This window comes from Oppia nitens, unplaced genomic scaffold (assembly GCF_028296485.1).
Source record: "Oppia nitens isolate AA-2021 unplaced genomic scaffold, nextdenovo-longstitch-racon4-pilon3 scaffold2_pilon_pilon_pilon, whole genome shotgun sequence".
Classification (NCBI taxonomy): Eukaryota; Metazoa; Arthropoda; class Arachnida; order Sarcoptiformes; family Oppiidae; genus Oppia; species Oppia nitens.
In genome coordinates, this window is record NW_026533210.1 from 6794321 (window position 1) to 6912409 (window position 118089).

Here is a 118089-nt window from a genome sequence, read left to right on the forward strand (position 1 = left end):
ATATTTAGATATTTTTTTTGTACTATAATTAAATGCAATTTGGAAAAAATTATTTCTTTTAAAAACGTGCAATCAATAATTAAAAATATGTGTTAAAATTGTCTAAAAATTAATGTTTAATTTTTTAAAAGTGTTAATATTGAATAATATATTAGTGAAAAAAATTTTATAAAAAAAATTTTGTTTTGAACATAAAAATATGTTGTTATATAAACTTAGTTTGTAATAAAAAAATACAAACTAAACTAAAATTTATTAGTTGTTTTATATTTGGGTTTCAAGATTTATTGTTTAACACATAAATTTTTATTGAACACACATTTTATTAATTTAGTTGTTTTTCAAAAATTAGGTTTAATTTAACATTTTGTATTTAAAGCACATGCATCTAATTTTAATACAATACACTATTTGTTTTAGTATATATATTATATATTTAATTGTAGGAAAAACTAATTTTACTTAAGATATTTGACTAGAAATTGATTGTCTAAAAAATAAAAATAGACAATAAATTATTTTTTAGTAAACTTTAGTATATATATATTTTTTTTAATTATACAGCCTTAAATTGAATGCAAATTACAATAACACAAAATTTTATTATAATATTGTTTAAATAAAATTAATAGACTTTATTAATAGAAAAACATAAAATTTAAAAAACTAAACAATTATTCAAAAACCTTAGCTTTTCTCATATCAATAAAAAAATCAGACATTTATAACTAAGTTATTAAAAACATCACAATTTTGACACTGATTTTATTGTTCAATAGACTCACTCTTTAATTTTCTTCTCAAAGAAACACATAATCTGTTTGAAGTCTTTGGATGTAATTTCGACTTTTTCTGTTGAGTCCGACGACTGACATAATGTGGTCAGCGATGGTGTCGTTTGCGTAAAACAACTCATTTTAATATTAGGCAACTCTTTCTCCTCCACATCTTTGACAATTGACTCGACTTCTGGATCGACCAACAGTTTCTCTAATTCCTTCATTAGTTTCATATTAGTTTCCGTTATTTCATGGATCACTTTAGTTGCCATCTCATCAATACATTTGTTGACCATTTGTTGATTAAAATTATTGATATCTTCGACACTATTTATAAGTGAAGACACATTCTTAGATTTTTTTTGTCTTTAAGTCACTGATTGAATCACTTCTGAACTTTCTTTTATGCGGATTATCATTGCTATCGATGTCTGAACTCTTGAGATCCATACTATAATCACTGCAAAGTGACTGAAATTCACTATCACTTGAATACTCACTTCTGTAGATTAGTTCCAACTCTTTCATTGTCAACGATCTCTTATAAGAGATTTGATCCAATTGTTTGTCCATTTCTTTGATTTTCATCAGCAAATTATTCTTAATATCTTTCACATGTTTTTCTTCGACGTCCAATAATTTTAATTTATTAATCAATTGATCAATTGTTTGACTCATTTTGATTGTCAAACAAAATTAGTTTACAAATAAAGTAACAAATTTACAATAAATCACTTTTAAGAGTATATCTAAGAAAAAATAGTCTCCAAATAACGAGTTATTGTTAAATACAATGCAATAAGTACTCTATGTATAGGTATATGACTAATATATTTAATGTATTTATGACAGCAAAAAATCACTTTAATCACTACTAAAGTTATTAACATTTATGAAAAAGTTAGGTGAAAGTCAAAAATATTTTAAATACAGTATTAATTTTATGAGTGACTGACTGATGRTTCTCTCTCTCTCTCTCTCTCTCTCTCTCTCTCTCTCTCTCTCTCTCTCTCTCTCTCTCTCTAGTTATATAATGACATCAATAATGATATCATTTTTTATTTATCAGTAGTATCACTATTAAAATATTTTCAAACATTAGTTATCATATTTTTAAATACTTTTATTATCCATAAAATTAATTATTTTATTAATGTATATATTGTGTTGTAATACTGTAGACTAACTTCTATAAATTTTATTTCAATTTAACAATTCTAGAATATTATATTAATATATATATAATAGGTTTTATAAAAACTTATTTATGTATACTGTATTTTACATATTAACAACCTTTATTTTTTTTCATCATATATATAATATAACGAATTTTAAAATATTATCCAACATAAACTCAAAAAATTAGGTTTATTTAAATATTTGCAACTTTTGACTCTTAAAATTACTTTAAAGCTATTTTATAATTTATAATAATTCAATTTTTATTACTAAATGCATAGTTCACTGTATTTTTTATAAATTTTATTAACTATTTGTAAATTGTGATAATTTGAATAAATATTGATCATTTAGCAATAAAATTACATGTAATTTTAGATTTTTTTAACAATTTACAGAACATAACTACAGTATTTACTTTGTTATTAATAATATTTTATAACATTATTTATACAATAGATTAACTAAATAATGTTTCCTAATGTTTTGTGAATTAAAAATAATATTTTCTATGATTATATAACGTTCAATTTTTTCACATTTATTTACACTAAAAACTATACAAATATAGTAATATTATAATACACGATTTTTATTATGACTTAGATTAGTTAGTTAATTAAAAATTATTTTATATAGCTTATATTTTTAGTTATAGATAAAATCAAACAATTAATAATATTATTATAATTAAATTAGTTTATTATTTTAAAGTTGTTTCAATAATTAACTAATATTTATCATAAAATTTACGTGAGATATATATACATACAGTTCCTTATAAATATTAATATCAATAGTTATAATTAGAAAGTTTCGATAATAGAAAGTATTATATCAGTAATTATTATAAATAATAACAAAAGATTTAATTATTTTTTTTGTAATTTTAAGTTATTTATCTGAGATAAATAATTTAAATTTGTATTGTGAATAAATTTAATTTTATTATCAATAATACAATTAAATAAATATATGCGAATTCATTTATATAGTCAATAGCCTTATTTGTACAGTATTTATAACTATTACAAATAAAAAAGAGTAACTCCTTTATATAAATAAATAAATTATATATATATATAATATTGATAATAGATAAATGTTTTGATAATATTAAATAAATAAATAGAATAAAGAAGAAGAATAAATTACAATTTAAATTAACAATTTTCATTGAAAAATTATAATTGGATTAAATATAAATAACATAAAAAATGGGATTTGCTTTTCAATTTGATTTGTATTGCAAATATCATAATAAAGTATCGTTAAATAAAACAGTTTACACACACACACACTAATAAACTATAGGATCGGCCACTAACCCACTTAAACAAAATATGACTGTATAAACATACATACAGTATATACAAGTATTGTTAACTATCGTATAATGAGAGGGAACTATGAGGTAATACCACTTTTTTCCTCAGTTTACCAATCCTTTTAGAAAACATAATAAGACATTCATAACTGCTTTTGAGAGAGTCTACCTGTGCTCTGACTGTTGTGTGTGTGTATGTATGGGATAAACCATAAAACATATATTATATTACAGTCAATAGATAGTTGTTTCGCTGTTATTGTTTGTGATCACTTGAAAACTCATCACAACTTATTTATATATATATATGATTGTTATATAAGTTTTGGTTTTTTGTTAGTTTTTTTTTGTTTAACCGATATAAACAACAAACAGCAAAATTATAAATTAAAAAAATAATTTTTTAATTAATGTGGTCAATAAAACTAATAAAAACAACAGTTATTTATAATTATTAAAATATCATCATTTTTATTTTTTTATGTTTGTTTGTAAATGTTTATTTGAATAATTTTTTTTAAATAAAAAAGATTGCATTATTTATTTTAAAATAAAAAAATTGAATTTAATAATAATAATAATATTGAATAATAAAAGTGCAAATTTAAGACATCATAAATATTGTTATTTTTTTTAATAAAATGATTAGTCGACGTAAAATCATCTCCCGTTCCCACGATGTACTCAATGATGGCAATAGTAATGTCAATCTCTATGAGTTTGACGATAATTATTGGATTAGTAAAGACAAACTGTTTCGGGTAAGTGTTTTTACAAATAAGATAATTGTATTTTAGCTATAAATACATATAATTATACTAATTATAAAAAATGAAAATATTATAACAAAACAAAAAACAATACTAAACTTAGTTTTTTTTTGTTTAATTGGCAAAAATTGCAAAGTTTAATAAAATTAACTGATAAATGAAAACTAGCAATTATCGATTTATTTTTTTGAATAATTTTATTTTAAATAATAATAATTATTATTTTATTTTATTAACAATATAATTAAAAGCTTTATATATTGGATATCAATTGTTATTTATATTATAATTAATAAAAACACACAATATATTAACTAAAAATATATATTTATTTAAAAATATATAATTATTTAAAAATATATAATTATAGATAAAATGATAATTTGTACGGTGTGTGTGTGTGTGTGTGTGCCAAACATGTTATTATTATAATAGTTTGTCATATATGGAGAAAAAAAGCAAATACCAGAAAAAATTTATTTAAACCAAAATTTACAGATGATTTCGTGATTTAATTGTACTGTGAATTAGCATTAAAATACATATTTGTTTTGTTGCCATTTAAATGCATATTCAGGCAATCTGTTCATTAAACCTTGAATTTTGGTCTTTATTTTTGCTATATTTATATTACCTGTAATTATTAAAAAAATAATAATAAATATTATAATTTTTTTAATAGTCTGTTGGCAGTTATAAGTTAAACTATAATTTATAATATTATATATATATATAGTATTTACAGCAACTATTTAATATTAAATATTAAAATTAATATTTAAAAAAACAAACAAATTTAAAAAGTTACTATAAAGTAGTAAAATTTAAGATTTAATTTAGTGATATAAATAAATTTACACATTATTCATTATCATATTTTATAACTTATATTTTTATTATTATTATTTTTTAAATAAAATTATTTAATCTATTGATCTGCATGTTACTTACACTGAAAAAAAGTTAACAACTATTTTTTGTTATTTGTTGGTTTTAATTTGTTTAAAAAGAGATATTTATCTATTCAGTAGCATTTTACTGATAAATATATATATAGTATATTATTAAAATACTGATAGTTTTACTTAAATAAAAAATATATCATATTTTCTGTTAACTCTTAATATAGATTAGGTTCCCATTTTTGGTAGTATTAGTATTCATGACTAACATATATATTTTTTTGGTGATTATTCAATAGATAGTCACAGCATATTGTTATATATATCATATGAATTAATGTTATATATATATATATACTGTATATTACTAATTATGTTTAAATACAATATATTGATAACTGATATTATTTCAGATTATATTATAGAATAGATTTTTTTTGCCTAAATATGCATTAATTTTATTGTAAGCCATGGGTAATAAAAGTAATTAGAAAATTTGATATAATTAACAATTAACCTTGTTTAATTTTTTTATTTACTTATTTTACTTATTTGCTTACTTTAAGTTAATAACATTTTAAATAATATACAATATTTTAGCTAAATATTTTAATAAAAATAATAGTTTTTTTGTAATTAAATCTTATTGTAAAACTTTATTAGTTGTTACAGTAATTTAAATAATGCACAATAATTGTATAATATTTTAAACATTTTTATTGAGTATTAATAACAAATAAAATTTAAAAAAAAATTAATTTATGAAAAAATCAATATAATAGAAGTCAATATAACAATATAATACAATTTTCAAAATCAGTGGGTTTTATTGGTATTCATTAACATTATTATTATTATTATTATTATGGTTATGATTATCATTATTTGCAATAATAATAGATATTAAATGTAAAAATGTTATATAATGGTAATTACAGGTAATAAGGGTAGAGAAAAGGTGTACTTTTTGAACGGCTATTATATATACTTTATACAGTATTGACACACAATTGAAATTATCATTTTAAAATTGATAAATTTCAAATAAACACTTTATAAATATCAATGCAATGTATTGTATAGATTATTGTTGCATTTTAAATGTCAATCAAATTGCAATTGTACACAACAACAACATTAAAAAAGTGTTAAAAAATTATGCAAATTTCAGATAAATATTTTATTTATTTGTATTTTGATAAATAAAACTATCTAAATTACAGTCATCATCATATCAATTATAATTTGTTGAAATAATACTAACAATAAATATTAATACTAATTTTTTATTGCATTTTTATTGTACATTTCGTTATTAATTAAATAGCTGTACAATTAATACAATAATTTATTTTCTTTTAGTTTAATAACTTAATACTACATAACATTAAACTGTCGACAATTAAAATATAAATAAAAATAAAATTATATATTTTCATTTCCTATCTTTAATTACAGTGCAGGCATTGATTTATCAAATTATTAAATAATAATTAAAATATATATATATTAATTTATTTATATATATGACATCAGACTACTAAATAAATAAAAAACAATTTTCAGGACCACATACAGGAAATATTGCAAAAATGGGATCAAATTGATGATGAAATTTGGGCTAAAATAATATGTATGGAAAGGAACCGACGGGTGGCTAAAGCATACGCCAGAGCACAGGTACTGTCCATCAATGGATCCAATACGGGCTTTGATGGCTATCGGATCGGTTTGAATGGCTTTCAAAATCCTAAACGCGATCCAATTACTGAAGATGTCATGAAATATATTGGATCGGTATGTCGTTTCAATAATTATTATTTAAATACATATATCTATATACAGTATAATATTTCTAATGGACAATATTGAAACTGATTGAACATAAAATAATTTATATAATTAATTGAATTGGACAGGGAGCAAAAATAAAAATTGATGATGATGGTAATATTATGATCAAAAGAGTGGGTAAATGCAATGTATATGTAAATGGAAATGGATTGAATGGGACAGTCAGTACAGGAAAAGGTGGTCAGTCATCAATGACTGGCATAGAGTTTGATAAATCGCATAAACTATTTGATATGAAGACCTTCCAGACGGATGTGTTCAATGAATTAAGGAACTCATATCCTGACAGACGAAAACTGGAGATCCAGTGTATTTCATGTATGGCTTTTGTACGCCAAGAGACTAACGTATTGGATCAGCCTATTTGGATGATGCTTATCAATATTGTGGCACTGGATATGCTGAAGACAAAGTTTCCCATACCAGTGCCACAAACACCCAAATTTATTACAATATTTGAACAGTCCGTCAATGATAGAGAACTACCGAAAGCTAATTACATGAATACTAGTAATTGTTTGACAAATAAAAGATATTCACAACAATTTTTAAGTACATTCAACAGACAGGATAAGACACCAACATCTAGATCTACCGGTGCCACCACCGACTATAGCCTAATGTCCAGTTCCTTATCGTCGACGTCGTCATCAACAGCGGCACAACAGCAGCCAACCTCACGACGTGATCACTTGAATCGTGTTTTGACAGAAAATGAAAACTTTTCGCCAAATATTTACCGAAACCGATGTCTCGGTATGTAATCTATTGATTATTATTATTATTATTATTATTCAATATTTTTGATTGACATTTATTTATTTTTTATAAATAATTATTATAATAATTTACATAATAAAACAATATCTATTATATTGATAAATATTTGTTCAAAATTTTGCAATTATATGCAAATTATTGTTTAAATATTTTGATACTTTAAAAATTGATTAGCTATAATTTACAATATGATAGATAATTTTATAAAATATTATTATTATTAATTTATCAAACAATTGTTAGTTTAAAATGCATATAAAAACAATAAACAAATTAGCTTATTTATAATGTGATTATTCTTAATTTAAATTACACATTACAATTAAATGACTATTATTTTAAATATTAATCTTATTTAGAGTACTTCTATTTATTTATGACAATTAACATGTATTTTGCACATCACTAATTATATTAAGCAAAATTTTAATGTACAAATCAGAAATTAATTATTAGTCATATACAGTACAGCATTAATAAATATAAATTCAAACAAACACACACACACAGAGAGAGAGAGAGAGAGAGAGAGGAAAGTTTATATGTGATGTCTATTATTAAGGTCATAGTCCCAGAAATGGCAACTCATCTCTCATTTATATTAATAGTATTAAAGTCTGAAAAATTCACTTTAAAAAGTACCTATAATTAATGTTTCAACTTTAAAATTAAATTTTCAAATGTTTACTCTACATATAATTTTCAATAATAGTAAATTATATACTAAAAGTACTGTTATACAGTATACTACAGTATATTTAACATTTTTAAATATTTTATTAATTAATTTTTAGTTTTTCTTACTTAAAATAAAATTATTTTCATAATCGACTTTTAAATCGTGAAGTTTATGGTTTTCATTATAACTTTTTAAAAATACAATAATCATAAATCATATTTTTGTTATTTTATTTTTCAATTTTCATTTACATATCTACTATACCATAGTTACTGCTAATGTTAGTTTAAATGTGTATAAAAATCTATTAAGCAACTAAAAAATTATTATATTTTGCTAATTTAGTAACAATGATAAAACTCTCATATTGTATATACTAATTGTTTCAAATTTCAAAATAATTATGTCTTATAGTATATACAGTATATATATATATATATATAATTTCAATTCAATTGAATTCAACTAATTTAGTAAAATTGCACTTTTTATTGAACTAATAATATTTTTAATACAAAGTTATAATATTAAAAGGAATTATATTTTTAATGTTAACCTAATTTTCATGGGAATGGGATGAAAATATTTTTTATAGACACACGTTATGAATAGAAAGAGAAATATATTAAATAATATTACTATTATTATTATAATAATAAATTTGATGACACAATAGCTAATTGTTAGCAAAATTGAAACAAAGATTTTTTTCTCTCTCATTAATATCACACACACAGAGAGAAAAAAAACTTGAAGATAATTTTGGTTAACATTGAACTTAATTATAAAACTTTAATAAAAAGAAAAAAACGAAAATAAATTTAATTAAATATTAAGTCATAATATATATATATATTAACTAAAAAACAAAACAACAAAAATAACAAACAAATAAATTAGTAGATTAATTAAGCAAACAAAATGTCTAACAAACAAACACAATAATTAATTAATACTTAATTAAGTTTGTTTTTTAAAACTTTTTATTTTTGAAAATATAATTGTTATGTAATTTCTATTATATGTTATCTGATTTTTTTTATGTTTACCGATACTCTAAATAACTATTAGATGACTTATACTATTGCGGTCTCGAGGCTCGGGTACCAAACTATGGCCGACAGCGGACATCGTTAGCTATTTGTGCAAACAATTCAAATGTGGATTTAAGAAAATACTTTAACAGTTCGCTACAGTTGTCATCGTTGGACAACAGCGGCGGCAATGATATGCCAAGTATTAGACCGATTCGGGCACCGATTCCCGAGTTCGACCCGATTGACGACTGTCCCGAATCTATGGACATGTTTGCCGGTAGGCATACAATCCGGAAGAAGTTAACGGCAGCTAATAGTAATAATAATAATAATAATAATAATCACAATTCAATTGATAATTACTTGATTGCACAACAAAAGTCAACCAATCGTTTGCATCATTCAAACCAATGGAGAGAGTTTTGAATCAGAAAATAAATTAATTAACATTTTTAAAAACATTACAAAACAATTACTATAATATATATCTAATAATTATTTATAAATATTAATTATGAACTTTTTTTTCTAACTGTCTATTTTTACGACCACTACTTAAATAAAATATTTGAAGAAACAAAATAATATTATATGATATCATTAATCATAATACTGTAGTATTTTTTTTGTTTGCACTTCAAATACAGTATACATGTACGCCTATATTGATTATAATTATTATATTATTATTGTAATTAAAACAAATACAATGTTTTAATTTCAAATTATTATCATTTATTAATATGGATAATCGTGTAAGGTAGCATTATTATTATTATTATATATTTTTTATTTTTAAATTTAATTTAATTGAAAAATCAATGTACTTTTAAAACCTGTACTTAATTTAAAAGAGAGAGAAAATGGTATATAAAATTTTCATAACATTTTTTGTTTTTGTATAATTATTTTATTGATTTTTATAATTTCTACAAAAACATAGGTGTGTGTTGGTTAAAAATGTACATTTTTTATTTAATAATAAATTCATATGTTTTTTTAAATTATCAATTTCTTGTTAACTGTATTTTCAATTGAAAATAAAACGTTAAGTGTTTATAAATATTTATATATAAAAAAACGTTACAAACAATTATACAATTATTACCCTTTTGTTTTATAAATATAGTTTGCAATCAGTATTATTATTATTAACTATTTTTTATTTGAATTGAGAGTTTATTTGAATTTAAAACTATAAATATATTATTTTAAACATTTAAACATAATTAAAAAGATTTATACAATTTTGTTTTTAATACTAATACATAAATACAGTAGTTTTATTACAGTTTACTCAATATATGCGATACATATAAATATTATTTTTAAAAAGATAGTCAAACAACTACTTGTTATAATAAACTATTTTTTTTTTAAATTGGGACAACAATTAAAACATTTCCTATTGCTCTCTATATTGACTATTAGTTACTGTCAAATACAGTATATTCAATAAATATAAACATTTTCTAAGCAAAAGCATTTATCTCATAAAATCTTTTTTTAAAAATATTTTTACATTTAATATAAATTAAATAACCCAATGGGATACTAATATTTCTAAGCACTGTATTAACATTGGTTTTTATATTTTTTCCATAAAAATAGACATTTTTCAACAAATTTTATTTTATTATTATAAAAATATCACATATAACTAATTTTATACTTGTGATTTATATATATTTACAAAAAAATAAATATATATATTTTTATGTATGTTATAATAATAATAATACTACTAATAATAATATAGTACATCTACAAAGTTAGCATTAATTCAAACTTTTAGACAACTTTTTTTTCGGGCAATACATTTGAAATTAAAACAATTTATCAAAAAGTTTTTTTGTGTGATTGTTGTCTAACTTATTGTTTTTTTTCAACCACTTTGTGATTGATAATGAACTTCACATAAGACAGACATTCATTAACTCTAAAACATTGGTTAAGTAGTGATGCACTCGACTGTCACACAAACCTATCGATAATCGGCTCATCACTTATATTGTGTACCAATGCTTGCGATTTCAAGTTAATTACTATTTTGTGTTGTAAACGCTTTTGTTTTTTTTAATATTATCATTACTATTATTATTATTACAAACCTATTAATAATATACCTGTACTATAGTAAGTATCACACATAGCATAATAACTTGTAATTGACATAACAATTGAAATGCTATTAACATTTTTTGCTACTGATTTTTTTTGTTAACCCACACACACACACACATACAAACAATTGTTTATATTTGGTTTTAAATAAAAATAATATAAAAAATGTTTTAAACATATTATATTTCAAGTAATTAGTTAAATTATTAGTAAATAGTGATAATAATATGCAATTCTAAAATAGCATTGTTTTTATTTTTAAAAAATAGTTTATTCAAAAATTCAAATATAATTTTAATAATTATATATTATATATTACATTAACATTTGTTTGCAATTTTATGACTAGATTTTAATATAAAAAAGTAATTAATTCAAACATTTACATCAAACATTTGACAAATTGCTAAATAATTAGACTTAATTTTATATATAATAAATCAATGAAAACTATTATTTAAAAATATTAGATTCATTTTTTGATAAAAAAATAAGTTTTACTAAATTTAAATAAGTTTATAGAGTCTATAGACATTATAAAGTTGAAATCTTTGACATTGGTTTAAAAGTTTTTTAAATACAGTAGTATTGCTATATATGACTACAAATTTAATGTACTAAATATAAGCTATGTTTTTAACATTCAGATAGCATTTATATTTTGAATAAACAACAATTTGGGTCATATTTATAAAGAAAATAAAATCAAATTCATTGTTATGATGTTATGTCTAAAACTATTAAAAGCAATAATTTTAATGATAAGATTTATATGTTCAGAGACTTTACGATTATAATTACCAAATCATTTAATAGTCAATAATTAGTTTTTAATTGATTTTCTTTTTTTTTGCTCAATAGTTTAAAGACGCGCTTATATAATAAATGTATTTTTATAATACATTAATATTGTAATGCTAGCATTCATTAAATAATAATCATTTATCAAAAACTTTTAAATATATATATATAAATTTATTTGTAATATATTTTTAGTGACATCTAATAATTAAATATATATAGGATAACTAATTTTAATTTTAATTTGAATTTTTCAATATTAATTAATTTATTAATATGAGTTTTAAAAAAGTTTAAATTAACTACAGTATTAATCAACAGTGCATTTTTGATGCAATATTATTCAAAATATTATATGATATTATACGTGACAATAAATTTTTTATAATATAAAAGATTGATTATATGCTAAATTAATTTGATTATAATTTTTTCTAAATATAATATATATCTTTTAAAATAAATTTTAATATTTATAAGAAAAAATGATGTATATTACTTATTTTCGTAATATTCAAATAGTAATATCTATACACACTTATACAAAAAAAAACATTTTATCATTAAATATAGAAATATACTAAATAAAGTTAAATATAATATACAGTAATAATCTATTTTTACATATTTATATGATATTTAAACTTTAATGCATCAAATAATATTTTTTTTAAATATTTTGTTTAAGTTTTGAGAGAATTGTGTGACATTTTTGTTATATTAAATATTTCAATATTACACTTATTGTCAGTAATTGATTACAATATTCATAAACTAAAATTGTTTCAAATATGAAATCATATATAAAATAATAGTAACACATATAACTAGATTGCCATTGGCTTTTATAAATGTAGGAAATGTCATCAATGTCAGAATTTTTGTTATTTTAATAATTATGTATTAAATTTATCTACTAAATACAACAAAAATTAATTGTTATTTTAGACATAATATAATATATTATTATTATTAATAATAATACTGGTGCCACTTTCAACATACAAAATCATATGACATCCAGGATTATTAGCTAATTATATATTTTTATTTTTGTTATTCATTGTGTGTATATATATATTTAAATCTAGCATTAAATTTATAAATTTAGTAACATTTACATCACATCACGGGTCTGCATATTCCCCCAGATATCATCCAATTTTCACATTTAATTATATCAACAATAATAATGATTATTATATGGTATACAATATACTGTACTGTAAATTGTCGTCATTTAGGAGTTGAAACTAAAAATATTTAGAGTTAATAAAAATAGCGCATAAAAATCCATATGTTTTTTTAACTGACGAGAAGTGACTCTAAAACTAATATATAATTATATATATATATATATATATATATATATACTGTATATATAATATCATCAAATATATAGATATATTTGAATATTAGTTTTTTTAGCAGAACTATTGGCAAACATTCAAAAATAAATTTCGCAATAATACTAGATATTTGATCAAATAAAATATAAAAGACATTTAAAAAGTTATGCAAAAAAGTTTTATTTGACATTTGTTTCATTTATTTAACACATTTACAAAAAATTGAATTGCATAAAGTGTTGAATTTAATAATAATAATTATTATTATTTAGTGAAATTAATTCCTGAAAAAAACTGATATCAATATAATGCTCGATAAAATGTATGTAACAAAAGGCGATCTAATTATTACGTCCAAACCGTTTGCATTTGTTTTGTTCTCATTGGAGGCCAACTACCGGTGCGATCAGTGTTTTAAAATACTGTAAGTATTTTATAACTATTATAATTGTTTATTGAATTTTCATAAATTAGTAATAGAAAAAAAATATCTGTAAAATATTTTTATTACAATAATTTACTAAATACATAATGCAAACATATGCTAATGTAAAATAATTTATTTTTAGTAAAACCAAAATATCATGTTTTAAGTGCTTAAAAGTGGCGTATTGTAGCCGTAAATGTCAGGTAAACTATACAATAGTCATAAAACATCAAATTTTTATTAATTTTTTTTTATTAAATCTATTAACAAAAGTTTGTGTAAATTAATATACTCTATGATTACTAGTCGGAGGCCACAGAACAGGACAACCACAGACTTGAGTGTCCCGTTATGATGAACCGTCCCCTTTGGACAATGACTAGACTTATTACACGTGTTATTAAACGGTTGGAAAAGTCGGACACCGATATGGAAGTAGTGATCGGCAATCATAAACGGGACTGGAGTTGTTTAATGGACCGTATGATGATTTTTATGACATACAGTCTCACTCACCCTCAAGTGATATATAGAAAATAATAAATGAATTTTTTTCTATTTCCTAACTTACTTTATGCATAATAATAATAATATATAGATTACGACAATATAGTTAAAGATTATTCAGTTATGCGTGACTTTGAGCTTATTTATGATGATTTGTGTCTAATTTTTGGTGACACACTGCCGAAGATGGAGACAATTATAAGCATTTATGGCAAATTGCTTATCAACTCATTTGCTATTCAGGACCCACTTATGAAACCCATAGGCAGAGCTATATATCTTGGGTTAGATAATACACATAAAAAACTACTAATCATTAATAACCAAATTATGAAATGATTAGACCTTAACGGTTATTATTACTAGTATTTATAATACATTTATTATTGATTTTTTTTGTTTTAACTCAAAAGACCATCAATTTTTGACCACTCCTGCCGACCGTCGGTTTCATTCATGTTTATTGGTACACAACTGTACATCAAAGCCATTAAGTCTATGCCTATCACCGATATAACTGATCTGAAGATCTCTTATATAGACGAGTTTGAGACCACCGATGAACGACAAAAAATACTGAGAAGTGCCTACTATTTTGACTGCGATTGTGAACGCTGTGTAAATAATAACAAAAATTAATATTTTTAAAACTTTCAAATATATGATAAATTTAACTAGATCAATTAATTTTAACGATAATAGTGATTAGATAGATAGATAGAAATAAATTTTATCTACAAAATAATTTAAAAATTTAAGACAATACTAGTTAATACCTAAAATATCAAAAGTAATTATCATTAAAATTTTAATAATTAATTTCTCTGATATAAACAAGATATCAAATTATTTTTAATTAATTAGCAAATTACTTAAAATTATTAATTACTCTAAAATTTCTTAAATTAATTAATCATTTTTTTATTTGTGTATATATATTTTTATATAGTGTTTAACTGAATGTGTGGTCCAAATGTATGAACAGAAAGAGTTGCGATCGTTTTGTGAAAAGATTGAACAGTTGTCTCAGGAGATGATGGCTAAGCAATTGATTGCACGCACCGGTGGTTCGGGTCATCAGAATTTTGGTGTCAGTATTGCCCAAAATGATAACAATATAATTAGCGAATTGGTGGCCAATTTGCGCAAAGATGTGATGCCATTGAATACTGTACTGCAGGTGAAGATCGCCGAGTTTGTGGCCAATCGGGACAACAATTTTGATTTGTGGATCCAAGTGATGGACATTTTCAGACGATATTACGGTGATTGTCACAATCGGTTGGCCGTAAAACTCTATTTGTTGGCCAAATCGGCTAATAAGTATTCGTCGCTAAAAAATCAAATGTTAACTGAGGCCAAAGCTATAGCTGTTTATATAACACCAAACTTAAGAGATTATACCAGAGATCAGTTGACAGAAAAGAGAGATATCGTTAAATATGATAGACATCAGTCACTATCGGATTCATTACTTAATTCAACGCTTTTATATTTGATTGAATCGGAACTTAATAACAATAATAAATCAATTAATAATTTATATATTAATAAATGTATATCATATTCAAAACAATTTGATAAAATAACCAGTAATCGCAAAATTTTGTCGCCAATAAAAACAAAAAATAATAATTATCAATATAGTGGATATAAAACATTCAATTAATTCAATTTTATTTTTATATAATTTTAATAAATTTTAAAAAATGTAAATTTTGTTGATTAGAAATACTTAGTCTATTATTTTTAGTTTTATTTTATTAATTATATATGAAAAACAAAATATAATTTATAATTTACTGATTATTAATTTATAATGATACTGAACATAATTTAAGTAACTTATATTTTTAAAAATATACAAAAACAATATTAAAACACAATATTCAACTCTAATATCATTAATTAATTTTTTTTTCTGAAACTAGAATTTATTACATAATAATTTAGCACAAAAAATACTATTAGTTATATCATATTAAATTTCTAATAAAAAAATCTTATTTAGTATTGTTATTTGTAAATTATAAATTAATGATTATATTATCATATATTATAATAAAAAGTGAATCTCTTAATTAGTATCTATTAAAACATAAAATTAATTTTACTTTCAATTATCAAATTCTAGTCTCTATTTCTTAATATAATATTCTTGATTAAGCCTAACGTATGGTCCGGTTATTAAACTTGATTGCGGATCTCCATCGAGATTAGGCTGACTTTGGACAACCACTGGACTCTCCAAAGGTTTCTCATACTCAGTACTACTATTACTACTACTTCTACGTCTTGTATACCTTCTGTCATACGGTGACGGATAGTATGATCGACGAGAAGTGCATTGTCTCACCAATTGGTCGTATCTATTGTTAAGATCAATACACTTGACTTCGTGATCGAGTTTCCATTGTTTCAAATCATTCAAATGTTTTTCCATTTTGCAAAACTTTGACGACTGTTCCTTAAGTCGGTCTTCAAACTCGCTATCAGTCAATAGTTTCAATTCTTTCATCTTCAACAAGTCATCGATGTCACAGTCGCCGACATCAACCAATCGTTTATAACGTTTTAGATCAAACTTGGAGTCGTGTTGTCTGACTTTATCCAATACTAGTATCTTCTGCTGTGATGTCAATACCATTGAATAGACAATACATTCCGTAGTATAGGTATCGCTGACCAGATAGAGGTTACCATTAAATATTAAATCTGTATTTTTACGGATAAATTCACGCCATTTACTGATACCAGTCCTCAACTGATTTATAGATAAAAATTCAAATACTTTATCGAAGTTTTGTAGATTAAGTATGAGATTAATATTCAATTCAATTATATGTATTAGTCTTTGAATTTTATACTCTTTGGCCAATGAATAGACATTTTTAATTAATTCAAATTCAGTGGTCTCTGTAATGACAAACCTTTCGGTATATAAAAATTGAATGAATGCTTCAATAGATCTATAATCTCCATCAATGGTTAACCCAACCGCGTAATTGTCGTCCATTTCCTTTATTTTAGATATAAATACTGGACTTTTTAAACTTAATACAAATTTATGAGCTTTAATGACTTGTTTTCCGATAATCAGATCGATATCACTCATGAATTCATTATTGAAAAATGTCTTCAATTCGGGAAATGAGTCGACAATCGGTAGATTCAAATTGTTTTGAATGGGTGTCACAGTTGTACTAATACTCTCATATTTATCTACTATATATAATATAATAATAATATTTTAAAGAATAATTAAATCAAGTAAATCAATAATCAATAAATACATGGTACATAATTAAAAATATAAGCAAGTTAATTTTTTAATATATATAAATTATTTAACCTTTCGGTTTAGTTGTCGGTGTTGTCTGCGTTGATGACAATGAGCCGTCAGTTACTGTATGTTTATAGTCGTCTACTATTATAGTTGGTGTTGTTGTAACAGACTGTCCAACAGATTTACCGATTGTAACAATTGTTTGGGCAGTTGTTGTTGTTGGCGATGATGAGGATGATGTGGTAGAAGTGGTTTCGACCTCATCTGATGAAAACCAACCTGGCTTACTTTGGTTTTTTAAATTAATTTTATATAAACAATAATTAGTATTTTAATAGATCGGGTTAAATAATATCAAAATCTTATAATTATTTACAATCATAAAATAATTAACAATTATAATTACCGTTATAATAATATAGTACTTACCATGAAATATTGCTTATAAATAAACATATAATTATTAGCAAATATAGACTATTCATTATATTTTTTAAATCTAAACTTATTTAAAAATACAAAACCAATTGTTAATGAATCTAAATTAAATAGGAATAAAACTAGTATTCAAATAATTACTAATATCTTCAAATATCAAACTTAAATACTCATATTCTTATAATATTATTTTATTTAATATTTTCTAAACATTTTAAAAATTTTGCATTTTTAATAGGAAATATCATTTAATAAAAATATGAAAACATTTTTTTTTTTTTAAAGTAACAATATATATATATATATATATATATTATATTAATATAAATTCATGAAATTAGACAAATTTGATTCAAAAGTTTTGCTATTTTACTAGTATTTTTCAATCATATTATTTAAACAAATTTATGTCTAATTCCTGTTTAATAACTGAGAATATATCCGTTATTAATATATATTTTTTAAATAAATAAATTTTGAATATTTTATATCATATTTTTAAGAAACATTAAACATATATTAAAACTAATTTAAAAACTATTACACAAACACTACTACTGTAATATTAAAATATTTAATAACAAAATTATTTAAATTATTAAATCTAATACAATGTTTTAAAAAATTATAATATAAACTATTTGTTTTTAAATTATATTTTACTTAAAACTTATAGATAAAAGAAATTTTTTGATCAAAAAAAACAATTATAAAAAAAATTTCACTTAAAAACATAAAATTTGTTAGTCATTGTCAAAATCATATGATATGATGTATGTGTCCATCAATTGAATGATCAGTCAGTCAGTCCAGTCATATCCTACCGGCAAATATACCACTCTCTCGCTGATCGTCCCATTTGTCTGTCTGTAAAGACAGTATCAAATATTATCAGATATTAATTGACAATTTGTATGGTTTGGTGGTTGTGATGGTTAAGCCTTACCCAAGCTCTAGGACAGAGTTCAGTGTAAACATATTTATACCAATGACAGTAGTCTTCATCGCCATTCTTGACTTTCAGACATCGATGATAATCCAAATAATTCTGATAACAATTGCTGAAAAACACATCATAAGATAAATACAATCATTTAATAACCACTACAACAACATCACCACAATTAGATCCATTGCATACCGTGTCTGGTTTTGGTTGGGAAATCGTGGATCAAATGGCACGGCCTTCAACTCCATCTTCGGGTTCAACCCTTTCGTACCATTGGTTGTCTTGCCCTTGTCTTTGTTTTTGTTGACATCACTTGTCTGATCCATGTCTTTATTATTTTCTTTGCCTGATTTGCTTCCCATAGTGTCTGTCATTAATCAAATAACAAAATCAATTTCAAATGTTGTTTACAATTATTGCAAACAAACAAAACTATCGATTCATTGGTTCAATCAATTCAATTGTTGTCAAAACGTTTGGTCCAAAACATTGGCGCCAATCGTATGGTTTTTTTTAGTTGTTTGGTTAATAAACGGTTCAAACATAACGTTACGTATTTATGGATTGTCCTATTGATTGAATGGATAATTGAATTATTTTTTCGACTTTATATTACAGTTAAAGACAGAGAGATTATAATTTATTTTCATTAATTTAATTATTATTGTAAATTGTTTTTTAAGTTTTGTATTTATTTATAATAAATTGATAAAATCATATTTCCAATAAAAAATTTTCCACATTTTTACAAATTTCAAGTTTCAATCTTAACATTTTAAGCAAAACTTAAGTATATTTTTGAAAATAATCTACTTTTTTGGTTAAACTTTGTATGTATAGTAAATGAATAATTTATAATATGATATATAAAAAGTGAATTAATTTATATACACTGTATATAATATAAGTTTTTTTAAAAAAAATAATAATTATATTTTAATATTTTAAACTTATTTATTTAGAAACATGATAATTTATTTTTTAAATCAAATATAAATAAATACAGTATTTATTACAGTGAGTAGAGTGTGTATAAAATATTAATGTATTTTAATAAACAAATATGTTATTGAGTACAGTCTACAATCGCTTTTAATAACCAAAAAAAAATCATTAACCCTTTATATAAATTTTTTAATATTAATAAATTTGATGTAATATTATAGTCAATACATGACTTGTATTACAATTACTGTAATTCAATACCACATGAATTGTATTACAAAACGTTTTTTCCATTAAAACTATTAGTGAAAGTCAGTCAATGTATGTCTTCATCACTAATATTATAGTCAGACATAAAGTAAAACAATACTATTGTTTGAATTTGATCCACATTTTTGAGACATTTGACTGACAAAGAATGGCCACAACTGATGAATGCAAATCACCGAAGAAGTCGTTGTCGTCACCTAAAAATGGTCACTCGTTGGCCTTGAATCGACCGGTAAGTGAACGGATCAGTCGGCTATACAACAATACATCGATGGCTGATCTGGTATTCATATTGGCCGCAAACAAGACATTGATGGCCCACAAGTTGATACTGGCCAGCGGTTCCACTGTTTTCTATCAACTATTCGAGTTGTCAATTGATAAACTTGGTCTGAATATGTCCAACGAAGACAATCTATCGTATATAACACTCAGAAATTGTCCGATCGATCACTTCAGTCCAGTCATAAAGTATTTATACACCGATACTGTCGATGTCAACGACGATACAGTTATCCATGTAATCAATTGGTCACTTAAGCTAATGATTACATCACTTATTAATCGATGTCTTGAGTATATCGGCGCCAAACTTAATGTTAACAATTGTCTTCATTGGTGGCACAAACTTAGAGACTTTGAACACCGAATATCTGAATCTCAAGTAATGGACTTATGTTTTCAGACAATTCTGGTCAATGCCGGCAATCTATTCAAAAGCAAAGACATTGTCAATCTGTCGCTGAATGAATTGACAGAATTGTTGGCTAACGATGATCTAAATATTACTGAATCGGATGCTTTTAATGGTGCCATACGTTGGGCACACCAGCAATGTCTGAAAAATGGCCAACAATTTGATAATCATAATCTACGGGAAGCACTGGATAAGGCTTTCTATAAAATCCGATTCCCGTGTATGACATCATCCGAGTTTGGATTCATTGTTATTCATTATCCGAATCTATTCAACAACGAAGAGTTGTGTTCACTGATTGCATACATTAACTCTGGTGTCATAAGCAAACAAATGACATTCAATACCAATCAAAGATCACAGATAATGTCGTCGACAACATTTGTAATGATGCAAAATCAGCCAAATTATACTCATTTTACTCGTAAGTATATACCGGTTGTTTTTTTGTGGATCAATTTGTCAATCAAATGATAATTTAATATTTAAATTAATTTTTTTCCAGCTTATCCTCCGATACCACACTTACCGATAAGCTTTCTGTCACCACCGCCTCCGCCATCATTCATGACATCAATTCCGTACTGTGTTTTCAGTCCACCAAAGGTTATATAAATATTTTTTTAATTTGTTTTTTTTAAATTTATTTTTATAAATTAATTGCAAATTTTTTTAATACCAATTATTTGTGTATTAGAAGAATAATAGGAGACCAACAAAGGCAGTAATAACTGATCCACAAACCGGACGAATCATTGATTTCAAAACTACAAAGACGTCGACAAATCAATCATCAAAAGAGATTACGAAGAATGGTATTAAAGTATGAAATGAGTTAATATGATTATCATTGGGATATTTATATGATTAATAAAAATTATTGGATCTAATAATAGCCAATCACTGACACAATTGATGACAAACATGATTTGGACATAACTACTGATGAATCATCTGATAATTGATAGTCATCTGCAGTATAATTTAAATGCAATTAAATTGAGAAACTTTAATTCATTTGAGAAATATAACTGATTTTTTTCTATAATGATTTGAAAATATCTTTAAAATTTTTTAATAGTATTGCATAATTAGATTTACCCAGTATAATGAATTATTTATAATTTGATAATCAATTATTTAATCAATTGTTTAGAACTAGATTGTTTATAATTACGATAATAATGATTTTTTATATAATAATAACCCTTTATTATACTTAATTTTTTATACAAATTAATTTACCCGTACTACTACGTTTAATTTATAACTAATTAGAATTTATTGTAATTAAATTATAATCAATTTTAATTATTAAATAAAATAATGAATAAAATCATTTGTATAAAATTAATTTTGTATTAATGGTTTTTATTTAAAAATCATTTTTAATAATAAATTAAACAACAATATTTCTAAACAACTTTATAAGACAATGAATATACAGTACAGTATAGTATATTAACTACACATTTAGATATAACAGTTTGAGTATAACAATTGAGAGAAAAAAGACATGCATTTGCACCACATTTAAGGGACATTAGTGACAACATTAGTGAAGACACCACAAGATTTATAGACGACAAACAACACAATTAGTTTTTATTTTGATTAGTTTTGTGCTATTAATGAACAACTCCTGTGCCCAGAGATTGAGATAACGTTTTCATAATGAGGTCCAACAGAGCCAGTATAGCTGTGACCAAACTCTTGTCGCACTGAAGCGAACCCAACATTATCTTCAGTTTTTCGTTTTGTGTATTTTCCAACAACTTCTTTACCACTTCGCAGATAAACTTCAACAATGTTTCCGATACATAAACAATACCCCAAATAATATTGATAAGTACGGCCGCCGGGCACTGACCACTAGTATATTTAGACTCTTGATCGGGACTGCCGTCGCCACTGTTTTTCTCTTCCAGTTCCTGTTTCCAGAGGTCTATCTTTTTTTCCAAATTATCCAAAATTGGATATTTTTTTGCCAAAACAGTGCTGAATATTATACCTAATATGAGTAGTTTTCGATACATTATTACTCAAAAAAAAAATTTTAATTAAATATCAATTTTTTTTGTTCAGATATTTGTATTTTTGTATGTCTTGATTCAGTACACTCTTTGTAAATAACGATTTGCAAACTATAATAATAATAATATATTTGTCAGTATATTTAGAAATATAGCATTTCTAGTGGTTTACCAATTTTATACCAGTCATTAAATTTTAATTACATTTGTAACATATTTTGCAACAAAAATTTGTTTAAAATATGGTTTAATATAGAAATTACAAGAAAATTTTTTCAAAATTGTTTTTTTATAATATATTTTTTCAAAAGTTCATTAAACTAATCGTAATTTTTTTTAATGGTTTTTAATTTAGTTTTTATTTCTAGCAATTATTTCACTATTCTTTATAAAAACAAAGATTCCCTATATTTTAATATAATTTTTTTTATAAATAAAAAATTTTAATAAAATATAAAACTAATCTTTAATTTAACAGAAAACTAGGCAAAGGTCTAAATAACTCTATTATCATGTTTTAGATTATATTATACCGAATCCATCAAAAATATCATAATTTAAAAAAAACAAATTTTTAAATAAAATTGTTATTAAATAATAACCGATAGTATAATATTTTCTGTTATTAGTGTAAACTTTTATAATTCTAACTAATATGCAATAAAAACTATTATATAAGATTTAAATGTGATATTTGATCATACTAATTTTTAGTTAATAAATAAAAATCAATCAAAACAATTTTATTTTTGTAAAAATTACTTTTTATTATAAATTACATTTATAACAAACAAAAAGAAATACATTAAAAAATATGGACATAAAATTAACAAATTGACAAATATTACAAATAAATAAATATATATTTAGACAAACAAAACAAGGAACTACCAAATTTGAATGAGTAAATTAAGCAGGATGACTACCACACCTAATATACCATTTGTTTTAATAACATCCAATACCTCCCGGAGCGGATCTGCTGGGCCGAGCATTGTAAGCAATTGGTCAACAAGTTGGCAGACAGCCTTCAATAAGCTGATGAGTACACGGATGACAATCTCAATAATATTGATAATAGGCTTACAGCTACAGGTGCCATAGTTTTTCACTTGTTGTATGTTTGCCGTTTGATTTTTCCATGCTTCAATTTTTTCATCCAGGTTCTCCAATAATTTTAAGTCCTGCGCCATTATCAAGTGTAATGTCAGTCCAAGTATTAGAAATTTTAAATACATTTTTTGGTTAAAATTTTTTTTTTAGTTAATTAATCTATTAAACAACTTAAACAAACTGTTAAATCTATTGATTAATATCTGTATATACAGTACTAAAGTTTGATATATACTATAGATTTAAGCAAAAACCTTAATAATTAAAAATTGCATAAATTTTTAACACATTTTTAGTTATATACCAGTAATTAAATGACATCATAGCTATAAACAAGCTAAGCTGTATTATGTACCGTATATACAGTAATATTGCATACAATTATTACATTTTTTAAAACCATGATTTTAAATACAGTTAAATATAGTTAAGTTTAACACATTTTAAGTTAATTACAAACATATATTTAATTCAATTTATTTATTCAGTTCATTCAACTTATATATAGTAAAATTGTAATAATAAACTGTTTATAAAATGTACAAAATTAAACTTATAAAAAATTATTAATGATCTTGTAAATGTTTATTTGTAATAAAGGTATGTAATATATATTAATAATTAAAATATTTGCATTTATAACAATTACATAATTTATAGCAAATTAGTTGACTAATATAAAATACAATAAATTTTCTCAAAACTGCAAATTTATTTTATTATATTTTTAAAATTATAACAGATTTTTTGTTGATTAAAAGTTAACTATTGAAAATGTGTTTAGTTATTTCATAAATCAAAACAATAAATTTTAAACAGTAATTTAAACGTAATAATAATTTTTTTTTTAATTTAATAGTTTCTATATTATTTAAACATCTATTTAATTTTATAATTACAACTTTTGTGATAAAAAATATTACAAAAAATAATATAAATTACATCTAAATATAATAAATTAAAGTTAATATTATGATAATATTTCCAGAGATCGGTAAATATATTTTAAAAACATTTCGTATAAGTTTCCGCATTTGGTTTCATTTGTTTTTAGAAGAATACGTTTCATAGGATTTAATAAATATTGTGATATATTTGTATTCAATTTATATCTTTTAAAGGACAGGTAGATTGCATGAAATGCCGCCGAACTTGATGTCTGTAAACTGGGTTTAATAAATGTATTTCGGCTCCCGTGCAATACGGCTACACCGTAACGATCGGCATCAGCGCACAACTGGCCGGCATCGCAGTGATCGGTCAAGTAGTTCCATATACAGCTTAGATTCATATAACGGTTCGGGTATTTTGCCAAATATATAGTCATAAAGTCGTTGACAACAAACATAATTCGCTTTTTGTATTGTTTGAAAATGGGATCAATTTCGTCAAAAAAGTTTTTGTTTCTCATTTGAGTCAAATTCATTAATATGATTCCCGTATTAAATGAATAGGCGGTTGGATTGGGTATCCGTTTGCTATCGTTTTTTGAAATCCTTAGATAGTATGATGTGTTTGGATTCATATTATCGACGGATATCCCAAACATCTGTTCTCCAGTCATATACTCAAAGTGTTTCCACAATTGTTCCACTGGTGACATAAATATGACATCACTGTCCACATGTATCAGAGAGTCAATGTCGGACAATAATAACTGATTAGTTAATATAATATGTATTATTAATATTATCTAATGAATTAATAATACTGATTATACTATTTTAAAATTAATATCATTATAAATAGCAAACCGGATAAAACAGTCGTTGTGTCGCACATTCCTTAAAGGCATTTCGATAATAATCTTCATCGGAAACATTGGGAAAGTTAGCAGTTTTTATTTCAAAACTTATTTGATTAAGTTTATTTTCCGGCAATGATAATAACTACACAATTATAATAATAAAATAACACATAATATTAAAGTTACTCTTATTACTAAAATTATTGTATTTATTATACAATAATATCTGTCTATACAATAATGTATATATCTGTAATTAGCATTGTTTAAAACATATAATTAATTTTTAATATAACTAATAATATTATAAATTGTTATGAAAAAACCTCTTTAAATAGTTGCCGATGATTGACATCAGTGTATATTATAAAATGTATGTTTTTTATTGAAAATATTAATATGGATTTAATCATAACACAAGTTTGCAATACAATATACTGTTCACCACAACACGTCACGGCTATTACTATTGAATTGTTTTTTCGTAAACTATATTTGTAATAATGATCCAGGTCATCAAATTGCCAAATTATTTTATTAAAATGTACAATATCATCAGGCGTTATTAAAAATAGTATTAACACAATGGTTGGAAATATTAATAATATAAATAATAATTTAGTCCATATTTTATTAAGCATTATTGTAAACATATTTAGAGAGAGAGAGAGGGAGAGTATCCTAAAACTAGACTGATTTTGACCGGTGATATTATCAATGATAGTCTATCATATATATATATATATATATATATATATATATATATATATATATTAAATATCAGGTCAAACATAGTTTAAATGTAAATATGACCAAGCAATTAATTATAGATAATATTAAACTGAATATTAATTGTAATTGGTTAGTTTTTATTAATTACAAAACTAAATAGATAATAGCATCGACTGCTGCAACAAAAATAGTATCTAGCAGTCGATGCTATTATCTATTTAGTTTTGCAATTAATCAAAAAATAACCAATTACAATAATGATTAGTTTAATACTATCTATAATTATGCAATTAGTAATTTTTTACATTTAAACTACATTATTATAACTTTTTATTTATTACTTTTTAATAATTACTGATTATTATATTTGTAAACATTGCATATAATCTTCATCTACTGAGTTGAGAAAACATGTAAAAGAAATGTATAAAATTGTATTATTTATAAAATAGAAATTTATCATGGTAATATTTAATTGAATACACCTATATTAACTTAATTTTAACTAAAAATTTAGATTATTTTATAAATATATTTAATATACTGATGAAATAATAAATAGTAATAAATATTAACACATTTCAAGATAATTACAACATTTATTCAACTAATCAGTTCATTCAACTCATATATTGTTTAATTTGTATTTATTGCATAGTCTATATGTATAAAATTCAACTTATAATAACAAACTTATTAATGACCCTGTTCATGCTTATTTGTAATTGAGATATACAGTATAATGTTGAATTATAAAATCTTGTATTTAAATAAAATAATTTAATTAATAGCAAGCCACTATAATAATATAAAATACAAATAATTTCGTTTAAAATGTAATATTATTTTACAACATTTTATAAATTTGACTAACATTTAAACATTTATTTTAATTTTATAATAACAATTATTGTAATAAAAAAATTACATATAAACAACATATAAATTTATTTACAGAAGGGTAGTAACTGGCTTATGGATAATATCTCTATAATAAATTGAGCTAGAACAATAAAAAAATTTTAGGAAACATAGAAATCATAGAACGGACAACATTATATAGTTATATTAATTCTCGTTGCGCTTATGTAGTTTAGCACCGGTATATGCAATATCTCAAAAACTACAAGAGATAGCACAATAAAAATTAAAATTAAAATATATTAAAATTGTTTGACAAGTGTTTCATGATTTTTCTTAAATTTTCGATTTTCGAAAATTGAAAACAAATTATAAATGATAGTCGAGTGCAATTATCTGGCCAATCATACATTTAATCATACATTTTGGCCTTACCCCCCCCCCTTACTACCCCTGACTTAACTCTGATCTTTATAGTATAATATTGTATATTTTTAACGTTTTTATAATACATGAATTGACTTATTTTTTAACTATGCTGTACTCAAATATAGTATTAATATTATTATTATGATATTAATAATTAATAGAAACTTCTTTTTGTCCATCTTTAGTAAAGAGGGTTAAACTAGAGTTTATTAGTAATAGTTTATTTGATCATGGTGCTATTATGATATATATATATTTACTAAATTATTATAATTTACATAAAATATTGATTTCACAATATATAATATATCATTAATACATGTTTTTGTTAAATATAGTACAGATTTGATAAAACATATAAATATTTAAAGCTTATTCTTATTGTTGAATTGTTCACAAATCGTTATAACTATCGATCAAAACTAATAAATAATAATAATAATAGTAAACAGTTTATACATAATACAAACAAATTTTTAAAAACATTTATGAAAAATTAAAATTAATAATTATTTAAATTAGTAAAAAATATTGTGATATTATTTGCAATGATCTGTAATTAAGTATTTGTAAATAATAAAAATAATTTTTTATGTTTATTAAAATTAATATAATTATTCATCTAAAAAATTAGGAAAATATGTAAATGAAATGTATAAAATTGTATAATTTATAAAATAGAAATTTAGCATTATTATATTTAATTGAATACATCTATATAAACTCTATAATCTATATAAATGGCGTTGGATTAGAAATTTTAGTTATTTTATAATCAAAAGTAGAGTTATAATTAAAAACTGTTAGAATTTTTTTTCAAAATATTTATATTTTATATGTATAATAAGTAGTTTATAAATTTACTGTATATTATATTATATATATATAAGTTATATATATTTATAATAAAAAAATATCACGTTATAATTTAATTAATCTTATATTAAATTTTTGCAATTAAAAAATAACTAACTTTTTATTGGTAGTAAATTCACAGTCTGGGGTACTCTAGTTTTGTTAGTACAGTACACTCACAATAGTTAACTATAACTTGAATTGTAGTCAATTGTTATCAATTCATTTGATTTTGTAATTTACAAACCAAATGATGATAAGTTCAATAAACTTTCTGTTAATAATTGATGTGTTAGTTGTGGTTATGGTTGTCATGAGTGGTCAATCACTGTGTGCTAAGCGGCCGTATGTTAACAACAATCATGAGTTAGAATTGACTAAAAAAGTCATTATTAATCCCAAACACTGCAAAACCAGTCACGATATGGTTGTCATCATTCATAGTGCCGGTCAATCAACGGGTAAATACTTTGACGTTAGACAAGAGTTAAGGTCGGGTTGGGTCGGAGCTGTCAAAAGACATAACATTAGTGTCTGGTTTGCACTCGCATTAAATAAGAACCAAACGGTTAATGAAGAGCTGATGATAGAGTCAAACAAGTATAACGATATCATTCAGTTTGGTTTTGTCGACCACTACTATAACCTGACACTCAAAGCCATTGCAACTCAACGATGGCTTCATAGGTACTGTTCGTCAGTGAAATATCTACTGAAGATAGACGACGACTCCTTTGTTAATATAGATCTACTGTTGAAAGTGTTGCCTGACTTTGATATGGGTTTTAATGGTTTAATAAGATTTGTTGATTTAGTTCTTCACAGAGAAATGGACTTCAAATGGCATGTCCCGAGACAGTACTATCCAAACAATTATTATCCCGATTATCCTCTATCGACATATGTCGCCAACAATGTCAACAAAGATCAATTGCTTCGGTCATTAGACTCTTACAAATCTATTGCAGGACATTATGTTCTGGACATTGACGACGCCTTTGTCACCGGTATTCTTGCCAATTGGTCGGGTATTTCGCGTCATAATAGTAGTCATTTTGTATTAGACAACTGTAAATGTAAATGTAGTTTACATACCGTTCCCATACATCTAGAGTGCAAAAATCGAACGAATACTTGGCATGACTTTTTGGATGCGTCCATCAATACAAATGCCTACTGTAATCAAACCTTATCACCGATCAATGTCCACCAAGATTTGTAAATCATATATACTGTATAATAATTACATAAAAAATGACATATTTATTGTGTATTTATTATTAATAGTATATACTATTAATATAAATTACTATTTATTTATACATAACTTGACGTATTTTTAATATAATTTTTAAAGCATGTTTAACATACTTTTAATACATTTAGGATTTTATATATGTTTTTTATATTTAACACAATTTTAATATAATATACTGTATTTGTAAAATACCAGTCATTCTGGTCTTAACTATTGTAGTAATAAATTTATAAAAATAACTTTCTATTAAATAATTATAACAATTATATTTATGTAGTTATAGTAGTAGTAGTACTACGCCATGAGTTACAAGTTATAAATTACAATTACCGTAAATGACCTGTATACTTTATATTGTGAAAGTTTACTATTGTTTTCAATGCAATACTACTCAACTGTGACCACTGGGGGCCAGAATCGGGTAACTAAACGGTAATAAAACCGGCGGACACTTAATAATATAAAAAGTTTATAATAAAAATTAATAGTAATATAATATATAACAATATATATATATATATGTATATAATAAAATACTATATAATAACAAAAAAAATTATTTAATTAATAAGATATAAATAATATGATCCAATACTGGGAACAGTACTCTATAGTCTATACTATAGAGTCTATAGTACTGTAGTTGTATTAATGACAACCTGTGTATTAATATCCAATTACTGCACTTTAGATTTATTGATAGCTTTTTGAAGGCATTTTAAAGTATTATTTAATTTTATAATTAATTTAATATTATATTTAATGTACAAAACACAACAATATCTTTTATGCGAAATATATGCTTATATTTAATTATATGTTTTTAGACTACCTTTTAAAATATATTGTTATATCTTATAACATTTGCTACGATAATCAACTTTTAATCAATTGTTTATATATCTAATTATTTTTATTAATATTTCTAATCTCTAATCACTAAAAATATAAGTTATATGTGTAATAAATACAATAAAATTTATATAAAAAACTTATTAAAAAAGGTTTACATATTATTATAAAGTAAATCACTGTAATTATATTGTAAATGACTGTTTAGGTACTGATAATAGATTGAATTTCAATGAGTAAATCCATACTATTTATAGCTAAAAATAATACTAAATGGTCAGTGATTGACATTAAAAACAGGAAAAATAATATTCAATTAGTATAACTAATAATACTATTATTTAAGAAAAATTATAAAATATGATTATTGAGTATTAAATAAATTTATTATAAAATGAATGGAAAATTCCACTTTCATTGCATATTTGATCCCTTCCTCTACATTAGATTGGTTTACACCATAAGTTATAGTCAATAACAAACTATACAGACTATACAATCTAAATAATATAATCTAATATTAAATTTACTTAATTTCTATAAAATAATTTTTTTAGTAATAAAAAATGTTAGAAAAATCACAAATATGTTTATTTTAATTTTATTTAAAGTGTAATACTAACGTCAATTGCATTAATTAATTAATATAGGTAATATGAAAATAAAATTGTAATACTAAAGTTAAAAATAGAACTTTGTTGAGTAAGCTTTAGAAAAATAAATTAACATTTATCAAAAAACTATTAATTTTTATTTTAAAAAATTATAATTTCATTATTTTTTAACAAATAAAATAAGTAGTAGTTATCAGTTATGACTGAAAATAGTATATCAGTATTGTTTGTAACAAACGATTCGGTCGGTCACGTAAACTCGTGCATCGGTATCGGTCAACAATTATCGGGAGCCGGACATAAGGTTACGTTTATGATTTCACGTCAGTGGTCGGGAAAACTAGAGAAATATGGTTTTCAAGTAATATACTATGATATTAATGGCGACAAAATCAATGCCGATGAAGATCCGGCCAAACTATGGGCTCTAATACTACAAGAAGAGGGCTGTTTTGTAGACCAGCCGTCCATCGATAAGATGGTTAACATTAAAACAATACATATAAATAAATTTTGTCAGAATTCCCGTCAAATGGATCCCATTATTGAAGATACTATTGATATTGTAAGACCTGATCTGATAGTATTAGACCAGGTCATAGGCTATCCATCGGTTGAACAGTCGGGTGTGCCCTGGGTTTTGTCGTGCAGTAGTAATCCATTGTTGATAATTGATGACAAAAGGACACCACCATATGGATCAGGTATGCTATATATATAACATTATATGGGGTATCGTTATAATAAGGTATAACTAGATAGCAATGCGCTACATCAGTATAGATGATAAAATTATTATGTATATTATACAGGGTTAAGCAAGTTTTTTTTGGCCTAGGAGGGGTTACTGGGTGGGTGTCGACTTTCAAACTTTAATTTGAAATTATTATGATTATTTTTATCTCATACTATAATTGAAATAAAATTAATCATTCTAACCAACTATAGCTCCATTTTTAACTTAAAATTATATTAAAATAATAAAATTTATATTGACGAATTTAAATATTGAAACTAATTTTTATCAAATTAATCAACTCAATTAAGTTTTATATATTAAAAGTAAAAAATTAACAATAAATTTTTATTTTTAGTTTTTTTATTATCTAAAAACATGAATATTTACAGTATTGTTTATTAATATTATATCTATAATGTAAAAATAAGCATCTATTAATAACATAATAAAAAATTTAACATTTCATTTTTAAAAATTTAATTTACAAATTACAAATGTTATATATATAGATTATTTTTTTAACTAAAGTAACTTAATTTTAACTAAATTAACTAATTAGTAACTAAATTTTAACTATTTTATATAATAATTTTATGTAAATAAGTTAGAAAAACGTAAAAATAGTAAATTAAAAAATATTAATTAAAATTTTTTTTAAAATCTGACCCTAAGCGCCAAAATTTTAGGGGGGTTAATTTCTTATCGTTATTAAGCGACAATTTTTTTAATTTCCGAAAAACTTGAGATAAAATCTCCAAAATCTTGGTCACTGGAGGTAAGCTGGCCATACCCCTACCCCCTACTCTTAACCTTGATATTTTACTAATCACACAATATACAAAAATAACAAATAATTAAATTCTAGTGTATTATTGTTTGCCTCATTACCTAACCTGGTGTTCCCATCGCAAGCATAGCCTAATTATAATTGGAAATACATATTAATTTTTTTATAAAATGGTTCTTAGATTTTGCTTAAATATTGATACTGTAGTTGTAGTGATATTATAACAGTACGTATAGAAAACAATTTATAATTATGCATTAAATAAAGTTATAAAAAATTATATTATATGTGTATATGTATGATATTTTTTATTGCTTTCTAAACATATTATATAGAAAATAGATTGAATACATGTACCCCTAGCAGCCTATCCGTGCAAATAAAGATTATAAAATGTGTTTAACTAATAATGATATGCTGTATATTATATATTTTTAAAAATTATTATCTGATATTAAAAAAAACTAGTAAACTATTACTGCAATAAATATTTTTATAATATTAGTTTAGTATATAATTGATTTAATTATAACAACAAGTTTATTATATTTGTTATTTGTTATTATAACAAATTTAAATAAAAATATTTATTTGCATTTTTTATTATTAAAAAACTATATTGAAGGATATTCAATAAATGGCGACAAAAATCAGTGGCAATTGTATAGGAAAACTGTTAGCGACGCCACCCGTGAAATATGGCACGAGTTTAACAATTATTTTATGCGTAAAGGATGTAAACCGTTACCCGATTGTCAATACTTTCATTTGTCTCCTTATCTTAATATATATCACTATCCGATTGAATTAGATTACACTGATTGGAGACCATTGCCCGAAAATGTCTATAGATTTGATAGCTTTATGCGAAATGAAAAGAAAGACAAACGGTTTGAATTACCGGAGCAATTGCGAGACAAACCGGGAAAACTTATTTACTTTTCGTTAGGATCTATGGGTGCTGTTGTTGTCGAAAATATGAAACGTCTGGTCGCTATAATGGCTAAATCAAACAATCGGTTTATCGTATCGAAAGGTCCGCTTCATAATGAGTATGACTTACCCGATAACATGTGGGGTCAGCAAAGTATACCACAACTACAAGTACTGCCAATAGTCGATTTGGTCATTACTCACGGCGGCAACAATACAGTTACCGAAACCATGTATTTCGGTAAACCTATGATTGTATTACCACTGTTTGTCGATCAGTTCGATAACGCACAGTGTGTTGAGGACAATGGTTTCGGTATACGATTGGATCTCCACTCGTGTACTGAAAATGAGTTGTTATCTGCAATCGACAAACTATTATCTGATAAACAACTTCACGAAAAGTTGGCTAAAATTTCTAAACGTATTCAATCGGATAATAGTCAGAGAAAATTGCCAAAAATATTTGAAAATCTTGTTTTCAATAACAAAACAATTAAAGATTTAAATAATAATTAATTAATTAAGGTATTAATAAGGTATTATAAAAATTTTGTTTTTAATTATTTATTAATAATGTATTAAAAACTTTAATAAAAAATCAGTTATTAATCTAAAATATTGTAATGCATTGTTTTTTTTCTCTAAATACTGAATTACAGATTTTTTTATAAATAATTTTCATATTATCACAATTAAGTACTTAATCCTAAATTATTTTTAAAAAAATTTAATTAGCTCTATACTATGTCTATGTATCGTATAATTTAATTTTAATATAGATAATAGATATTGGATATTAGATATATCAATAATACTGTATATTAAATATATACAATGACGTATTAATGTTATTACTATTATTATATAAAAATAATACATTTAATTCAATTTTTATTTTAATACTTTTTAACTTTTATAATCGACTAAATTTTTAAAACAGGGTAAACTAACTTCAAAGTTATTTAAAAAAATCTAACAAAATATTAAAATAATTAATTTTTAAGTTTTTTAAAAACAATTTTTAACTTATAAAATAGTCATCGCATATTAAAAATTATACACTAAATATAATATTGATTGTATCATAATTACTGTTTTTTAACAACAAAAAATTGATGTTTTGGTGCTATCAATGCCCAAAAAACGGCAATTGTATACGAAAGCACATTGTAGGGGACAGTTAGTACCGATCCAATCAAACACAATATATAAGTTTTTGGCGATAATCGTTGACTATTGAACGATCGAAAAGCGCCAAACAATTGATTATAATATAATAATGATTCACCGAATCGGCCTATTAGACCATAAAACCACAAATAGCTATTGGGCTGGACTGCCGGCACCCGATAAACAAAAGCGATAGCTTGAACTAACATCATAAAATGCAAAATAGATTGCATAATCATAGCCAGTCTATATTTCAGGGGAATAGTAGTCATCCGAGCCGTCAACAGTGTTCCCTGAATCCAACGGCGACGTTGTCTCAGTTGATCCCATACAGTGAACGGCGACTGTTCATACATATCGCCGTCAATCGAGTCGAATGTATAGCCCATGGCGTAGGCATGCAATGCAAAACTCGAGTCCTCGCTGACCGAACTGTCCACTCCGTGATCAAATGTGACCACTTGTTCGGCACCAAACTTGACCACCATATAGGATCCGTTCCAGCCGTACAAAGGTATGTGAAACGTTTTCATCAGCGATCGACGCAATCCCATATCGTATGCCACACGACCACAATCGGCCAAAGTTGTCCACCAATTGACTATACTGTTGTTGACATATGTAATGGTTCCCTGGCCAAATTGATGTCTACCGTCGACTATAAAATTACAAATACCGTATACTGACTCCTTAGTCATTACAGTTTCCTCATCCAAGTGTATGATCCAGTCTTGAGCATCCAATTTGTTGATACCGTTTTCCAAACAGTATTGAAGTGATCTACCCTTAAATAAAACACCGCTTTTGGTCTGATAATTGTCTGGTATAACCAATTGGCGTAATCTTGTATTACTTTTACCAAAATCTATATATCTATGGGTTACTACTTCGATGATAAAATTGCTCAGACCTGCCGTCAAACATGTCTTCAAATTTCGGTCGACATTACTGCGGACCAGTTCGGGATAGTCGCCACACGTGACAACACGTATGCATATAAATGGCAGATCCTGTGGCCGTCGCTTGGATTTTATTGTAGCTTTTGATGATTTGAATGCATTATAAATGATTAGTCCGAAAAAATTGAGTAAATTTTGTGTTAACATTAGTAGACTAATAAACAAACAAATAAAATATATAGCTATTGCCGGCCACTGGCCATAAATATTGGACAAATTGTCAGATAAATTATTATTATTATTAACTTTTGTATTATTCATATAATGGAAAAATAATTCGTGGCCTAATACTGTCGACACCATTAAAACACAATGAAAGATATGTTTAATATTTGATGATAATATTTTCATTTAAATTTTTTTATAACTTTAATTTTTAAAAAAATATATTATTTTTTCTTTTATATTATGATGTGGTCTTTAGGATAAACTCCGATTAGATGTCTCAGAGATGACCTTTATAATCGTTGATGTTTATCACTAGTGGCCAGTACTCAACAACAAAAAATATACTGTTATCCCAAATTAAAATTATATTATTATTAGTTTGTAGTTAAAACTTTATTTTATTATTAATCCAAATATAAAGTATATAATATAATAGTAAACATAAAAGTAATGTAAATATATTAGCAATCAATTAACAGTTGAATGAATACCTTAAGCCTGAATAGCTTTAAAAATGTGTATTAAAATTATTAAATAATTTTTTTTTGTATAAAGATAACTATAGTTAAGACATAAATATATATATATATTAGCTATTACCTTATATGGCCTATAAATAATAATAATTATCATTAGTAATTATTTATGTAAATTATAAGTTAAAGCAAGCTTCAAGGATAACTTATGAGTACTATTATAAAACTACTATTTTGAATAAAAATACAAACTATAAGATACTGTATATACCATTACATAGTTATATAGCAATATAATATTGATTTTATAAAAATGTGAAACTCAGTAATAATTAATCTTTAATTAAATTAAATCTTAAAAAGTAAGTCTAACTTCTATAACATAAAGTAATTGATTAATACAAATAATAATAGAATAATATTACATTAAATATAATTTGTATTATAGTTATAAATTAAAATTAGAAATTTATATATTTATAAAAAACTATTAATTTTATTTTAAGTGATTTATTATTTTATAATTTCAATATTTTACAATCATTGATATTGATATTATTATTTTTATTATACCTATAAATTAAAGTAGACATATGAATAGTATTCATCAGTTATGACTGTAAACAGTATATCAGTATTGTTTATAACAAACGATTCGGTCGGTCACGTAAACTCTTGCATCGGTATCGGTCAACAATTGTCGGGAGCCGGACATAAGGTTACATTTATGATTTCACGTCAGTGGTCGGGAAAACTAGAGAAATATGGTTTTCAAGTAATATACTATGATATTAATGGCGACAAAATCAATGCCGATGAAGATCCGGCCAAACTATGGGCTCTAATACTACAAGAAGAGGGCTGTTTTGTAGACCAGCCGTCCATCGATAAGATGGTTAACATTAAAACAATACATATAAATAAATTTTGTCAGAATTCCCGTCAAATGGATCCCATTATTGAAGATACTATTGATATTGTTAGACCTGATCTGATAGTGTTAGACCAGGTCATAGGCTATCCATCGGTTGAACAGTCGGGTGTGCCCTGGGTTTTGTCGTGTAGTAGTAATCCATTGTTGCTAATTGATGACAAAAGGACACCACCATATGGATCAGGTATGTCATTACATAATTTCTATTTATTATAAATAGTTATTAAAACTAAATAAATAATAATTTAAATAAAAAGTGTTTAATAAAAAAAATATTGAATGAATATAATAATAATATAAACTATAATACTATTATTGTTAAAAAATAATATCTGTTATTTATTAATAATTTAAAATGCAAGTCAAGTCTTTCAAAAATTAAATAAAACTTATTTCAAATGATACATTCAATATTTTTATAATATTAATTTAATATATAATTAATTTAAATATAACTATGAGATTATTATATATTCATTATATATTTATTATTTTTGTTTTTTAATTTTTAAAAACAAGATTTTTTATATTATTATTATTTTATACTGTATTGAAGGATATTCAATATACGGAAATAAAAATCAGTGGCAATTGTATCGGCAAACTGTTAACAACGCCACCCGTCAAATATGGCACGATTTTAACAATTATTTTATCTCTAAGGGATGTCAACCGTTACCCGATTGTCAATACTTTCATTTGTCTCCTTATCTTAATATATATCACTATCCGATTGAATTAGATTACACTGATATCAGACCATTGCCCGAAAATGTCTATAGATTTGATAGCTTTATGCGAAATGAAAAGAAAGACAAACGGTTTGAATTACCGGAGCAATTGCGAGACAAACCGGGAAAACTTATTTACTTTTCGTTAGGATCTATGGGTGCTGTTGTTGTCGAAAATATGAAACGTTTGGTCACTATAATGGCTAAATCAAACAATCGGTTTATTGTATCGAAAGGTCCGCTTCATAATGAGTATGACTTACCCGATAACATGTGGGGTCAGCAAAGTATACCTCAACTACAAGTACTACCAATAGTCGATTTGGTCATTACTCACGGCGGCAACAATACAGTTACCGAAACCATGTATTTCGGTAAACCTATGATTGTATTACCACTGTTTGTCGATCAGTTCGATAACGCACAGTGTGTTGAGGACAATGGTTTCGGTATACGATTGGATCTCTACTCGTGTACTGAAAATGAGTTGTTATCTGCAATCGACAAACTATTATCTGATAAACAACTTCACGAAAAGTTGGCTAAAATTTCTAAACGTATTCAATCGGATAATAGTCAGAGAAAATTGCCAAAAATATTTGAAAATCTTGTTTTCAATATCAAACCAATTAATAATTCCAATTAATAACTAATCAATTAATTATTTTATAATTTATTCTAAAGGTTTAGTTTTTTTTATTAGGTTAAAATTATTAAATGTTTTGAAATTTAATAAAAATAATTTTTATATAAATAAAATATTGTGATACTTTGTTTTTTCTAAACATTTACAAATTTTAACAAATTATTAGTAAATATGTTTCCTATACTAATGAATTTAGAAAAGGGTAGGGAATCATAATTTTCTTACTAATCTTAAAGAAAATATAATAATTGTTAATAATAAGTAATAAATTTATTATGTTTTTCATAATTTATTTAAATTAAATTATTAAATAAAAATAATTAAAACTGTTAAATATTTTATTACAATTAATCAAAATATAACAAAAAAATATTTTTGTAAAAAATATTCAAAAATAAAACATGAACTATTTATTAAAAAAAATTAATAATATTTATAATAATTATATCAAATGAAATAATAATATTATTATTGAAGTGATCGGTAAATATATTTAAAAAACATTTCGTATAAATTCCCGCATTTGGTTTCAATTGTTTTCATTAGATTACTTTCCATTGGTTTTATTAAATTCTGTAATATATTAGTATTTAACTTATATTCCAAAAATGTCTGATATATTGCCCGAAATGCCGCCGCATTTGGTGCCTCTGTATTGGTCTTTACAAATGTATGGCGGCTTCCATGCAATAGAGCCACACCATATCGGTCGGCATCGGTGCACAACTGGCCGGCATTGCAGTGATCGGTCAAGTAGTTCCATATACAGCTTATATTCATATAACGGTTCGGGTATTTTGCCAAATATATAGTCATAAAGTCGTTGACAATCCAATGAATTCGTTTCTTGTATTGTTTGAAAATGGGATCCATTTCGCTAAAGAAGTTAGTGGTTCTCATTCGAGTCAAATTCATTAAAATGATTCCCGTATTGTGTGAATCAATGGTAGCTTTAGGTAACCGTAGATTATCGTTGCGTTCAATCATCCGATACCACGATGTGTTTGGATTCATATTATTGACTGACATTCCAATCATCTGTTCTCCACTCATATACTCAAAGTGTTTCCACAATTGTTCCACTGGTGACATAAATATGACATCACTGTCCACATGTATCAGAGAGTCAATGTCTGGCAATAATAACTGAAACAGTATTTATTTTATGTAAATTAATATATTGCTAATGAATTTGTAAATTACTATTTAATTAATAATAGTTACAAAACATATCAAACCGGATAAAAAAGTCGTTGTGTCGCACATTTGCGGTAAAAATTTCGATAATATTTTTCATCAAAAACATTGGGAAATTCAGCAGTTTTTATCTCAAAACTAATTTGATTCAATTTATTTTCAGGCAATTTTAATAACTACAATATTAAACATAATTATTATAATAATAAAGTATAAGTATATTAGTATTATTAAAAACCTCATCAAAGATTAGCTGGTGATGGATATCAGTGTAAATAATTAAATGTATGTTTTGTTTTGTAAATATTAACATTGATTTAATCATAACAAAAGTTTGCGATACAATATTAAATTTAGTGCCACAACATGTTATGGCTATTATTATTGGATTAGATTTTTGGACACTATATTTGTAATAGTGATCCACGTCATCAATTTGCCAAATTATCTTGCTAATATTATGTATCCCGTTTGGATTTTTCAAAATTAATAATAGTATTAACCCAATAGCTGTTGTAAATATTAATAATATCAATAATTTTATAAATATTTTATTTAACATTTTATATTTATTTTTTTTAAATAAAGTTATTATTAATACTATATTAATATATAAAACACTAAATAGTATATTATTCACATTATATACACATTATATACACATTATATTTAGTATATTATTTTTTTTAAATTACAAAAGTACCATGAAATAATTAGATTTACATTTAACAAATTATTATTATTATTATTATTATCAATATATACAGTAAATGCATAATAACAGTAAGAAATCATGACATGAATTTTTTCTATAATAATATTATTTTATATGATATTTGTAATTAAAAAAAACATTAATACTAAATATACTCTATAACAGTACAAAACTATTTGATAATTTTTTGTTTGTTTTTATTTTAATGTTGAATTTGTTATATATATATAATGTAGTTTCAAATTAGAGGTCGGAATCGAAGCATATTTCAGGAACCAAACCATAGTTACGTCATATGGTTTTAAAAAATATCTCAATTTTATTTTCATATAAAATATCGATAAATTTGAATAAGTAATAATTGATGAAATGTATTAATAATATCGAGTTTAAACAATAATAATTTGTGTAATAATCATAATTATAATATAAAATAATTAAATAATAGATTTTTTAAAAATAATTTTTAAATAGAAACCGCTGAAACTGTCACTAAAACCGAACCGTAATGAAATCCGAAACCGAAATTTAGTAACCGAACTGAAACCGTTTAGGTTCTGATCTCTATTTCAAATATCGTTTAAAATTAGTAAAAATCATAATTTACTTAATATTTTATAATAATTAAATATATATGTAAAATATAAATGCTTTATACGTAAATAAATGTTAAATTTAGAAATATTTTAACCAAACAAAGCATTAATTGAATTATTGTATTATAAATAATCTAAAATTGGATACTTTTAACATATTTATCACAAATAGCACTTTCACTATATTTATTACCTTTCAAATACCTGCCAACATATTTATAGGTTAACCCATTGATTAAACCAATATATAAGTCATAGTACTGACCATTCATGTTATGCCTTGATATGCCTGTGCTTAAGACTGCAACTATTGTATCAAAAATATGTAATAAGTTTTTAATTACTTAGTGCGCCTAAAAAGTTAATACAATAAAACTTTTGGCAAATGGTTGACATATAATATTTCCCAAAAATTCCCATTTAAATGGGAGTTAATTTAAAAAATAGGAAAATATTTCCAATATATTCTTTAAAAATTCTTGGAAAATAAATTTTAATTTAACTATTTTTACTTAATTTATTAATTTAAATATGTTGTAAAAACATAATAAAAGTTAACAATTATTAATTAAATTTATAAATTGTATATTTTTTTGAAAAATTTTAGGGAAAGTGTCAATTTCCACTTTATTTTTAAGTAATAATTTTTGTTCTAAATGTTATTAATAATAGTATTAACCCAATAATTGTTGTAAATATTAATAATATCAATAATTTTATAAATATTTTATATAACATATTATATTTATTTTTTTGAATAAAGTTATTATTTACATTATATCAATATATAAAACACTAAATAGGATATATTTAAAATATTAAGTTTTTAAAATAATTAATATAGTACCAAAATTAATTAGATTGATAAATATTTACAATTAACAAAATATTATTATCAATATATACAATAAGTGCATAATAAAGGTAAGAAATCATAACATGAATTTTTTCTCTAATAATAATATTATTATTTTATATGATATTAGTAATTAAAAAAAATAATACAAAATATACTCTATAACAGTACAGTACTATTTGATAATTTTTTTTTAAATTTTATAGTTGAATTTGTTATATATAATGTAGTTTCAAATTAGATGTCGGAGTCAAAGCATATTTCAGGAATCAAACTTTAAATACGTTTTATAGATTTATTTATTTAGATATAGATTTTTTTTATAATAATAATTTTTATATTAAAAAAATAACAAAAGTAATAACTATTACAATTATAAACCTAAGAAATTAAAGTTAATTCTATATATAGAGCAAAATATTATGATATAATTTGAATCGATCGATGAATATATTTAAAAAACATTTCGTATAAATTCCCGCATTTGGTTTCATTTGTTTTCATTAGATTACTTTCCATTGGTTTTAATAAATTCTGTGATATATCTGTATTTATTTTGTATTTTAAAAATGACTGATATATTGCCCGAAATGCTGCCGCATGTGGTGCCCATAAACTAGGCTTAACAAATGTACTGCGGCTCCCGTGCAATACGGCCACACCGTATTGATCGGCATCGGTGCACAACTGGCCGGCATCGCAGTGATCGGTCAAGTAGTTCCATATACAGCTTAGATTCATATAACGGTTCGGGTATTTTGCCAAATATATAGTCATAAAGTCGTTGACAATCCAATGAATTCGGTTCTTGTATTGTTTGAAAATGGGATCCATTTCACCAAAAAAGTTAGTATTTCTCATTTGAGTCAAATTCATTAATATAATTCCCGTATTAAATGAATAGACGGTTGGATTGGGTATCCGTAGGCTATCGTTGTGTGCAATCTTCAGATACCACGATGTGTTTGGATTCATATTGTCGACGGCCATCGCAAACATCTGTTCTCCAGTCATATACTCAAAGTGTTTCCACAATTGTTCCACTGGTGACATAAATATGACATCACTGTCCACATGGATAACGGAGTCAATGTTTGGCAATAATACCTGTTTTTAATAATGTCAACAAATTAATTACTAATTGCTATTTAATTTTTGAATAATATCAGTATAATTATCAAACCGGATAAAATAGGCGTTGTGTCGCACATTTTAAGTAAAAATTTCGATAATAATGTTGATCGGAAACATTTGGAAATTTCGCAGTTTTTATTTCAAAGCTTATTTGATCAAGTTTATTTTGAGGTAATGCTAATAACTACATAATAATAAAGCTAATAATAATTAAATATAATATTAAGTTACTAAAATTTTTTATTTTACTTTATTTATAATACTGTACTTAACAAATGTTTAAAATATAATTAACTGTTATTTTTAAACTTAACTAATTATGTTAATAATTATTAAAATAAAACCTCATTTAATAGTTGCCGGTGATTAACATCAGTGTAAATAATTAAATGTATATTTTGTTTTGAAAATATTAACATCGATTTAATCATAACAATAGTTTGCGATACAATAGACTGTTTTCCACAACACGTTACGGCTATTACTATTGAATTATATTGTTGGTCACTATGTTTGTAATAGTAATCCAGGTCATCTAATTGCCAAAATAAGTTTCTAAAGTTTTTAATACCATTTGGTCTTTTCATAATTACTATTAACAAAATTGTTGCAAAAATTAGTGATATAAACAATTTTACACATATCCTATTTGGCATTATATATATTTTTAGAGCTGTATTTAATTAAATTAACAAAAACAATTATTAAAACAATTTAGTCATCAAAAGTCATATAAAGTTTTACTATTTGACTATTATTTTATTATTAGTACTGATTATATTGATTAACATTAGAAATAATTTTTATTAAACTTTATTTATTTTATGATTTTTCATCCATAGATTTATAAAAACAAATTTAAAAGATATTTAACAATATTTATAAAATTTTGCATTGTAATTGACAATTAGATATATGTATTTTTATTTTAATATATATTTTTATTAATAATGAAAATGATATAAAGTAATAAAATTGTAAATATGTGTTAAGGTGACACAAATAAATTTTTTCGTTATGTATCACAATATGTAGTTTATTTTTATTACAATAAAATAATCATTTTGATAAATATCAACACTTTCCCAATATTTTATTATTATTATTATTATCTTTTCTTAAATTCACAATTAAATTTAATATGTAATACTAATAATAATACTTAGTGTTTAGTGTACATAATTAAAAAAATTTGAAAAATATATACAAACAAATACTTTATAAATTATAGCAATACTGTTTGCTAAAATATTTTTTTTGTTTTATTGTTGAATTGCTCACAAATTGTAGTCTAAATTAGAGAAAATCATAATCTAATGAATGATTTATAATAATGAATAAAATATTAGATTTACATTATATGACTGACACACACATACATATCACATACAGTACTTATTTTTATATACATTATATAAATTAATTTCATAATATTTTTATGATCATTACTGTAGTTATTTTTATATGTGTGTTTCTATATATACAGTATATTTATGGTTACTCTGTATACAAAACAAATTAACGTAATGAAAGCATAACTATTTTAACAAAATTACTATTATTTAATAATAATATGTAGATTTTGTTTTAATGGCTTTGAATACAAATGTTACGATAATTGTTTGAATTTATTATTTTTCATTTTGAATATGTGCTTAAAAATTTATTTTTGTACTTTTATTGATATAATATGTGTATTAATTTCTATTTTTCAAATAATAAACTACAAATATAATAAAGTCATTAAATAATTTGCATATTTATAATTTTAGCAAAATTTTTATACAAAACAAATCATAATTTAATTTATTATTTAATTAAAAATTATTATTTTTAAAAATTATCATAAATTATAAATACATATGAGCAAAATCTAAATATAATTTAATTGTATAATATTTATTAGAGTATTATTTTATTTATAAATAAATTAATTATTTTTCAGTAATTTTATTTATAATTAAGTAGTGACTGAACTGAATACTACTGTATTATGAAATTCAAGAAAAGCTATTAATATATTGTCATTAAATTAAATAATTTGAGGAAAAACACAACAAACAGAGATTATCCCCAAAAATCTCTGATATTTTGTTGTTTAATTGAATTGATTTGTCTCATCTGATTGTCAGTCAATTCAAAGTCAAAGACATCAAAGTTTTCAATAATCCTATTCTTCTTTGTACTCTTCGGTATGACAACCAGTTGGCGCTGTATTTGCCACCGGATGGCCACCTGAGCCGTAGTCTTGTTGATTGCTTTACCTATTTTCACGAGTGTCGGATCACGAAGTATGGCTCCCGTTCCCAGCGGTGAATAGCCGGTGACAGTAATATTGTTTTTGTTGCACCAGTCGATTGTCTTGTTCTGGTTGAAGCCCGGATGGACTCGGATCTGATTCATACTGGGCATGACTTTTGCCGTTTTCTGGAGTTCGGCAATTTCAGCCGGTTTAAAGTTGGACACTCCTAACGATCGCACCCATCCCTTATCGTAGGCATCTTCCAAACCCTTATAGACTTCAGCTGTTGCTCTGGCAAAGCCTAGTGGCCAGTGAACCAACACTAAGTCGACGTACGAAGTGTTCAACTCTTTCAGCGAGTTTTTGATGATATCCAATGATTTTCTGCGATTCATATTCCTCGGCCATACTTTCGTAGTAATGAAGATGTCTTCGCGTTTGACAATACCCTTATCGATGGCCTGTTGTATACCTTTGCCCACATCTTTCTCGTTGTGATAGAACCAGGCGGTGTCGATATGCCGATAGCCGGCTTCCAATGCATTCATCACTGCATTGACCACTTCGGGTCCTTCCGTTTGCCACGTGCCCAACCCTATGGCCGGTACGTCCTTATCGGTATTCAGTCGGATTAGTGGCACATCTGATAATAAAATCAAGCAATATATCAAACAATATATCAAAAATATAATAAATATATAAATAATTATGTCATATAATAAAAATTATCTCATATGAATGTCCTTCAAAAAAATAATTCATTAGTTTAACAAATGTTTAAGTGTTTTATTGTTCAGTAAATTATTATCTATTAATTAATTATCTAAACTAATGTATTAGTCATTTGTTAAACAAAAAAAAAATAAGTTTTAGAAAAAAAATAATAAAAGTTGAATAAAATTTTACAATTTATAATTTAAATATTTATAATTTAATATTACCTTTGGCACAAGTAATAATGTAAAAACAATTTAATATTAATAATAAAATCAGCTTCATCATAAAAACAAATATATATTTTGTGATTATAATGCAGTATTAATTAAAAATATATATTGAAACAAATTGTTTAAAACAAATTACACGAATTAAAAATTTATAAAAAAAATTATTTACTTATAAAAGTCAATGAGAAAAATAGTTGTGTTTAAAAATTTTTAAAAAACTAGTTTTATAGTAAAGATTTTAATTTTTTCAAACACGTCTCTATCCGGTTATTATCAACAAATAATTATAAACTGCATAAACACTGCTCATAGAGGTTAAGGTAATATATTAGATATATTTATATATATTTTATGGACATTTTTTATTTGATGAAATATACTCACAAATATAATATTTATTTTATTTTATGATAGGATATAAAAATGGTTGTTCAATATTTTTTGAGTTGATTAAATACAGGTATTTAAAATAACTTAAAATGCAGTATAAATATACATTATTATATTATATACATTAATTAAATTACTAATACATTAAGTAAATTAAAAACATTAAAATGTAATGTAATGTTGGTATTAAAAAATATTCGCGTAATTAAAATATTGAAACAATGTAAAGTTGATATATTAAAATTTAACCTTGAAAATTTTAATTAGTTATGCTATTTTTAAATAGCAAGTAATTTATTTAAAGTAATTTAAGGAAAATTTTGTTTTTAAATGTGTTTTTCTACGATAAATCTGTCAAATTATTTTAGATAATTTTTATATTGATTATCTAAAACAAATAGTTTAATATTAAAAAATAAAATAATTACTTATTTTGCAATTTAAAGATATAGCATATAAATTATTTAATAATATATCACTTTAAATTTAAAACTTGACACTTGATTACATATAAATTATACTTTAAGTAAAAGTTATAATATTATTTTTATTATTTAAAAATTATATTAGCAACTATTTTAACATTGTATTTATAATTTTTCCTATTTTGAAGTTTGTTTATTATATTATTATTAACTCTAATTTATAAACAGTATTATGCTTAATTTATTTATTAAAATTTCAAATTTTGCAAACATATTTTTTTTAATTAAATTAATACAAAAACAATTAGAGTATTTTATAATATTTATTTAAAGATCAATAATCAAAATTGTTTTACATTTAGTTATTGAAATTAAATTGATTTTTTAAAGCATATTATTATATCAAACATATTATTAGGCTTTCATATTATTAATAGTTTTGATCTCATCTGCAGTTAGTTTAAAGTCAAACACTTCAAAGTCTTCCTTAATATACTTTTTGTTGACACTCTTTGGTATTGTTATCAGATTTCTTTCGATTTGCCATCTGATGGCCACCTGTGCCGATGACTTGTGATGTTTGGCACCGATTGATGTTAAGGTCGGGTCCTTAATCATAGATCCGGTACCCAGTGGTGAGTAACCGGTGACAGCGATACCTAATTTATTACAATAGGCAACAGTCTCGTCCTGATTGAGTGTCGGATGGATATTGATTTGATTAACTGCTGGCTTAACTTTGGCTGTCTTGAGCACGTGATCGATGTGGCTCTTCATAAAGTTGGAGATACCTATCGATCGGACCAGTTTCTGGTTGTAAGCATCTTCCAGACCTTGATAAGTGTTGGCGTAGTCATCGTGAGGAAAGTGTACTAAAACCAGATCCAGATAAGTAACGTTCAACTCTTTCAGCGAGTGTTTGATCATTTCCAACGCCTTCTGACGATTGCAACCGTCGGGCCATACCTTTGTGGTAATGAATAGGTCTTCCCGTTTGAGTACACCTTTTTGGATCTGTTGATGGATGCCTTCGCCAACTTCTTTTTCGTTGCCATAAATAAATGCCGTATCGATGTGTCGGTAACCGATTTCCAGTGCGTCCTTAACTGCTTGTCTAACGGAATCACCTTTTGCTTGCCAGGTGCCCAAACCTATTTGGGGCATCTCATAGCCGGTGTACAGCTTAATTGATGGCACTGTTAGCATATTTGATATAAAATTATAATTAAATAATAAGTAAATAAATAAATAAAATTATAATTTATATATCATATATATTTAGCAAACCTTTAGCTGAGATACAACAGACGGCCATAGCCAACGACAACAGTCCTAACACTCTCATTGTGTGTTTTTAAAAAAATTATTATTATATTTTTTGTTAATTGATTTGAAAGTCAATTCAATGTAACAAATTTTTAATAACTTTTACAATTGATATTTATAGTCGAGAAAAATATCAATTAATCTTTTATTTGTGAAACACTTTCATACGAAAAATAACAGGACTTTGCTTTTTTAGAGAAACATTTTATCAATCAATTAGATTATTAGTTCAATTGTTTTTATTAATTGTTTTTAATTAATTATATTTATGTTATCGTAATACAGTACTATACAGTTATATTTAGAAAATGATTTTTTGTTACTATCTGTAATTTATATTAAATAAAAATAATACATATATTTTTCAAAATATTTTTTTTAGCAAATTAATTGCTTCAATAATATTTATTTACTAATAATCAAGCGAAACAAAATAATTTGCAAGATAAAAAATATTTGTTTAATTTATTATTTTTATAGAAATTTATTATTGATTATTTTTTAGATTTTAGATCCAATAAATTTATTAGATTTATTTAATTATATTTTTAAAATTTCAAAAAACTACTATTATTACTATAGTTAATAAATATTAAGCTTTCATATTATGAATAGTTTTGATCTCATCTGCGGTTAGTTTAAAGTCAAACACTTCAAAGTCTTCTTTAATATATTTTTTGTTTACACTCTTTGGTATTGTTATTAAATTTCTGTCGATTTGCCATCTGATGGCCACCTGTGACGCTGTCTTGTTATGTTTGGCACCGATTGATGTTAGGATCGGGTTCTTAATCATAGATCCGGTACCCAGTGGTGAGTAACCGGTGACAGCGATACCTAATTTATTACAATAGGCAACAGTCTCGTCCTGATTGAGTGTCGGATGGATATTGATTTGATTGTTTGCCGGAACTACTTTTGCCGTCTTCAACAAGTTGTCGATATTGGTCTGATTAAAGTTGGATATACCTATCGATCGGACCAATTTCTGATTGAACGCATCTTCCAGTCCCTGATAGATACTATTGATGTCACCGACGGGCCAATGAATTAAAACTAAGTCCAGATACGTAACATTCAATAACTTGAGTGAGTTTTTAACCGAAGCCAATGCCTTCTCCCGATTGCTTCCTTCCGGCCAAACCTTTGTTGTGATGAACAAGTCTTCTCGTTTAAGAAGTCCTTTGTTAATCTGTTCCCAAATGCCGTCTCCGACCTCTTTTTCGTTGCCATAAATAAATGCCGTATCGATGTGTCGGTAACCAATCTCCAGTGCATCCTTTACTGCTTGTTTTACGGGATCACCTTTTGCTTGCCAGGTGCCCAAACCAAGCTGAGGCATCTGATAGCCAGTGTTCAACTTTATTGATGGCACTGTTAAATAATACAATATAATTAATGTAATAATTATATAAATAGTTAAGTAAATAAATAAATATATTTTTTTTTATACAAACCTGTAGCTGATGTACAATAGACTACTAAAACTAAAGACAAAAGTCCTAAAAAATTCATTATTATATTGTTTTGTTAAATAATAAAAATTTTATAATATAATATTACAAATTTTAATTTATCTATTAATATATATTAATATATCATTATATATACTGTATATATATATATTATTTTTTTATAAAGTATATATAGAATATTTTAAAACATATAAATCCTTGACAATTCAATATCTTAGACAACAAGTTTACCTAATTTTTAGTAATCTATTGATAATTAATTAATTATTCAACACATGTATACAATATTTGCACTTAAAACAAATAGATTGTTAAAATAATTTTTATTTTTAATAAAATTTATGTGATGTGACTCTTACTTGTTGACCAAACTTAATATAGATATATATATTTAGATTATAGAGTTTGTGGCAAATTTTATTTCTAAAAAATTCCTTATTTTTTGTTTCTTGTGAATTCCCAGTGAAACTATTTCCACGTTTTACTATCTATTAAACCCTAACTCTCACACATTTTATTATAATGTTTGAAAAACATGTTATAATAAATTATCTATTGATTCATATTATCATATAATATTGCTTAATTTATTAAATTCATATTTATTTTTTTGTAATATTTCAATTAAATTTTATGCAAAAATAATTAAAAATTTGTATATTTGTATTTTAATATTATAAAGTATAAATATTTTAATTTTATTGTAAAGATAGCCTAAACTCTAATTTATATTTAACTATTCAACACATGTATACAATATTTTTTACTATAAATATTTCTATAGTAATATGTACTTAAAACACATAGAGAGTAAAAGCAATTTTTATTTACTTTTTTATAATTATCTATAAATATATTTATAGATAATGATAATATATGAACTAATTAAAACAATTTATCAAATATAATATACTATATAAAAAATACCAGTATCATATAGTTTATTTGCTATCAATTATTTCATATAAAACCATATACACTATATAAAAGTAAAGTACTGTATAATATCATAATATAATAATAGTGCAAATATTTTAGGCACAAAACAGTTATCTTATAAACTGATTTGTATGACAATGTGTTTGTATAGAAAATTAAGTTATCATTTAATAACATACATTACAATTATGATATATTTGTAATTTTTACTATTTATTTAAAAATATTTATTTATTTTTTAATAAATATATATTACATTTATCTATAGATAATAATAATAATTAATGCAAATTATGAATAGTATTCATCTCATCGTTGGTCAACTGAAAGTCAAAGATTTCAAAATCTTCTTTAATATATTTAGGATTTGTAGCCTTCGGTATAGTAATCAAATGTCGTTGAATTTGCCAGCGAAGAGCTACCTGTGCGGCAGATTTTTGATGTTTTGTACCAATTGAGGCCAATGTATGGTCTTTGACTATTGAACCGGTACCCAGGGGTGAGAAACCTGTTACTACAATACCTAATTCATTGCAGTGGTTAACAGTGTCGTCTTGATTATTGCGCGGCTGTATACTGATCTGATTGACGGCCGGCTTGACTGTAGTCTCTCTTAACAGTTGGTCGATCTGACCTCTGCCACAGTTGCTGATACCTATGGATCGGGTGAGCTTCTGGTGGTAGGCATCTTCCATACCCCTGTAGACATTGATCCAATCGTTTTCGGGGAAATGTAGCAAAACTAAGTCGACGTACGATACGTTCAGTTGTTGTACTGAATGTCTGACCGATTCGAGTGCTTTCCTTCGGTCGGTTCCCTGCGGCCACACTTTTGTGGTGATGAATACGTCTTCGCGTTTGATAAGACCGGCATTGATCTGGTCGTGCAATCCCTGACCCACTTCATGCTCATTGCCGTAGTGTGAGGCCGTGTCTATGTGTCGATAGCCAATAGCGATGGCATCTTTGACCGCTTGTCGGGCTGTTTGACCAGTTGCCTGCCAAGTGCCCAACCCTATGACCGGCATATCATAACCGGTGTTCAATTTGATAGTCGGCGCTAAATTAAAAATTATATTAATAGTTAAATAATTCAAATATTATATTATTTTTAACACATACCTAAAGCCGATGTACTATAGGCTACTAATGCCAACACTAAAACAGACAGGTATTGCATATTTGGTTAATTTATTGTTATTAATATTAATTAATTATATATTTTTTTTATTTTCTTTCTATAAATACTAAAATATTTAATTTCTACAAAATTGCTATCATATAATAATAATAATCCAATTGATAATTATAAGTTTATCTTAATTCAATTGAAAAAAACAAGTTTTTATCCACAAAAATAATTAGTTATAATAATAAATTTGAAAATTAATATTATAAAATAGTTTATTTGTTGTCATAAATTAATTATAAAATAAATTAAGTAATTAAATTAGGTAAAATAAATATAAATATATTTATTAAAATATTTAAATAAAAACCAAATTAACATATTATAATTTACTATTTAAAAAATAATTCACACTCTTGGCTACTATAAGTGTACGAAATTGCAAAATTACTGTACTTAAGATAATACTGTATATCATTGATGATAATATGTAAAACATTTTTAATGAAAATAAATATATTTAATATCAAATGTCCTAAACATTAGTTCATAACAATTGTTTCATAGTATATATCACTAAATCAATTGATTAGTTTAAATATTATCAATAACTTTGTGCCTGTATTTTGTTAGATCCTATTATTTGACACAAACTAATAAAGTTCGGCATATATTGGATAAATAAATATCAGTTATTAAAAACTTTAATAGTTTTAATAGTGTTATTACTAATTAACTTTAAAAAAACAAAAAATTATCTTTAATATTAATATTATATCATAGATTAATAAAAGTTACAAATAACTAAATATTTACTTTACTTTTATGACTTCTAATATATTAAAATAGTCCTAATTTAATAATTCAGTAATTAATTAATTAATGACTTTTTAAATTTTTTAAATTTACATAAAATATTTTAATTACTAATATTTCAAAGCTCTAATAATTTATTAAACCGGTTGTTAATTTATAATTAACAGTCAGTGACAGATACTCAATTAATTTGAGTTAAAATTGTAACAAAAATTACTAAATTTCATAAAAATTTTATTTATAAAAAATTTAAATTATAAATAGTATTATAATATGTTGTATTGTATTGTTTAAAATGTTTTATTAAATACAAATTTATTTGTGGTTCAATTCATATTAAAACTTATCTTATTTTTCTATCATTATTAGGTAGTTATAATAATAGTTATAATTAATATATTTTATTTATTTATTTTATGGTAATATTTATGCATTGAGACTATCTTTTAGATTATATAAATCAATTACCAACACAATGATAGCCAAAATGGCAACAATTGTTTGGAAAAATATGATAACAATTTTTGAATAGTTTTCAATTATGGTGTATATATTATCTCCCAATTGTTGTCGATTCCAACAAATAGGTGTATCCAATATAGCGGTCAAAACTGCTATCGATTGAAACACACAAAACACGACAACACCGATAAAACCTTCGACCACATCAATGATACTGAAGATACCGATTACTACTACTAAAAGTTTTAAAAATCTGGTCATAAAAAATTTAAAAAAATAAATATATTTATTTTTCATTTATTTAAAATACATTACATACTCTATAATAATATCGGTTATGATATTAAATGTATCACTTTTTATGACTTTTATCTCATTTTCACTGTCAATATCTGTTTCTCTAAGATAACTGTTGTACCACTCGTTTATCACTTTAGTTGATCTCACGTATTGCGAGTACAGCGACGATATTAGTTGTAATATTAGATATAGTATAACATATGAGTGCATAATAAATAGCATCGACAACAATACAAGAAGAGTGTCACGAAATGATGAGTTGATCCATAGATTTCGGTAACTTTTTTCTGTTAACATTATTTATTATATTTAACTGTATATTCAAAACAATAACTCTATTGAAACGATAGCTTAAATTTGTTAAACAAAAAAAACTTTTTAAATGTTTTTAAAAATATGTTGATTGTATTTAAATTGTTAACCACCCGCTAACTTAAACGATAATACTACAATACAATGTTAAAAACATTGAGAATATTAAATTAAAAATTTTAAAATTTATTCTAGTTAATTTTTAATTATAATATTAACAAAAATAAATTATAGAATTAAATTATTATAATTAAATAATTTAAATATATATATATAGTTGAAAATATCAACAAAATTTTAATATTGAATAAATTAACTAAATTATTATTTAAAGTTTTTTTTAAGTTTAATAATTCGTCTATGTAGTTTTGTTTATAAAATCAATAAAATTTATCATTTAAATAATTTAATCAGTTAGTACTGTATGTATGTAAGTATGGAAATTATTTTTAAAAAATAATTGTTTATTAATTTTAATAAAAAAACAATTTAAAAGTAAAACAAATTATATAATATTAATGAAACAAACAATTAAAACGGTATTTGTTTCATCTCATTGTCAGTGAGTGTAAAATCAAAGACCTCGAAGTCTTCTTTAATATATTTGGGATCCGTTGCCTTAGGTATAACACAAACGCCTCTTTGGATTTCCCATCGGATCATCACTTGTGCAGCACTTTTGTTATGTTTCTGACCGATACCAACCAGTTTTGCATCTTTTACTAGACTACCGGTGCCAAGCGGTGAATATGCCGTAACAGTTATATCGGCTTTCTTGCAATAATCAATAATACCGGTTCCGACAGCTTTGGGATTCAACAGTACCTGATTGTTTGCCGGCCGGACAGTCGCCTCCTTAAGCAAAATGTCTAAATTTTGCTCATTAAAGTTGGACACACCTATCGATCGGACCAACTTCTGGTGGAAGGCATCCTCGCAGCCCCTATAAGATTCGACGTACTGATCCCATGGGAAGTGTACCAAAACCAGATCAATGTACGTCAGGTTCATCTTTTTCATTGACTCGTGAATGCTGTCCAATGCTTTTTTGCGAGCATCGGCTTTCTGTGGCCATACTTTTGTTGTGACAAACACGTCCTCACGTTTGACTATTCCGGAATTTATGGCGTCGGCCAATGCGCGGCCCACCTGTTCCTCATTGTTATAATCTGAGGCCGTGTCGATGTGTCGGAAACCAACTTTGAGTGCCTCAATCACAGATTTATAACAGCTGTCTCCAGTGGCCCGAAATGTGCCCAAACCGAGAATCGGCATTTCATAGCCGGTGTTCAATCGCAATGTTTGATCTGATAAATGAAATTTTTTTTAGAGATTTAAGAGATTATTAATATAATATGCTTTTAAATGATTTTTAAACAATAATTTTTAACTTACAAGCATTGAGACAATAAAATGTCAAAACAAATGTTAAAATAGCTAAAATTTGCATTTTGTTTATTATATGATATAAATTATAGAAACTTTTATTTTAAGATTTCAATAATTATATTAATTAGATTTAATTTATAACTTAAAATGTGTTTTTATAGTGTTTACAAAATTTAATTCAAAATCCTGAAATTATTGATTAAAAATTAATTGGACTAATCATAAATTCAATAAAAATAAAGTACTTAAAATTATATAATATTTTTGAATATATTTATCAGTTTAGTATTTATTGAACAATTATTTTTTTAAGTACAACCAGCGTATAAAGTAATTGGGAGAGTATTGTTGCCATTTGGGATAGTAGTCGGTTAGACAGGTACTCAACTCATTAGTTTATATTAAATATATGATAAACCATACATTCAATTTAAAAAATGACCATGGGCATATTTATGGATAATATTAAACTCAACATTATTGTAATTGATCATTTTTTTGATGATTAATTGTATAATTAACTAGATAATAGTTTCACTAGACAACTATTCTATGTTGATGCTATTATCTAGTTAATTTTACAATTAATTAAAAATGACCAATTACAATTATGTTGAGTTTAATATCATCTATAAATATGCCCATGGTCAATTTTTTAATTGAATATATGGTTTATCAGATATTTAATAAAAACTAATGAGTCGATTACCTGTCTAACCTAATACTATCCCCCAAATACAGCACTACTCTCCCAATTACTTTATACACTGTATTATACAACTGATAATTTTTTCGCAAACCTTATATTTAGATCATTAGGAATATTACATTTATTTTTAATATTTAAATTATTAAATATATTTTATATTATTTATTTAAATGTTTCATTTAATATTATCATTATTATTAATAATGATAAATTTTTAATATTTAATCAAGACTAATTTCTTAAACTTTATTTTTAGACTATTTTTATTAAAATTATATTATTTTCTGTAATTTAAAAAAAATTAATTAATATATTTTTCACTTTTATTCACTATCGTAAAATGTGCCAGTTCTAATTTGCATGATAAGTGCATATTAACTCGTAATCTACTTTACAATTAGTATTATCACTAAATAATATTTTCGCAATTTAATCAAGTTTACTTGAACTAAATTACATTGAAATTAATTATTTAGAGTATATAAAAAATAAGTTTTATGTATAATATTAATATTAAACGCTTAGAAAACATATTAATAATTTACTAGTTTATTTTAACTAAATATAATATTTTAAAAACAAATGAAATGTTTAAAAATAAATTAATATTTAACTTAAATGTATTATTGTTTTAATATTTTACTGTATTTTTATATATTTTTATTAAATGTTAGACTCATATAAAAAATGAATTAATGCCTTATTTGCGTGATTTGGATATTATATGATATTATTAATAATTATTAGTATTGTTTGACTTACTTGTAATAATAAAAACTTCATAATAATAAAAATAATATTTTATTATGTTTACTACCATAACTATAATATAATATTTATAATCTAAATTCATACTATTATTAGTAGTTGATAGTCAATGTGTATGAATATACTGATTATGCATACTATATGTATTGATTTTTTATAGTTATAACTACACACACACACACACACACACACACACACACACACACACACACACACACACACACACACACACACACACACACACACACACACACACACACACACACACACACACACACACACACACACACACAATGTTAGTAAATTAAAATGAAATGCAATAGTAATGATTAAAAATTATGAATAATCATAAACAAATTTTATTATTTCTATGAATTTTGAATTATAAAAAAATATTTTTTTTTATTGAATAGAAATTATTAATAATTCATTGCACTTGTATTGAGTAAAACATTGAGTTTGAGCAACTAAATTATAAATTATTTTATAAGATCTTGGTCTATTTTATAGTTATATTTTTTTAATGTCACGATAATTGCAATGATACTTTATATGCAAAATACAAATATTGTATTTAATATAGATTTATAGATATTATTGTTTTGCTAACATTGATGTTTAGTACTAAAAAATAGTATTTTTTATTACAGAATAAATAATTCATATAAACAATAACATTGAAATTTGATACTCTACGATATGTATAGCCGTTTTTATTAGTAGATAATATGCAAGTATTTTATATAATATTATAATAATATGACTACATTTTGATGTGATCTATAGTTTTTTCATGCGTCCACTCACTGCTTAAATAATTGTCATTTTGACTGATTATTGTCAACATATAATCGTGGGGTTACTAACATCTCTATGCCATCACACGTGAAATAATAATATAACAACATTACATAACATACATGTACTGTATGTATAGATAATGATATACCCGGGAGACGTGCCATTCGCTACCGATCCCGCTATGGAGGCAAACATGGATTACGCTTATCTATATCTAGCCATCAAAGCGCTGCGCGCCTCCCTATCCATAGTCAATATACTAGTTATACTGTTTTCTGTGTATTTTGCGGTCACCGGTCGAGATCTGTTTGGTCAGCGTTTGGATACTAATCAAGCGCTTATCATATTTATTGCAACCGTATTAATAGCAGTGTCGGTGTTTGGTATAGTAAATGCCTTTTGGTGGGGCAAACTCAAGGAGCACATCAACATAGCCATAGTCTATGCCATATGTGTATCGTTGGTGATATGCGGTGCCATTTGTGTCAGTGTCCTCGTGTCCAACTTGACCACTGCCGACATAGTGTTCATAGTGTTGGCCACAATTGGGTCTCTCCTATTGTTTTGCATTTCGTGGAGTTTTGCCTTTTGTGTCTATAAAGCTAAACGTTTTGCAAAATTAAGAAAAAAGATGTTCAAAATGAATAATAAATATAATAAAAATCATAAATAATAATAATTATTATTATAAAGTAAGTTATAATATAATTATTTACTTTAATGTTTAATATTAAAAAAGTTCAATTTACTTAATAATTTTTAAAATATTTTAAACTTTTTTTTTTAAATTTTGTTATAAAATACTATAGTAAATATAACTTATGGAATTGTTTATAATATAAAATTCAATTTGTATTATATCAAATAAATAATAAATATATATAATTATTTGCAAAATATAGTGTAAAGTTATTTTTACAATATCTCAAATGATACTCCTATTTAAACAATATAATTATCAAGCAATTGTTTAACAACAAAAAAATAAATTTATATACACATTACAATAATTTTAAATAAACTAGTGTACTGTATATGCAGTACACAAATTAAACAATAGTAAGCATTATTATCTTATTATAAAACAAATTTAAAAAATATTTTTCATCCAACAAATTGACACATAATATTGTAAGAACTGTATTATTATTTTTTAATATATAGTTAAGTTGTAAGTTGCAATAAGTTGTAATGTACTGTTATAAACAGTATATTTTACAATAATATTTCATATAATACTATTAATGTAATGGATATATCATAAGTACAATCAATAAATACAAAAATATATTTCTAAATATGTTAAGTAATAATTAAATTATTGAATATCCAATAAACCTACTATTAATAAAAACATAATTTTTATATATTCTCTTTTATTTGCAAATCAAAAGCATATCAAATGAACTTATAATGAATTCAAAAAATATATTTTTCTGTTATTAATATTATAATTATAATGTTGTTAATTTTATTGATAGTTGCAACTATTTTAATCAATATTAAAAATATTGTCTACAATGTTGCATTAATACTTATATTTTACATATTATTTATAAATACATTTATAAAATAAATTAAATTATATATAATTTAGTAGAGACTAACTTTATTAAATTTAAAATCTTTTTTTTAAAATTATTATCTTATTATAAGCATAATTACTGTAATATTGAATGATAACTAAATAATGATTTCAATATTATTATAATGTGAACAATGATCAATATAAGTGTAAATAATTTACTTTTTAAAAAATAGATACTATGTCTTTATTAACTGTGAAATATTGTTATTGAATAAATTGTTTTTATATTATTATTATTATTATGAGTTTTGAACAAAATCTTAAAAGTGAAAAATATTGTCTTCAATGGAAACAATTTCAAAACAGATCATATGTTCAAAATGTTGAGAGACATATAGTGGTCGCATATTTTTCAACAGAGGTTTGTTAAACTTAAATATAAAATTTTTAAATATTTATTTTAATAATTTACTATAACTATCATCTAATTAATAGGTATATAATTTTAATGACATTGAATACGTGTGTAGTCCAACAAATTTTTTGATTGAATTAATATCTATAATGTTGAAAGCTAAGTAAGTAGTATTTTTAAATATGATTTTTTTTAATAGTAATTATAAATATTAATTATTCAAATTATATAAACTATAAGCATATCATATAGGACTACTAATGAAACTTGGGGTGGTAGTGAAAATAAAAATGGTAAATGGGATGGCATATTAGGTTTACTAGCTAACCAAGTAATTATAATTTTATTATTATTATTTTTGTTATTAATTAATCTAATAATTATTTTTTTTAATTTCAATAAAAATTAAGTCAACTGATGTTATATTAAAAATGTTTAATTATCGCAACTCAATAAAAAGTCCCATAGAGTTTGGAGAGTTTTTTATGACTACAAAACAGATAAGCATTTTAAGTGTTCCCACCTATAATAAAGAGCATATTTTTAACATATTTTACATATTTTCCTATGATATCTGGACATTGCTAATCATTTTATTTATAATGATAATTGTTATTAATATTAGCATAACTAACACACATATTATCAATGGTTTTCAATTATTTATTGACTATTTTGGTCTACTATTGGGCCAAAGTGTTGATAATAAAATCTTTATGTCGAAATGTTATATATTTTTTGATAAACATATAAATGTGACCATTACTATTTGGTTGGTATCGACATATTTTTTGAGACTACTGTTCACCAGTGATATACAGGCATCGATAACAGCCAAACAGACCATTTATATCGACTCTTTCGATCAATTGGTCGATACATTAAATGTCATACCTATTATTAAAAAGTTTTCAAATGCTCATCGGATCATTGAAATAGTATTTAATTATATATTATATATATTTCAGTTAATTTTTACTAATATTAGATATTTTTTATTAGCAGTTCCCATCATTAGTGGATCGATTGGATTTTATAACACACGATGATATGTTTAGTCCACCAATTGTCCATAAACTGGTCAAACATACACACGTACTCATAGCCAGTGAAATGTCTGTAGAGATGGTTATGAGACAACACAGTGGCTATCAGTGGCATATGTCGGCCAACAATATGTATCAACAAATTCAAAACTTTCCGATGAGACGCAAACTCGATAAAGATATCAAAAAACAATTAAACAAATTGTAAGACTTATAATAATTAGAAACTAATATATTATTAATTATATAATTTAATTAATTGCATAGATTTTACAATTTGATGCATACGGGTGTCATTACTAGAAAGGTCAGCGAAGACACAAATTTTAATAGATTTATGAATTCAGTCCGAAAATCACAGAATAATTGGACGGATTATAAATACAAAACTAAAAGTCGAAATGTTATCATTAAAGTCAAAGATTCAGTCATTTGCTTTATATTGCTTATCAGTGGTTATATTGCCTGCATTGCAGTCATTATAATTGAAATATTTGCTAAACATTATGAACAGACATTTAAATCAGACATTAGACGTCCTCTCAAACAAACCATTAATTTGCCATTAGTTTGTCAGCGAACTGTCCTACGATTGTCATTGGATGGACACTATGATGTACTTTATTATTGAAAAAAAATAATATCTCATTAAAAATTAAACATAATATTTCAAATTATACGAAAATAATATTATAGTTTATCATATAATAATAGTTTATTTAATTAGCCTAAACTACAGTATATTATGTACATTCTAACATATTGTTCAAATTGTAATATTTTTATTTTTTTTATACAGATACAAATAATTTTACACTATATCAAAGTTAATAAATAAAAAATACTATTATAAATAATTTCAAATATATTACTAATACTGTAATTTTAAATTTAGCATAATTTTTAATAGTAGTTAATATTGAAAAAATAAGTATAATTAGGCTAAAAAAATTATTAGGTTGTTATAATAAGTTATTATTGTTACCTATTAATTGTTTAATTATTTTGTTATTAATATATTCTGAGCAAATAAAATAGTTTTATTTTTGACAAATAATTAATAATTATTCATATGATATCCTAATTAAACAATTATCTAGCATACAAAATTAACTTATAAATAAACTCAAATTAATAACTAATAACATATACAGTATAAAAATTTTAAACATAATAAAAATATAAATTATTTTTAACGATGACATTCAAAGTAATTTTAAGTATCACTCAATTCATATTAATTTTAATGTTAAATGAAACCCAACAACAACTACTACAACAACAAAACATTAATGCGACCGCAAGTTGTCAACAATTGGCAAATATGGTCAATATTATCAACAATGACCAGGGTAGTGTACAATTGAGTCCAGCGGTAAATATCCTATAATATTTAATATAATAAGTATTTAAATTTTTGTAGAAATTATTGCATATAAAAATATAAATTTTATACAACAAACCAAAACTATCTAAATATATTAGGGTCGACATATATATCAGCGCATTCAATTGGCCAGGTCATCGACATATGAACTTGGTATATATAACAACATTGACCTGGGCACTATTCATCGAAATATCACAAATATAGTCAATTGGTTCCGAAGTGTGACAAACAATTTTGTCGGTCAAAAATGTTTGACATTACCCGAAGAGGATATGTGGCGTACGACTGATAACAATTGTTATGCAGTAATTGCCGACTATATCCTAACCCGAATGGGTGGTCAAAACTATACTGTAGTGACCGGAGAAAAGGCTTTTTTAAACACCGATTTTTATCTTTACTATCAAACTATGTATGAGTTTTATTTGGGACCATTATATTTTGGGATCTATCGTAATGGTAATATTATATAAAATTATTTAAAAACTAATAAAATTTGAATAATTATTCTACTTTTGTTGTAAAAATCATATGATTTTTTTTAATAAGAAACATTTTTTTTATTAAACATTTTATTTATTATATATATATATATAATTTTATACACAGAAATTATTCATTGTTTTTTAAAAATAGTAAAAATAGTTAAAAATATTCATATTAAAATTATTAAATAAATATAATTACAAAAAAATAATAAATTGTTATGTATAGTAAACAAATTATAATTATATCATAAAATATTAAATTAAATTAAGTCTCTTAAGAGTTCGCACTTTTTTCAAAACTAATGGATATCCAAAAGCAATGGGTAGTAATATTAGTTCAAACAAAACAAGTAAAACAGTAAAGACAATGTCACCGGCGGTCATATTGCGGACATAGATCGCCGACACAATGATCGCACTGACCATCAAAAGGGTTGCCAGTATTGCAAACAAAAAAGCTAACCGATAGTGACGTCTCTTTTTGTGTTTGCCTCCATATACGGCCACACCTATGCCTAGCAATGCTACGATTATTGTGATCACACCGTAACCAATGAGTACTTCACGAGCCATAACCAGATTTTTATTGACCAGATTCTTGTGGGATATCATAAAATACAGGGCAAACACAATGGCCACTGAGTTAAGCATAAGTAGCGATAGTCGGCATATTTTGATGACAGACTTAACCCGATCTAACAAATTCATAATTTAATAAAAATTAAAAATAATTATTTTCAATTATTCAGTCAATTATTTTTTAATAGCATAAATAAATATAAATAATTTAACAAAAATAACAAATAAGTTTTGTTAAACTATAACATTTTATTTTTTTGCTATTGTTTCTGTTATCAGTTAAACAACACATTTATGATTGATATTATGATACTAAATAAATAATTTACTCATCGACACTAAAAAAAATAAATATAAAAATAAATTTTTTGGTAAATGGCATTGAAATATTTCTGATATAATAATTTATATTATATTATAGCGGAAATATTACCGGCATATTATATGTTATATTTCATAGGAAATCTATAAAAATTTAATTAATCGTAATATCTATACTGTATTTCCATATTTTTCTCAATTGTTAAGTCTGGCAAAAAAAGATAATAAATAATATATATAATTATCGGTAATAATTTTTTTTAATATAAATTGTATACTGTTTTAAATTATAATCAATTAAATATTAATAAATATTAATGAATACAAATATTTAAAGTCTACACAATTGTCTAAATTATTACTTAATAAAATTAAAAAAAAACAATTAAAATAATTACTAAATTATTTATTAGTTATAATAATTAATAACTATTAGATAAAGTTTATTAATAAACTATTATAAATTTTTTAAATACATTATTTACAACAAAAATCATATATCATATCATAATTATCTAATGGTTTTCAATAAAAATTTTAATACAATATATGATATCATATACTAATAATAATAATCAATTGATTGTCAAAAATATGAAAACTACGTTAAAATAGTCAGCCGATCGGTGGACACACACAGACACTAACTGACCAATTGTTGGTCAGTATTGTTCAACGATTTCTTTAATTGTTTTTTCTTTTGATCCAACTTTTCGATCTCAATCCTAGCGACAGCCTCTTTGTCGGCCATCTCTTTGCGATACTCTTCGGGATGAAACTCATAGACTTCTGATTGGCGGCCATTGAGTCCGACCCTAACAATAGTCATATTGTTGGACATATTCATGTGTCGGGCCTTACGATGTGCGGGTGTTATATCTTCGACCAGAAGACCGGCCTCTTGTAACTCTTGTCTGCGTTTTCTGAAGTAATTGACACTCAATAACATGACATTAAAACCTAAAAATACATAAAAATATCGTAAATTTCTTTCCCATCGGACGGCCATTTCGGGATCCAATGGATTCATTATGGATCGGAAAAATCGTCGGGTATGCCATCGCAACCACCACATGGTTTTTGGTCAGTACGGGTAACCAAACAAACAACCGATGAGTGACCGCAACAACTAATTTAGATATCAATAGTCTATACAAACAATAAAAAAATATGATTTATTTGAATCAATAGTAAAATTATTTATTTATTTTTTTGTAAATAATAATAAATATATTTATGTTTCAAAACTATACAAAAAAATATATGATTTATATTATTCATAGATGTCTTTACTAGAAGTTTAATAAACTAATAAATATTGTAATAATAATAAAATATAAAATAATATAACCTAGCACCATCTAGTTTTATCTAGTTTAAATAGTCATTGACAAAAATTATCAATGTAAAATATTTGCGCTCAATTTAAAAATTTGTAAAAGATTGATAATAATATAAATATTTTGTTAATATATATATAATTTATATAATTTTAAAATTTATTAATCTTATATTATGTTCGACTTTTAATTAAACAAATTTATTAATTATTTCATTATAGCTTTTACTTTAAATTAAACTAAAGTATTATATTCAATACCTGATAATAAAATAATTATTTTATTTTTTTATGTTTATTTCACTATTAATTTAATTTATGATAACATAAATATTTGTTGAATTAAAATTTAACTTACATTTTAAAAATTAAATACTTAAATACTAAAAAGTATATTAAATAAAAATACTAAATACTAAAATTAAATTCTAAACTTTTTAATTAATTTTAATATATACAATAAATTATGTTACGTTTAATTAACTACTTAATAACTAATATTTAAATAACTAAACATTAATTAATCAAAAAATTAAATGTTATAATAAACATATCAAACACAATAAATAATACTAGTTTTAATTTATATATAATACTGTATATCTATTTCATGTATTTTTAAAAATATTTTTCATAGCATAACACATAATTAAAATAAAAATTATTTCATTTATAACTAATTATTAGATTATTTAATATATCACTTAATCCTTAATTATTATAATAATTATAATTATATTCTTTATAATCAAATAAATCCAAAATCACTAAATTATTTAAGTTTTTCGTGTTTTCGGGTAAAAAGTGATATCAATTGTAAGTAAAACTTTTTTTTCAAAGTATTTATATATTATATAACTTATAAACTATTGAATATTTTCATTTACACTCTTTCTCTACACACAAATCACTGCTAACCTAATTGAGAGCACCGAGAGATAGGACAGTGACGTAACGGGACGGGTGTTTAGTTTGAGTCAAGTTTTTTTTTGTTGAGGGAATGTGAAGTAGACGGGAGTAAAGTAATAAAATGATGTAACAATTTTGAAAAATTTTGTTTTACTAAAATAAAATATACAGGGAGTCAATAAATTTATCATACATTTTAATTATTTAAAATAAGGTAATTATTATGATATATATTATATATCTAAACAACATATGTAATAAATATAATTTATTAAATAATAGGTATAAATACTTTATTTTATAACTAATTTATAATCATATAGTTTGAAAAAATTGCATTATATTAAAATAAGTAAAAAATGGAATATTTTGTTTATTATTTAAACGTATCTTTTATTGATTAAAATTTTGATTTCTTTAAAGATTTTAAATAAATAGATAAATAAGTGAATAATTATTAATTATAAAATTTTAGTATATAATAATTATTAATATTTTTTAGATCTGTCTGTTAATTTTTACATTTGTGATTAAATGTTGAGTATGTTAGTGCAATAAAAAACATTGAATTTATTTTTTAAAACAACTAATATGTTAAAAATTTAAATTAATTAAATTATTTTTAGAAGTAATTTTCAATTATATATTTTTTAAACTGTTTCTAAACAAAAATATAATAAATATTTTTATACTTAAAATTATTATTTATAATTACTTTATATAATTTTAAATAATATATGATTTACTGTATATTTTGCACTTTTTGTCAGCAAATATTTTATCATTACCTGTATATTTAAAATTTTATTTTATTATTATTAAAGCAATGTTTACAACTGTGACGTCATTTAACTCGTATAGCAAGTAGTCTGCAGTTTGTAGACTACAAGTTGTAAACTACCAGTGCTTTGACTCAACCACTGCTGCTATCGACTCATTTGTATCATTACTATCAACGATGAGAGAGAGCAGTGTATGAACTCTCTCTCTCTCTCGCTTTGAATTAAATGCACAGAAAAAACAGTTAACTATTTGGTGTCTATATGTCTGTATGTCTTAACTAAACACCGGTATCATCAGTGTTATGATGTTATGATTTGCTTAATAATAATAATAATAATATTAAATTGATTAACCAGTGATTAACATATAAGTGATACATATATGATATACAAACAAACAAACAAACATTAAATTATAAACAATAATTGTTTTATTGACTAATATATTATTTGGACAAATGTTTGAATAAAATATTTTTTTTTGTGAAGTTTTTGAAAAGTTTGTGACAATCTATTTGCGGACAAATACTTTTTGATTAATTTGCTTAAAAAACTGTTTGATTTTTTTTAATTAATTGGATAAACATTTTTATCCATTTAAATCTTAACAAATAATTTAGTCTTTGGTAAGTTTTTTTTACATTTTTATTTATTAATATTTTCACTTTTTAATTGCTTAAACTTATATAATTTAGTTTAATATAGTTTAAGGATTTTACTTATTCTAATAAAATATTGATAATTAAAAAAGATTAGAAATTTTATAATTAAGTTAATAAAAACTATTTCACACATTTTTATTATTAAATATATATAATATTACAATTATTATTAATTATCTATGATTTTTAAATGAAACAATTGAATAGTGATTTTAGCACTGTTTATGCATTTAAACAAAAAAATTGCTTAAAATAAAAAAAACAAAAACAACAAACAATACATTTATTACACGATTTCACAGATATTTTCTTACTTTTAGTTATTATTATTACTTTTACTAAATAATAGTTTTTTTTGCTTTATTTGTTTCTCTAATTAATATGACTGTTGTTGTTGTAGTTGTGTTTGAAATATTGATTGTCTTCTTCTTCTTCTTCGACATCAATCAATCAATCATATCATCAGAGATGATAAGTCGTCGAAGAATATTATCCCGTAATAGGGATGCACTCGATATCAATGATGACTACAATTACAATCCATATGAAGAAGAGGACGACATTTGGTTCAATAAAGATAAACTGTTTAAGGTTTGCGTCCGATAAACAAAATTTAATAATTTTTTAATTATTAATATTTTTAAAAATAATTTATACATAAAATGATAGCTCATTTTTATTTATTTTTTAATTTGATTCATAAATTTATTTATAAATAGATGTGGATTAATTATTATTTATTTTCATGAATATTATTATGTTTTAAAAATATAACTACTTTTACTTTTTTTTATTATTATTAGAAGCGCTTTTACTATTTTTATACTTTATATAAATCAATTGAGTAAAAATAATATATATATATATATACCGGTAATATAACTGTGCATTTAAATCAGATTTATCATATTAAACACTTTTTTATTAAATTGTTTTTTAAATAATATTATAATATATCATTATTATTATCACTTGAAAATCAGTATACTTTTGTTTCATTATTTTTTATTGTGAATAGTTTTTTTTTAATAAAACATATTATGTTATAAATAAATTTGTCAATGATATTGATGTGTATTATTTATATAATTTGATATTTAAGTTACAAAAGATATATTGGTAAATACAGTTGATTTATATTCATATTTAAATCATATTTAGTACCGATTATAATATCTTCAATAATAAATTACATTTATTTTTATATTTTTTATCGTAAAGGAGTTGTTATAATTATATGCTATTATTTATAAATACTGTATATATATTAATAGCAATATATATTTTATTTTATTGAATAATTTATTATCCAAATGTAAATTTATTAAAATATTATTAGAATTATTATATTAATAATAAAATACTTAATATTCACTGATTAAATAAAATAAAAATACATTTATATTTATACATTTGTTATTGATATATTTAGTATGAAGTTATACCTAAAATATCTTATGATTAAAGATAAACATTATTGATATAATAATATACAGTATTTATATTAAAAAATTATTTTTTTTCTTATAAAAAATCAAGTTATTAATAAATTTTATTTTAAACACACATATAATATACATATGATATAAAAAAACATATGAATTACTGTTTATTTAATCAAATTTAATTCAGTTTTTGTTCTAATTTTTTTTTGAAAATTACACAAAAAATTTTGTGTCTAAACTAATGATAAGAAAAAAAATTAAATAAAATTTTAGATTTAAAAGAGATTTTTGTTACTTTACAAAAAATTATTACAATTTAAAATGAAAATATTTATAATGTTTATGAGATTAAACTAAATTTTTTAATGTGAATTTCTATGGACGAGATTATTGTTAATGATAACTAAAGTCAAATTAAACATAGCTTTTGAAATTAAATCTGTTTTTATTGTAATTTTTATGTATCTTAAGATTCATGTATCCTCTCTCTCTCTCTCTCTCTCTCTCTCTCTCTCTCTCTCTCTCACACACACACACACACACACACACACACACACACATCACACAAACTCCCTGTCCATCATATCTAGATTTACCAAAAAAACTATTGACCGACTTTTCTATATTTTCTTTTCTCTCTCTCTCTCTCTCTCTCTCTCTCTCTYTCTTTCTTTCTTTCTTTCTTTCTTTCATTCATTCTCTCCACTCGCACTTAAAACATATTAAATATAGCGAAAAAATATAGTGAAAATTATATCCCTCAAATAGTATTAAAAGTTTTTTTTTAAAAAACTTAAAATACAGTATATATATACTTTATCTATCAAAATGATAATTTTCTATTATAATTATTATGTAAGAGTTTCGTGTGGTTGTAGTCATTCAATAATATTTTTTTATTATGTTATAGTTTTCATAATATATAATATATATATAATTGTATCATTATTTTTCCCCCGTTTTTTGTTAATAATGAACTACTGTTACACATATAAATGACCAAACGCTATACTACAGTATAATATACTGTATATAAACAATGTATTAAATAAAATAAAATTTTCAACATTAGAGGTTAAAATTATTTTATATTTATTTCATTCAATAATTCAGTACAAAAAAGATTTTATAATAATATAGTAATATATCATTATTATCACATGAAATTCATTATATTTTTGTTATTATATATTTTATTTTGTGGATAAATCTTTTTTAAAAATCACACCAAATTTTTTAATAGACATCAATGTCATATTTAACAAGTGATACATTAATTTAATGGCAATCAAAAGTGATTTATATATTATAGAGTAGATAATGAAAAAAATAATAATAATAATAAGTAAAGGCACACTTAATTGTGTTTTTTGTAAATTACAAACAAAACTAAACTCATTACGTAATGAATGACAGCTATTATATTATTATTATTATTATATTCCCGTTTCATACATACAAATGAAATCAAAATATTGAATGAATATAATGTTTAATATTGAATAAAACTATAAAACTGTTGCATATAATAACCCTTTAGTACTGTACAGTATCTACAATGTGTATACAGCCAAATGTTTTGATAATATTGTTTAATTAAATTCATAAAAAAATTAAAAATTCAAAAAAGCTTTGAACTCTCAATTTAATGACAAAAACTTTTATTATGAAATTTTTTTGCAATTAATTTCCATTGAATTTTCACTCATATATTTCAATTGGATATATATGAGAGAGAAAAAAGTTTTTAATGCAAAGTAAACATATGATTATAGTCCATATAAAAAGAGTAATCACATAATAATTGTTTTTACATAGAAATAAGGTATCATAAAAAATAATTGTTTATATTAAAATAAAAATATTGTGTACATATAATAAAATGCCGCTTTTTATGATATCTAAATGATATGATACGATAGCCCAACTAACTTAAAATTATAAGCAAATAATACGAAAAAAAAGAAATAAATTTCATTGAAAATCAAATCCATTATTAAATTCAAATTGAAATCAATTTGTCAATTGATTCACGAATTCAATGAATATATGAGAAAAAAATTTTTTATTAATATTTTTGATTTTCTATTGAAACGATTTTTTTCAGTGTCTTTGCCTTTTGAAAATTTTAGTTAAAATATTACAATAAATCATTGAAAGTAGTTTTCAATGAAATTATCAATTTTTACTTTTTGTTACATAAATACTTAGGTTATTGTATTGTTTTGTATTGTTATATAATAAAAGTATGAATTGAATATAAAAGAAGAAGCAAAACAACAAAATATATGACAAATCAATTTAATATCAATTAAGACATATTTGTGGTCAATATATATATATACAGTATATTGTATATAAAATTGTTAGTCATTTGTTACTTATTTTGTTATTATTATTACTATTTAGTTATTTAGTCAAAAATAAAAGGTAAATGCAATTCACTTAATAATAATAATAATAACAACAAAAATATATGAAAGTTGTCTATTAGTTTTAAGCCACAAATATTTATTGGGACGCACAGGTAGTTTTGAATATTATAGACGGTTTACTTTTAATTGACTATAAATTATACCACAAAAATATGTGTTTAGACTTTTTTCTGTATACTTTTTATTCACTCTAATAATTATAAGATTATTATGTGTGTGTTTAAAACAAATACATTAGTTTTAGATTTTTAAATATATATATATATATATAACAATTTTGTTGTTGTTTATATTAGGGTTTTCACATTTTATGTGAAGTGAAAATTTACGATTTAAAAAAATAGTTAAATAATAGTGACAACAAATGTAAAATAAAAAAAAAGACAAAATGTTTTTTATATATATATTTGAAAATATCGAAATTAAATTTATAATAAAGAAAAACTTTGATAAAATTGAGATCACATTTATATTAATTAGTTAATGTGTGAGACAGAGATCATTGAAATAATATAATGGTTGTGATATTATATTGCTTTTATTTATTTTTAAGTTTTTTATATTTTATATTTAAGTTTTATTTAATTCATTTATAATACTTATATATATATATATATATATCTATACAGTATATACAGTATAACATATATTATATTTAGAAAAAACATAATATCGGTTCAATTAACAAAATATTTTATCTGACGAATTGATATAACGATTGATTTTGTTGTTGTTTTTTATTTGTTAGTATTATTAACACTGTTTTTAAGTGCATTTTCGGCACAAATTTTTAAATAGCAGTTTAATGTTATCAAATTCCTATTATATTTAAAAATACAGTAAATTTTTTTGTTTTTTATATTATTTTTTTATTATTTTAAATTTTTTATATGGGATTATAATGTTCTGCAGGTTTTGTGATATGTTTTTTGTTTGTGTTTAAAAACAGCAAATTATTTAGCTATTTATAACACACACACACACACACACACACAAACACATACATTGAAAATATAAATATTTTTTTATAAAATTAATTATGAAATATGTGTTAAGAAATTATATTATAATTTTTGTAAAATAAAATTTTAAAACTAATTGATCAATATAATTAAAGACAATTTATTGTAAATCCTATAGATAACATAATATTTAAATTGATTATAAAAGATATACAGTATATATATATATATATATATATATATATATATATATATATATATATATACTAATAATGTATATTATGCTAATATGTTGTCAATCCTTTTAACACACGGCTAGTACGTGTACTTTATATAATTAATTTTAATCAGTTAGTGATTAATTTAAAAGGAAAAAAATTGTACAAAAAATACATATAAAAAACACATTATCTGCTAAAAAATTTTGTGGTTAACTATTTAGTTATCAGCCATTTCTCTCAGTAAGTAAGTAATAGGACTTTTAATTAGATTTGTTTTTTTGAGGCTAAAAGCGATAGTTTTAAGTTAAAGATTTAGTTAATTAATGTATGAAAAAACTACAAATTTCTTTAGCATTTGTCGTATACCGTATTATAATATATTTTTTTAAATAGAGAAATGTATGTTACAATATTGCCATACATTTGAAAATGTTATACTAATGTATATATAAAATATATAATTTCTACAATTTATTTTCATATTTAAATAATCAAAAGGAAATTAACTTTTTTTGGGGCTAATATTGATTGAGGCTTTTGATAAGCCGTTTATAATAAACGGAGAAATAATAATAATAATAAAAAAGGGATGACTGGGAATGGGATGGGATGTTAAATAAAGTTATTATTATATAAATATAAAATATAAATTTAAATCATATTTACATTTATACTGTGTGTATATATAAACTATAATGAATTAAATCTGTTTTGTTATATAATAACAACTTTTAAATTGCTATATAACACATTAAAATGAATGGTTTATTGCAATTATTACACTACACAATGAATCACCTTTTTTGTGGTTCAATAAAAATATATTGTTTGGATTTATATAATAAATTTAACTTTTTATTTATAGCGCCAAATATTTTATACCAAATCTAATTAATGAAACTGTTTTTCAAATCTGAGTTATATATAACACAATTTCAGAATTAATTTTTGTTGTTATTTTTAGTTAGTTTTTTGTCTTAAAATTTATTTGAAAAAATAAAATATTGAAAAAATAATAATTTTATGTAAATAATTTTTTTGTGGAAAAATATTCACACATTTTTAAAAAGTTTAAATCATTTATCAAATTTACCAATAATTTACTATATGATTGTATCTATAAGTGTATATATTATTATATAAATAGTACTATTGAATGGCCAGTAATGTTACAATAGTTTGGCATAAATAGCAAATATTGCCGTTTATTGTATGCTTTTTCTCATATAATAAACACACAATTAATTTTTAAGACCCTTACGGCAAAACCGTTATCTATTAAAGGCTATATAAACTATATCTTTTATAGACATCTATTGTATACATTATTTTTTTTTAATAAATCTCATCTCAACAATAACAACAAAATAACTTAAACAAATAATAATAATATTAGTATTTTTAAAAATAAACTAAAATAAAAGTTAAACAAAGAAATAAATGTTATTAATTAAATACCATATATTTATAATGTTTTTATTTTTTATATCAGAATTGTTGTTGTTTTTTATAAATTATAACCCAGATATTGAACTCAAACTTATTTAAATAATATTTTTTATTATAATTTGCATGAATGTTATATAATTATTTATTTTCTTGTTATTTTTATAAATAATTGTAGTATTGTTATGATTATTTGATAATTGTAATAGTTTGTTTCACAGATTATAGATTTATTTATTTTTATTTTATAAATTTATACATTTTTTAAAATTTGAAATATTTAATTTTCAATTTTTTTTATAGCTATTTAAATTATGCACATATACTAAGTTATTAAGGTTTTAGCTATTGATAAGTAATATTTAAGATATTTTGTATATATTTATGTGTGTGTGTGTGTGTGTGTGTGTGTGTAAATGTATTAGAAAGAGAGAGAGAGAGAGAGAGAGAGAGAGAGAGAGAGAGAGAGAGATCAATAAGTAGGTTAAGGAAGTCTATGTCCAAACCAATGGTGCCAAAGAACTCAGCACTGGTTTTTGTTGAGCCTTTCATTATATCAAAAATAAATATATATTATTGTTATTATTAGTATTACACGATTAATAACTTTTTATTATAAAAATAAATTATAGATTTATTGTTAAGCTCCAGAAGGGCTTCAATAGCAATTGATAGACTATTAACAGTTAATTAACATTAGAAAATAATTTTTATAATAATAATTTATTTAAATTTTTGGCGTTATATTTTTTATTAAACAAAAAATATATAAAAAAGTTATAAGCTATTTTATATCATATTGAAAAATTGTAAACAAAAGTGTTATCATTTAATGATAATCATACTATTTTATAATTTGCAATGATTACATTTAGAAAAAATGATTTTAAATATTTATAAAAAAAAGGTTAAAATAAATGATTTATTTATGAGAAAAAAATGATATATTTCACAATATCAAACAATTATATCAATCATTATGTGAACTCAAAAAAATAAAATAAAAATAATATACATTATGATCACAGTTAGATTTTTGATACATTTCAAAATATTATGATATGAAAATTTGGAAATAAATCATATTTTTTACTTAAATAAAAATTTGACTAAATTATTATTATTTGAGAGCACAGTTACGTTTGGGAAGGACATGGAAAGGGTGGAGTACTTTAACTCTTACTCTCTCTCTCTCTCTCTCTCTTTCTTTCTCTCTCTTAAACATCAATTTGAAACTAAATTTTAAAAAGTTTTATTTTTAAAAATATATACTTTAAACGTATACATAGTTATTGTGTATGTTTTCATGGTACAATATATAATATTTTATTATATTTTTAAAAATTGTAAACACTTATTATAATTGTATGCAAAGACATATACCGTGATAATAATAGTAAAAATAATAATAAATTATAACAACTTTTCCACAAAAAAAACATTACTGCCATAGATTTAAATAGCAGACAAGCGTTTATATGTTGAGATATAAAACACACACTTATTTAATAGACACAAATGTTTATAAATATGGACTAAAATTTTTTATTTTAATTTGATTATATAAAAGCTGTTTCCCTTAACACTGTCGATCCCTTTCCCATAAGACTAACTGGTTTTCTAACTAACTAACTGTTCCTAACATTTTGTGAGTACAAACCATTAGATTACTGTCCAAAAACTCTTAATGAACTCTTTTGCCTAATACTATGTAAGTGTAATACATATAAAGTATATATATTATGAAGGACTTTGAAACAGTTAGATATATAACTTGAAATAATATGTGAGACAAATAAAATGTGTAACAAACCTATCAATGTGTTTGCTGGCAATGGGTGCGGTTCAACACTGTTTTTGTTTGTTATGGATATACAGGTATTATATCTGTTACATATAAATCCCACTTAACGGAATCACCTTTTTAATACATATATGAAACCAGTTATTAAAGTTTATAAAATTTTTGTGAGAACAGAGAGAGAGAGAGAGAGAGAGAGAGAGAGAGAGAGAGAGAGAGAGAGAGAGAGAGAGATTTGAATATAAATTGATTAAATCCTTGGTTTTGGGGCAACTATTTTGGATAAATAACTCTCGCTTTGATTGAAAATAAAATAACTAATTTTTGATGTTTAATTAGATTACATATAAAATATTTGATTTAAGGAATTTATTAATCAAGGTTTAATTAAAACAATATCTTTAATTGTTGTTATTATTATTGTTGTTAAATGACTATCATATATCATTGATATCCAATTTTCTAATTTGCTTAATTGAAAAGTTTTATTATTATTTATATATATTTTAATAAATACATTTAAACATATACTTTATATATTTATATTTTATAAATGTGTTGAGAAATATCCGAAACATTTAAATAAATAAACGATTTATTTATTCAGAAAATAATAATATTATGTGTATTAATGAAATATTCTTAAAAAACTGTTTTTTGTTTATTTATTTGCAATTTTCACGGCTAAACACCTATTGTTTGCACATTGATTATAATCACTCGATTCATATCATACATAGGTTTAAACTTTTATTTATTTATTTAAAGAGAGTAATGAATATTCAAATTTTATTTAAATAAAAGCTATACTTTATATTCAATTCATAGCTTGTTTTTATTGTACAAGTTTTAACTTTTGTTTTTTATAATCAGACTCATAGACACACACACACACACACACACACCTCACTCACTCATACTATTAAGACTTAAACCTAAAAAACATTTAATTAATTATTTCTATAATGTTTGCATATATTTGTATAATTTCAAAATTTTTAGATTACGAAAAAAATATTATTTTTTTTTACTATTGTTTCTCATCTTATAGTAGTTTCCTATAGAGAGCTTAAAACTTAGTACTTTATGTTTATGTTTATAGATTGTTGTTTGAAAAAAATTATCAAAAAAATTATTTTAATATATTATTAAGTTTTAAGTTATTTCTCATATCATTTATCGCTTGAAAGACAATATAAACCATATTTCACAATCTCTCTCTCTCTCTCTCTCTCTTTCATGTTATTAACAAATAAATGAAAGCGAAATATTATTTAAAACATTTTTCTCGTAATTAGTTATTTAAAAAATATATAACTTTTAATAAAAAATTATGTAAACACTGTTATGTTATTAGGAAAATTTCAAACATTTTTATTATCAATTTTTAATATATTTTATTACAATTATATTTAATGCATTTGTTATAATAGTATTTTACGGAAATATTTTATAAATAATATATTTAAATTAACATTAAATACAAATTACTTTACATTACATACTCATTACAGCATTTATGTGTTTTTAAACAAAATTAATTTAGTATTTTTTCCGGTAATTTATATTACATTAATTAAATTTTTTAAGTAATCTATTGAAAAATTAATTTAATTTTTTTGAAAACATTAAAGTAAAGTGTTTATACTATTTAAATAATATATATCATTTAAAAATAACTATATTTTTTGTTTGTTTTACAACTTAATGTTCATGAAGTAAAATAATATTATTTAAAAAATTTATTTAAATATTATAATTGGTAATTTGTTTTTACTAAAGATAAGATATTTATCTTTAAAAAATCTTATTAAAATTATAGAATTATTTTTTAATTAAAATATTTATAATTTTTAAAAATTATATTTATTTTAGTATTTTTAGATTATAATTTATCTATGTTATTGAAATATTATTGTAAATTAATAAAAGTTAACTGATATACAAATGATAAAATAATGATATTTGGAAAAAATTGCATGATTTATTATTTTATAATTTATAATTTAGATTAAAATTTTTATTAGAGTTTTATTAACTTATAAATAATAATTTTTTTCTCTGCAAAAAATATGATTTTATTTCATACTATAAATGGGTAAAATTATATGACATGATTTTATTGTATATGATATGAATAAATTAATCTTTGACTCATTGACTAATATATAATATTTGTTATTATTTTTTTATTTTTTAAAACCTAATAAATTGTGAGTAAAATTTTAGTATATAAGAGACGAGTTATTTATTTAATAATAATAATAACATGAAGTTTATTGTTGTTTTAAAAGTGTATTATAAAAATTAATAAAATATTCAAATATTTTTTTTTTGTATACGTACTGTCATATTATGTGTAATTGCAATATACTATAACTTGATATAAACTTTTATTGCATGCCTTATGTCATATCATGTTTAATACATTTTCTTAAAAAGCTAGCGATAATACAATATTTTTTTAAATATAGTATCATTTCATGTACTGGAAATGTCTTACGTGTGTTGTGTCTCTCAGCAAATAAATTGTCAAATAAATAGACAATAAGACAATGACTGCCGCTTTTTGTTGTTGTTGTTGAACTAATATAATATAATATCATAATGTTTCAACACATACAGTATTTCATTATAACTAATATACAATTGCCTTTTAAAAAATATTATATACCATGCAATATAAATGACAAGTTTTTATTTATTTCAACAACAACAAAAAATCGTCAGTCGTTTTTCAACTTACAATTATTTTTATTATATTAATCTATTATATTATATAGAAGTTTGTTTGACATGAAATAACTATAAATATATATATATATAATCAACCGAAAAAAATTGTCACATTTATACACTATTATAGTAGTATATATTGTATATATATATATATATAAATTTATATTAACCGGTATGTGTGACGGCAGGCAGGTATTGGTAACTCATTATAAACAACTATATAATAATAATAATAACATAACAATAATAATAGTAATAATAACTACAACAACAACAACAACTAGAGATTGTTTCGCCTATCAGTTAACAAAGTTAACACATTTTTATATACAGTTAGTTATTTGAAACTTTTAAATAAACGCTTTTCATTATGTGATTACCTTTTTATTTATACTGTCGTTTTTGTTATTATTATTATTATTATTACAAAAATTGTTATCTCATTTGAAAAAATAGCGAAATAAAAATTACCGAAAATAGTTTATATGAAACGAAAAAATAAACTTTTTTAAGTGAGACTTTAGTTTTCAAACAAAATTATATATTATATAAAAGTCATCACATATTATATAGTATATAACAAACACATATTAAAAGTAATTTTTATTACAAAATATAATAGAAACATTAAAATACTAATATAATTTACACTTATTTTATTTTAAGATAATAATATTAATACTGTATTTTAGTTAATAAGACATAAAATGTATATAATTTTTTGTTTAATTCTTCCTTATTTAATATATAACAATAGCATACAAAATGTGTTTAATTTATTTTTTTTCAAAAAATACATTAATGTTAATATACAGTATTTTTTAATTTATTAACAAAATGATATTAACACTTCAATTATATATATATTTTCCATATTGTAGTTAAAAAATATAATGAAATTTTCATTTGATTGCAAATGAAACCAGAAATACAAATAAATTATATTTTAGATTTAATTAATAAAATGTAAATTTTTTTTATTTAATAACTAACTATCAAACAAATCATACAATTATTATTTATTTATTTTTTAATCTATTAATACTGTACTACTATTGCTATTATATTATTAATATTTTGTTTAGTTTATTTGAAAATGATTGATATTATTACTGTATTTCAAAATATATTGAAGACTATAAATTAAATAATTCAATAAATAATATTTTTATATTAGTAATTATAAAGATTAAGTTACTCATTGTTTTTTAGGAAATCAATATAAAAAAGTATAATATATTATATATTTAACTTAAATAAAATAAAATAACTATACTTTAAACAGTACTTTTAGTTTAAGAGAATTATAATAATTTATAAGTAATTATAACTACTATCTAAAGTTGTAAAATATTTTAACTACTTTTTGGTGTTTATTCCGGTTTATATTATAATCTGAGAAAAAATAATAAATTGTTTTAAAAATTTCAATTAAATGATATGTTTTATTCAAAAGACATGAATTTCTTTTTATATTTATTTGTTAATCAAATATTAATGTTAGTATAATACTAATTAATGATTAATATTTTACATAAATTTATATTTAGTACATTAAGCTGTTTATAAAAAATAATTATATTGTTATTATTATTACATATCAATCAAATTTTCATAAAATTATTAAATTATAAGATAAATATAAAATTATTATATTTATATAGTGATTATTATTTGATTTAAATTACTATTTATGATAATAAAAATACTCACTTGAAATATAGTATATTTCAATATAAAAAGTAATTTTATTTTAAAATATTTATTTTCTATCATATTATCTAAATATTTATAGATTATAAATTTTTCTTAATAATTATTATTAGTATAAATCTTGTTTGTATTAATTTATATTTTATTAATGGTATATAATTTATCTATTTTATTTATATTTGCAAATTAGTATATAGATATACAAATATATAATTTTTTAACCTCTAATAACAATTTATTCAATATTTTTCTTATTTATATTAATAGTATTATTATTATTAACACACAATTGAGTTCAAAAACAGGTATTAGATGTCAAAGACTTTTTTGTGTGAAAATAAAAAACTTTATTTTTATTATTATTATTATAATTGTTGCGCTATTTTTGTCTACAATATTATGTAAATATTATATATATATGATAATCAATAGTCAATTATAATAATTAAGCAAAATCATGTGTCTATTGTTTTGAAAATCATTGTTTAATACTTTTTTCTGTAAATAATTTTCACTTACTTATGTGTTAAAATAATTTTTACTTTTATTTATCGATTTTCTATATAGATATGAACTAAACATTATATATTTATATATATAGTTTATACACATATTGTTTATTTAATTATTTCTTCCGCATAGTTATTATTACAATACATTATGTGATATATTTTAGTCAATTTATAGTCACAATCAAAAAAAAAAAATACATTAAAACAATCTATTGTTTTGTCTTTAATTTTTGTTTGAAATATACTTAAAGTTTCCTTTAAGTTGTTGTTAACTAAATTCTATTAAATAAAAAAATAAATGAATTTGTTGTTTAAATTTTTCAATTGAGAAAATTTGTTGACTAATTTTTATGAGTTTAAAAATCAATAGTTTTATAAATATATTGTTGTTATATAACAACATTTTTTGAGATATGTATTTTAGATACAGCTATGGGCTATTTGGTGTGTTTGCTCTCAATTGGTGAATGTGTGTGTGTGTGTGTGTGTGTGTGTGTGTGTGTGTGTGTGTGTGTGTGTCACTTATTATATGTGTATTATATATATTTATTATCTAACACAATTAATTAATCAATGTTAATTAATTAATATATTAATGACTATTTAGGATATTTCTACTAAATATTTAAAGGTTTTAAAATATTTTTTAATGTTAGACACATGTCTTTTAGAATAATAATAATAATATAATTAATTTAAAGAATTTAACACATGATTTGATTTTACAGCAATATTTAATGAGACCATAATTAATGACAATAGTGTAGAGATTCATAATATAATTGATTCACTTATTACTAAACATATCAGACATCAATTTAGTAATAACCGTAACATTGATTAGCAATTAAGTAAATTGTTATTACATAACAAGTACTATAGTTTTGCCTAAATTTGGCGGTTTTGCCAGTTTTGTTGGTTTAGACGACACCACCAAATATAATACCTTTTGTTTTTAAACCTTTTTTTTCTCTCTCTCTCTCTCTTTCTTTCTCTCTTTCTTTCTCTCTCTCTCTCACACACACACTCACTCACTTAATTACTCACACACACACACACATTACTCATAATGTCTTTTACGCACTAATTGTTTGATCAAAAAAATCTTTTGCACATATGTTTCAAACTATTGTTTTTTTAAATCGCATTTTTTATGCTCTCAATTGTCTTTATAAAATAAATGAATAAAATAATAAATACATATATGTCTCATCATTGAAGCTATTTTTTCTAGTATTATATAACTACTGAAATAAAATATTTATTATTTTAAAACATATAATTATAAAATAATTATATAATTTTGAAACGATTTATATATATATATATATTATTTATGATTTAAGGAAGAAAAAAAATTAGGCAAAGTATTTTTCCGTTACAAATATAATAATAAAATATTTTTTATAATCTATAAAATACTAGTTTTTAAATTTAACAGCAATATTATTGCAATACTTTTTAATATATTAAATATTTTATTGTATTTACTATAGATATATTATATAAGTTATATTGCTTGATTATACTGTATATTTGAAAATTATAAAAACTAATATAATTTTGTCGATATTGATATTTTTTAACAAATTTTATTTTTTTATATTAGAAATTTAGACTGAATTTTTATTTTTATTATATTATAATACATAATATATCTAATATACTGTTTATTTTTATACATATGTATATAAATTTTATTATATCACTGCACTATTAACATAGTTATCAACAGTTCAATGATTAACGTATAGTATTAGGAGTTGATTACCAAATAAATTATGAGCCGTGAAGTCAATGATAATATTTGGTATTTTTTTCTTATTTTTTAACAATAATCTTATTGTTCAGAAAAAAATCTAAATATAAAAAATAATAAGTTTTATATACAGTATGCAATTGCAGTTTTATATATGCATATTATGCAAATACAGTAAATATCACATTGCGATTGGATTTTTCAAATCGCTAATTACATCATTAGTTTGATTTTCAAGTATAGCTAACAATATTTATTTTTAGATCTTTTTTTATTTATATACATTATTAACTACGATTATTATAGAAATTTTTCTTTATCTAATATGTATGTTATTATTTTTATTTATTAATAGTATTTTGTCTAAAAATAGCCTTATAGTATAGATATGATTGGTTTTGTTATAATTAATAACTTATTAATAATTATTTATCATACATAGTAAATATATAGCTGTATATTAATGGCAAAATAATTACATATATACATTACTATAAAAAATATATATTAAACTTAAAAAGTTTACATTATATATATAATTATGTTTTATTTTATTATTAGTAGTAAGATTTACTTTAATTAAATAAATTGTAATTCATATGAATAATTATTTTATTATTCAGTGATATTCAAAAATATGTAATTCAATATTATTTATATATATTAACACAATTATAGAAAATATTATAAATAAAAATATTAATGTTTAATTAACATTTTAGGATATATTGACTGAGTTGTAAATTACAGTATTAATGTTTGCTAACAAATAAAATAAACTTAACTTAAGATTTCTATGTAAGTCATGACTTATAAAATCATTGACATATTCACCTGAAAACAACAAAATAAAATAAAATATCTTTAATTTCAAGTTCATTGAAATTACTTTTTGAGTTAGGTTTTCATCGAAAAGTAAATGCTTAAGAAATGTTAATTTTTTAATTTTACCAGAAAATTAACATATTTTAATTTATTTTAATCACTTTTTTTCACTGTTGATATCGGAGCCGACCATAAACTTCAATAATAATTTTTTTGTTGAAATATACATCTCATTTAAAACCAAAAATTTATTACATAAGGTGATGGGTCGGTTAGCCTCATGGATATGCTTATAGAATATTAATTTGTAGCACTATTTTTATAATGGGTAGGGTATCAGTCAAATTAGCTTCTCATATATTCATTTATACTGTATATACAGTACTATACATCACTTGTATTGAATATACCTGTACTTACTGTATGTTAAGTTAAATTATATAATTTATATACATTATTAATACTATATGTGTTATTGAGTTCATCATTGTGTTTGAAGTTTAAATGCCTGTTTAACTCGTTAACCAATAGCCCCTATGATTTAAATTAGCAAATATTTGAACCAAGTTTTTTAACACTAACTGATTTGTCTTATTAATAAAAATATAATATATTTATATAAGTATTAATGAAACTAATTTGAATTTTTTGTTTTGTTTCAATGTTGTGCTCAAAATAATATATATATATATATATACAAAATACAAAACTCATTTATATTTGCAAAATTTTTTTTGATAACATTTACCATTTCTGTTTATATTGATTTAACTGATTTATTGACCAAAATTTTTTTTAATTAATATTATTATCTCATTCTAAAGTCAAATCTCTAAAAAACCTTTATACTGGATATTTGTTTTTATCTTAACTTAATTTAAAATAAAAACTATATACAGCAAATATCTTAAATAATAAATGTTATTTTTTACACAAAAAATTATCTCTACATTATTTTAATTTTTGTAATTTTAAACCACAATATTTTTGATTTAATTGATTTTTAATTTTATTTTATTTGTTTTTGTTTTTTCTAGGTATGCTATGATTTCATTATATGATAATTATTATGACATAACGTGTGCAAAATCAAAGGTAAATTACAAAAAATAACAACAAATGCTCAAAATTTTTGTATATAAGTTAAACCAACAAAATATAAAATAACTCAAATATGAGTATCTAATCGGTATTTAATGTAAAATATATTTTTTTAAAAATAGTAATTTACTGGATTTATTGCAATACTTTAACTCAAATATTATTGCTATTGATTCATCAATTATGATAAAATTTAATTTGATTTTTTTGTTTGTTTGAAATAAATGTAAATTAATTGAAATTGTAATGTTTCTTTTATTTAATTTAATTGCTAACATATTTTAAGAGATTTAATTAAAATGCATTTAACATATTTATCATAAAGTATTATATGATATTATTTTCATTTACAATTTATACACAATTATGATAAGCGATTGAAGTCAATTGATAATAATTTAGTACAATATAACAAATTGCAATATTGTGTATTGAATGGCTTAATACAATCAAATTAGAAAATTTTATGATATTTTATGAATAACAATAGGTTTATAGAAATTCAATTCACATTTAAAAAAATATAATTGCTATTTGCGTTCAATTTAAAAAAAGTTATAAAAACAAAATTTTGTAGTTAAATAATGAGCTTAAATAAATTGATATTATATAAGATTTATTTTAGCAAACAATATGATGTTATTATAGTATATAATTGTAAAAAATTGCTAATAATTTATGATTTTTTTAAATTTTCTAATGAGACGGTCAAGTGATGTGAATATGAAATGATTCGTGAAATAAAAAAAAAATAATTAAAATAAATTATTTAAACATCACTGATATTTATAATATGCACCGAAATTTTTGAGCTCATACATAATATAATCCCTGTCCTCATAACCTGCTATTTGTGGTAAAATAAAACATATTACCGTAATACTTTTTTTGATATAGTATTTTGACAAAAATGTAAGATTTTATATATACATTTATATAAATAAAAACAACAACATTGTTTTTTAAAATTGTTTGTTTTAACATAATTTATTTTTTAAATAATTTTTATAAATTAGTTTTTAATTAATTACTATATAATTGATGCAAATAGTGCATATATATATAAATACACTAAAATTTAAATGTTAATAAATTAATGTATAAATTATTGTCTGAAATATTTAGTTAAGTTTTTATTAATTCATTTCACAATATGTGGTTAAATTGCATTTAATAATAATAATAAAAAAATCTATTGTAAAACTCATCGCATATTATAATAAATATATTGTATATATTTGGGTATTCCTGACCTCAACCCATATCTTAATAAACATTATATTCATATATTGTTTATATATATATTAAAAAATAAAATAAAGACATATTACAATATAATTGTCAATTATTTTTGTTATTGTAGTTAATGTTTTATGATTGCCTTAAATAGATTACTAAATATGTATGGTTTATACGATATATATATAAGAGATTGATAGAGAAAATGTAAAATTTATGTAAATGTATATTACAAATGATGAGTTAGATGTGTCACAACTGTTTAATTTAACAATTAATATGAAACTCTCTTTATTTAAAAAATATAATTGTATTGTAATATATATATATAGTTTTTGTTTCTCACAATTTAACTCACATGTGGTTTTGAACTTCAAAGTTTTATAAAATTATTATTATTTTTTAATTTAATTTTAAACACATTATTTTCAGATTCAAACGAATGAGTAATTAAGCGATTTATATAAAATTAGATTTTGAAAAACAACGGTTTGAAAACAATTACACATAATATATATAATATAACGACAATTGTTTTGAGCAAATTTAAAAAACAATTTTTAAAAATTTTATTTTATATGTTTATGAGAAAAAAACTTTTTTGGCCAAAAGTTTATAAGTTTTCATATTTATTTTTAAACTTTTATAAAACAAATTTCAGGATCTTTATTGTTATAAAACTTTTTTATTAACTTTTAATTCATTTTTTAAGGTGTTTTATTATATAAATATCTTTTACGTATAGATAAAAATATATTTTTCTTATTTATTAAGGAAAATTTATTTTACTACTATTAATTAATATAATGTTTAATAATATTTCATAAAACACTTTAGATGTCAATTTAGGGGTTAGTGTTTTTTTGATAATAATATTGTTTGGCAACAATTTATAGCAAACATTTTGGGATTGTTTGCCAAATTGATGTTCATATAAATAAACACCCGATTCGTGTCTATGATTGCTTATATAAATATTTGTATAATATTTTTTGTGGATAATTCATATATGATTTAAATTTGACAAAAGCTTTACAAACATAACACATAACTGCGACCTCAATATTATTAGCAATTATTATCATTTTATATAATATATAAACATTCAATATATATATTATTATTATATATTACTGTATGAATTATGAAAAAACCACAAATTTTATTTATTTATTTACTTTTTTCATTGAATGGATATTAAATTTTATATGAATGTCACACCAAAAAGTATGTGTAAATAATGTATATTATTTACACGAAAACTTTGTATATTCAACTATTATATTAAAAATATATTCCTGTTTTATATTTTATTATCATTAAGTTTAATATACAAAGCTATTATATTATCGGTAATGATTTAAATTGATATGCACTTCACATACTTACAAATGATGATATTATTAATAATGATTTTTGTATTTTATGTTATAAAACAATTTAATTGTCATTTGTTATGATTATTAAATGTATATATATTTATATATCTTAAAACTATTTATTAATTAGAGTAAGTTTTATAAAATCTAATGTGTAAAACTAAGTAATCTATTATAAATTATGTGATAGAGATTGTTATTATTATTATAATTGCTATTTTTAAGAAGATATTTATTACTGAGTTTTATATCTTTTTAAAAAAATTTATTTAATATTTTTTAAAATATTTATTATTATAAAATATTTAATATAATTTTGTAGTACAATATGTTGTTTACTGAGATAGAGTAATTCATTATCATTTATATTATGGTTTAATAGATGTAATTAAAAAAATTTATTGCATTAAATTTATCATACTTTACAATATAAAAAAGCAAAATAAAAATTATTGTTATATTTACTGTATATGAGTGCACCTAATAGACAAATGTCTGTACAAATGTTAATAATTACTTTATCATTTTGTATTACACATTAATTATACTACATTTGACACTAAAAAAATGTTTTTTAAGTATTGTTGTAAATAGTACTTAAATTTTATAAATTTAATATCTTTTTATGTTTTAATAATTATATTTAAGGGATTATATGATGTTAATCAGCTATAATATTAATATACTGTAAAGTAAGAAATGATAAGATCAATGAAAATAATTTATCTAAAATAATATTAATTATATATTATTATATTATCCTTATAAAGTAAAAGTATTGTATTATATATTTAAATTTTAGAAAGTCAGTCAGTGAAATAAAAAAAATTATAAATAAAAAAAATTATAAATAAAAAAAATTATGTTACAATAAAAAATTATTATATTACATGCTATGGACTAGGGTTTTTATTTTTTAAATAATACAATTTACTAATTATCTAATTTTTTTATTTAGCTATTTTGCATATTATGCATATAAATTAAATTTATTACTTATTATTTAATATATTTAATATCTGTATATATGTTAAATACTTCCGTTACAAGACCAGGCTTATTGTTATTTATCTATTTATGGTTTAATTACTATTTAGTCCATTATATAATTTATATTTAACTATAATAATAAAAGGTAATTTGTGTCCACACATTTTCTATAATTATTTACAGTAAATTATTAATATATATATATCAAATGTGTGCTTAATTGGTTAATAATTTGGGAGACAATAAAATTTATAGAAACACCAAAAACAGTTATTGTTATTGTATTGTATTATACAGTAAATTCACATTGAAATTATAAATAAGATTTGCAATGAAAATTATTACAAAAATTAGGTCCTTAAAAAAATTTACTGTATATACGTCCAGCCCCTACACCTCTGCAAACCTTATGTGAAAAAACTAACTGATCCATGAAGTAGTGGTTGTAGTAGTAGTAGTAGTAGTAGTAGTAGTAGTTATATATGTGTACATATATGTATACTTCATGACCTTAACATAAAAATTATGATAATCCAGAAATGCTTATAATAATTATTATTTTATATATACAGTATATATAAGATATATAAACGGCATAGTATATATATCATATATATATAAATTATATTATAAAGTCAAAATGTTTGTACTTCAATGTAATAATAGTAAGCTTTTATGTTTTTAACAAAAAATGTTTATATTTTTATTTGTTTTAAACAATTTTTTCTGTAAAAATATCATTTGTAAATAATTCAATTTTATTATTATTATTAATTTTATTACTACAGAGAAAAAAAATATTGTGTAAAATTTTTATAACTGTTGTTAAATATAAACATAATTTTGAAGTACACATACAAAAAGTCATTTGTTTGGCAAACAGTAGTAGTAGTAGTAATACATTTGTTTTTGTTATATAATATTGTAATTATAAATTTGAATTTAAAATAAGGTAATGAAATGTTTTGTTGTGTTTGTATTTTTTGTGTGAATACAATAGATGTTACAAAACCATAGTTTAGATAGTTTTGAAATGTATTAAAAAAATATGATTGCTTTTCATTCATTTATTCATATATTTTCAATCATTTATTATTATTGTTGTGATTTTGAAACATTGTTTTATGTATTCAAATCTCAGAGAGAAATCAACAACTGATATGAAGAGCACAACAAATATTTAATTATATTTTAATTGAATTAACCCAATGTTTTGTATTAAAAAAAGTCCCAGTAATGTCTATATGACTATTGAACGAAACAAATAATAATAATAATAATGATAATAATTATTATAATATAAAAGTAATAATAATAAAAACACATATAAAACAAAAAATATTATAAAACATTATTAGTTTTTTTTCTTTATATGTGTGGACATAGATTTCAATTGAAAAAAAGATTAAAAATGCAAAACACATACAAAATTTAAAATACATATCAATGTGTGTCTTATGTAATGTCCTCATAACCCGAATATTTGTTCAATTAATTGGTAGATATAGACGACTGGTGTTTATTAAATAACTGTTTTTTTAAAATCTCCAATGTTTTGTACACAGGTATACATCCACACACACAACATAGTGTATGTCCCTCACCTGACAGTCCACTCAAAACATAGTTTATTAATACAGTATAAAAATATATTGTAAAAAACATATTACTAAAATATAAGTCAACACTCAATCATCAATTGCCGTCTAAAATATTATAATGTTTGACTGTTGACATTGATTTTTAAAAATGTTTAATATATAAATATCATGTTTTTTACACGTTATCTCATTTATATATTAAAAATAAATGTATACATTTTTTTTTGTTTCGCTAGTTATTTACCAAATAATCGCATTAGTATTTTATTTATTGTAATAATATTATTTATATACAATATTTTTTTAAATACATTTTTTTAAATGCCTTTTACGGTTTATATCTCGATTACGGCCAGATTTCAATATCCCATTAAATAAAAAATTTTATTATTTTTTTATTTACTAAATTTTTTGTTATTAAAAATTTTATATAAATCCAATCATAGTTTTAATAGCTTTTGTAAATGTGTGTTGCATTTAAAATTTCTTATTTAGTATTAGTATTATTATTATTATCTTTTTTGTACTTAAAATAGTTTGTATTCATGCAATTCATGTATAATATTTAACCACTACTACTAACCCAGTGAACGGTTATATTAATATATAGTACTGTATGAAAAACATAAGGGATTTTATTTAAATATCTCACAACTCATTAGCTTTCAATGGGCTACCCGTGCGTTGCCGGCACTGACCTCTCTTCACTCAACTATCAGGTGTTTTATTCAAACTAATAATATATTTGTAGTATAAGTCTAGAGAAAAGTTGTTTTCTGTTTTTAATTTGTTTTGTTTGTAAATACAGACAGTTATTAAACTTCATTTACATTACACTATTTTTATTGAATGTATTGAATGATATTATAATCAGAATTTAATTTCTTAAACGTTAGACACGATTCTTGAATATATTAGTTTCAAATTATTATTATTATTTTGTATATATATATATTGTATATCTTAATATGTTTTTTCTGATCATTATTTGTATAATTTATTGCCTAAAGTATATCTGCATTGAATATACACAGTATATAAATTAAATGTCTCTCAAAATTATCCAAATGTATGCAATGATTACAAATTGTTAACTCTTTTAAATTTTTTTTATTATTTAATAAATGTTGTAAAATATCTTATAGTAAATAACAAAAAATTGTGATTCATTTGAGACCTAAATATATAAGTATTTAATTTATGTGATATGTAAATGACATTAATATTCACAGTGATAGCTAAATAAATGTCAAAACATATATTTAGATATTTAATATATATTTGAGAAAATTTAAAGTTTAATAGATATATATATGTCGATCGCAATATCTCATCGATAGCTCCGGTGTTTATATTTTATGACATTAGGTCACGTTTAAGTCATATTTAATATTGACCTCAAATTTATTGAGTAAAAAACTTATTTGGAAATTTGTGGGCAATAAATAAAATTTAATATGTTTGCTATTTAAATTTAATTTTCTTAAATTGCTATTTTGTTGACAAACAAAATTGAATTTATAATTAAGTTTACTAAATATTAATAGTTTCAATGTTATACTTAAGTATAATCAAGTTATATTTTTAAAATTAAATTGTAGTTTTTAAATAATAATAAATTGAAATAATAATAATAATGCTAATTCATCAATCAATAGTATAGCTTATTATCAAGATAATAGAGAATATGTAGAAATGATAATTATTATTTTTATTATATTATACAAATATTTACTTAATTTAGGTTATTATTACAACTATTATTTTTAATTTAATATATTTAATATATGATTCATATAATAAGAAGTTTGTAATTTATAATTGAATTGTTTATTATTATTATTTTTGTTTTATTGTTGTCTATTATAAATTAAATTGTTTGAGTCATTCATTCATGTGAAACATAAATTCATAGCTAAAATAAAACTCCAGACATAACTAACTAACTAAACAATATGTTGTTAATTAAGCCAACATATGATATAAAATATTCCGGTAATAAAATAAAACATACATTTATTAAATGATATTTAGATAATATTTTTATTTTATTTTTTTCAAATTATAATCCGGTATAAGTGTAATCAAACAGTTATTATTTTTTAATTTTTTTCTCATATTATTGTCTATCTGTTTTTCTGTTAATATAATTAACAACATATTTTTTTGGTTTTATAATATGATTTAATTGTACACTACTATAGTTTTATTATTATAATATATATATATATATATATATATATATTAATACAGTATTATCATTGACCAGACAAACAAATATATGGATAACAAACTTATAGTAATTACTTTTTTAAAAAACAGATCCGCATTTCTATGTTAAAATTAAACACATTTATCAGTGATAAGAGAGAGAAAAAACTATATATAGTTTTTTTGTAGACTACTTAAATAGGCATTCCCTATGTACTGTATGTGTTCCCTATGTATGTGTTCCCTATGTGTGTATGTGTGCCCTCCAGGAGCTTTCTCGTGCCATATATCTATACGTCCGTCTATATAGTATTTTATATTATTTTAAACCTAAATTAAAGATCATATTATTAATACATATTTTAGCAGTTAAGAAGACCCTTACATTTATAACTTTATCATAAATATTATAAAGTTTATATAGATAGGTATAATGTATTTTTGTTAATGATTTTATTTAAGCAAAAAATTGTGTTTTGAGTTTAATAACATTTTTTTACAGTATATAATATATATGATATACTGTATGTTTAATATATAGTATTATATAATTTATACACAGTATGAGTGGATTTATTAGTAGTAAACTTATAAATCTTCTAAATTGTCTTTAAAAAAACAGTGACACCAAAAGTGCTATAATAAAATTTTTTTGATTTTTAATGAGTGATCAAAAATCTTGTTTTTTATTACATTTTATAAAATTTCTTTTATAACAAGTAGTTATAAATACAGTTTATATTAAATTTTTTTTGAGACCTATTGTTTGCCACACACACAAGTCTTTTACCTGAAGCTATGGTTTAGTTTTTTTTGAGTTAATCGATAGTTTATTTTATAGACCTATTATTTAGGATTACAAAATAGTTTTTCAATCACACTTTGATTACTATTATATAACTAAACTATTCATTGAAACTATACTGAGGTATAAATATATATATATAGTATATAATAATAATGTTTGAGTATATAAGACAAACAATAGGGAAAATCATAACAACTACTGGCAATCTTCGAGATCTACAGCAATGACACGTTAAGTCAATTGCATATCAATTGATAGATAGGTTAGTCTTTTAAAGTGATTGTTATCTCTCTCTCTCTCTCTCTCTCTCTCTCTCTCTCTCTCTCTCTTTCAAAACCCAGACAATGATCTCTTGAAGTGATCCAATCATTTCAGTGTCGGTGAGAAAAATGCGTTCAAAAACTCACTTTTGGTGCCAATTGTTTGACAGCTCGTCACTGATAATGTCAGTGATTTTGTGGGTGATATTCAACTGTAAATTATATATCATTTTATTTTGACATTTGGTTAACTACTAGCAATAGTAGTACTACTAGTAGTAGTAGTAGTAGTAGTAGTAGTAGTAGTAGAGTAAATAATAGTCATTATTAAAGCCAACTAAATAATATACATAAGTAAATGATTTTTTTTTGTATGTGAGTTAAAGAAACCACAAATTTATTAAATATGTCTTAAAATTGATTACAATTGCATAACATTATGTATATATGGAAATAACTTATATATACATACTATAAATACGGTAAATAGTTATATATGAATCACGAAGTTTTCAAAATAAATGTTTATTTTGCGGAGGAATTGTTGTTTAAACATAAACAATAAAATTAGTAGTTTTTATTGTTTTTTGAATATGTGATGAGTAATTAGTTTTACTATATTTGTTTTATTTCAAGAGTTAAGGTTTCTTAAAAAATAAACTAAAAACTAATTTTGTTTATTATTTTATTTAAATACCACATAATATTTTATATATATATATATATGGTATATGGTATTATGGTAAATACAATAATAATATATGTACAGATCATTAACTATACACAATATAATATAATAGATGCTATAAATATTCAATAAATATATACAAATATAATTTATCTATTTTTTGCTGATTAATACTGTATACAATTAATTAGAAAATAAAAATAATTTTTTAGGGAAAACCTTTTTTGTAGTGCATATATGATTAGTAATAGATTATTATTATTGTTTCACGACTTATTAAAAAATATGAAAAAATATGTTTAATAGCTTTAAATCAACAGAAATTTGCATTTAATAAATTGTCTATTTTGGGGACACATAAGTTATTTTCATTGTTAAACAGTTATAGTAAACTTAATAATTAAATTAACATTTTTTAAATAAACTCTTTACTTATGATTATAATCATTATTTTCATTGTAACACGAGTTTAAGCGATTATTATAACTATTATTATTATTTAATAATTTAATAATTGCAAAAATAATTTATTTAATTTTGAATAATGGTCTGACTTTAATATAAAATATTTTCTTAACTTATAAAAAGCATGACTTTATATTCATTATAATATTTTTAACAAATATATTGTAAAAAAACAATGTTTAGAAAACCAGTGTTAACTTGTTGTGAATCATATAATGATCAAAACTTAAGTAAATTATATAATATTTTATATTTAATTTTTTTCGGCTTATCTCATCTTAAAAAAGTAAATAATTGATTTGCAAACATAATCACAAAATATGAGCAAATATTTAGAGACAATTGTTTCTTGAATATTATAAAATGAGTCCAAAAATCTATTATATATAGTATTTAGATATAAATTACAATTTAAAATAATAAAATCTTATAAATGTTAACTCAAAAGAGCATACAATTAAATTAAATAATAATACAAAATAAGCAATTAATGTTAATAATAATAATAATAATAATACAATGAAAGAATCGATGTGTTATTTTTGTTGTTGTAGTTATTGTACACTAAATAAAAACCTAAATATTTTATTCAAGTTATGAATTGCATATAAATTAAGGTTAAAACAAATAAAACTAAATTAACACTGAATGACGAGAAACCCTTATAATATTTCTTAATATTCATATATATATATATATATATATACTTATATTAATTACAAAAAACATATGACTAATAATAATATGTCTTTCTTAAAGAGATTTTATATTAAGAAAAAATAATAAATTTTATGCCAAAGTTTGGGCGAAATATGAATTTTGCGATACGATTAGCAATTTATAATGATTTTAATATAATAATAATAATTATTATTATTATTTACTTTAATCAGGTTATAGATGGAGTGAAAAATGAAAATAATTATAATTTGTAATAATATGTAGTATTTGTATTTTTTAATAAAAAATACTTTTTATTTTATACATTAGACGTTTTAGCAATTTGTAGTTTAATAAATTAAGGGATAGTTTATTTTGTTTATTTATTTATAAGATTTGAGTAAATGAAAAATTTATTATTTTGTCAATAAATAGGAATCACATTTATTTTTGAAATTAATGTTAAATTTGTTTGTCTTAGTATCTGTAAAAATATTTATATCATTAATAAGGTATTATAGTTGAATCTCATTCACTATTTTATACAATATAAACATATACACAGTATTATATAAGTTGACCTAAAAATAACTGTCCACAGGAATAGGTGTAAAATTTTGACATCAAAACTGGTTTTAAAAAATAAAATTTATTTACACTTATATCTACACGTTATATTTAAAACACTTGTACTGTATATATATAAATATATTTTTGAAAAGATTCATAACTTATATATTTTAGTGATTACAGTATATCAATAAGTTTTTTTTTTAAAAATACAAAATCATTATTTAGGTTTGACTAAATAAAAAATCATTTTAATAACTATAATAGATCTACAAAAAAATAAAATAAATAAAAGTTCAGTATTAAGGTGGAGATGAGTATTATTGTTTGAATTTTTTGAATTTATATGTATTTTTTTGGCTAATAAATTAAACAATTTTTTGTTGATTTTGTAAAATAACCTTTTTATTCCACCTATAAAGTCATAAAATTAAACATTTTAAAGCTAAAAAAGATTGTTATCATTATTATAATAATGAAAAACTTTGAAAACTATTTGTGCAAAATGAGAGTCAAAGAGAAAAAAATAATAGTAATAATAATAATAATAAAATTTTTAGACAAAACAATAGATACTTTTGAACACAACAACAACATTAAGTTTAACAATCAATGAATATTATAAAAGAGAAACAATATTATATATATATATATATAAACAAAAGCAAAACAAAACTGTATTTTGTTTTATATTGTATTTATGATTGTTTTTAATGGATAACTGGGTTTAATTGAAAACTGATTTTCAATGGACTAACACACACACACCGCACATATAAAATATTATATTGAATATAACATATATTATTTTATCATAAATTAATACACACACAAACTATGCAAAACAATTTATGATTTTATTATAAAATTAAATCATATTATCTATAATAGAAAAAATGAATAGCCTTTTCTCTCTAATATTATTGTTAACTGATTTTTAAAATAAAAATGGTTTTTTAATATGGTTTAGATATAAATATAAGTGAAAGTGATTGAGAGCACAGAGATCACGATATGGGTGTAGGCATTGTCTCCCAAAGCACTTGTAATTAGATTTTTTAGATATTGTTATTATTATTATAAAAGTTATCATTTAATGATTTGAATAAATTGTGTTTCACTTGTTAACTGCAATTGTAATCTTGTTTTAGATATAAGGGGTAATTAAAGTCTATATAAGATCTATCTTATTATGATTAATAAAAAAATATATTATTATAAATTTTTGTATTGTATTTTATAACAACTTTTATTTATTATTTAGTATTACTGTATTATTATATATAATATAATAATTTGATTTATAATTTGTAAAAAAATTAATATTATATAATTAAGTTTTTTTATTATTACTATTTTTTCTATGGGAAAGTACTGTAAGTTAATTTTTTAGGGCTAACACTTTCTGTTATTTTTTGTTGTTGATATACAAAAGTATTAAAAATTATATATAATATGTGAAAATGTGTGTTTCACTAATAATATGAATGAAATTGTCAATAATAATAATAATAATAATAATGAAAAACAGTGAATCCAATTGTTAGTCAAATAACATGAGAGAAAATATAAATGTGTAAACATTATTGTCTTTTTGTTGTATTTTGTATCAAAACTTTAATTTTTAGGATTAGGTTTTTATTTCGTTTATTTGTTTGTTTGTTTGTTAACTTTCTTCAACTGTGGGATAGTTTTCTAAGCAATTGATCGATAGTTTGATTTTTATATTTGTCTTTATTTGAATTTTTACTTTTTCTCTGTATTTATTTATTTTGTTTATTTATTTCAATGTTTATCTAAATCCCATTTCCTTTAAATTATGAATATTTTCCTTCAAACAAAATTTAGGTTTCAAATTATTTTTGATATTTTAATTTATTAGCTTTGATTAAAATGATATTAGATTAATGGAAATAAACTCATATATTATATATTGCAAACATTCAAGCCTTTTGGCGATAATGTAATTTTAAAAAGTATTTTAATATTTTATTATTGATTACAATATTTATAGAATTAATAAAATAGTGTTTTTTAATAAGCATTTTTACATTAAATAAATTAATGTAATTTTCCAATTTATTAGATTAACATGATAGAAAAGAAAGTAAATTTCTAAATTATTTTAAAATTATTTTAAATGATACCAATGTGAAATTTATTATATATAAAAAAATATTTTAATAACATAATAAATAATGTTTGGTCTCATTTAGTGAGCCAATTATAGCTTGATATTTTTAGCTAACACTAATGATTTATTTAGAAAATATTTATAAATATATATATATATATATATAACTTGAAAATTATAAATAATAGTAAATTAACATTTTATTTAAATCTAATATTAATATATTTTAATTATTTTTAAAACTATAAATATGATATATACATTTTTATAATGAATTGATTTTTTTTTTTAAAAACTGATATAGCTAGTTTTATGATAAATTACACACACACATACACACACATACACACACACACATACACACACACACACACACACACACATTAACCACTATACTTGATGTCCTTGTCAAGGCATTTAATACATATATTATAATACTTTTTTATTTAATTATTATTATGATTATTAACAACAAAAAAATAAAAATCGTTAATTTAGTTTACTATTAAAACTAATAATTATTAAATTTGTTATATTATTTTTAATAATAATAATAATAATATAAAAATAAATTGAATATAAATTAAAATATTTTATTTACTTTAATTTTTATTTTTAACCTCTTTTTCGATATATATTTAAATATTATAGTTATTTGATTCATTATAAATGCATTTTTAATTTGTGTGAAACAAATAAATTTAATTTAAGATATAAAAAATAATTTTAATTGATTTCTATAGTGTTATTAAATAAAAATATTGAAATCTTAGTAATATTTTATTTTGTATTAGGTATAAATAATTATTTATTTATATTGAAATAAAAACAAACTGCAATCATATATATAATACATAAAATAAATAATTTATTATATTTTTATCATTATATATTTGTTTACAATTACAAACAAAACAATATTTGATTCACACATAAATTTATTAAAATAAAAGTTTAATATTATTTATATTTATATATTTTCAAATTACTGAATATATGTTTTCATGGCTTTCAAATCCATACATATTATTAATATTATTTATATTATGTAATAATTTCCATAAGAATAAACATATAATATATAAATGCTTTTGTCTTTTATTATAATATCTTTTATACGAGTTTTATAGTAATGGCAAAACTTTTAAATTATATTACATGTAAAGTATGGATTTAAACCATTACTTTTAACATTTTATTTGAACAATCAATTGGAAAATCAATTTAAAAATACATATGACATAGATTTTATATTATTAATTAATAAAATAAAAAATAATAACCAAAATATTTAGAATTTACATTTTTGTACAAATTTAAACAAATATTTCTAAATAATATACAGTATATTAAATATTACTACAATATTAACTTTATGGATATACAGTATTAGTAATGGATTAATTATTTTATTAGTATAGGATTATTAAATATGATTTATTTGTGTTAGTTTTATATAAATAAAAATTATAATTAAATTAATATTTTATACTAAAACAGACGCTAATACTAGTGACCTTAACTGACATTTGTATCGTTAAAACAAACAAACAATACATTAAACCCAACCCTTTTTTGGTGGTGTACTGTATTTTGTGTTTATATTATTATTAATATATTGTTTTATTTGGGTGAATGGTATTTATTGGTGTGTTTGCATTAAGTTTTGATTTTAATTTTATAAATATGTATTATATAATTTATTCAATGTTATTTTAGATAAATCTACAAAATTAATATTATTTATAATACTTTATGATGACTAGGTTTGGGATATATTTTGTTGCACCAATTATATTATTTTTTAGTCATTTTTAAAATAAAACGATATTATCATACTGTATATAATAATTATTTATTTTAAATAAATTATATTAACTATAATAATTTTAAAATTTCATTGATTTTTATTTTTCTATAACTGTACTAAAAAATAATAGCAGTTAATCTGTATTTTATATTAATTGTAATTAAATATATAAAATTGTTTACACCCTTTAAATATGATTTAATATAATAAATATAATATGATTTTTTTAATTATTAATTTTTATTTATTGCTTTTATATTGCATATTATATATCAAATATTTATTTAGATATTCAATATAATTTCAAAATGCTTAAAATTATTATTAATGAATATCAATTTTTCATTATTAAATAATTACAACAAATTAAAAACAAAAGTATGTAAAATCTGGATATATAAAAGCAATAATATTAATATACATTAATTTAAATGATATTTAAAAGTTTATTAATAAGTTATTAATTGTTTTTTAAATTTACGGGTGTGTTTACATTTATGAAAAAATTGTTATGTTGTATGATAACTAGACATGCAAATAAATGATAATGTTTATTTTATTAAACCATTTCACAAAAACAGTACTTATTAAAAAAATTAATATTTGTTTTATATCAAATATTTTACGTTTAATACAGGAAATATTATATACATTAGACAAAAAAATCAAATTAGACTTAATTAAATAATGATGAGTATAATTGAATAAATAATTTGTCTGATAAAAGGGTTGTATTATATAATAAATGATTTTTTTGTATGACTTTTCTATAATTTCAGTGAAAGTGTGTGTATATACTAAATAACACAAAAATGTTTATAATTTGTTTTTGTTTTGTTTTTTTTATTTGTTGTTATCTTTACTGTAAATGTCATTTAGAAAAAAGTATTTGAATTGTTTGCGAAACTTAAAAACTTAATGTTCAGGAATTAAATTATAATTTTTTGAAATCATTAAAAACTACTTTTACTTTAATTTACAAGCAATTTGTTTTAATAACTCAAATGAAATAGTATTTAAATAATTTATTCAAATATTAAAATAATTGTTATTACATTACATTACATAAATATTTAAATCTAAATGTCAAAACATATTATGAATAATATTTATTGTTTTATTGTCACATAATTTAGCTATTATTTCGGCATTAATATTAGTTAGTATTTAATAATACCTTAATAATAGTTAGTTAGAAATTTTATTAGATAATACAAAACATATATTTGAAATTTAATATTAAATACTAATATCTTGTTTAAGTAATAAAAAAGATATATTTAAGAGTAATTTAAAAATTAATTGAAATTTATTTATATATATTTAATTAAAACATAAATACTATATTATTTTGAACAATTTAAATTATTATAATTTTTATTACTAAATTATTATTTATATATTTTTAAATAGGAAATAACAAATTATTATTTTAGAAATAAGAAAATTAAAGTGATTTAAAAAAATATTTATATATTTACAGTATATTTAATATAATTATTCTTTCATAAAATGTAAACTTGTATAACAAAATAATAATAATAATGTAAATTAATAATTACTATAATTTTCTGATATATTGATACCAAATATTTTCAAGTTATATAAAATAAATAAGATATCAACAATAAAATTGATGATTTTTACGCTTTACAAATTATTTCATTAAGATTTTGTTTGAATATTTTACTTCCTATATATTAATAAAATAAAAATAAAAGTGAGAATCACACCGCAAATTGTCAATTATTACTGTCATTGTTGTTTAGGTTTATATGATTTTAATAACATAAATAATATAAAATAATTTTTCAAAAAATATAAATACATAATATAATATTGCTTTTATAATAATAATAATAATAATACTTTCGCTTTATATATACTTTCATTAATATGTGTATTGTTTGGTCCATTACTAATAAAATGTTTTTCCGCTTATTCACTGGCTTTTCACCGTCTAATCGATGGGAATCAGGTTATGACAAGTGGTCGGTTGTGTTAGTGGTGTTGGGATATAATTATTTGAAATAAAAATGTTTAATAAAAAATTTATATTTTGTCAGTTTGTTGTTGACTAATGAACACAAAATTTTTATTATATTTATTTCATTATATTTTATTAATCTGAGGAAATATTTGTCAAATATATATATATCAACATGTTTTTTAATTAAAATAAAATAAGTAAAGTATTTAACTAATATTTTTTAATAATTTAAATAACTTTCAACCAATATTTATACGTAATATTTAATAATAATAATTAATAACTATTATGTAATAATATTTTTAATTTGATTTACAATATTTTTCATTAAATTATATATTTTTTAATTATCAATATATAAAATATTAATAAATGCTACTAGAGCATTGCATTAATATTCATTATAATCTAAAAATTATTGATTTTTTTATTAATTAAAATACATTATTTAATTACAATTTATTAATTAAGTAATACTAAAGCTTAAAAATGTGTGTTTTAGTGTGTGTGTGTGTGTGTGTGTGTGTGTGTGTATTTTGTTTTAATATTTTTAAAACTAATTTTTACAGTTTTAAAAAATTTATTAACAAATTTAAAGATCTTCTTATGATTTCATATATTAATTATTAGTTTTTAAAAATCTCTTAAAAATGATTTTTTATGTAAAATGACCTTTGATTTCAAGGAAAGTGCAGTAATTTATTTTCATAAAAAACAGTAGTATTTAATTACAAACATTTTTGCGATTAAACTGATTATACATTTAAAAATTTTTTTGTTAATTTAATTAACCATAAATGGTATTTTTAAACATACAGTATCTAGCTAATATTATATATTTTATGGTTCATAATTTATATTGATGCAATTAATAGTTACACAATTAGTTAAATAAAGAAAACAATAGCTCATTAACGTTATAATTATAGTATTTTTTGAAAAACAGACAAATTTGAAATTATTTTGTTTTATTGTTTTATTTTTTTTCTATTGAATTTATATTATTATTATATACAGTATTAATCTATTTTAAAAATACTTACTATTTTAAGTCAAGGTTAATTTTAAAATTTTTAGATTTTGTTTTAAAAATCTAAAAATTAAATTAGTAATAATTATGTTTGCATTTGTTGTTATTTTTAATATAAATTTAAATAAGCATATAATTTTTATAATTTGTACTTAATCTGTACTGATATAGTTAATTTGAATACTTTACTTATCTAAAAAATTTAAATACTATCTTTAAAAAAATCTCAATTTTACTATAAAAATGTATTTATTTATTTTGTTGAAAATAATTACATAAAAATTATATAAGTATTTTTGAGGTTAAATTTTATTATCGTTGTTATTATTATCGTTATATGTTTCTCAATATATCTATTGTTTTTCCTATTTTAATAGAAACTGTTTTTTTTATTTTGTATTATTTTTCCGTTTCATTTCACTATAAGTTTGATCACCCATTATATTAAATAAGCTAATGAATGGTCTCATAAATTCAAATAATAATATAATAGTTAAAAAGTAATATTTAATACAAACTTTTAATGAATTTATTATTGTTTGTGTTTCTCATGTTTTATGTGTACAATACCTGTATATATATTATTATACTTTATTTATGTGTGAGAAAACCCACACACAATATACAGTATAAAGTTTGAGATCTAAATTAAAAGTTTTCATAACAATATGTATATTTAAAAATTTATTTTATTATCATTATAAATAATTATTTTTTTAAAAATATAAATATAATAACAATATCTGTATTATTATACAAACTGTTATTCACAATTTCAAAACATAATGTATTGTTTAAAACTAAATAATTATAATAATTTTTATAATTATTACGGATAATCTAATTTGTAATATAGTATTATTAATTTACTATTATATAATAATTTATACTTTTATTTTTATAATTTTATCAAGCATGATTACAAAAAAATAATATTATCTAAAGTAATATTTAGAAATTATGCATAATTTATACTTAAATAATAACACTTTTTTTGTTTATTTAGAGTTAATATTCATATAGTATTATTATGATGATTATTAAAGAGTTAATTGGAAAATATATGATAATATTAAGTGAAAAAAATGACACAACTATTTGTGAAGACAATAGTCTAAGTATTATATAAATAATATATTAATTATAATATATTACGCAAACTAAGTATTTGTTTAAATACAGTTAAATATGACTCAAAATTTAAGGTGTATTTATATTATTGTTTATTCCATGATATATACAACAAAAATTAGGATAATTTATAAATTATTTTTTTATGTATTGTACAAAAAAGTGATTGCAAGGTTAGGGAGTTTATGTTTAGTAATCTACTGTAATAGTAAACTTTATTATTATTATTAATATTATAAATTTAAATATTTATAAATAAAGTAATACTTTTTTTTTTAAAAAAATTAATACTTTTTTTGCAATAAAAAGTTTAATCATCAGCTCTTCACAGTCAATATAAACAGTAATTTTTGTATAACTGTTTATATAGTAATGCAGTATAAATCACAGCACGAGATATCTCATTGAGAGAGAGAGAGAGAGAGAGAGAGAGAGAGAGAGAGAGAGAGAGAGAGAGAGAGAGAGAGAGAGAGAGAGAGAGAGAGAGAGAGAGAGAGAGAGAGAGAGAGAGAGAGAGAGAGAGAGAGAGAGAGAGAGAGAGAGAGAGAGAGAGAGAGAGAGAGAGAGAGAGAGAGAGAGAGAGTAAAACCTACACTAAATATCTACCCTTCCCTAACAGGAACTACTTATTTAAAGTAATTATATTGTGATTATACCTCATTTATTTGTTATTTAGTCAAACAAACAATAAGAAAATAGGGAGAGAGAGAAATTAATTTTGATATTAATTTTTTGTTAAACACAATATATGTTTATAAATATAAACATAAGTACCCAAATAAATACTTAATAATTTGATTGCATAACTGCTGACTTAAATATTATACACTATTAGTGGTTTAGTAATTTTGATGAGAGAAATTTTGTTGAAAAATATTCAAATTTAGTAATAAACATATAAACTATATATTATAAACTATGAATTTATAATATATTACTATTTTTTTAATTTCAAGTAAAAATCAAATTAGTTCATGAAAAAACAGTTTTGATTAAATTGAATGATTGAATGACTGATTAGCTTATTATTACAGTATTATACAACATATGTGAAAATATTCATAAAATTTTAAGAAAAATGTTTGATTAAAAGTATTCAATCATTTCTTTTATTGTTTTTATATGATATTTATTGTTGATTTTTTTTTGTTTTATGTGTTATGAATTTTTACATATTATCAAATGCATACACAATTTATGCATTAATAAAATAATAAATCAATTGTATGAATATTATTATAAATTATTTGACTATGACTCTAATATTATTTTATTTTTATTTATTTTTAAAGAAATAAGTAATATGTATTTCGCGATTAAAATTGAGATTAAAAATCTTTTTGATATGAGATTTACTATAAGATTTGATGAAACACTAAATTCATTGATTAAAAAATAGTTGTTATGAATAATATCATAGAGTTATCATTTTTAAAATATATTATATAATAGTAGATTAATCATAAAATTTACTTATTTTAAACATAAATCTTTTAGGAAATAAAAATTGTTTTATAAACTATTATAAATTTTTTGATTTACCCAGATTTTGTTTATTGATTAATCGCATATTGACTCATTGTTTTTACATATAAAATAATAAATACAATCTTGAATTATAATAAAGTTATTATATGTTTAAAAAATTATGTGTTTTATGTAATAAAATATTTATGACTGTATTTTTTTGAAAAAAAAATTTATTAAAAAAAACTAACGATACTATCAATAAATATAATTTTTTACTTTTAAATTGTTTTATTGAATTTATTACTCGGTTTATACTCTTATATAATATTATTTACAAATAAATTTTAGCAAATTTTATTGAATTTGGTCCCAAATATTACTTTTTCGTGCCTTTGAAACAAATTATAATTTCATATATATTTTAATATTTAATAATTATTTGTGTATTCATTACTTTTGTTTTGAGAAAAAAATACAGATAATTCTTAAAAATTATAAATAATTAGTTTATTTTTAGACCTGAAATATATATAAAATATTAATTTAATACACAACACACATATACTCACAAATATTATAGTAATATTGTATATGTATATCGGTATTAAAAAACAACTGTATTTATAAATTTGCACGATTTGTTGTTATCGTGTATGCAATTAATATTGTAACAAATAATTTGTATTTAAATTATACATAAAATTGATTTAAAAAATATAGTTTCTTGTTAGTATTGTTAATAAATTTAGAAACAATTTGTTTGAAAAATTGAATGTATTTTTAAATACTCTAATACTCTCTCTCTCTCTCTCTCTCTCTCTCTCTCTCTCTCTCTCTCTCTCTCTCAACTTACTCACACACACTCATGTCTTGAGAAAATAAAATAACTAATAAATTAAAATTGCTTCCTATATATTATGCTTATAATTTGACTTATAATAATAAGTTTAATATAATTTAAGAATTATTATTATAAAGAAAAAATTATATCAGAATTAAAATACAATTTTTTTAATAAATTGAAATACATTTTAAGAGAACCTGAGCTCCAGTTACGTCAATGACACCCAACTATTTTTTTATGGTAAACCAATCAATCATTTTTTAAGTATTTGTATATATCATACAGTTTTAATTAAAAGTACATAAGTTGCATATATTATGTAAATGAATTTAATCTAAATTATATAACTATATTAAAATAAAATATTATTACTTTTTTATTTTTTTATTTTAACATAAATATATTGAATAACAATTAAATATTTCTAAATAGACATATATATTCATTTTGATAAACAATGGTTAAATATTATAGACAATTATGAGTAAAACTAAAAAACTCATATTTGTTATATATATTTTTGAGAGTATACTGTAAATGTATATTTTATATTTTCTAACTTAGCAAATATTTAACTATTATGTAACAACAATTTTTAAAATGTAATTTGTTATAGTATTTTCAAACAACATTCAAATTTTTTGATATTATTTAGATGTGTTGGTTATATGAAAATTGGTTTGAATTTTATTTAGTATTTAATTTTCCAGTCAATCAAATTTAATTTATAATGCATTTTGAATTTTTCTCTCTTTTTTATTTTAATCCCTATAATTTGATTGGATTTTTTTTCTTCAATCACTGAGTACTTATGCTTACAATACAATTGCAAACTCAAAGTCACACATAGATTATATATTTAAATATATATCTATATATTTTTAACTATGTTATAAAATAATAATAATATTATTATTATTTATTGTTAGTATTATTGCACTTTTAAGTCCTAAAGTAATTTACAGTTTTTTAAATAATTACTGAAAGCAGCTTTCAATGAAAGTTAACGATAGAAAATATAATAATAAATACTAACAAATAAATATGTGAACAGATTTTATAGATAAAGGTGTGTCCTATTCATCTACCTGTGCTCTCAATTATGATGTATACAGTATTATAATTCTCTAGTTTGTAGTCCACTCTAGCTTTTTGTCTCTCTCTCTCTCTCTCTCTCTCTCTTTCTCTCTAATTAAGCAGTTTTAGGTCAAGGAGAGTACGTTTAAGAGAGAGAGAGAGAGAGAGAGAGAGAGAGAGAGAGAGAGAGAGAGAGAGAGAGAGAGAGAGAGAGAGAGAGAGAGAGAGAGAGAGAGAGAGAGAGAGGAATAATTATTGTAATATTAAAGCCCGTAAAAACTGGATTAATTTTTTTAACATTATCTTTCAATTTAAGTTTTGATGGATATTTGAAAAGGAAATACATTTTTTAAAAATACACACAATTTATGTATTCACTTTAAAAAAATAAGACATTAAATATAAAATATCAGAACTTAAGTAAATGTTATGTTCATTGAATTACTATTATTATTGTTAGTTTAAATACAGTATAAATTTATTTTGTATATTACATTTGGGGGTCCAGATTATACTGTAGTTGTATTGTACCTATTAGTGAAAGTGATGGCATGTTTTCTCCCTATTTTTCAAATAATTTATATAAATAATGAAAACATTTTTTTGTTGAGGACATCATTTTAAGTAGTTTTTGATGATGAAAGCATCGGTATCTATCTGGGGAGCTATCACTTACCTGTCTGTTCGTCTAAATTGATTTATTGCTATTATTTATATAAAAATTACTGTTTATACAGCTATGAATAGCTAATGTTTTTTTAGTTTTTTTTGTAAATGTAATATTATATGTCAGTAATAACATAATTAAATAAATGAATGAAAATTTTTTATATTATTTATTGTTTTTCGAAGCAAATTATGAAATTAGTTTTTATTATTTTTTATTTAAACTGTAGTTTTGCGGTAATTAAAACAAAACAAAAACTTTTCTAAACATTAAAAAATTTATTTATTTATTTTATTCAATATATCGTTGACCAAAACATTGGAAATAAAATATTAATTTGCATGTTATTTAACAATATTTAAATTGAAAACAATAAAAAATAGTGATATTAATACCGTATTTAATTATCAATTATCGAAATAAATTTTTGATAACTAATTAAACATTGAAAAACTATCTATGAATTTACACAAATCATGTATTCAAAGCCCTTCATAATTCAATACAAATATTAGATTATAATTACAGCAAATAATTATACTATAAAATCAAATATGTTTAATCAAAACATAAATCAATTGTAATTTATATTCTGTATATAATAATATATAAATATATATTTATATAAAAGTGTGTATAATTGATATCAATATATATATGTATAATTGAATGTCTGGCAGGCATTCAAAATACTTTACTAAAAAACTTTCCGTTTTGTTTGTCTGTTAATATAAAAAAACATTAAAAAACATTTGATTTATTTTAATTAATATCTCATTGAAATTATAAGTGCAAACTTTGTTAAATATTAATTATGTTGAATTGCCAACGCTTAAAACATTTATCGTCATCTATACAGTACAAAAAAACTTAGTTTTAAATTAATTTTAAAAATAAATAAATTATAATTTAATATTTTTAATTAGGTGGTATATAAATCTTATTAATGAAATCAAAATGTAGTGATGATTTTTTTTCTCTCAGCTGATAAACCCAAAGATACAGATTTTTTATACAGTTTTTGCAATAGGTTTTTCAGTAGAGAGAGAGAGAGAGAGAGAGAGAGAGAGAGAGAGAGAGAGAAACAAAAAAAACATTTTTACTTTTCAATGAACTAAATTGCAAATCGATTGCTCTAATTATTTTTGATTTAACAAATTTTTTTTCATACATTTTTACATTAACACTCACACATACATATATTTTATGTTTTTTAATGTGTTTAACAAATGTCCATTTATGTTAAGCGTACATAATGATAATTATTATCATTTATTATTTTTATTGCTATTAGCATTATGGTTATTATTATTATTATTATTTTGATATATCCAACTTACAAATGCCAAAATATATAGACTATATATGGTTTTAAACTTTTTTTTGGTTATTGTTGTATTCAAAGTGTGATTTTTGAACGTCAAATACAATTTGATTTGCTTTTTATTAATCTTAAGTGACAACCGATAAGTCCAATGGTTTGCCCTCAAAGGGGATCGACCTATAGTCACATGTATTACATAACTAGATCTCTCTCTCTCTCTTACTGTCCATTAAGTGATTTATATGCAAAACATATGCATTACATTAAAATCCATGTTTTTTGTTTTATTTTTTTTTTGTAATATAGTTTTTTATGTACTGAATTTTATTATTATTAGTATTTAAATATTTGGGATATGTTTTACAAAATAATTTAAATTTCAAATCACGTGTATATATAAGATATATTACAAATACAAAGTTTATTTAATCGAAACTATTATTTTTATTTTTCAGAAAAAACCATTACTTTCACTTAAAATTTAATTAAATTAAAATGTATTTAAAGTTGTATCAAAACATAAGTATTTACTTAAATGTTTTAAGTATTTGTTTTTATTATTTTTTCAAACATTAGTAATTAGAAAAATTTATTGCATTTTAGTTTTCTTTAAGTTTTAAAAGTTTTGTAATTTACTGAATTTGAAGTATTTAAAAATTACATTAAAAAACAGTATTAACTTAATATAAGTTATTAATAGTTTAAACGATAACTAATGATATTGTAATAAATATATCTTTATTATAGCCATTGATTGAACTATGCTATAATTATCTCATATTAATTAATTTAAAACTATAAATAACAAATTTATATAATTATGCGAAAAAAAATAAATGTGAAACTTTGTTATTAATTTTATTTACATAGTAATTAAGTTGCTATTTTTCCACGTTTTAGCATCAAATACAAACAATCTTTTCAAAAAATAAAACAATAAAAATAATTAATTTTATCAATATCATTTAGTTTGAATTTAGACTCATAGGGAATAAAAGTAAATTAAACAAAAAAATTAGTTCACAAAGATGTTATCACAAGAAAAAGCTTTTTATACATTAAATATATATTTATTTTAGTAAAACAAAAAAAAATTATTTATAATTAAAATTACATGCATTACATGATATTAATATTGCATTTAATCTAGTTTTCCCTTATTTTGGATTACTTTTAGCTAAACAGTATACAGTACTATAAAATTATTATTATTATTATCTGGACATTTTTATGCTAAAATATTTAATTACTTTAAAAATAAATTAACCCTAAAAAGGTTACTTAAAAAACAAACAAACAAAAATAAATATATCTATAAATTAAAAATATTTATTTATAAATTAAATATATGATAAATTTTTATAATGTGTTTTGTTGGCATAATTATTATATTTAAAAAATAATAAGAATAAAAAATTATTTAGAAATCTTTATTTGTATTGAATTTCGTAATATTAGTTTTGATGAAATGAAAGAAATAAATATAATTACTTTGAAAAAATAGTTTTTAATGTCACACGAAATCAATTTTTCAATGAAAATCAAAATCTCATAATAATAATAATAATAATAATACAGTATATTGAAAGTGTTAAACTATTTTTGTTTTTGTTATAAAAATATGTTATGACTTTTTTTAACAATTCATAACACATATTTAGTCGCACGAGTTGTGACTAAAAATAATTTACTAAATATATTATGACATTCATCTAAATTATTAAAGTGTGAAATGATTCACAATTTGACAAAATTGACATAAATTGCAGTAAATTATGCAAAGTTTGGAATTAATAGAAACTTTCATTGGAAACTTTTTATTTTATTTAATAAGTTAAAAGTTTATAATGATTTCAAAAAAAAATCTTAGCAAAAATTTTCAGAAAAATTATCGTAACTTTTTATTTTTTGAAAAGGTTTTTATACATGTAGTTATGTATTCATATTTTTTAATACAGTAATAGTTTTGAGTTGATTTGAAAGTTAATTTTGTTTATTGTCATAACTTTCTTTAAGAAATACATGTATTATTATATTTATTTATTACGTTTCTGTTAATATTTTCTATAAATCTAATTAATTAATATTTATAAACAAATTAAACAAATATTGAGACAAAGTTACAATTGATTAATTATATGTAATAACTTTATCACTTTGTTTGTAATGAAAATTAGGAAAATTTATTTATATGAAATTATTTTTAGAAATATATAATTAAAATAATTAATTTACTATTCATATATTTATTTATATTTCTATATTAGGATCACATTCAAGAAGTATTGATAAAATGGGATCAAATAGATGACGAAATATGGGCTAAAATAATATGTATGGAAAGGAACCGTCGAGTGGCCAAAGCATACGCCAGAGAGCCGGTGCTGACCATCAATGGGTGCGACAGTGCCTTTGATGGCTATCGTATTGGACTCAATGGTTTTGATAATCCAATGAGAGATCCCAAGACTGAAGAATTTAAGCGTTACATTGGTTTGGGTGTCAAAGTCAAGATGGATGACGAGGGAAATGTTTTGGTCAAGAGATTGAGTAAATCCAATGTTTATGTCAAGGGATGGACACGTGATAATGACTTATACAGTAGTGTTTCGTCGGAGATAATCAAAGCCAATGGTTTACTTGAACTTCAGAAGAGTGTCAAACTGTTTGATATGAAGAAGTTTCAGACAAATATCTGTCGCGAACTCAAGAATGCATATCCAGACAGACGTAAACTCGAAGACCAGTGTTTCAGTTGTATAGCCTTTGTTAAGGACGCCACAGATCTACTGGAAGTTCCCGTTTGGGTTATGATTATCAATATAGTGGCACTCGATATGCTCAAGTCTAAACTGCCACCAAGTATGTTGTACCTTGATCATTTTTTTAAAATAATTTTATTTTATTTTTTACTATTATATTTAACCATTAAATATTTTTTTTAAAATATTACATAAAAGGATTGTTTTAATTTGTACAGCAATTAAATTATTAATTAATTTCATTTTTCTTAGTTTTTTTAGTAATATTTTTATTATATACTGTATTAATATGTTATTTCATTTTAAAATATTCACAAATTGCTTATACATTAAGCATTTTTTTATAATTTATAAGTTTATTGTTTATAATAATTATTATTTTATTGATATATAATAAAATCATATTTATGCCAATATTTAACTGGCAATTAATTATCTAATAATTAGAAAAAAACTAAACAATTATATTACATCAGGAAATATAGATTTATTGTATTTAATGTTTTAACTTATGTTAAGTGTATTTAAATTATGAAACATTATCACAAATGTTTAGCTCATCAATACATTTATATAAGTTGAGTGATAATCAAAAGATTTTAAAAATATTTATTAGGAATTGTTAGGAATACTAATAAGATTTAAGTTTTTTTATTATCTCAATAATTATAATTTAATGTTTAATAATTTCAGTAAATTGTTGTACAATATTAACAAAAACACTGGACATCACAATTCGCATATAAATTGTGTTCATTATTATACTGATTATTATTTTATTAATATATTCTAATAATGGCATATATTTTAAAAATAAATAACCATTATATTTATTTTGCTCAATAAAAAAAAAGTTTAATATAATGTATCATTAGAAATCTAGTAATATTTCAATTTATTGTATTATTTTAACAATAAATTAATTTCCATTAAATTATTATTTTTTTAAAGTTTATAATTATAAATAGCAAATACTGATAATAATTTAGCTAACACGATTATTTTTTTTTTGTTTATTTATTTAAAAGTCAATTTTAAAATAAACTTTCAATTAGGAATTGTTTGCTATTTATATCAATTTTTAAATTATTGATTAAATAAATTATTACTTAACAAAAAAATTTGTAATTATAATTATACCGATAAATGAGATAATTTTAAGAAATTATGTATTATTATTACATTTACACTTTGACAGTACATTTCCTTAATAATAAAAAACTTAAATATATTTGTTTTAAACTTGTTTGTAAATTTATAGTTAATTAAATTGTTTAGTTAATTTTATATTTGTTAAATTTTGATGCTAAATATTAATAAAAAATAATAAAATATTTATATTAATTTTAACTGTGCTAATATAAACATATAAAATAACTAATTAATTAATTTTTTGTCATTTTTTACATCTAAAAAAACAGTAGATAATCGTCGTCCCAATCAATTGGCGGCAATGTTTGAAAGATCCAAGAGTTATGTTGAAGACCCCTATGAGGATCCCTATGCTTCTATACCTTCCCATTCAAACAGTGGCAAAACTGTCCGAAACGGTATCACCGACAGACCTCCACGATTGCCGCCACGCGACGGATTGACCAGAAAACAGACGCCAAATTTACCGAAACCCGACTATGAAGTGGACACTGAAAATCATATGCAAAAGACATTAAGTGATATCAGTAGAAAATACGGTAAAAAAATCTTAAATACAATTATTTGTAAAATATAATGAGAATATTGTATTTAATATAATAACTATATTATAACTAAGTTATTATAATATATTATTCTTTGTTTTATTTTACAAACAGAGGATCCATATTATTGTGGATTTAAGGCACGTGTACCTAATTTTGTCAAAAGATCGCCAAATGGCAACACCAGTAGTAAACCGGAACCGACGGCACACAAGAAAACTAGTAGAGGACTGTTGGGAAAGTTGAGCGGTAATAGCGGCGTAAAGGGTGGCCATTACGGGCTAACACACGCAGAATCTGACGGCTTTCTGTGTCGTATGAATGGCGCCAATAGTGTGAGCAGTGGTTATGTTAGCGGCAATTATGCCACGAGTATCCGTAGCAGTGATAACAATGATATCTATGGTATTAATAACCGAAAACATAGTTTACAATCAAAGTATGGCTTCAATTTGAAACCAAATCAAATGAGTTCAGTAAAAATGCATCAAATGTTTAGTCCCCGATCGGGATCGGGTGGGCTGGTTGTTGGGGACTGGGAGTGATAACTACTTGTTTATCACAATTGTTAAATAATTATTATTATTATTCGCTTTTTTATTATTATTATTAAATTTATTAAATTAATTTTGACATTAATTTAAAATAATTGAACAAAACTTATTATTTTCATTAATAATGGAAACTCATGTATACTTAATGTAATATTATTTTTTTATTTGTATATTGCAATTACAACGTTAACAATTATAATTATTTTTTATTATATACTGTAGTAGTAATTGCAATATCTGTTTAAATTAATTGTATTAAAGACTGGAGATATCATTGTTATTTAAAATTACACAAAAAATTACTAAAGCTATGTTTAATTTTATTTCATTAAATAATTAATAAGTTTCAAAAAAAACATAAATAACTATTTTATTATTTAATTTAGTTGAATTTTACACAAAATGTTTGTTTTTTTAGTTATTGACATTTTTGTTTAAAAAAAATATTATAAAATTTTTCATATTATTAATATTAGTCGATACTACTAATATGATTGCCAATTATCTGTTTTTAAACAAATAGTCAACTGTTATATATTGGGTTCATATTTATCTTAATATTATTGTCATAAAACGGCTGTCCTTTACTAATAATGTCTGCTTTAATATTTAGGATGTGCTAAACTTATCTACAAATAATTTTTTTAAAATTGGACATGTTTAAAATTTAGTATTAAAAATTATTTGGTAAAATTAATATATTATTATTTTTTTTGTATACATATTATAAATTTAAAATTATTTTCTTTTAAATAGCATGTTCAATTATAACAATCTGTTTAATATATTAATTGGATATTAAATTAATATTTTTTATATAATATATATATTTTTTATTTTTCAAAAGTTTTGTATACATTTACTTTTTAAAAACATAATTGTATTATTTTGTCATATTTTTTTTGTTAATCTAAAATAAAATAATAAATTATTAAATACAATATCATAAAATAACTTAATATAAAAAAAACCTAAAAATATTTTATTCATCTATAAAATTGAATATTATAGACAATGTACAGTACATTGTTTTTACTATTATTTTAAAAATAAAATTCAATTGACAATAAGTGATTGAAATATTTTGTGATAATTTAGTAAATAAAATAAGAAAGAAAATTGAAATGATTTGAAATTAACCGAAACTTTGCTTTTTATATAAAAACAACAATAGAGAAGATGTCTCGTAAATTACTTCTCGAAATATTATTGTATAAATTGTTTTAAAATATTTAATATTTTATTAAATAAATACTTTATACATATTTAGTAATAGTTTAAATTGTTTAAAAATTCATTGTTCAAAACTACTAACGATATACTGTATCCATTGTAACCAATTTGACTAATAAATACTATAAATGTGTCTTAAAATACTTAATCTTCTGTTATGTCAATGTTGTGTATCATCTAATAAGAAAAAGAAGAAAAAAGATAAAAACAAACAAAGCATTAAACAAGTGATGAGACAAACAAAACCATCGGATAAGACTAAAATCGGTTGGTTTACAATAAGTGGCGAAAAACTAACTTATAGTCAAATTGATAACAAAGATCTGACTCAAGAATATTATATTCCTCGAGATTTTAAATCTGAAGACGAATGCGTCAGATTCAAGGGATGGAAAATTAAGGAAGAGATCGGATCCGGTAGTTATGCTAAAGTCTGGGAAGCCATCAATATTGAAAATCCTGATAAAATTGTTGCCATAAAGATACTGCCATTTAATGATAATGTCATCCAAAGCAATAAAATGAAACAAAGAAATTGGGATAATTTTAAACAGGAATTAGTTTTATTAGTCCGAGAAAAACATAAAAATATTGTCGAAGTTTTCGACCATTTTATTATTTACGAAAGTTGTGATAAATATAATTGTTATATTGTTATGGAATTGGCTAAACAGGGATCAATTCTTAAACAGATTATAGATGAAAATCATGAATACAATGACTCTCTGTATAAACCATTGTCCGAAATCAAAGTAAAATCATATTTCAGAGATACAGCCTTTGGTTTACAGTATTTGCACAATAAAAATATTACACATAAAGATCTTAAATTAAGTAATCTATTGGTATTTATTGATAAAAGCGGTCAAGAAATGGTCAAAATTGCCGATTTTGGGACGAGTCGGGTCAGCTATAAAGAAGATGTGGTCAAAGATTATAAATGTTACGGAACTGTTGATTATATGTCACCACAAATATTCAGGATTTATGTTTACATTCAAATCGGACAGAAAATAGATGTACTCAAGAAATACAATCCATTTGAAGCCGATCTCTGGTCACTCGGTGTCTGTCTTTATGTCATGATTTGCGCCAAAATACCATTTCTGCCCAAAGATTGTGATTCATATCATGAAGTAAACCAAAATATAAAGACTTATAAATTTATTTATAGAAATATGATTAATAAAAGATATGAAATATCAGATCAGACAATAAATACTTATACGGATCAATGTTTAGATATTTTGTCACAACTATTACATCCAAATTCAAGTGATCGCATCAAAATTGACGCCGTTTTGCAACATAAGTGGCTCAACAGTCAAACAAACGATGAAAATTATGAGATTATTACTTAAAAATCAAATTTTAAAACTACTATTAGTTATACAATAACTAAATATCAAATTAATAAAATATTTTTTAATGTTAGTTTTCAAAATTATTTGTTATACAACTTATTATTTATAATGTATTTTGTAAATAATTATTAATTAATTAGATTTCATTAAGTTTTTTGGCTGATTATAGTTAAAGTTTACTACTCTGTTCATTAATTAGACATATATTTTGACGATATATTTAATAAAATTGCGAAACATATTAAATAATTTAAATAATTAATAGTCATTTCACTACACTTTAAGAGCTAAAAGGTGGTAATTGAGATAAAATAATATTATATTTAATTGTATTATAATTTACACGAGATTTATAAATTGTTGCAATTTATGTAATTTTTAAGACAATTTTGTTGATAAATGTTAAAAAAATATTAAAAATGTAAAAAAATTATTTTTAACTAAAAAAACAATTTTCACATTAATTATTGATCAATCAGATAGATTTATGCCAATCTTTTATTATTTAATGTTTAAATTAAATTATAATTATAACTGTTTTAATACAGTTTTACTATTATTATTATTTAAACTCAAATAGTTATTAGAATATTAATTTTTATACAAATATAATTACAACTAAATTTATAATAACAAAAAAGACTTAATTTTTAAATATTTTTGTTTTTATTAAATTTTGTTAATATATTAGTCGTGATCTCTTCTGAATTCATCCCATGCTTTCATAACGTATTCGTGATTATCGTAATCCAAGTTATCTTTTGTGTACAAACAGGAAAAACATCCAGTTTTAGGTCTGTGCTGTATTGTAGCCAAATCACACATTTTGTCCACCAGTTTATAGACTTCCCTGAACTTTGGTTTGTCGGCAAACTTTTGGTCCGATTGGGCGCTAAGCTCTTCGGCCACTTTGAACATTGACGACACTTTTTGTATGGCATGAATGTACGCCAAACCCATACACCCGCGCATATGTTTAGGCATCACTTTATGCCAATTGACATCACCCTCATTATCATTGATTAGCACCCATTCATATTCACGATTGTAGGCATCTCTCAGACCTTGTGTATCAGTTTTGATATATTTCTCAATTATAGCAAACGATTTGTCAAATATTTGATATTCAAGTGATTTAATGTCTTCTTTTGGTTCAATTGTGGACTCTGTTTGACCCATGATTTTGATGTCATATAAACAAAAATAAATATTTATTTATTTAAAACTTTTAGCACTGAAAACTTATTTTTGATAAAATGTTGATCAATTGAATTAATGTATTTTAATAAATCAAATTATATCTAAATTGATTTTTGAAAATAGATTATTTTGTTTAAATATAATATTAATGTTTCAATTTACGATTAATGCAATTTCACATTAAGTTAAAGTGTTTAACGAAATAATAATTTAAAGACAAATCAATTATAATACAGTTTATTGTATTTCAATAATTAGTTCACTTTTAGGACAACTTTTGCTAGAAATAGTAACTAAAGTATTATTATTATTATATTTAAAAACATGTTTTACACAATAAATTCATATAACAATTCAATTTAATAAAACTATTTAAATTTGTTGACACTAATAGACGTTAAATAACTAATAAATTTTCATATGTTATGTCAGTTAATTAGTT

The 118089-nt window shown here is 22.1% G+C and overlaps 19 protein-coding genes across 22 annotated transcripts; 8 read left to right on the forward strand and 11 right to left on the reverse strand.

Annotated features, from left to right (window-relative positions):
- The first annotated feature begins 3929 nt into the window (after positions 1–3929).
- On the forward strand, positions 3930–12300 carry LOC128955946 (uncharacterized). Its single transcript, XM_054301626.1, has 5 exons — positions 3930–4049; positions 6527–6757; positions 6880–7570; positions 9345–9587; positions 12296–12300. Exons 1-5 carry the CDS (start codon positions 3930–3932, stop codon positions 12298–12300), a joined length of 1290 nt encoding a protein of 429 aa, XP_054157601.1.
- A 1578-nt stretch (positions 12301–13878) lies between these two features.
- LOC128955947 (histone-lysine N-methyltransferase SMYD3-like) lies at positions 13879–16025 on the forward strand (the record flags this gene model as incomplete). The annotated part of the gene is made up of 6 exons (XM_054301627.1): positions 13879–14008; positions 14154–14214; positions 14318–14492; positions 14610–14802; positions 14932–15136; positions 15468–16025. Coding segments are annotated over exons 1-6 (1308 nt in total), but the record flags the coding sequence as incomplete, so codon positions are not given.
- A 2946-nt stretch (positions 16026–18971) lies between these two features.
- LOC128956172 (cytochrome c oxidase subunit 6B1-like) lies at positions 18972–19776 on the reverse strand. 2 transcript variants are annotated; one of them, XM_054301856.1, is made up of 4 exons: positions 19620–19776; positions 19384–19558; positions 19189–19303; positions 18972–19109 (listed from the first exon to the last, which is right to left on the reverse strand). In XM_054301856.1, the coding sequence occupies exons 2-4, from the start codon at positions 19551–19553 to the stop codon at positions 19056–19058; spliced, it is 339 nt and encodes a 112-aa protein (XP_054157831.1). In that variant the 5' UTR covers positions 19554–19558; positions 19620–19776; the 3' UTR covers positions 18972–19055. The 2 variants fall into 2 exon arrangements, with proteins under 2 accessions (XP_054157831.1, XP_054157830.1); XM_054301855.1 differs by having other exon boundaries at positions 19384–19776.
- Positions 19777–20388: 612 nt separating this feature from the next.
- On the forward strand, positions 20389–22092 carry LOC128956169 (BTB/POZ domain-containing protein 6-like). Its single transcript, XM_054301851.1, has 4 exons — positions 20389–21527; positions 21609–21709; positions 21801–21926; positions 22000–22092. The coding sequence occupies exons 1-4, from the start codon at positions 20555–20557 to the stop codon at positions 22066–22068; spliced, it is 1269 nt and encodes a 422-aa protein (XP_054157826.1). The 5' UTR covers positions 20389–20554; the 3' UTR covers positions 22069–22092.
- Positions 22093–29002: 6910 nt separating this feature from the next.
- LOC128955351 (beta-1,3-galactosyltransferase 1-like) lies at positions 29003–30164 on the forward strand. Its single transcript, XM_054301016.1, has one exon. The coding sequence runs from the start codon at positions 29124–29126 to the stop codon at positions 30093–30095; it is 972 nt and encodes a 323-aa protein (XP_054156991.1). The 5' UTR covers positions 29003–29123; the 3' UTR covers positions 30096–30164.
- Positions 30165–31686: 1522 nt separating this feature from the next.
- Positions 31687–34827, forward strand: LOC128955948 (NDP-glycosyltransferase YjiC-like). Its single transcript, XM_054301628.1, has 3 exons — positions 31687–32301; positions 33749–34533; positions 34795–34827. The coding sequence occupies exons 1-3, from the start codon at positions 31797–31799 to the stop codon at positions 34825–34827; spliced, it is 1323 nt and encodes a 440-aa protein (XP_054157603.1). The 5' UTR covers positions 31687–31796.
- A 516-nt stretch (positions 34828–35343) lies between these two features.
- On the reverse strand, positions 35344–36335 carry LOC128955949 (beta-1,4-mannosyltransferase egh-like). Its single transcript, XM_054301629.1, has 2 exons — positions 35437–36335; positions 35344–35356 (listed from the first exon to the last, which is right to left on the reverse strand). The coding sequence occupies exons 1-2, from the start codon at positions 36333–36335 to the stop codon at positions 35344–35346; spliced, it is 912 nt and encodes a 303-aa protein (XP_054157604.1).
- A 1110-nt stretch (positions 36336–37445) lies between these two features.
- Positions 37446–39143, forward strand: LOC128955951 (NDP-glycosyltransferase YjiC-like). Its single transcript, XM_054301630.1, has 2 exons — positions 37446–37950; positions 38323–39143. The coding sequence occupies exons 1-2, from the start codon at positions 37446–37448 to the stop codon at positions 39141–39143; spliced, it is 1326 nt and encodes a 441-aa protein (XP_054157605.1).
- Positions 39144–39367: 224 nt separating this feature from the next.
- Positions 39368–40409, reverse strand: LOC128955952 (glucoside xylosyltransferase 1-like). The gene is made up of 3 exons (XM_054301631.1): positions 40382–40409; positions 39695–40276; positions 39368–39372 (listed from the first exon to the last, which is right to left on the reverse strand). The coding sequence occupies exons 1-3, from the start codon at positions 40407–40409 to the stop codon at positions 39368–39370; spliced, it is 615 nt and encodes a 204-aa protein (XP_054157606.1).
- Positions 40410–41583: 1174 nt separating this feature from the next.
- On the reverse strand, positions 41584–44228 carry LOC128955953 (glucoside xylosyltransferase 2-like). The gene is made up of 4 exons (XM_054301632.1): positions 43986–44228; positions 43691–43825; positions 43093–43614; positions 41584–41619 (listed from the first exon to the last, which is right to left on the reverse strand). Exons 1-4 carry the CDS (start codon positions 44226–44228, stop codon positions 41584–41586), a joined length of 936 nt encoding a protein of 311 aa, XP_054157607.1.
- A 1480-nt stretch (positions 44229–45708) lies between these two features.
- On the reverse strand, positions 45709–46884 carry LOC128955954 (9,11-endoperoxide prostaglandin H2 reductase-like). Its single transcript, XM_054301634.1, has 2 exons — positions 46825–46884; positions 45709–46526 (listed from the first exon to the last, which is right to left on the reverse strand). The coding sequence occupies exons 1-2, from the start codon at positions 46880–46882 to the stop codon at positions 45709–45711; spliced, it is 876 nt and encodes a 291-aa protein (XP_054157609.1). The 5' UTR covers positions 46883–46884.
- Positions 46885–48039: 1155 nt separating this feature from the next.
- LOC128955332 (9,11-endoperoxide prostaglandin H2 reductase-like) lies at positions 48040–49058 on the reverse strand. The gene is made up of 2 exons (XM_054300996.1): positions 48933–49058; positions 48040–48841 (listed from the first exon to the last, which is right to left on the reverse strand). Exons 1-2 carry the CDS (start codon positions 48988–48990, stop codon positions 48060–48062), a joined length of 840 nt encoding a protein of 279 aa, XP_054156971.1. The 5' UTR covers positions 48991–49058; the 3' UTR covers positions 48040–48059.
- Positions 49059–49563: 505 nt separating this feature from the next.
- On the reverse strand, positions 49564–50486 carry LOC128955955 (9,11-endoperoxide prostaglandin H2 reductase-like). The gene is made up of 2 exons (XM_054301635.1): positions 50429–50486; positions 49564–50345 (listed from the first exon to the last, which is right to left on the reverse strand). The coding sequence occupies exons 1-2, from the start codon at positions 50484–50486 to the stop codon at positions 49564–49566; spliced, it is 840 nt and encodes a 279-aa protein (XP_054157610.1).
- A 1180-nt stretch (positions 50487–51666) lies between these two features.
- LOC128955956 (aldo-keto reductase AKR2E4-like) lies at positions 51667–52581 on the reverse strand. Its single transcript, XM_054301636.1, has 2 exons — positions 52508–52581; positions 51667–52445 (listed from the first exon to the last, which is right to left on the reverse strand). The coding sequence occupies exons 1-2, from the start codon at positions 52563–52565 to the stop codon at positions 51667–51669; spliced, it is 837 nt and encodes a 278-aa protein (XP_054157611.1). The 5' UTR covers positions 52566–52581.
- Positions 52582–54935: 2354 nt separating this feature from the next.
- On the reverse strand, positions 54936–55865 carry LOC128955957 (9,11-endoperoxide prostaglandin H2 reductase-like). Its single transcript, XM_054301637.1, has 2 exons — positions 55800–55865; positions 54936–55711 (listed from the first exon to the last, which is right to left on the reverse strand). Exons 1-2 carry the CDS (start codon positions 55852–55854, stop codon positions 54936–54938), a joined length of 831 nt encoding a protein of 276 aa, XP_054157612.1. The 5' UTR covers positions 55855–55865.
- Positions 55866–63193: 7328 nt separating this feature from the next.
- On the reverse strand, positions 63194–63646 carry LOC128955958 (uncharacterized). The gene has a single exon (XM_054301638.1). It carries the CDS (start codon positions 63644–63646, stop codon positions 63194–63196), a length of 453 nt encoding a protein of 150 aa, XP_054157613.1.
- A 764-nt stretch (positions 63647–64410) lies between these two features.
- Positions 64411–65036, reverse strand: LOC128956141 (uncharacterized). The gene has a single exon (XM_054301823.1). It carries the CDS (start codon positions 64911–64913, stop codon positions 64482–64484), a length of 432 nt encoding a protein of 143 aa, XP_054157798.1. The 5' UTR covers positions 64914–65036; the 3' UTR covers positions 64411–64481.
- Positions 65037–67469: 2433 nt separating this feature from the next.
- Positions 67470–113883, forward strand: LOC128955242 (uncharacterized). 3 transcript variants are annotated; one of them, XM_054300891.1, is made up of 5 exons: positions 67470–67494; positions 67931–68121; positions 111105–111699; positions 113021–113290; positions 113411–113883. In XM_054300891.1, the coding sequence occupies exons 2-5, from the start codon at positions 67999–68001 to the stop codon at positions 113839–113841; spliced, it is 1419 nt and encodes a 472-aa protein (XP_054156866.1). In that variant the 5' UTR covers positions 67470–67494; positions 67931–67998; the 3' UTR covers positions 113842–113883. The 3 variants fall into 3 exon arrangements, with proteins under 3 accessions (XP_054156866.1, XP_054156868.1, XP_054156867.1); XM_054300893.1 differs by lacking the exons at positions 67470–67494; positions 67931–68121 and adding an exon at positions 110832–110861; XM_054300892.1 differs by lacking the exons at positions 67470–67494; positions 67931–68121 and adding an exon at positions 110931–110977.
- Positions 113884–115190: 1307 nt separating this feature from the next.
- Positions 115191–116444, forward strand: LOC128955959 (testis-specific serine/threonine-protein kinase 2-like). The gene has a single exon (XM_054301639.1). It carries the CDS (start codon positions 115212–115214, stop codon positions 116442–116444), a length of 1233 nt encoding a protein of 410 aa, XP_054157614.1. The 5' UTR covers positions 115191–115211.
- The last annotated feature ends 1645 nt before the right edge of the window (positions 116445–118089 follow it).

What these genes read in the sequence shown, in the direction of transcription:
- LOC128955946 (XM_054301626.1), top strand. Translation starts at nt 3,930, where the DNA reads ATGATTAGTCGACGTAAAATCATCTCCCGTTCCCACGATGTACTCAAT. An exon ending in GTAAAGACAAACTGTTTCGG is followed by an intron (nt 4,050 to 6,526) that starts GTAAGTGTTTTT and finishes AACAATTTTCAG; the next exon opens with GACCACATACAGGAAATATT. An exon ending in TTACCGAAACCGATGTCTCG is followed by an intron (nt 7,571 to 9,344) that starts GTATGTAATCTA and finishes AATAACTATTAG; the next exon opens with ATGACTTATACTATTGCGGT.
- LOC128956172 (XM_054301855.1), bottom strand. Translation starts at nt 19,565, where the DNA reads ATGACAGACACTATGGGAAGCAAATCAGGCAAAGAAAATAATAAAGAC. An exon ending in CCCAACCAAAACCAGACACG is followed by an intron (nt 19,304 to 19,383) that starts GTATGCAATGGA and finishes TGTGTTTTTCAG; the next exon opens with CAATTGTTATCAGAATTATT. An exon ending in AACTCTGTCCTAGAGCTTGG is followed by an intron (nt 19,110 to 19,188) that starts GTAAGGCTTAAC and finishes CTGTCTTTACAG; the next exon opens with ACAGACAAATGGGACGATCA.
- LOC128956169 (XM_054301851.1), top strand. Translation starts at nt 20,555, where the DNA reads ATGGCCACAACTGATGAATGCAAATCACCGAAGAAGTCGTTGTCGTCA. An exon ending in GTGTTTTCAGTCCACCAAAG is followed by an intron (nt 21,710 to 21,800) that starts GTTATATAAATA and finishes TTTGTGTATTAG; the next exon opens with AAGAATAATAGGAGACCAAC. An exon ending in TTACGAAGAATGGTATTAAA is followed by an intron (nt 21,927 to 21,999) that starts GTATGAAATGAG and finishes ATCTAATAATAG; the next exon opens with CCAATCACTGACACAATTGA.
- LOC128955351 (XM_054301016.1), top strand. Translation starts at nt 29,124, where the DNA reads ATGATGATAAGTTCAATAAACTTTCTGTTAATAATTGATGTGTTAGTT.
- LOC128955948 (XM_054301628.1), top strand. Translation starts at nt 31,797, where the DNA reads ATGACTGAAAATAGTATATCAGTATTGTTTGTAACAAACGATTCGGTC. An exon ending in GACACCACCATATGGATCAG is followed by an intron (nt 32,302 to 33,748) that starts GTATGCTATATA and finishes ACTATATTGAAG; the next exon opens with GATATTCAATAAATGGCGAC. An exon ending in CAAAAATATTTGAAAATCTT is followed by an intron (nt 34,534 to 34,794) that starts GTTTTCAATAAC and finishes AAATTTAATTAG; the next exon opens with CTCTATACTATGTCTATGTA.
- LOC128955949 (XM_054301629.1), bottom strand. Translation starts at nt 36,335, where the DNA reads ATGTTAACACAAAATTTACTCAATTTTTTCGGACTAATCATTTATAAT.
- LOC128955951 (XM_054301630.1), top strand. Translation starts at nt 37,446, where the DNA reads ATGACTGTAAACAGTATATCAGTATTGTTTATAACAAACGATTCGGTC. An exon ending in GACACCACCATATGGATCAG is followed by an intron (nt 37,951 to 38,322) that starts GTATGTCATTAC and finishes ACTGTATTGAAG; the next exon opens with GATATTCAATATACGGAAAT.
- LOC128955952 (XM_054301631.1), bottom strand. Translation starts at nt 40,409, where the DNA reads ATGTGCGACACAACGACTTTTTTATCCG. An exon ending in CACAACGACTTTTTTATCCG is followed by an intron (nt 40,277 to 40,381) that starts GTTTGATATGTT and finishes TATTATTGCCAG; the next exon opens with ACATTGACTCTCTGATACAT.
- LOC128955953 (XM_054301632.1), bottom strand. Translation starts at nt 44,228, where the DNA reads ATGAAAAGACCAAATGGTATTAAAAACTTTAGAAACTTATTTTGGCAA. An exon ending in ACCGGCAACTATTAAATGAG is followed by an intron (nt 43,826 to 43,985) that starts GTTTTATTTTAA and finishes ATTATTATGTAG; the next exon opens with TTATTAGCATTACCTCAAAA. An exon ending in CACATGCGGCAGCATTTCGG is followed by an intron (nt 41,620 to 43,092) that starts GCAATATATCAG and finishes TATTTGAAATAG; the next exon opens with AGATCAGAACCTAAACGGTT.
- LOC128955954 (XM_054301634.1), bottom strand. Translation starts at nt 46,882, where the DNA reads ATGAAGCTGATTTTATTATTAATATTAAATTGTTTTTACATTATTACT. An exon ending in CATTATTACTTGTGCCAAAG is followed by an intron (nt 46,527 to 46,824) that starts GTAATATTAAAT and finishes TTTTATTATCAG; the next exon opens with ATGTGCCACTAATCCGACTG.
- LOC128955332 (XM_054300996.1), bottom strand. Translation starts at nt 48,990, where the DNA reads ATGAGAGTGTTAGGACTGTTGTCGTTGGCTATGGCCGTCTGTTGTATC. An exon ending in CTGTTGTATCTCAGCTAAAG is followed by an intron (nt 48,842 to 48,932) that starts GTTTGCTAAATA and finishes ATATGCTAACAG; the next exon opens with TGCCATCAATTAAGCTGTAC.
- LOC128955955 (XM_054301635.1), bottom strand. Translation starts at nt 50,486, where the DNA reads ATGAATTTTTTAGGACTTTTGTCTTTAGTTTTAGTAGTCTATTGTACA. An exon ending in CTATTGTACATCAGCTACAG is followed by an intron (nt 50,346 to 50,428) that starts GTTTGTATAAAA and finishes ATTATTTAACAG; the next exon opens with TGCCATCAATAAAGTTGAAC.
- LOC128955956 (XM_054301636.1), bottom strand. Translation starts at nt 52,565, where the DNA reads ATGCAATACCTGTCTGTTTTAGTGTTGGCATTAGTAGCCTATAGTACA. An exon ending in CTATAGTACATCGGCTTTAG is followed by an intron (nt 52,446 to 52,507) that starts GTATGTGTTAAA and finishes TTTTTAATTTAG; the next exon opens with CGCCGACTATCAAATTGAAC.
- LOC128955957 (XM_054301637.1), bottom strand. Translation starts at nt 55,854, where the DNA reads ATGCAAATTTTAGCTATTTTAACATTTGTTTTGACATTTTATTGTCTC. An exon ending in ATTTTATTGTCTCAATGCTT is followed by an intron (nt 55,712 to 55,799) that starts GTAAGTTAAAAA and finishes TTCATTTATCAG; the next exon opens with ATCAAACATTGCGATTGAAC.
- LOC128955958 (XM_054301638.1), bottom strand. Translation starts at nt 63,646, where the DNA reads ATGAATTTGTTAGATCGGGTTAAGTCTGTCATCAAAATATGCCGACTA.
- LOC128956141 (XM_054301823.1), bottom strand. Translation starts at nt 64,913, where the DNA reads ATGTGGTGGTTGCGATGGCATACCCGACGATTTTTCCGATCCATAATG.
- LOC128955242 (XM_054300891.1), top strand. Translation starts at nt 67,999, where the DNA reads ATGATAAGTCGTCGAAGAATATTATCCCGTAATAGGGATGCACTCGAT. An exon ending in ATAAAGATAAACTGTTTAAG is followed by an intron (nt 68,122 to 111,104) that starts GTTTGCGTCCGA and finishes TTTCTATATTAG; the next exon opens with GATCACATTCAAGAAGTATT. An exon ending in CAAGTCTAAACTGCCACCAA is followed by an intron (nt 111,700 to 113,020) that starts GTATGTTGTACC and finishes CTAAAAAAACAG; the next exon opens with TAGATAATCGTCGTCCCAAT.
- LOC128955959 (XM_054301639.1), top strand. Translation starts at nt 115,212, where the DNA reads ATGTGTCTTAAAATACTTAATCTTCTGTTATGTCAATGTTGTGTATCA.